This window comes from Rosa chinensis, chromosome 2 (assembly GCF_002994745.2).
Source record: "Rosa chinensis cultivar Old Blush chromosome 2, RchiOBHm-V2, whole genome shotgun sequence".
Classification (NCBI taxonomy): Eukaryota; Viridiplantae; Streptophyta; class Magnoliopsida; order Rosales; family Rosaceae; genus Rosa; species Rosa chinensis.
The window spans coordinates 21363772-21507950 of record NC_037089.1 but is presented as its reverse complement, the minus strand read 5'-3'; the positions used below and the strand labels follow the sequence as shown (position 1 = coordinate 21507950).

Genomic DNA, 144179 nt, shown 5'->3' with positions numbered 1-144179 from the left:
GAAGCAGCCCTTTATATTTCTGTCTGTTCTTATTGATGGTCCTAAGGCACCCGATGATAAAATTGATATCTACATGCAGCCACTCATTGAATAATTGAAGGAATTGTATGAAGATGGTGCAGAAACATTTGATGCATTCAGCAATGAAATGTTTCAAATGCATGTTGCATTGTTGTGGACGATTAATGACTTTCCTACCTATGCTAACTTGTCGGGGTGGAGTACAAAAGGTCAATTTGCTTGCCCATCATGCAACTCCGAGAGTGGTTACCAGTGGTTGAAATTTGGTCAGAAAGCTTTATGCATGACTCATCGATGGTGGTTACCCTATGATCACAAGTATCGAGCAGATCTAAGGTCATTTAATGGCAATACAGAATATAGAAGCAAGCCTAAAACATTATCTGGTGTTGATCTTCTTGCACAATTAGAATCAAATGATGTTCTTATAGAGTACAAGCTGGAAGATCTGGAGCGAAGGAAGGTGATTGGGGTGCAAAAACCTGATAATGATCCTTTGAAGAAAAAGAAGCATAATTGGAAGAAGAAAAGTATATTTTATGAGCTTCCGTATTGGAAAGACAACCTGATACGTCACAACCTTGACGTGATGCATATAGAAAAGAACATTTGTGACAATGTTCTTTTCTCGATATTAGGAGTTGTTGGAAAATCTAAGGACAACTTGAATTCTCGTAGTGATCTGGAACTTATGGGAATTAGACAGCAATATCATCTAAAGAGGAGAGAGTCAGGTACAGAGTATGTTGATCCAGCTGAGTTTGAGATGAACAATAAGGGAAATGATATGTTCCTTTCAGCGTTATCAGGATCAAGAATGCCAGATGGAGCTGCTTCCAATATTGCACGCCGAGTACATTTACAAGATCGTAGTATTGGAGGTCTTAAAAGCCATGATAACCATATTCTATTACAGCAACTTATTCCTTTAGTTATACGAAGTTCTTTACCAAAGAATATGGTTCAAGCATTAATTGATCTAGGTAGTTTTTAAACAGTTATGCTCAATAGATAATTGTGTAGCAGATCTAGAAGAGGCTCGTGCTCACATAGTGCTGACACTTTGTGAGCTTGAGAAGATATTTCCGCCATCATTCTTTGATATAATGGAGCATTTACTAATTCATTTAGCTGATGAAGCATTAATTGCTGGTGCTATAATTTTTCGGTGGATGTATCCTATTGAAAGGTATCTACTGACCTTGAAAGAATATGTGTGAAACTGGGCTTGTCCTGAAGTTTCAATGGCTAATGGTTACTTGATGGAAGAGTGCATGAACTTCTATACTCAGTATCTCAATGATGTGGAGAGCAAGTTTAATAGACCATCAAGGAAAAAAAATGATGACGATAGAAAAAAGGGAAAATACTTCGTACTTGAGGAAATTACTCGGGCACAAGCTCATCCTTGGATCTTATTTCATACAAAGGCTGTCACACCGTTTCTCAAGTATGTCATGTTGCTTATTGATTTTGTCTTTTTATAATTTGCATAGAATCTACAATATATATGACAAGTAAAACATTTCTTAGAAACTTGGAAACCTAGCGGATAGTTTCTGAGTTTCTGGGCAGAAAAGTAATGATGTTCTTGTTACTTTGCAGTGAACATCTTGTCACTATTCGGCGACAATTTCCTGCTGCAAATGAACACTATGTTCAGAGTGTTCATTTTCGGGAATTTGCAAACTGGTTTAAGGAGCATTTATGTTGCTAGCTGTAATTAGATATATTTAGTTCATCTTTCGGTTTCTTACAGTGTGCAGTTTTTAACTAGTGTTTACCTAAATCAGGTTATCAATTTCCAAAGAACAAGTGATGTATTGTTATCAGAAGAAGTTATTACTTTGTCTAATTCTCCTAATCCATCAGCAACGAGATTGACCTCTTATAATGCCAATGGGTTTTTCTTTCGAGTGACAAGTCTTGATAATCATCGCTCAACACAAAACAGTGGAGTAACTTTACAAGAAGAAAAGAATCTTTCTATTGACTCTTCATCATACTATGGGAGATTGACAGATATTATCAAAATCACTTACTCTATTGGTATCAAATATGTTTTGTTTAAGTGTGATTGGGTTAATCTTGCTACAGGTATAAAGTCATACCATTTTAACTTTAGTTAATTTCAAGCATTTGTTGTACAAAAATGATTGCATAGGGGATGAACCCTTCATTTTGGCATCTCAAGTTCATCAAGTTTGGTATGCTTCAGATCCTTCAGGACAAGATTGGTTGAATGTTGTTCACATGCCTTCAAGAGACTTATCCCTTGTGCAAACTACCAATACTAAAGAAGCTGGTATTTCAAGCGAGTCAATAGATGATTGAGATTGTAGCTTGTATTATAGTAGATGTAGGTTAACATGGCACTTATAGGTGTAGATTTTTGTGTGCAGAAGTCTTTTTTGTTTGCTGGAACTTGGTCTTCATGTATGGAATGTATGATATTAATTATTGTAATCTATTTGAAGTCATGACTATTATATTTGGACAATGTTCTTTGATTTTGTCATTTTGATTTATGATAAACTGTGGTATTTCTATCATATAAAACTTGTTGGCTATTTCAATTCAAAAGGTTATGACATCATATAATTGTAAATGTCTTTTTTCAGTTAACCATGAAGAAAAGGAAGATTGGTCGACCGCGCACCATGTTTGAATATATGAATTCCAGTAGCTCTCAATCTTCAAGTAGCAGCATCTCATCACAATAACCATCATCACCTCCTCCACCGCCACCTCCTCCACCACCACAACCCCCTCGACTGCCATCTCCACTAGCAGGTAAATCAATATATAATATATTTGTAATGCCATAATTTTTGTTTTAAAGTTACAATTTGATATTTTTATAACTTGATTAGAGGCGGAAGTACAAGTTACTACTGCAAATACCAGAGGTCAAAGTAAGGGTATTCCAGAGTGGAATACTGGAGTTAAAGTTGAAATCATGTTTGATTCTACCTTCCAGCCTGTAGGAGATAATTAAAATCGCAATTGGGACAAATTGTAGGGATGACCAAAGAATTCCCCTAACAATAATAGATTGGAAGTCTGTTGGAGCTGATGTGAAAGATGAAATATGGAAAGAAGTTAAGGTATACATGTCATTTATATTTGTAGGTGAACACTTGAATTAAAAAAAAAAAAAAAAAAAAACTGCTCAATTCCACGTATTTACAATTTGTCTTGGTTCTGATTTGTTTTAAAACTATGAAGCACAAGTACTAGTTTCAAGTATAGACTAATCCCAACCCCTCAATCTATTTTGTAGGATAATTTGCTGAATGTCCCAAAAGGATATAAAACTGCATGTCTAAGATGTTGCAATAATCTGTGGAAGGATCATAAAAGCAAAACGAAAGTCCACTTCTTTGAGAAAAACAAAGAAGATTCAGATCTTATTTCAAAAGTTCCTACCAATATTGTGACAGAGCAATGGAGTGAGCTAGTTTCCTATTGGAGTAGTGAGGATGCTAAGGTACTAGTGGCACAATATTTATAAATAGATTATTGAATACCAAAATAACTACCATTTAACCTTGAGATTGATGTTGTAGATGATAGCAAGAAGAAATTCTATCAATAGGGAGCTTCGGGGACCAGTTCATACTACTGGTGGAAAACATTTTGCTCAATTACAATTTGAGGTATTCCAGTTCATAATATATTTATGTGTTTTCTTCTGTAGGAGATAAGTTTCTTCTTGTTTTCCATTTGAACTATAAATTTGGTACTTGTACTGAAATATGAAAATATGGAAATCTGGACTAGAGTATAGATTCAGTTGCTATTATTTTGTATTTGACAGATGGAGCAAAATAGAGAAGAAACTGATAAGATGAATGTGTGGAAAAAAGCACAAGACCAGTCAAAACCAGAAGTGGTCCAAGTCATTGTAAGCTTTGCTTTTAGTATATTATATGATAATATTTCAGTTTCTAATTTATATTTCCTTTTTCAAGCTGGTAATTCCATACTTGAATGTAGGAAGAATATGAAAAACGACTTTTATTAGAATCTGAGGACCAAAGGAACCATAAGGTTGTTAAAGACCGGATATTTCATGAATTGATTGGAGAGGATGGCCATGGATATTGTCACACCTATGGATCTGGCGTGCCTCGAAGATTTATCTACCCACTTGCACCATGTTCCTATGAAAACATTGATGATCTAATACAAAAGGTAGCAGAGTCTATGTCAAAGAAGTTTCAGGATCAGCTTAATATGCATCAAGCTCGAATTAATTTTCTGAAGAACAAAGAGGGGAGAGGCACAGACCAAATTGGACAGGCTTGTTTCAATGCTTAGCTCTTATTTGATGGGCACAATTTATTAGATGGTATTGATGAGATAATAGAGCAAGACAAGAAATATGAAGTAATACAGAGACATTGAGATTTTAGTTTGTTTTGACAAGAAATATTTAGCTTTTGACAAGAAATATTAGCCTTTGACAAGAATTGTTTAGCTTAATATGCTTCCTTTTCCTTATATAGGTCATATGTTGGTTTTGTATAAATGTCTCTAAAAGGTCTTTTTAGTGGGAGGTTTTTCCTTGTTCAAGTAGCTCACTTTTGTTAGTTTTACATATGTACACTAGGCAAGTGGTTCTACTATGATCATAATTGGCAATATTCAATTGATCTATTTGCCCTTTGCTGTTGTTTGAAAAATTGATAGCACATATGTAACATTATAGAATTTTCCTCTCATACCTTTATTAATTTATCAATGATGAATATACATACTAGTATCAACTTGTAAAAGAAACACTAGCTTTGAAATTTCCTCTCATATTGCCCTTCTCTTTGTAATATGATCATAAATAATGGTGCAACTTGCGATATTAATTATTGGAATTGGGTTATGGTGTGACATTGAAAAAGGGTGATATGCAAAGCTATACATGATATATCTATTTTTGTTTTTGTTTTTTTTTTTTTTTTTTTTATGTCTTAGGTCCCAAATGCAACTAGTGGCCATGAAATTCGGAGGGAGTCTATAGGAGAAGAAGGAAATCCAGGTTCAAGCAGAGATAGAGCAAGGACTGATTGAGTTTCAAAATTATTGCACATATACTGACTGTGCAATGTTGAAATTTTTGTTAAGTGTTAATTTTGGTTGTCTTATTTAGATGCTTGGTTTTGGGTATGACTTTGTAGTTTGTACTTCTTCTAACTACATATTCGGACAGTGCAACAACTTAATTACATTGCAATGAAATAGATGAGTTAATGAACAATATGTGTTGTATATTGGTATTTTTATCCCATATTTAAATGTTGTAAAAATACAGGTTTGGTTAAAAAAAAAATTGCTGGTTGACTAATAGCATCGATTAATTGCCGTAGCCAAGAATATATTTCTATATATAAACACCACACCGAAGCTACGGCAACGAGACCGTAGCAAAATTTGCTGTTGAAAAATTGGTGGGAAAAGAATTGGCAGGAAACAAATTTGGCGGGAAAAAATTTTGGAGGGAAATAATATAATTGAAAAAAAATCAATTACGCAGCGACGGAAGGTTGCAGTAGTAATTTTTGTAATGGCGATGGCATTAGGGGTAGCACAAAACCGTTGCAAAATAAGTGTCGCAAAGTGGTATGCAACGGCATTTTTTCCGTGGCTATAAGTATTGGCGACGCCACCATTTGCGTCAGAAGCATTGCCGTCGCCAATGTTTTTTTACAACGGCAAAATAGCTTTTCTTGACCGGGGGGGGGGGGGGGGCCGTGGCAAATGCAATTTTTTTTTTGTAGTGAATAGAACGTGCAGATTTTTAATTTTTCCTTTTCTTCCTTTTTTTTTTTTTTTTGAAACGGAACCTGGGTTGAGATGATGACAGAATCTGGACAACTTAGGCGACGCCGTGAACTGGACTTGGACAAAGTGTAGTAGGAATCAAACTCAGAGTCAGAAGAGCAGCTCGAAAACAGACTGCACAGATTCCGATCAGATCTTGATCTGGCGTCGGGGCTGGTGAACTAAGCGACGGGTCAGAGGGGCTGAGGACAGCGGGCTGGTGACGCAACAGTGGGCTGGTGACATGGGCGACGGAGGGGAGCGACAGGTCGGGTCCCGCGAACTGGATGACGCCGCTAGCTGGTTCTACGCACGTTCTGGTAGGATCTGAACAACTGCATCTGGGCACGACTGGAGACTGAAGCAAAGCCGGAAACTGGAACAGGTGACCAGACGGTGCAGTGGAGGAAAAAAGATCTGGAGAAGTTCTTTAGTGCCCAAAGACAACTGTTGGGTCTGAAAAGAGGAAGACGAAGGCTGTCTGAACAGAGGAAGCCAGTCTGGTCGTGAGATGGAGAAGGCTGGCCTGGCAACATCAAAGTCCAAGAAGAAGACGTTCTGGTCGTTCTTGGACGGATGTCAATGCGAGACAGATAACGGCGGGAGAGTAACGCCGTTAAGAGCACAATAACCCTAATAATGGGGTTTTTGAATTAATTCCTCGAACTGAAAAACAAAGAGACAAAGTCCTCTCAGATCTTTGCTCTGATACCAAGTCAAATATAACGAGATTGAGAGAATGAATTTTCTGATATCTTATTCATCTCATAGTATATAAAGAGGATTATATTAATACAATTGATTCACGACTCTATTCTCTACCATACATGGAATAGGTAAGTACTAACTACGCTATAATTATAATGTATTTCATTCCTAATGTTACACCATGACTCACGCTAACATTCTTCATTGAAAGATCCGGCTTTGCTGCGTCAAAATTTAGAACCTTAACCGCTTGCCTTATTGAGGGCCTGAGACTGCTATCCAAATGAGCGCACCACAAGCCAACAATCATCAAACGCTCTGCCTGTTTCCGGTCAAAAGCCATATGCAATCTTTCATCAACAGCTGAGAGAAGCCACTCTAGCATATTACCTTCTTTCCAGTAGCAATTTCTAATGAAACCATCCCAAAGCTAAAAACATCTGTCTAGCTCTTTGCTTGCACGACCAGAATATATGTATTCTGGTGACATGTAGCCTAAAGTTCCTGCAAACCTGGTTGTACGAGACTACGAGGACCTAGATCATAATCCTTGAGCCTAGCTAACTCAAAGTAACCACTACTACCAGTAGAAGCTGAATCCAACTGTGGCAAAACAGCAGTCAGATCAACTTGGGAAGAAAGACTACTTTTTACTATAGAGTTGGAGGTTGTTTGATAAGGCCAAGAAACACTCAAGTTCTTAGCAGTTCCATTGTAAGAAATCAATACTTCAGCAGTATCTGCACTATGTAGGCTAGTATATATTCCGTTTGGGTGTACACGGCAGACACTACAAGAGAAAATAGCAAAAGCGAGGAATGTCATTGTGACAACCCAAAATTCGTCTCAAAAGCTTGGCAAATACTAGGAAATTTCAGTTGTCGCATATGATCCCATTAGCAACAACCAATTTGTCCCATAAAGTAGGTATTTGTGACAAATTGAAAGTTGTCGCCCATATGACATTATGCGACAACCAATTCCTCGCAAAATGTCAATTAGGCGACAACTTCTACCAATTGTCAGTTAATATTTATGTAACAACTTTATTTTCCTCGCAAAAAATTAATTAGGCGACAACTTCTGCGGATTGTCACTAAATTTTTATGTGACAACTAGATTTCTGTCACTGAAGACTGATTTAGTGACCACTTCTATGAGTTGTCTGTTAATGATTATGTGACAACCTTACCTTCCTTGCTGAAAATCAATTTGGCGACAACTTTATCGGGTTGTCGCTTAATGTGTATGTAACAATTTGAATTTCCTCGCTGAAAATTAATTTGGCGACAACTTTATTGAGTTGTCACTTAATGTTTATGTAACAATTTCAATTTCCTCACTGAAAACTAATTAAGCAACAACTTCTACTAGTTGTCGGTTAATGTTTATGTGACAACTTTAATTTTCTTGTAAAAGACCAATTAGGTGACGACCTTTACAGGTTGTCGCTTGATGATTATGTGACAACCTGAACTTCCTCACTGAAAACCAATTAGGCGACAACTTCTACGAGTTGTTGGTTTGACAACTTTAATTTTCTTGCAAAAGGCCAATTAGGCGACGAGCTCAACAGGTTGTCGCTTAATGTTCATGTGACAACTTGAAATTGATCGCTGAAAACCAATTAAGTGACAACTCGTAGAAGTTGTCGCTTAATGTTAATGCGACAACTTTAATTTTCTTGCAAAAGGCCAATCAAGCGACGACCTCAACGAGTTGTCACTTAATGTTTATGTGACAAATTGAAATTTCTTACTAAACCCAATTAGGCGGCAACTTCCATCAGTTGTAGGTCAATGTTTATGTGACAACTTTAATTTTCTTGTAAAAGATGAATTAGGTGACAACTTCTACATGTTGTCGCTTAATGTTTGTGTGACAACTTAAACTCCCTCGCTGAAAAAGTGATCCAAGTATGAAGAAATCTCCTCAAGGCGATTCTGAGTGAGGAGTGATCCTCTTGAGAGAAATCCGACGAAGGAAAAATCCCTTCAATTATATGAAGATTTCAAAGAAAAATAAAATTTCAAGGGTACAAAAAGAGGGACACCATTTGCCTCTCAAACCGCAGCGGGAAATGCTATTCGGACAGTGGTGGATCAAGGTATGCAACGAGCAGAAGTCGTGACAAAGGCCCCGGGTCTCGGGAGAGATGTGGCATTAAGAGCTATCAGTAGAAGTGGCATACTAAGATTAGCTGAACTAACTCATTTTTTTTTATAGACAAGTACAAAGAGACTAGTCTGTTGTTGATCAAACAGAGAGAGATAAAGTGTTGCTTCTATGAATTTTCATGACAATGAGAAAGTGCAAAGTCAAAATTTCAACTACAAGGAGGGGTGAACGAGCGAGTGAGCACAGTTAGATTTTTAGTCTTCACTATTTGATTTAGATCTAATGGAGATTAACTACAATTAGGCAGGGAATCAAATGAGTTATGTAAGTAACAAGGACAATTCGTAACATCAACTTACCAAGAGACAAAGAAAATAGGTCGATCGTATCACATCTTCTAAGAGTTGCATGCACATTTCCCCCTAAGCACACTTTTATTTTAATCTCTTAGATTTTTGTATATTACTATACTTCTAAATTGACTTAGAGATCATAGCCTTATATAGTGATACCAAATCGGTGCATTAATAGTTGTTGATTTTTTTTTTCTTTATGAGACAAGAGTTATACTACAAAAACAAGATCCTAGCTTAGTTGTTAGACTACAATTCATATGTCACAAGCTTACTCTTCATGAAATTTGCTAAATAATGCCCCTCGGCGGCGGTGTACTTTTAGAGTGTAAAAATTTTAAATTATTCTTTTTGTACATTGGACGGAAATTAAACTTCATCTAACCTAATCTTAATTTAAATGAAAATGATCACCTGGTCAGTTATTGACCAAGAAAATAATGCTCAACTACCCTTGGATGTAAATCCAATGGCAGAGAGAATTATTTTAAAGCTTTAATATATAAATACCGGATTTGGAGGAAAAATATTCAAAAGAAAAAAAAAAGGCGCAATGCATAAAAATGAGCAGGTTTCTATCCAAAATAAAAGTCAAAAATGAAAATAAAAACCTAATCACATCTGCCTCTTCCCTTTGCATCCTCATCAAAGCCGCCCGAAACTTCACACTCTCATTTGCCGTCACAGAGGAGAGAGAGGCACCAGAGCAGAGATAGTAGAGCAAACCCTAAGAGAGAGAAGATGAAGAGGAACCCACGCATCTCGAGCTACAGCCACAAGAGCCGCAAGGCCCACTTCACGGCATCGTCGAGCGTCCGCCGAGTCTTGATGAGCGCGCCACTCTCCTCCGACCTCTGGTCAAAAGTACAACGTCCAGTAGATGCCGGTGAGCAAGGACGACGAGGTCCAGGTCGTGCGTGGGACCTACAAGGGCCAGGAGGGCAAGGTCGTCCGGGTCTACCACCGTAAGGTCACCCGCGAGAAGGTCAATGGCTCCACGGTCGACATCGGAATCAACCCCTCCAAGGTTTTGATCACTAAGCTCAGGCTGGACAAGGACAGCAAGTTGCTGCTGGACCGCAAGGCCAAGGGCAGAGCTGCCGCCGATAAGGACAAAGGCACCAAGTTGACGGCAGGGGACATCATGCAGAACGTGGATTGATGAGTGAGAGGCCTCTCTTGATTTTGGTAGTGAAATGAGGTTTTATGTTTAGTGGTTTAATTTTTAAGAACCTGGCGATGTTCGTGAGGAACGACATGTTCTATTTGATTTTAGCGACGTTCTTGTTCCATAGGACCAGGTTATTTTTCTAGCCGCTGCCTTCCGCGCATCAGCTTCGCGAAGAAAAACAAAGGTGAGTTTCCTGCTTCCGATTAATTATATCTTTCTATTGTTTAATTATACTATTCATTGATTGATTGTATTTTATAGGGTGTTTTTATATGCAATCATTAAGCTGATCCTCTTTCTTGGTTACAAGGAACAAAATCTGCTACAAGCTGCTCATGATTATAAGGGTCTGCTTTGAGAGTGGTGGAGTTTTCTAATTCATCAGTCTTTGCCATGGTACATTTAATGATTTCCGCAGCCTTGTTTGCAGGGCACGTGGCTGTGAATCCTGTGATCATGGATGGTAATGTGAGTGTGGGTCCTGAAGCATGTGGGTGGACTCAAAGAGATCTTGTTGAGCAATGATATGTGTGTTGGAAATGGAGGTTAGGGTTCTGAACATTTTTGGGCTTTGTTATGATAATTGGTTATGTTCCAAGGTTGGTTGTTAATGATTATGTCAATGCATGAGTTTCTATGTTTCAAGATGTATCTGTTGGGAGCTATGTTTGGTTATACCCTCCTCCCTTATAATTTCTTTGAACTGTGAATATAGAGTCTCCTTAGGGTAGGTAACAATATTTCTACTTTTCAATTAGAGTGAATATGAAATTGTTTATCTTGGAACTTGTGACTTTAGTGATACAATTGGTCAGGGACTACGGAATAAAATGAAGCTTTTTGATGTAGCATAGTCCACTTTCAGTGCTTTGGCTGGGCAACTGAGGTGATTGTTTCTTGGCCAATTCAACATGTAATTTGGTATGTTTTCTATTTACTTAATAATTTTTTCAATTTTGGGTAGAAAACTCGCATACTTGCTGTTCTGATACTATGGAGGCATGAAGCAGAAGCTATCAAGGCTGCAATGGAGTCTGGTGAATCCTAGGTTGGTAGATGCAATGAAGCTATCATTCAAATTACTTCTCTATCAAGAGAACTTGGTATCATAGTGGAGGTAAGTTTGCACTATTCTTCGTTTTAAGCCAAGTTATCCATTCATTGTCAAGCACTTCTCAATTCTTAGAACTGAGTCATTGTTTTGCCCTGCAGTGCCACTGGCCTCTACAAAACCTCTAAAAAGAACTTTCAACGTGGCAAATGCGTCTCCAGTGATTAGTTCAAAGTGCAAGAGCGAGTAGCCAATATTCCAAGATTTGGGGAAGTGATCAAGAGCATGCCAAAAAGATGAGGAGTTCATTGCAACACTTTCAAGCAAACCAACAACCAATAATTGCCTACTAGTATGTTGGATTTAGTACACAAGGATCTCTAGACTATTTTGAATTATTACTTATCTAACAATTTTGAATTGTTATTGATTGTAAAGAATATTTTGGGTTAATATATTCTTATTTTGTCAGCTCATCTTTAATATCTATGAAATGCTATGAAAATGAATTTTCTTGCTATAGATTAGAGAATCAAAAACGACAAAAGAAAAATTCCTCGTCATTTGGTACCTTTAGGAATGGCTAGTTTTCTCGCTTAAATTGAAAATGCGACGACTTGGATTATCACAACCAGTTGTTGCCTAATGTGTTTTACTGATTGTCAAAAGCGACAAAATTATACGGTTGTCTTTTTTTCAATATGCGACGCAATTAGTTCCTCGACGAAATTATAGGAGACATACAAGAAGTCTCGCATATAATTTTCTACAACAAATACATATGTGTCACATATTAATATATGCAACAAACTGAAACCTAGCAGTTATTTTTTGCAACAAAAAAAAAAAAGGTCTCGCAAGATGTCATACACGAGGAACGAATGCATCACTTATTGAAAATGCGACAAACATATGAGCCCCGCATATGGAATATCCGATGTAAACAAAGCCTCGCATATTAAAAATAATAACAAATAAAGTCTCGCATATAGTTTTTGGTAACACACATATGTGTCTCGCAATTTGTGATATGCGAGGAACCAATTGCGTCACATATTGAAAAAGCCACAACTGTGTAATTTCGTTGCTTTTGACAATCAGTAAAACACATAAGGCGACAACCCAAAGTCGTCGCATTTTTAATTTAGCGAGAAATTTAGACTTTTTACGACAACTTTGAGTTGTCGACGATGACATTTTCTATTGTAGTGAGAAGAAAGTAAATTTATGTTGATCCCAACGTCTATAATTTAATTGGGGTCCCGGTCACTATTTATACAAGAATCAAACTCGACAAGAACATTTTGATTCATGGTAGAATCATACATTTTGATTCATGGTAGAATCATTGGTGGTGGTATTAAATAGGCCTAAAAAGCCAGCACCTGAATTTAATGGGATTTCATATCCAACTGGGGAGAGGAAGAATACAAGACCATGTCCATACAGAGAGAGAGACATTATATATGGTTTAAGAGGTCAATGGTGAAGGAGAAGCCAGTAGTGAAATCTGTGAGTTCTCCTGTAGCAGAGTCCCATATCAGCACCCTCTCACCATAGGTGACCTGACCAATACGGTATGAATAATTAACTATGTTGAACTCGACAGCCCCGTTAAGGCTGTTGCATCTCCACGGTACGGTGTGTTAAGTGTATCAACCTCAAAGCCAGATATATCAAAAGAAATTGAACAAACAAAGGGAAGGAAAACATAGAAAAGCAAAAGTGATAGCTGAAGTAAGCTAATCAAAAAGATCTCCATTGGTAGGTGGTGGATTGACACACAGAAATAGAAGGAGTTGTCACAGGTTGGAAATCTGTATCTTCTTGGAAGTAACACAAAACACTGACTTTATATATCAACGAATAGTCGAATACAGTCACTTGTGTCTATAGTAAGTGAAACAAGTCAGGTAAAGAGAATCACAGAAATGAGAAAATGATTTGATGCAGACATTAATTGGAACCACGCCACCTGAATCTCACACAGTTTTATAGTCTATTTAAGTATTTATGTGAGATACATCTACATCAACTTAATTCCTAATATGGAAAGCTACTTCCGGTAACGACTGGCCTGCAAAAGAACGTCTCAACTCTCAACTAGAGAACCAGAGTTCACCCTGAATAGCTCAAACATTCTTCACCATATCTTTGTCCTAACTCATAAGTCCACTAAATAACTAGAAACGTTTCATGATCCTAAGACACTTCCCATGACACTTCTACACCTGGAAGTTCTAAATGTACCATCTGTTTGGCTTACTCTGATTCCCTACTAGGCTGCTACAGATGAAAACATTATCTCTGAAGTCGAAGTACATGAAGTCAAAGAATTTTTGAAAGAACGGAAGTCAATGTCCTAAATATGGTTGTGTGATTATAGAAATTGTTTGAACCCAAAATTACAGAAATAGCTACGAAAACTTCAAGAATTATATAGTTTTGTGGATAGTTACTATCTGGGGATAGTGAAATACTAACAATGCAGTGGAAAGTCACTACCTTTTGAAAGATCAATCCTATTCAGGAAAATTTTAGCTATATTAATAAGAAGTTTCATGCTTCACTGCCTCACGCTCTCACTAGTATCTTAATCAATTAGATATTCGTCTGAGCAAATCATATGTTGATGAGCTTATGTACAATCGATCATCATATTATATAATGTTGCGGGCAAGTCCATCACCTTGGTCAAAATGTAATTTTAGAATCCACAGCGCTCTCATCTCCTGCATTTTTTGGGCCTCTTTTGTTTGATTTGGGCCCTGTTTTTCTTTGCACTAGAAGGGCCCTCGTCCGTTTAGTTACTTGTTGCTCTTACAGCTTCACTCGAGAGGAGGGGGGAGAGAACTCCAACCCAAATAAAAAATACAAACGTTCCAACCTATTCTATTCCATCATAGCGGCCAAAGTTTGCATATGATAGATTTGACGGTACATTAAGTAATCTACTTAGCTGTACAGGTACATTTGCTCCATACATTATTAGACTAGCTAGACCTAATCTCGAGCTAGCTCTACGATTATATGGAAATGGTATACTAATAAAAGAAACTGGTCCTTGTACAATAAACTGCTACATTCTTAGTTAACTGTCACATAAGCAGATAATAGATTTTTGTTACATAAATTTTAACCCCAAGGATGAAATATTTAATATAAAATTTTGAAATGTTGGTGTGAAAATTTTGAAAATATCAAATTTTGAAGGGAGATGGTATTCACCTTTAAAAATACTAATCACACATCCTTTTGTGTTTTAATTAACACATAAGAGGGTGTGTGATTATTGATTAGTAATTTCTAATACAAAAAAATGTTGGAATATCACTAGTAATGCACATTTTGGAGTACTACATGCATCTTACCTTATGTGGCAGCTGATATGGCAGAAAGTCTAACATATCACAGAATTTCATTAAATGACATAACTGTGTACATCAGCTGCCACATAAGGTAGGATGCATGTGGTACCCAATGATTACACGCATTTTTATGCTCGTAATTATGTTCTAAACACTAGAATTAAGCTAATCTCCAAAGTAATTATTATTTAATTAATATATTTTTATTTATATTGTAGAAAACAAGCTGAGTTACAGAAATCGTTAGAAAATGACGCGAAATGGAGCAATTCAGAATTTTTAGCAAAATGACGAAATTGTGGAAATCTTAATTGAGCAATTAAGCTTAATTGGTTAATTAAGCGCAAAACAAAACGTGCAGCATGTGCAAGGAATGATGGGCACCCATTGCTTAATTATTCATTTGACATATGGCAGAGATACAATTAAACATTGGAGTCTAATTATACAAGAAGAAACAGCAGCGTTTCTTTCTTTCTTTACCCACCATCACCTTATTTTCTGATCTCCTAATATCCGATTGTTCCCATCAGAGCTAAGGCTCTTTGGCAATAAAACTTTCCCCCTTCAAAAAAAAAATCACCTTATTTTCTCTCCTTGGCCACTCAAATGCTGCCACCTCAACCATTTTCTTATCCTCTTTCCATTCTCTCTCAACCACACCGAGGATAGGAAGGGATAATCAATTAGAAAACCCATCATCATTCTCTCATCCCTAGACACCGAACAACACCGCACCACCTACTCCATCCTCTTTTCTCTCTAACACCGAACCCACCCACCCCATATCTCATCTTTTCCTCCTTCTCATCTTTTCTTCACCTCACTAAGATCCATCTCACCAAAATTCCTTCTTCTCATCTTTTCTTCACCTCACCAAGATCCACCTCACCAAAATTCATCATTCTCATCTTCAAGATCCACCTCACCAAAATTCCTCCTTCTCATCTTTTCTTCACCTCATCAAGATCCACCTCACTAAAATTCCTCCTCCTCATCTTCAAGATCTACCTCACCAAAATTCCTCATTCTCATCTTTTCTTCACCTCACCAAGATCTACCTCACCAAAATTCCTCCTTCTCATCAATTTCACAAGATTCAAAGGGGAAGCCCAAGCATTAAGAGATTCATCACTATCAAGTTTGGGTAAAAGTAGGGATCCATAAATCAAGGCTCGCTATAATTGTTTTATAGCAATTTGTGGCTTGTTCTTGTTATTCCTACTTCTCTTCACTTTGTTTCTCTTTAAATTATGTATTTTGATGTTAGTTTGGTGATGGGTTGACACCCCGGATTCCACCCTGGAATCCGAAGTGGCCCTGCGGGACCCACTTTTAAAGAAGGTTTGTAACGTCCCGAACCTGAATCCACCGGTTTACTAGTCATTTGGACGGTAAACGACAACTATTTTCACTTTTACTTTCGTTTCCGTACTTTTAGTGGCCCTAAAAGTTGACTTTTTATTCGGGTCAAAATTTGAGAAAATGTTCTTCATGAAAGTTGTAGGGGACGTTAAACCGAGCGCGTGGATATGTGGTACGTAAAAATCGGAGCTCGTATGCGCAAGTTATAAGCGAAATACTAAAGTTACTGTTCATGGTAAGTAGTATAAATTTAAAAAAGTTACTGTTGGGGTTAAATTTTTCTCACTCTCTCTCTCTCCGCGCGATTTTCTCTCTCTTCTTCCCCGGTTCTCTCCTTACTCTGCAGCTCCGGCTAGCCTCCGTTTTCGGCCACCTGGGGATGAACCGCGACCACCCCTAGCTTCGTCTCCTCCTTCCGGACTCGCTAGTGGTGGTGGGTCGCCGTGAATCGACCGGAAAATGCAGTTTCGACGCCGAGAAGCTTACGGTTACTGTAGCAGGTTAGGAGTTTTGTCGATTTCCGGCAATTCCGGCCGTCTCCGGCCACCAAACCGGCGTCGAAGGTTCGGTTTTTGACATAGATCATTTCCCCTAAGGTCTTTCATTTCAATTTGCAGTGTAGAGGTCGAATTAACGATTTGCAATTTCTAGGGTTCTTGGAGTTTTCTGGAAATTTTTCACTGCCAAATTGGAGCTCTTCCAGGTAAAATTGGAATTTGTTGTAGTTGAGAAAGAGGTTGGGTTTGTTGAGTAGATGGTGCTGCCAAATTTTGGTGGCCATTGGTGGTGGTTGCCGCCAGCGCGTGGGCCCCACGCGCCGCCACTGTTGGTGGCGCGTGGAGGCATATAGGGCAGTGTTTTAATTTCAGTTTTTAGCCCATTAATTTGTATATGTTGTAGAGCTTGTATGTGAAGTTTGGTGAATTTTGGAGGAGTTTGGAATTGTTTCCAATTATTCCGAAGTTTAGGGTTTCGATTAATGAATTATGAGAATCCGACCGTCGGATATCTCTTGGTTCGGACTTAGAACCTTTAAGATAATGAATTGGTATTAGTGGTATACTTTGGGTTGAATCCGAGAACAAGTGGAGAGTTGATTTGTGAGGTTTTGATTATGGAATTGGTATTAAATTGTCGAATTGTCGCTTACGGAATATAATTGTGTATAGGGCAATGTTGCGAGCTACGGCTAGATGAAGGAACTCGTTTGCGTGGTCGCCCAATAGTACTGTGAGTGGACTTTTGTTTTTTAAATAAGTGATGCATGCATTTATTTACTAAAGTACGTTCTATTTAATTAACCTATCACTTTCCGAGCATATGAATTGATTTTTGGAATTTAATTATGATTTATCTCGGTATGACTTTCGGAATTGGTTTTGGAATATATGATTATTATTTGGAAATATGATTTACGTGATTTTTTTTCGACGACTTATTTTACCGAGATGATTTTTGGATTACATTTTATATCTAGTAGTCAATTTTGAGATATTCTGGAATATTATTGGAAATGAGATTTTTCCGAAGGAATTTGTGCTCATACTAATTTCCGGGTTTGATTCTGAATTTGAGAGAATTTGGCGTGCGGGGTCACGTCATTGGAATATACTTATTTGTTTTCTCGTGAGATATTGGGAAAGCCTTTCGGATTTTTTGGTTTTTATCTTGAGAGATTTTGGAGAAGCTTATGGATTTACAGATTTACTGGTTTTCGATGGTTTCTCCTCACCATACGCGGGTCATGTGGTTAGGCTCCTCCTCACCGACTTTGTGTTGGTGAGTGGCAGTTGAGGTAGCTTATTCTCCTCCTCACTTACTTTGTGTTGGTAAGTGGCAGTAGAGGTGACGTATTCTCCTCCTTACGTGGGTGGCAGTCAAGGTAATGTTCTCCTCCTCACACAATCTATGTGTGAGTGGAAGTCGAGGTTATTAGTTCTCCTCCTCACACAATCTATGTGTGAGTGGTAGTCGAGGGTAGGTTGAGCCTAAGGGGCTCCTTTACCCGTATGGTGACATCCCTTCCCCATATCCTACTATTTGTTACTTGACTAGCGGGGCTAGTCCGATTCTTTTAGCCAGCGGGGACTGGTATGTTTTCACGAGACTCCGAGTTTTAAAGACTTACGTTTTATAAATGTTGCATGCATCGGGAATTTTTTTTTTAAAGAAATAAATGTGGGAAAATATGAAATCTTTTTCCTTTTAATTTATTTATTTTTGTCCACTCACGCTAACGTTTTTCGTCTACTTTCCCCTGGGCTTTTCGGTTTCTAATGCCCAGTTTGCAGGCGTTATTAGTTGAGATCGGGCGTACGTGGTTCGAGGCATAGTTGACGAATAGCTTCCGCATTTCTTTGTTTGGCTCTGATCTATTGTGGGTTACTGTTTTGGGTAGTCCACTTTAGGGGTGACTCGACCAGTTCTCGGTAGAGTTATTACTAAGGTGGGCCCCGCAGGACCACTCCGGATTTCGGGGTGAAATCCGGGGCGGGTCCTGTCAAGGTTTACCAAAAATTTCGGCATAACCTCCCTTAAAAATGGACAACCCAAAAACCTGTGGAAAACAAATTTCACTTCTAATAATCCAACCACAACTCCTGGAGCCACCCTGCTCCCATCATTCAACCAACTTAATCCCAAAAATAATACTAGTGTATCAAGTATAATGAGTAGGGGAAGACGATAGCCATACGAGTGAGCCTCCCAGGCTCGGGTGAAAGCCCCCCAGGCTAAAGTACTCTCATTACTCCCGTAATATACCCTTACGCCACTATGTGTAGCGATAGGATACTGGGCTTCAGAATTACTGTCACAGAGACAGTAACCAGCGCCACAAAGGCGGAGGGCTTCGATGATCCCATCACTTCGCCACAAAGGCAGAAGATCAAAGCTAGCAATGATAAGTCACCCAAAGTATGGCAAAAGAAAATCCGAAAACCTCATAAATCCATAAAACATAAGGCTTCCCCATCTCTCATAAAAGAATTTCCAATGACGTGTCCCACACGCCAAGATAATCTCGAGTTTAAAATGAATAGGAAGAAATAATAATAAACATGTTTTCCGTAAACCGAAACAAAACCAATTTCAAAATCATCATCAAGGCATTCCCAATGCCAAAACCGAAGTCGATAAATAAATAAGGAATATAACTCCATCCAAATCTCATTTCGAAAATCCTTTAAAAGTCTCAAATCGAAATAGAATATAATTAAAAGTATAATTCCAGAAATCACCTCGGAAATATATAATTCGTCAAATAAGATTATAAATCATAATCAACTTCGGAAACAAATCAATAAATGCATGCATCATACTTTGAAAATAAAAGTCCACTCACAGTATATAGTCAATCCTGACGTCGCTCGGTATTTTCCTCGTACGAAGACTCCTCTCGTCCTATACGAATAGCACTCGTAAAAATATATTTACAGGACGGAAATTAACTTTACGACAATTAGAAATTGAAATTCATAACGCCCCCTCTTCAAAAACCAACTCCTTAATTCACATCAAAACCGTCCACAATACTCCAACAATATTCATTCATCGATATATATAAATTCTAAAGTGAATTCAAAAGAATTTCGGCGATCGAATTCACGTAAATCGATAATTATCCATTTATACTCAATTCGTAATTCCTCCAATTTCCACCAAACTTCATGTATAAAATTCTACAATTGTTAAGGGATTTATGGAGCCAAAACAGTAATTAAAACTCAGCTCTACGCGCCACCACGCGCCACCGGCAACCACCACTAATGGCCACCAAATTTTGGCAGCACCACCTACTCAACAGACCCAATCTCTTTCTCAACTACAACAAGTTCCAATTTTACCTGGAAGAGCTCCAATTTAGCCGGTGAAAAATTTCCAGAAAAATTCAAGAACCCTAGGATCGGGTTTGATCGATTCGACCTCCACACTGCAAATTGGAATGTGATGCGCTCGATAGCAAGCGCATAATTTAACCCTGAAATGTCATTAGTAGTACGTAATAAATAGGGATCGTTCTATTCCGGGGATTGAGGGTACACCTGTCATTGTCAAACAATTAAACAATTAAAATTAAAACAAAGTATAATATTCACAAAGATATTCACAAGTCACTACTACAAAAATTGAATCAGACGACGGCTAAAAACCGTCGTCTGATATGGCGGTAAAGCGTCGTCTATCGAGGCGCCGTCTGATGAAGATCGATTGTAGGGAACCGTCGTGTGAAGGGCTCGGCAGCATGCCGGCAGCATGTCGACAGCATGTGGGCAGCCTGTCGACAGCATTAGCTGTTGTGTGACTATTATTCAGACAACGGGTACCCTTAGCAGCTGTTGTGTGATTGCAAATTACACGTCACTTTATTTTGTGGCCGTTGTGTGAGTTTAAGTCACACAACGCTCTTTACAAGGCAGCTGTTATCTGTTTTGAATTCAGACGACGGTTGTTTATTTTTGTGCGCGTTGTGGGACTTTCATTCACACCACTCTTTTTGCTTGTAAGCATCCATTGTCTGTTTTGAATTCAGACGACGGTTGTTTATTTTTGTGCGCGTTGTGGGACTTTCATTCACACCACTCTTTTTGCTTGTAAGCATCCATTGTCTGTTTTGTTTTCAGACGACGGTTGTTTATTTTTGTGCGCGTTGTCGGACTTTTACTCACACCACTCTTTTTGCTTGTAAGCATCCATTGTCTGTTTTGAACTCAGATAATAGAAAATTAGCTAGATGTAGGCTTTCACACGACAGTCCCAAAATCAGTAATTACCAAATGAACAGTAATTAGATTAATGTATATATAGATCAATCTAATATTGTTATAACCCACATGATTGTACCTAAATGGATTACACAATGCAAAATAAGGAGCGTATCGGTATATGCTACTCCAATAGCAAAATAAGGAGCACATCTGTATATGCTACTCCAATAGCAAAATAAGGAGCACATCTATATATGCTACTCCAATGGCAAAATAAGTGAAGAAATGTACTTTAAATCATCACTTCAGACCACAAAAACACATTTCTTGCCTATTTCACATTAGAGGGCGTAGGCCATGAGCAACTGCAGACTTTACAACTTCAGGATGTTCTTCAACACATAACTTGCGAGCTCATTACGGACTTCATCAATTTCCACTTGACTATAAACATGGTTAGCTCTCCTACCCCACTGTAATAGTTTAAAAATCACAAATTAAACTCATGCCATGCCATTTGATAAACTGAAACTATAGTATGAACTCCTTTGAAAACTAACAGCAACCTTTAGACTTTGTTATTTCAAAATGAAAAGCTTCAGTTACCTTTTCTGCAAAACCCAAGTTTGTATCATGTATGATGTCCCTCATATATCTCATCACAAAATAGCCACACTGTTTGTCATTTGGCTGTGATGGAATACCCTTCAAAAATACACAACGTGCACCATCAATTAACAACATATACATATATTACTCATTATTGACTGAAGTATTATTCAAAAGTAAATGAATATATCAAACACATACTGCCATGTTCTTCCATTGAGGAAAACCTCGTCCTTTCTTGTTGCGGTCCGCTCTAAACATTGATATGGCACTATATATAAGCAGATCAACATTAGAAAAGACCAACAATTAATGTATAAGGTGACCAACAATAGAAAGGACCAGCATAGTTGAACAAACTTCCAGTGAACAAGTAAGTTTTGAGCAACTTACGTGTCAACAATATCTTTCCATTCTCCGTTACCTCCAAGGCGTCTTTTTAATGGATCCATGAAATAGACAATGTCATTGTCCGGATCGATCACAGTTAATACCCAATGAGCACTACAGTTCATTAAAATCATTTTAGGAAAATAACCATGTGCATGTAAAAGCGGCAAATATATGAATAATAAAGCTTTGGTTTAAGCATATACATACGATGCATTGTAAGGCACTAAGAAAATCTGGTTTGGAGAAGCACTTATGAGGCGATCTTTTATACGATGCATTGTAAGGCACTAATTAATATATATTGCTACTTTCCCTCTCATGAGCAAAACTTTCTTGAGTTGACAATAAAATTTTTACGTCTCGAACCAAATATATTTCACATTAACATCAAGTCAACAATAAGATATGGTTACGAAGATATAGAATGGGCTGTACATGTAAAGGTATTTTATGCTCATGAGTTCATCTCATCGATTCCTGATGAGTATACAATTCTTACGATTACTAATTGTTGAGCAAACCCACAACACTAGTATGTGCTCTAAATTCTGAAACTGAATATTAGATCAAGGCAAGTAATTTTAAAATTGAAAGAATCTGTCCATTTTGTCCACAATGACAAGATGCAAGAACTATATATCAACAATCCTCGATACTCAAATGGATAACTAGATGTCTTACTTCTGTTTTAAATTCATTGTTCTTTTATTTATGCATGCATTGAAAATTTAGTTGACAATAATGCAAGTAGATGTTGATTCTGGTTTTCAAAAGTTCAATCTGTAATAAAGAGTTCATTTTGAATATAAGCTAAAAGCCAAAAACCCAATTTCACAGAGATAGAGGATTGCACTTTTCAGCTTCCATTTTGATTTAACTGTAAATTACCTAATTAAACTATGCATTTTGAATCAGGATTCAGTAATATGGTTTCCACTGCATAAACTCAAGAAGATTGTCATACATGACTAGATGATAATCACTAACCAATCCCTATATTTTCTTTTATAAATTTTGAATTGAGAAGTATTTTTACGGAGCAAAACATAATAGAAAATCTGCACAAATCCTCCAGAAAATATGAACTATATGCTTACAGAAAGCTACTAGATTCACAAAAGTAATTAAGATCCATGGTTAAAGTAATGTATCCCAACATCAAAAACCAATTCACATTGTAAATTCGACCAGAATAGCTGAAATAACCCAATATTCATACCAAGAACAGCAGGATCCATCATATCTAACCAAAATCAAGCACACAATAGACCCACAATCAAACAGCAGAAAGAATCTATTCTATTCTATTATCATCAATTGGCTGGGTATTCCAGAAAACCAGACTTTCTGTCTTGGGTTGAATTTATTACCTTCTCTATTCCAGAAAACCGCATGATAATTACAACAATATATCGTAACTTGAGAGGACCCAAGTGAAAACAAGATGTAATAGCAAAACCGAGTTACAGAATCGAAGAGAATCAACAGAAAGAAACGATTTCATACCAGAAATTTGATCTTGTAGCTAGGTGCGACGGGAAAAAGAAACAATTTGGTCTCCACTTGCCCCTGGGTGCGACGAGAACCAGTCGGAGAGGCTAACAGTGCTTCGTTCCAAGGGAATCGATTAGATCTAGAGAGGCTGAACTGGCGTCATCTCAGTTCATCGACTCAATCTCAGTTCACCGACTCAATCTCATTCTAAGAGAGATGAGATTGGTTAGAGAGAAGAATGAGGGTTTGGGAGAGTGAGGTCTAGGCTACAGAGTGAGGAATTTCGTTTGGCTTTGGGTATGTTGAGATAGAGAGGATTCCGGTTTTGGATTAGGTGTGTCGAGAGTGAGGCCACTGGGCGAGAGCTAGCTAGGTCTTGTTTTTGGATCTGTCGACAGTGAGTTGAGTCAATTAACATAGAGCAAGGGCTAGCTGTCGAAAGAGGGGTACGTTTTGCTATTATTTAGTTCTTTTTGTTATGTTTTTTTCTCCAAGTGTTGGGGTTTCAGCCGGATTTGTGAGGCCCTATCAATTTGGACAAGGAATCACACAATGGGTTTACGTAAGAACGTCGTCTGAATACAATCAAAGCCTCGTCTCTTATTAATTGGACTTCCCGCCTTGAGGAGCTGGAGAAAGATGGAGGAGGGAAATTTCCCTCCTTTCTGTCAGACATATTTATTAGACGACAGGTTTTTTGTTTATCGTCGTATGACTGACACATGTTGGGGAAAATTTAGGGCTTCAGATGAGTTTGGCATGACATAACTTGGTGGCAAACTTGGCGCTCAAATTTTTTTAGGGTCATACAACGGTTCTGTCCTTATACGTCTTCTGAATTGATTCATAATTCCATATCAGACGACAGATTTTCTAAAAACAACGTCTAAAAAAATAAAAATCAATCACACGACGGAAAACTCTAGTATGTCGTCTGAGTGGCGTCGTCTGATTCAATTTTTCTAGTAGTGAGTATAAACATTATTTACGAAAAGGGGGGAGATTTTGTTTTTGGGTTTTCGAAAATAAATTAAGCAAAGAAAACAAATAAAATGTAAAAACATAAAAATACGAATGGAATGAGAGAACAAAGATCAAAATCGAAACATATGATTAAAATTGACTCAAACCCTAATATTGTTCATCTAAGTCATGAGAAAGGAGTTGATCATGTGAAACATTCGAAAGCAAATGAATTCCCATTTTTTACTTTTCAATGCTAATTAACCTAAGCGAAAGCACCTAGATTAATCCTATCAAACATGCAATCAAACCCTAGAAAGCTAGTCAATCATGTCATGTTTAACGCATTACACATAGAGAAACGCTATCAACTCAAGTGTACAACTTAGTATGGAAAAGTCCACCTAATTGCAATCCTCGTTAATTAAATTCGATCGTTGTACAAAACCTTTACTACTTTGATTCAAGTTTACACAAAACGAAAAGTCGATTTCATGTTCTTAAACCTAGCACCAATTATATCGAAACCCTAAGTGTTTGCAACCACATAAGATTAAAATACAAAAGTTATCTATAACGCAAATTTAATTAAACAAACCCACATAAGCAACTCTCGAATCACAATAATATGAATCTGAAAATTCTCAATTAATCATAAAAATTCCAGAAATTAATATTTGTTCAAACACATATGTCAACTAGTTCATAACCAACGAAATTCAAAGCAAAGGTTATAAAGGAGAATCGGATTACACCGTGAGATGGGGATGGTGATGAACGATTGATGTGGTGGTCTCTTGAATCTCGAAAGCAAGCTTCAAGGTTGGAGATGGATGATGGATGCTCACGGCTATGCTTCTTCTCCCTTGGCCTTGCTTGAACTCGTGGAGATGACTAGAGGATGGAGAAACTCACGGCTATGCTAAGAAGATTTTCTGATTTTTTTTCTAAAGTGTAAATTGTATGGGGGAGAGGAACCCCTGACGTTGAGAAAAGGGGAGAATATATAGGGGCACGACTAGGGTTCTCCAAGCAATCAGAAATTTCCACATCACTTCAACCAATGGTATGATGCCAAGTAAGCCTTGTGATGTGGTCCAACCAATCGTAGAATGCCAAGTAAGCCTTGGTGTGTCATCTAACCAATCAAAACTCTCCAAATTAATTCCCTAAATTCCTTTAATATATATCCTTGCCGAAATTATATAAGGATTTTCTGATTTTCTTCATTAATTTCGGCCAAGAATATCTTAGGAGAGAGTAATTGCCGAAATTCCATAAATAAATTCTGATTTGCTTCACCAATTTCGGCCACAAATATCCTTGGGAAAGTAATTGCCGAAATTCCATAAATAAATGCTGATTTGCTTCACCATTTTCGGCCAAAAATCACATTTAAATCTTCCAAGAATATCTCTTTGCCCTTAAAAATCTCCCTTGAATTACTCCAATCAAAATCTTCAATTATATTTTCAGATTTTCATGTTGCCTCCTCCTTTTCCTCTTTGTATTTTACGGCAAACACATATATATTCTCCAAAAATATCTCTCATGTGTCACAAACCCTAATTTCCATGGGCCTTTATCCATTTGCCGAAATCCATAACCTCTTGAGAGTTCTTGGGCCTTTGTGCGTCACCTTCAAGCCATGTCATCTTCTAATGTCTTCAAGAAGCTTCTTTCAATGCCATGACACTTCATTTTTCTGCTTTCCTTTCTTGGTTGACTCAAGAGTCTTGTTTTGGCAGGGTTTCCTCTTCTGGACAAGGTTTCCTGGTTGAAACAGGATTTCCTGGTTGAACCAGGAAAACTTCATTTCTTCTTTTCAGCTTATTTATGCAGCCCTTTGTATCTCATTTTGTCTCCTTCCAACATTGGTGAGCTCCTCTTTCCATTTGTGAGTTCATTTCCACTTTTTAGCTCCGAGGTCCTGAAAATAGAAACTAGTAAGAAAAATAGAAACTTTCCTAAAATGAAAAATGGCAACTTTCCTAAACTGAAAATGGAAACTTTCCAAAAATGAAAAATAGAAACTACAAAAATAGAAACTTTCTACAAATAGGAACTTTCCCAATCGAAGAATGGAAACTTTCCTAAACAGAGTTTTATTAAGGAAATAACGCAGAAAATGTAGGGAAATGCAGTTAAAAAGTCGCATTAAAATGCTCCTATCAGAATGCAAGACCCGACCTTCGACGCCGGTTTGGTGACCGGAGATGGCCGGAACCGCCGGAAATAGGCAAAAATCACGAACTTCTACAGTTACCTTCCCAGCTCAAAATCTAGCTCCTCCGGCCAAATCTTCACAAAATACCACCACAGATGCGTCAAGGGGGAGGAGACGAGCTTGGGGATAGCCGGATTTCGTCGTGGGTCGGCCGGAGGAGGAAGAAATCGAAGGAGAACAAACTCGGGCCGAAGAGGAAGGAGTCGGGGGAGAAGAGAGGGAGAGTTACCGTGGGTTTCCGAAAATGGAAACCTACAGTGGTAACTTTCCATATATATATTTTTATTACCATGAACAGTAACTTTCACATTTTAAACTATAACTTTCAGATACGAACTCCGATTTAAGTGTACCACATGTCCACGGACTCGGTTTAACGTCCCCTACAACTTACGTGAAGGAAATTTTCTCAAATTGTTAACCCATAAAAAATCAACTTCTAGCCACCCCCCTAAAAGATAAAACTATAACCGCGAATGGTAAAACATACAGTAATTCGTGTAACTCAGTAAAAGGGGTAAATCGGATGTGGGGTGTGACATGGGTAGTGAGTAGTTTTGTTGTTGAGGGCTAGGGTTGTGTGCCCTAGTTCAAATCTTGTGTACAAGATGCTTATTTTAATGTAATGAAGCAATTTTCATATGATAGATCCTTATATCTATTTGTGTTGGGTTAAAATTCATATCTAGGAGCCTAATCAACTCTAGGGTGTGTATTTTGAGCATATCTAGGACGGAGTTAGAGGCTTGAGCTCCTTTAATTCCTAAGCTAGAAACCTTCAATTTAGTATTCGAGGGGTTATAAGCATGGTGATTTACACCCGTTGCGTGAATGTACGGGCGGGTCGCTTAGTAGTCTAATTCCTCGATCTTTAGGCCTCTTGATGTGAATTAGAGACCCTTGAACCGGCTTTAATTCATGCCAAGTGAGTTCCTACGACCCTTGAACCAGAGTAAGAATACCATGAAAGGGAATTTCGGTCCTTGAGCCTTGAACCGCCTTGGATACAACTACAGCCAAAGTATGAAATTTGCATCTACATTAGACTAGCTTCCGACGCACAAGATTTGAGTGAAGGAACCTCCCTAGCACCCGGCATTCTCATTATATTGTTCACACTTTTCTAGTTTAATTTCCTTGCATTTTTATTAATCGCTTTGCATTTTATTACTTTTTGTTAAGTTCAAATCAACTCTCAAACATTAAATCAATTGACTCATTTGTGTATACCCATCTTGAGGCTACAAGTTAGTGGCTTTGAATAGGCTTGGTGTGAGCTAAGTCAAGCATTGCCAAGGCTTGGTGCCTTGATTGTTTATAGTTTTTATTTTACTTTATATTTGTCTTGTGTGCTTTTAGTATCCTACTGCCAGTTATTTTGGTTAGGTCCAACACCTAATCCCTGAGGTACGATAAACTAAGGTCCAAATACTTCCCTTACTTGACACGATTCGTACGCTTGTGAGAGTATATGCATCAAGTCACCCGGAAAGGTTGTTTATCTAACGTTATTCGAATATCACCTCCCATGCATATATGAAATTAAAAACGCCATCATAGGTCATGAAGTAAAATGTAATTAGTTTCACAAAATATTCACTCAATCACCTTCTCCCAATCACATTGCAATATTTGTAGTTTTATAGGCTAGGTTTTGTTCAAATATTACATGACCTGCAGCAACAAACAAACTTGGGAAAAATGCACCAACAGTGTCCGGACACTGTGAAGACTGTCAAAATGATACCTGAACTTACAAAGTTATCAATGTGATACCTGGACTCATATTTTCGTATCAACGTAGTACCTACGACCAAATTCCGTCACGGATCCGTTAAATTCTGCACGTGCGATGCACGTGAGGCCGAAAATGAGGGCAAAAAGACCGATTTACCCTCAAATTTTTTTTTTCTTTCTTTCTTCTTTTTTATTTATTTCTTTCTTTCTTCTTTTTTATTTCTTTCTTTCTTTCTTCTTTTTATTTCTTTCTTTCTTTCTTCTGTTTTATTTCTTTCTTTCTTCTTCTTCTTCGGAGTTCTTCCCCGACGGCGCGAGTACGCCTTATTGTTGGACTGGTGTTGTGCTTGGGTTCTATGTGATAGGTTCAATGTTCAATTCATGGTGTTGAGGGCTCCAATGGCGGCCTGGAGAGGTTGTTTCGTTGTGGGAGATGAAGGTAAGTGGGTCGAAGGGCTGAGAGGAGTATGGGATCAGATCGAATCGCCATGGCTGCCAGAGTGGTTGTTTCGTTGTGGGAGATGAAGGTAAGTGAGTCGAAGGCCTGAGAGGAGTATGGGATCAGATCGGATCGCCATAGCTGCCGGAGTGGGATCTAGTTGCCGGTTCGATAGGGTTTGGAGACAGTAACGCACCGGGGGTGACGTTTGGTGGGGGTGGCTCTAGATTGGGTTCAGTGGGCGTTCGATTACGGCGGCGGCGGCATTACCAATGGTTTGGACAGGTTGCTGTTTCAATCTTCCATGGCCGCTGCTGTTGGGTCTGGCTACTGTTTCGATCTGGTATGCGGATTGTTGGAGAGAGACGTTCCAGATCGGGTTGGGTGGGCGGTGTTGGTGGTGGTGCACTTCGGGGCTCCTCCTGGATCCAATGCTCGACCGCTTCTTCGGGGCGCAGACCTCATGGTCCTCGCCGCAGCTGCTGGTATTGCCACCAATTGAGGCAGACTGCCACCAATCAAGAACATGAACAATTGAGAATATGAACATGAAGAAATGTTAGGTTCATACTTATTGGATTGGGATTTTGATCATGAAAAAATTTTGCTTTTTAGCTGGGTTTGAGAAGATGAACATGAAAAAATGTAATCATCTTTTATTACATTGATGGTTGCGGTGGTGTTGGCGAGGAGAGAAGGAGAGTGAGAGGAGAGACAGAAGAAATAAGAAATTTCTTCTGTTTTTTTTTTTAATAAAAATGTGTAAAAAGACAATTTTACCCTTAAATTTAACGGATCGGTGACGGAATTTGGTCATAGGTACTACGTTGATACGAAAATATGAATCCAAGTATCACATTAATAACTTTGTAAGTTCAGGTATTATTTTGACAGTCCTCACAGTGTCCGGACACTGTTGGTGCATTTTTCCCAACAAACTTTACATGTTCAATCCAGAGAGCATGTGGGTTTAGGGTATCAAAAGGGACACACCTCTCCTCCTCCGAAAAAAAAAAAAAGTCGTACCTTCTTTTCATTGGGCGGAGAAATTTGAAAGTTAGGATAAAATTCATGCGGTTCTCCTCATTAGTTTATAATCTCACTGTTAACATCACAAGCTCACAAAGTTGTAAATATCCTCATATTATTCAAATGGCATGGGTGACTCGTTAAAGCAACATCTTCCTTTGTTGGGATATGGACTAGTCTCAAATGTCCACAAAATTGCCTTTTCTCTTGGTCTCTGCACTCATATCATTTGGCGATGATTGACACCTGGCTAATCCTCCTACTTGGTGTGATTAAATTAGTATTTAACCCTAATCTTGGATACGGGGTTTCTTAAGCCGAGGTCCCTCACATATATAGTTAGGATTTCAAGCAAAGATCGAATCTTATTGGTCTCACAAATCAAATTCACATGGGCTTTGGCCAATGGGAACTTGTGTTTAGGGACACTTGCCAAACCCTAATCATTATTAATTAGTGCTTAGCTAACCCCTAATTAAAATAGTAGGGATGGATTTGAATTATGTGGGCTACGATCTTCATCATCCTCCTTAAAGGGGAGAGAAAAACAAAATCACATTCCTTCCACCATGTAATTAAGATACCTCATTCTTCTTTTTATAAGATGTAAGACGCCTCATACTAATATAATGACATCACATTTTCTATTTTGGGTAATATCAAGCTAACGGAGTAAAGACATTGCTCTCAATTGGGTAAATCCTTGTGGTTGAACAGATTTTTTTTGTTCATTTTTATAACTTAATATTTAACTTTACAATATACCTTAAAAGTAACTTTATTAAGGACCAACTCTAACTTGTTTATAATTATACACATGCCATTGTGGTTATGAATTTTCTTTATGAGAATAAATGAACTTCATTCAATACCTAAATGCATAAAGAGCATGGGAGCTTGTCATTGCATCCTCACCCACATCTCGATCATTAGTTACACCACGCACTTCCCCATATATAACAGTGGTTATAGTTATGTCGTCAAGGACAAACCATCATGAACCAGAGACGCCCGGTCTTAAACCACTAAAACACTCATATTCTCGAGCTGTAAAGTTTGCTATGAAATTTGCCACCTTATTGTGGCTATAATATTCAATTTACGTTCGAAAATATATGTTTGTGTTGGTTGTGGTGTGTGTTAATTTGAGTCCGAAAATCTTTGTTTGTATTGGTTATGGTGCGTATCAATTTTTTTGTTAATTGCATTCGGTGACTCACCTGCTACATTAAATATATTTTCTTTTCTATTTGGGTGACTCAACCCCAAATTTTCTTGAATTGATTCTTTGATTCTTCTTTTTTTTCGACTGAAAAAAATAAAAAAATAAAATAAAATGTTTGCTTTTTTTACATGCCTAATACGTCCTCGTTAAATGTATGCACAAATAGAAAAGATTACCCAAAAATTAGCAAATTTGATAGGTAGTCTCTATCATACATTATACCCTAATGGCACGTTTACTTACTTGGAATGGAAAATAATCATGAATCGGAGACAACTAAAATGGGAGAAGAAATGAATAGGTATTGATTTCGGAGGAGGGTCTCCCCCCTTCGTAATCAAATTCCTGAGTATTCGGGAATCGATTCCTTATAAGGAAGTGGGACCTACACTCATTCTGATTCCTTCATGTGTTAGTAAATGCAGGAATACTTTTATCCAGAATCATTCCGATTCCTTTATGTGTTAGTAAACGTAGGAATAGTTTTACCCCGTAATTATTCTATCTCATTCCAAGTAAGTAAACGTGCCCTAAAAGTAACTTTATTAAGGACCAACTCTAACTTGTTTATAATCATACACATTCCATTGTGGTTATGAATTTTTTTTATGAGAATAAATGAACTTCATCCAATACCTAAATGCATAAAGAGCATGGGAGCTTGTCATTGCATCCTCACCCACATCTTGGGCATTAGTTACACCATGCACTTCCCCATAAATAATAGTGGTTCCAGTTATGTCGTCACACCATCATGAGCCAGAGACGCCCAGTCTTGAACCACTAAAACACTCATTTTCTCGAGCTGTGAAGTTCGCTATGAAATGTGCCACCTTGTTTTGGACTTGTGGCTATAATATTCAATTTACGTTCAAAAATTTGTGTCTATATTGGTTGTGGCTGGTGTCTGTTAATTTACGTTAAAAAATCTGTGTCTGTATTGGTTATGATGCGCATCAATATTTTGGTTAATTGCATTCGGTGACTATTAAATTTATTTTCTTTTCTATTTTGGTGACTCAACCCCAAATTTTATTGAATTGATTCTTTAGTTTTTTTCATGCCTAACACGTTCTCATTAAATGTATGCAGAAATAGAAAAGATGCTAATTTTTGGTCAAATTTGATAGGTAGTCTCTATAATACATTATACATTCTAGGGTTTAGAGGTTTAGGACCTTAGGGTTTTACAATGCATTCTTTTTCTCGCAGATCTGTGAATACATTATACATTCTAGGGTTTAGAGGTTTAGGACTTTAGGGTTTTAAAATGCATTCTTTTTCTCGCAGGTCTGTGATGGCTTCTTAATTTCTTGATCCCTCCAAATTAAAATTTCCAAAGAAAGTTTCATATATTTTGGTCGTGATCTCTAGAATAATGCGTACAAGTACCGAGATGTACTTGTGTGTTCAGGTGCTGTTTTAATTTCCTGGCAAAGAAAATCTAATATGTGAGTCTGTGAGTGCAGGTTGGGCGTACGGATTGTTTAATTGTCATCGGCTGTGAGCTCGATAAAGGCGTGCGTGCGAAGATTAACCATCGATTGGTGCTAATTTTGATTAGTTCTTCACGTGTGACTCTGAGTCAGTCGCTTAATTGGTATTTGAAGTAAACATGTTCCTGCAAGATTTCTGTGCTTCGTTTCAGAGATATATATTCCCTCAACTCAACTCCATGATTTTTATCTATTATACATGGATCGAACCCCCACGAACGAGTTTGATTTTGAAGAACTTGTTGTATTGACACTACTTCAAAAGGTGCAGCTTCGAGGATCGCCTAGGCGCTGTTAACTCAATGGTTAAAGTTTGGTGGTACACTCAAATAAGTTATGAAAGAGCTTCAAATGTTATGTTTGGTGCAAGTTTATAAAAGTAATGTATTGTAAAAATGCCTCAAATAGACTAATACTAGGGTACAAAAATAAGGGAGGCAAAGTTACGACTATGTGAGAATGCATCTCTTGATCATAGTCTTGCCCCATTAGGAAAAGAATTCTAATGAAGCAGTTATTTAACAAACGTTTAAACTAGGGTGCAGCTATCACCAAATGCTTATCACACCCTACAATAATTAATGACAATTCCAGTTTCTCATCTCACCATAGTGGCAACATAATGGGAAAGCTGATCTTATTAGTATATTATGGCTTCAAGTAATCATTTACTTTCCGGTATGTCACCACCTCTGTAAATATAGAGAATAGAATAGCTAGAAGTGCACTATTCGCTAATTGGTGCATGGTAGAATACGTACTTTTTGTTGAGACTCTTGTTATTATCTCGAGTAGTTCTCTATATGCTTATTGTAATTTGGGGTTCAGGTTTCATGTCCCCCTCCCCCATGTATTCTACAGTTTTCATTAATGATCAAGGCTTAAGGGCAGCCGTACTGGCCCTCTTTCAATATATATATATATATATATATATATATATATATGTATATATATATATATATGTATATATATATATATACAGATCCTATCTAGAGCGAGGTCTCGCTCTGAAATTAAAGTGCGAGGTTGGAGTTTATGGTCACTTTTCGGTCGCCTATCCACATCTCAACCGTTCAGTTTTTAGCTACTAATGTATAGATCATCTCTGCAAAATTTCAGCCAAATTGATGGTCTTTAAGGTATCTAACTTGCTAAACCAATGGATGAAGTGAATCTGTCTAACCTGAACCGTACTAGCGTTAAGGCAGTTATCAATACCTTAACGACCATCAATTTGGCTGAAATTTTACAAAGATGATCTATACATTAATACCTAAAAACTGAACGGCCGAGATGTTGATATGCGACCGAAAAGTGACCCTAAACTCCAATCTTGCATTTTAATTTTAGAGCGATGCCTCGCTCTAGATAAGATTTGTATATATATATATATATATATATATATATATGTATGAATTGCTACTACATGACTCAATAGTCAATCCTAGAACATTGATGAATTATGAATATATTTTCCATTTTACTCATAAGTACTAATGAAAAAAAACTACAATGAAACATGGGTTAGATTTCGGAATAGATGATCGAATGGCGCTTAGGAGATGTTTAGAGGGTGTAGTAAGAAAAAAAGTGTCTAATTTTTCAGATAATTATTGCCTTTACTGGTCATTTTACATTAGGGTAAAAAAGTAATTCAATAATTCAATCTTGTGTAGGGTGAGGTGAGCAAACCGGAGGATGATAGTAGCTCACCCTTAAATTATTACGTTCTTGACCAAAAGATTGTTTCGTATTCTAACAGATGTTCGTTTTTTTGAACAAATATTTGATATTGAAACTTGTCAATTGACAGGGCGGATCTATGTCTTAACATATTGATCATCATATATATATATATATATATATATATATATATATATATTTTTTTTTTTTTTTAAGAATATCACGTCGATATATTAATAAAACTCATGACAGAAAGGACCATTACATATTCTCCCTCTACCATCTCTGGGCAGATAAAGAGTTTGTGGTGAAAAACTACAGCGATACATAGATTAGGTCCAATCAATTGACGGTACCCAAGCGCACTTATTCAAAGAAAGCCTATAAACTATGTTACCAATGACAAGTAAATAGGCATAGTTCAAAAGAAAATCAAAAACTAAATTTTCTCCTTGCCCTTAACACTAGGGCTAGGAGCGAGGTTTTCCAGGGCAAAGCATGCTAAGCACCTCTTCAGCTGCAAGCTTCTTATTCTTTGAAGAATTCTTGTTTTTCGACCCCAGGGGCCGGCCTCTTTTCTTCTTCTGTTCCGCTTTGACCAGCTGCATAGATTCCTTGGGGAATGACCCTTCCTTAGGAATTAAGACACCTCCTGGAGCTTCAATGAGGCCCAAGGATTTAGCAGAGAATTTGGTGTGGAATTCGGAAACTTTCAGTTTCTTGGGCACGATGAATGACCTAGCGGCAGTCTCACCATCATATGGCAGGTATATGTACTTGTTATATATTAAGTTATTAACTATCATATCAACTGTCATGATTCATGAAGAATTCTAGTAATTTTTTCTTTCTAATTCTCTCACTAGTCTTTATTATTTTCTTCCCATATTGCAATAAAATCACATCGTCATTTTCTAGCTAGTTCCCCATTTGGAGATCATAGTTGAAAAAAAAAATTTGAATAAAAATCATCTAGTCGTTATCTGCCTTTTTAAAAAAAAAAAAAAAGACACAGACGATTGATTATTCGATCAGATCGCTGAAAAACCATCTATATAATTGGATAACTAACTTTTTCGATTTCAGATTTTTTTCTTTTGCTTTGTGGGATGTCCCTTTGTGTCAGTCTATAGATCAATTTCAACGTACTCCAGCTTCATTTTGGTCTGACAAGGGGATATCTCACATCACATGGTTGCAAATCGCTCAAAAAACTTGACATTAAACTTTTCTTCTTTTAGCTAGTTCAAGAAAACGATGATCTTTATTTCAAAAAAAAAAAAAAAAAGCGATGATCAAAAGTCCCCAACATCTTGAATGTGATCGAGGTAAAGTATCCTCACATACAGAAGCTAAAAAGCCTACCATTCCCTTCATATAGGGTTTCTGCAATTACTTATGTTTGTGCTACCACAAACTATACATGGAATTTTCTCCATTTTGATGTCACATTTTATTTTCTTTAATCTGTGCAAAGTGCAAACATTACATAACACTTTGCTTTTCTCATTTATAGCCGATTAATTGGTTTTGAGTGCTAAGTTGCTAACGCAAATTATATCATTAACTAATACAAAAAAAAAAAGGTTTTTGTCTATTTACCCCATTGTAGGGATTTTTTTCCCACTTATCCCATTAAGTTTTTTTAATTCTCCCTTACCCAAAACACACTAAGGAAGTCTTCCCTAATACCCCATTAAGTTTTTTTTTTTTTAAAGACTATTTTACCCTTATCCCTTTGTTACTTAGAGAGAGAGAGAGAGAGAGAGAGAGAGAGAGAGAAACCATAGGAGACTTCACCGGAGTCCGGTCACCGGACACCGGAATCCTGTTACAGGCCGCCGCTCACCGGAATTTTTTGAAAACCTCGCCGGAGATCCCCAAAGAGGTTGTCAGAGATCTCATCCATTGCCGGAAAGGTTTATTACCCCCCAATAAACCTCTATTGCCCCAATAGAGGGGCCCCTAATAGACGTCTATTACCCCCCAATATACTTCTATTGCTCCCCAATAGAACTTTCGGTAGCCAGAATGAGAACTAATATCTCCCTAAATTTAGACAAATAAAACTTTGATTAAAGAAAAAAAATGAGGAGATTACATCAATTCAAAAAGTCTATTGCCCCTCAATAGACGTCTTTGCCCCCCAATAGACATTTAACAAACCTCTATTGCCCCAATAGAACTTCTTCTTTTTTCTTTTTCTTTCCGTCTGGGCCTTCTGCCCACAGGTTACCACACACAAAAAAAAAACAAAAACAAAAAAAAAGAGTCGGCGACTCGAAGTTTGACCAAGATTAAGTACAGAGAAGAAGAAGTGCTTTAGTAGTAGTCGTTTGGGTTTAGGAGGTTGAGATTCTCCGGCAACCGTATCTTAGCGTAGGAGAGCACGCCGTAATTGGTCCACTTGTGGAGAACTCTAGCGACAGTAGCCTCATATCCAGTCCATGCCACTCTCTCCTCTCTCTTTCATCCCTCCGATCCACCACTCTCTCACCATATTACTCTCTCTCCTCTCTCTCTAGCCGAGATATCAACGCCGGAGCTCCGGCAAAACCACAATGATATCATTACAGAACCAGCTCTATAGTGCGCGGGTCATCGCCGTCATCTCCCTCGTTCATTCCGTTGTCACTGAGATCCTCTTCGTCCACAACGATGTCGTCTTCAAACTGCTTCTCCCCCCTCACATCGTCGCTCTGTTCTAAGAGGTTCTCAAGTATTTGATCATTTCACGGCCTCGCACCAACGGTGGATAAGACACCGGTGCCACTTCTCGAGCTACGACACGTCACGCAGAGGCTCGATCTGCATTTGGAGGCTCTCGTCGCCGTCGCTTTTGGCAACTTCGCTGGTGACAACATCGTCAACAGTGGAGTGTCGGGGAGAGAGAAAGAGAGAAATCTGGCGTCGTGCCGGAGTGAAGAGAGAGAGAGAGAGAGAGAGAGAGAGAGAGAGAGAGAGAGAGAGAGAGAGAGAGAGAGAGAGAGAGAGAGAGAGAGAGAGAGAGAGAGAGTTTGCATCGTGCTGGAGAGAGAGAGGAGATTGAGTGGCATTTGATCGATGTAGTTGTTTAATTAAGTTGAAGGTAAATTTGTCATTTCTCTCTAAAATGGGTTAGACGTTGGAATAAAAATCTGTTACTGAGGTAAGTGAGATCATTTTGGCCAATTTTGGTGCTTTGGGTCAAGAACCCAAAAAAATACATCATTAACAACAACAATATATACCCACATGTGTCATAGACTAATATGGCAGATGAATCCAAGAGCATATAGAAACAAGAGAAATTCTTAGATGGTGGGGCAGCCTAATCAAAACCCAAAAAAATTTAAGTATGTTCCGAACCTATCCTTACTTATTAAAATTAAATACACAAAACACTCCCTTGCATGTTCACTGATTGGACTGCCCTAACAGTCACGTGGTAAGTTTGCCCTACGTAAGAATCTCTCCAGAAACAAAAAGATTTGTAGTACTACATATAGCCACATATATATATATATATATATATATATATAATTATATTTATTCTTTATGACTTAATTATACATGGTGCAAGCCACTAATGTAAGTTTAATACTAGTAAACTAATTAGAACCACTGGGTTTATCAAGGTATTAAAAAAATACTTTCACCCTTAGACCACCTTTTCGTCTATATATAAAGCTCTTAGTGAGTCAAATCGAACACAAATTAAGCTAGCTGCTTAGAAACCGTAGATTGATCAATACCATAAGTACTACAGTTCTTCAGCTCAATGCACTGCTTTTCTTCTTAGTTATCTCCTTAATCCTTACGCTAACAATAGTTTCACTATTCATCAAGCTAATATTCTAATTTTTCTTTTTTGCAGAAACCTTAAATTTACAGAAGGAACATAAGGGATATGGGAAGAGGGAAGATCGTGATCCGAAGGATTGATAATTGTACGAGCAGGCAAGTGACTTTCTCAAAGCGTAGGAAGGGTTTGATTAAGAAGGCGAAGGAGTTGGCGATTTTATGCGATGCAGAAGTTGGACTTCTGATCTTCTCTAGCACTGGGAAGCTTTATGAATGTGCAAGTAACAGGTTTGACCAATATTAATATTCTTTGATCTGTATAAATATCGATCCCTTGGTTCTTGTTACTGCAGCTAGTTTACATGCTTTCTTCGATCACATATTTCATTATTCTTTCTATATTTTGAAGATTCTTTCACCAGCATATCTGATAATTTTCTGGATATATCATGCATATATTTATATACAGTATGTGATGTATTATGCATATATTAATGTTTGTGGAAAGATACTTAGGTTAATCAATGTTTTATCTAAGGTTGAATTAAGTATGCATGCATGTTGTTTCATCTAAGAAACAAAAAGAGGATAATGGTTTAAAGATTAGCAGTAAACTGATATATTCAGTTTAAAGCATAATTGGCTTAGAAATTTTCTAGTTTGATTTTCATAAAAAAAAAATATAAAAAAATTGATGAGATTGAAAATATGGAAAAGAAAAATATTGGTAATCATGATCTACTAAAATTTCAGACTACACCAATGTTTTGTCAGACAGTTATACATTTATAAAGGTAAGATTTACTCTTTTGAATATTATCATGCCTAGCTAGTGCTATAGCTTGAAGTGATTAATATAATATAAAGCCTCAAGGGCAATAACAAAATCATTTAAGTGTAGTCCAAAAAGAGATTAAACACCATTCTCCAAAGATTAGGTGAAACTAAAAAGAACGGCTGCAGCATGGAGAAAATATAGTAACATACATATGAATATATGATTGTCACTATCAATATGTGTTTTTGTGGAATCACCGATATATATCGAAGTTTCTAAATAGGATGACAAGCATGTATCAAATTGTTTTAGTTGAATTATTTTTGGTATGTATGAAGATGCTAGAAGCTCGCAAGAACATTAGTCATGAAGTCAACTGCATATGTCTAAGCTAAGCAGGCTCTCTCCTATAGTACGTGTTTAGGATGGTAATATTTCTATGACATTAGTTGTCTCAATAATGTTTTATCACAATGTTTGTGTCATATTATAAGTAGATATTAGCTATTGTATTGGTTAACAAGTGTTTTTTGACTGCACAATGATGGAAAATTGTTTAGTTATGATCTAATTGTTATCAAAATTCATCATGAAAACCTAGCTGTGACAAAAATCTCTATTTATTCGATATCAGTTAGATGATTAAATGAATCATTTATTGAATGAATTTTTGCATAGGCGATGTTTAAAATGTAATTCTGGATAGAATATGAAAGGTTCCATTTTCACTGTTGCCTGTTGGGATTCCGTCTATTACAGTTCTAAACCAATTGGCTTATAACTAGAAATAAGCAACTAGGGTTTCCAAATAACTAGAATTAGACTATGTCTAAGTCTCTCTAGGTACTGTCATAATGATACATTGCGTATTTAAATTACGAGTATATATAGGGTCTCAACAATATCATTTACTTTCGTAATATAGTGTACTACCATGGCTTTGAGTTTGCGCATCAACTTTCTCAGAAGTCCTCTGGAAACTTCTTTTTTTAATTTTTTTATTTTGTTAATTTAACAACTGTGCAACATCTGATTACTTGATGTCCTTCCTCCAGCATGAAATTAGTCATAGAGAGATATAACAAAACCAAGGAGGAAAACCAGCAACTTCTTAATCCAGCATCAGAAATGAAGGTCTTCTCCGTCTACCACTCATTTAACTTCTCTGCAACAATTTTATATTCCAGCATATCACTACTAATTTATTGTTTATGTTTCTTTTTCTTTCTTCCCCTATTTATTTGAGCTTAAAATAATTATCAAATTAAAATTCTCCCATCTTAAAACCTCCTTGCATCAACCAAGGGTGAATTCTTGATGAATCTTCATTTCTTATTCTTTATCTCCTATCTTTGAAGAGAAAAGGTTTTCCATGAGTTAATCACTTTTTTTAATAATTTTTTTATCCAGCTATATTAATCATATCGTCATGAATACAATGGACCATATCTCTAGTATCTACCTCAACATTGTAGAAAATATCTTATAGATCTGTGAGAAAACTATAAACCTTTTTGTGTTACCAATCAACAAAAAGAATTGACATGCATGTCTTATAATTCTAGACATTCAACACCGAATATGTATTGTTAGGTTTCAATAAAAACGAAATCAACTCCCGGTACGTGTTGCTTGTACCTCCATGGAGAATTCTTGGATACCTTGGTGTTTGCCATACCCTCATTTTGTTAAATATTTTGGACCATTGGATTAGTAATATATCCAATGGTTCAAAATATTTAACAAATTGGTAACTTGTTTAGCCCTTAGCCTTTCTAATTTTTTTGGTAACACAAACTACTAATTGAATTGAAAACAATAAAGATGGTGAAAACAATAAGTCAATTAATGTTTGATTATCAATCAACAATAGACAATTATGATTTTTCCTTTTTTAAAAAAAATTAAAAGAACCTTCTATCCTAAGTTCACCAAATTACTTTTAGTTAAATAGTCTATATTACTAATTAATTTTATTATTAGTGAATTAATGCTTATTATTAATGGACAATTACACAATTGATTGAAAATTACGTTTTTTCCTTATTAAAAACAAAAACCTTCTAACCTAAGTTCGCAAAATTAGTATTAGTTAAGAATCTTTATTGCCAATTAATTATATCATTAGTAGTTTCCTTAACTAAATATAATTCTTTTTATATGAATTTTACGACAACGACAATAATTAGTGTAAAAATAAATAATATTTGTTTTAAATGTAGTCAAATGAGAACCTACTTTAGGACTTATTTACTCAAATGAGAATCTACTTTACTCTAATGAGAACCTACTTTTCTCTAACGAAGACCTCATTTACTTTAATGTGGATTTTTTTTTCTAATTACCACATGTGTCCTCAAAGTAGTTACATGAGTCCTCAAAGTGGTAAATATTATATAAAATAGAACATGTATGATTAGTGAAATTATTACTACAATGACTACACATTTTATCACAACCACAATACTTGATGTAAAAGCGGTAACTTTTGTTCTATTTGTAGTAATTACTTCACCTAAACTAATGTACTAATTTATAGACAATTTAACAAGTATGACAACAAATTTGTTGTCAGAGTGGTAAATCTTTATGTTTTTATCATTAATGAAATGATTACTACAATGACTACACATTTTATCACAATCACAACAATTGATGTAAAAGCGGTAACTTTTGTCCTATTTATAGTAATTACTCAACCTAAACTAATGTACTAATTTATGGACAATTTAACAAGTGCAACAACAAATTTGTTGTCAAAGTGGTAAATCTTTATATTTTTATCATTAATGGAATAATTACTCAATGACTACATATTTTACCATAACTTGCAATTATTGGTGTAAAGCAGTAACTTTTGTTCTGATTGTAGTAATTACTTCAAAAACTATACCATTTACAAGATTACCGACCATTTTACAATTCCGACAACATTTGTGTTGTGAACATGGTAAAATTAAAATTAGACCCAAAGATATGTAACAACTCAGTATTGTAAGGAGCTTCTCCACTTGATACTCAAGGTTCTAAATTTGATAAAAGTTGTCCAAATATGATATTTACATCTTTGACCACTCAATTACAATAACCACAACAACTATTGTCATAAGTCGTAATTGTAGTTCAACTATGTGTAATTTATTATTTTGACAATACTTGTTACATGATTTTTAACAATGTTACATATCAAGAAAGAGTGTGTTGTTAATATGGTAAATTTTATTTTTAAAAATGACACATGTTGATATTTAATTGGATAACCTGTTGACTAGTTCAGTAGGTTTCCACTATATTAATTTACTAAAAGTAAAAAAAAAAAAAAAAAAAAGGGTATGGCAAACACCAAGGTACCCAAGCCGACCCCGTACTTCCATGGATCACAAACAAAGAAAATAGTACAATATTCTAGAGTCCTGCTTGAGCAAGTCGAACGAACTATTCTTTAATGGAATTATGTCAATCTGTAGATTTAAGTTTTTCCTGAATCTTGAACATATATCAGAATTTCTTTGAGATTTAAAAAAAAAAATTCTAGATGTCAGAAAAGCTTACATTCTACCCCACCATCAGGCATAAAGAGAAAATATAACATAGTAGTATATCAATTTCCTTGGCACTGATCAACTAACTAAGTTAGTTTGACTTCAACCTGATTGTGATAACTTCGTACATTTGGTTATGTTCGGAGCAAAAACTTGTGTTTGTTATATACATATGGATATATTTCTCGATTGACTACAAAGATATGTAGTAACGTAGTTGTGTGCTAACACACATTGGAACACCAAATACATGCATGTCAAGTATTCATTCTCCACCATGAAGAGATAAGATTAGGGGTAGTTGCATTCTCCACCTAAAAGACGTTAAACCATCTTTGAAATTTCAGCTGCCAGGGATGTAGAGCTGTACATTTTATCTTCTGAAACAAAGTCCTGATGATGGAATACTGAAGTAACATAATTCCATTATATGATAGTTCGTTTGTCTTGATTAAGACGTACTGGTAGAATATGTTGGAACAATCAGCTAAACCAAATTGTACACATGCTGCAAGAAAGATGTTTAGTAAACAAATTACCCTTGTAGCGATGTGAAAAATTACTAATCTAAAAAAATTTAAATGATGATCTTGATGAGCAAGACGTAAGTTTCCAATGGCATATATGCAACCAAGGGGGCTGAATAGCTTGTACTGTTGATTTTTGCTTCTTTTGAAACCGGTTTGAAGGTTATTTCTTCAGTCACATGCTTCAGCCATATATCTAAAAGAACTTCATTTCTTTTTATTCGAAAGGATATATTAATGCTTTTTTAAAATGTTGCATATAACTTGAGTTATCATACTTGCTAGTTTTGGCAAAGGGAAGTCACCCTCTTACGGGAGCAACTACAGAACTTGCGAGAAAACCACCGGTACAATCTTTCTCCTTCATTTTATAATTTTACAATTATATTTGAAAACACACATAAAGACAATAATGTATAATGTGCATATGTATTCAAGCGAAAATGATATCATTGAGCATATGTTCCAATAACTTGCTAATCTGCTTAACAACATATATATAACCAGGTGAAAGATACAAGTGAGCATATGATCCAAACTGCTTATCTTAGTTTCATTGTAGTAAATTGAAGATCAATACCTATATATTAGACTAATCCAGATTCCGATATCTATGCAGGCAGTTCATGGGAGAACAGCTTGGTGGTTTAACTATAAAAGAGCTAAAGGGTCTAGAAAATCAATTAGAAATCAGTCTGCAGGGAATTCGTCTGAAAAAGGTCAGTTCATAGGCTTCGGTCTCTAAATATATTCATTTCCTTCTTTTCTTTATTTGTTTTTGGATATGTTGCAGAATCCCATAGGACTATCAATTTTCAGTATACTGTAAGTCTGATAAATAACATGAATTTAATCTCTTGCAGGAAAAAATATTGACCGATGAAATTGAAGACCTAAATAAGAAGGTTTTTCCCAGAACAAATATTTAATTATTCCTTGTTACACTTCCTAGTACCTACCAAGTGCTACTATTATCCTTATCAGTGTTTCCTTCTTATCTGTTCCTTACAGGGAAATTTTATTCATCAACAAAATATGGAACTGTACAAGAAGGTAATAAACCTCAGTTTTCAAGAAAAATTGGAATTAAAGAAGAAGAATATATATTCTGCTTTAGTTAGAACATGCAATTTTAGATTGATGGAATTAAAGATTCCATCATTTATAAATTCCTACGGATTTCATAATTTTCTCATCCAAACGCACCGTCAAGAAATTATAAGGCCTCATTACCTTATTTGAAAAAGATACGATAATAAGCAGGATTAATTAATTATAAGGTTTCTTATATCAGGTTTTTGGCACAAGCGCTCTGAATCCCGAAAGTGGAAGTGGTTGTATTCCCTTTGGCATGAGCACAAGTGAGGAGTCACATCTCCCCATCCACCTTCAGCTAAGCCGAGCTGACCAACAAACTTAAGAGGCACACATAAGAGCAACAGAATGGGGGTATGTAAAATCGTTTTTCACATTTTTTTTCTAAGCGAGTGCTATGAGAGCTATTTATCTGAATTTCTTTTGGTTGAAAATTTTATCTGAAATATGGTTACGAAACTCTGCAGCAGTCTATATATCAAAGAAGTGTGTGAGGATTTTGGACAAATGCTAACCTACTTGCCCTAAACAACATACCTTATGTCCCAAGCAAGTACAGAAGAGTGCTTTTCCGATCCTTTTTTTTTTTTTATGGAGATGAACAAGAAGAACAGCTCAACGAAACTTATGATCCTGATATATGTTTAACTATAATGAATTTAGTTAAAGTCATCAGCAAATGATGGTTTTGGCTAAACTTTAGTTGTTGCTCTCGTCTTTTGACCGTTTGGTCCTTTGGATTGGTTGTATGTTATGGACAAGCTAGACCATGCATAGTCTTTATGTTGTTCTAATAAAACTTTTGCTACGACCAAATATTATCAGCAGATGACGGCATGTGGCAAGACCAAAAATTCTAGCTGGCCTATTTTTTCTTTTTATACTTTTGTGTTAAGGGTTAACTTCCAACATGATACTTGTATTATCTTGACTCGATCGGGAAAAAATTATACTTCATCATGGCATGGCCTCATTTGGTACTTCTGTCCATAGTGTAGTGAAAAATAAACGTTTGATGGCAAATGAGCACCTTCTTAAAAGGGTAGAAGAATTTCCTTTTACCCAAAATACCTAGGAAACATGTCGGAGCACAAGTTTACCAAAGAAGACATCGACATGAATGTGTTCAAGTCGAAGTCCATACTGAATCATGGATGATGGATCACAAAAGCAAGATACACCAACAGTACTACACCTTAAAAATGAGAAAATTAGATATAGACCCAAAAATTCAACCTTCTATTAGAAAAAACCCATACATACATTTCTTGTAATTTACACCGAAATCACATTGATAAACCTTCTATATAGAGTGATTCATAAAAAAAAAAATAATAATAAATATATAAAAAGAAAACCTTCCATATAAACTGTAGGCCTATATATAATCAATAGTTTTTCCTTATAAAATATCCAATTTGCCCTTTTACATTCTCTCAAATAATACATGTCTAATGTACCTACTAAATATATATATGTAGGTAGGACTTAAATAATAGAAACGTTCAAGCTTATTAGAGATCGACACGCAATGATATATACCACAATCATAGGTGTAACATTTTTGTTTATACAATCATAGATATAATATAATAGAAAACCTAACAAAGAGGTATGATACAGGAAATAATAATAAATTCTAATACAGAGATGTTATACAAAACCCATTAAAATAAAAATATTACAATCAACTCTCTCCCCTTGAAAAACCCTAAATCCTGGAGTTCTCCGTTTGCTACAACATTGTGCTCGTCCGGCAACACCATGACGTTTGGGTGGCCTCCGGCCTCCCCAGGTCATGGGGTTGCTGCCAAAACGGAGATCAATATCTAACACCCATAGGATTTTGTCATAGGGGTTGTGATCCCGGTTTGGTCAGTTTCGGTTAGGCTGGGCTTGTGGTGGAGGATCAGATCATGCTGTTACCGGTCGGTAACCGGTCCCTGCGACGGGTCTCTTGGATGTGAGAACCCAGAACGAGGACAGGGTTGTTCCATGATGATGCATATCGACGGCATGGCTCGGGAAGACGATGGTCAGCGGCGTGGATCGTGTCTACGAGGATCGGCGATATGGATAGGCTGGAACACTGCCAGAAGGTGACGGACGACAAGGGAATGGAAGAAGATGGTGGACTGGGCCAGAATCAAGCTGCTGGGCCTGGAGCAAGCTTCCTTGGTGGACTACCCCAGTTGGGCCGCGAACTGTTGGGCTAGGGTTTTGCTCTAATCCATTGCTATTTGGGCTAGGATTTAGGCCCTTGGCCCAACCCTATGTTTTTTGCTTTTGTCTAATTACAATAATGTTTATTGTATTAGGAACCTAGATCTCTAGCGCCTCCGGCGTAGTACCAATGGAGGATCCTCGCTATCTTTACATATTTGATGTCTAATGAGTATGTCTATTTCTATGTACCATTGTGGGTACTACCACTATCTTCTTGTCTGCCTATGTCCTTAACTGGCAGTGGAAGGGTATGTAACGGCCTATTCTAGCTTGTGATGAATGATATTATTGCCCCTCAGGCCTATTCAAAAAATAAAAAAAATGCGAAACCCATTAACATTTAGGCTATAATGGCTGTAATCGAATGTATAAACCAAAAACTAAGCCTCCTATATGTTAGATACATACCTGAAATCAAATTATCTAAAAATAAAAAAAAGTATTCTAATGATCAGGTACCTTATTAATACATACCTTACAAATAGAACAACTGTATAATATGTTATTTGTAAAAGTAAATTGAGATTGGAATTGGTCTACTCATTTCATTTCATTTCATAGCCCCTTTATATAGAGAGAGAATTGCAACGGAAATATCAATTACAATTATAACATTAAATGCTGATTGATCCGTAATCCTTGCTGATTGATAGTAATTGCTAATTCCTTGATTCCTTCTCCTTCAATCACTTTGACGAAGACACATAATGTGTTTTTCCTTTAACACTCCCCCTTGTGCCAAGTCAAAGACTAAATGGAGCATAAGTTATTGCCTCACTAATAACCTTGCCAAATAACAATAAAAACCCTATGGGACAAAAAATATACATTGGTCGAAGGAAAAGAGCACAACGCACCTTTTACATTTGAGTATGACATGTGTGTGTTAGACTCCCCCTGACGTCTACACCTCCCCCTGATACTTACATTAATCAGGGGAGCTTAGAAAGTCTTCGCATTCCTATGATTTTCACATGTTTCTCAAATATGGCCTTAAACAATGATTTGATGAACAAATCTGCTACATTCTCCTCAGACCTTACTTGATTCACTTGAATCTTGAGGAGAGCCTGTTGTTGTTGATTGTAGAAAAACTTTGGCGATATGTGTTTTGTATTATCACCCTTGATATATCCTATCTTCATCTGTTCGATGCAAGCTGCATTATCTTCATAAATGCAAGTAGGCTCTTTAGTGGTAGAACTCAAACCACTAGTCCCTCGAATATGTGTGATGATAGCTCTTAACCATACACAATCACGAACCGCCTCATGTAGAGAAATGATCTCTGAGTGGTTCGAGGAGGTAGCCACAAGGGTTTGCTTGGTTGATCTCAAAGATATCGCCGTGTTCCCAATGATAAATACATAACCAGTTTGGGAACAACCTTTATGTGGGTCAGAGAGGTACCGAGCATCAGCAAAACCAACCAAAACGTCATTTGGCATTTCGGTGCAGTGAGTGGCGCTTTCGCCATCAACATTTCCTTTAGGAATTGCAGTTCCATCTGCGGTCCCTCTTGTCTCTCTGTAGGAAAAGAACAGTCCCAAGTCAATGGTTCCTTTTAGGTATCGAAAAATGTTCTTGATACCATTCCAGTGAAGCTGTGTTGGCGCTGAGCTAAATCTAGCTAACAAGTTCACTGAGAATGAAATGTCTGGTCAAGTACATTGGGCTAAGTACAACAATGCGCGTATTGCACTTAGATAGGGAACTTCAGCTCCCAACACCTCTTCGTCATATTCCTTTGGACGAAATGGATCTTTCCTTGCATCTAAACTTCGACCGATCATGGTAGTTCTAGCAAGATGCGCTTTGTCTATGTTAAATCGCCTGACTTTTGGACATACACAGACTGGTGGATTAGTATTCCACAAACTCGGTGTTCTAGTTCAAGGCCTAGACAAAATCGAGTTTTCCCAAAATCTTTCATCTCAAATTCGGATTCAAGTAGCTCGTGGTTTCTCTTATTTCATCAAGAGTACCTATTATGTTCATATCATCGACATATACTGCTACAATCGCAAATCCGGAACTTGTTTTCTTTATGAATACGCAAGGGCATAATTCATCATTCTTATATCCCTTCCCACTTAAGTAGTCACTTAAACGGGTATACCACATCTGCCCTGATTGTTTCAATCCGTAAAGTGAGCGTTTCAACCTAATTGCAAATGCACTCCATGGTTTAAAGTCACTTGACTTGGGTAATGTAAGGCCATTAGGCACTTATATATATATATATATATATATATATATATATATATCTAAATCTAGATCCCCATAGAGATATGCAGTAACCACATCCATGAGCTGCATTTTCAGTCCTTCGAAAACTACTAAGCTAACTAAGTAGCGGAACGTTATAACGTCCATTACGGGAAAGTATGTCTCCTCATAGTCAATTTCAGGGCGTTGTGAGAAACCTTGCGCCACAAGTCGAGCCTTGTACCTCAGGACTTCATTCTTCTCATTATGCTTTCTGACAAATACCCATTTATGTCCTACAGGCATTACACTTGGTAGGGTTAGCACTACCAGACCAAATGCCTGTCTCTTTGCCAGAGAATCTAGTTCTCCCTTAATTGCTTCTTTCCATTTAGGCTAATATGCTCTTTGTTGGCATTCTGCAACAGAGCGTGGTTCGATATCTTCGTGCTCTATGATTTCTTGAGCAACAGTGTATGCAAATACATCATCAATATGTATGGAAGATCTTTCTATCAACTCATACAAACTCTCATAATCCATTGAGATTTCTTTATTCTCTTGAATCATTTCAAATATCGGAGCATCCTCCAATATTGATTCATGGACATAACTATAATCAGAGACAATCTCATGAGAGGGGTTCTCTACATTGATAATTAATGGATCAGTTTGTGCCTTACTCGCCCTCTTCTTCCTTGGGTGAGTATCAATCGAACCAAGTGGCCTTCCTCTCTTCCTTTGGGGAGCCACGGCCTCAACCACACCGCCACTAAGTATGCAGTGCCTCTATCTGCGGCACCGTGCCCTTTGTTGGGGACTTTTAACCTTGCAGGCACATTTGCAGCTGGTATATGTGATCTCGTCACTTTTGCGATATCAGTAAACGCATCAGGCATCAAATCTGCTACGTTCTGAAGATCGATTATTCTTTTCACTTTACTTTCACATTGTGAAGTGCGGGGATCAAAATGAGACAGAGTGGGGACAAACCACTACAATTCATGTCGTTCCTTTGGAAAATCCTTTTTCCTATCTCCCCCTAACGACGGGAAGACTGTCTCATCAAAGTGACAATCCGCAAATCTAGCGGTAAAGAGATTGCCTGTCAAGGGTTCCAAGTAGCGGATAATTGTTGGGGATTCGTATCCAACATAAATACTTAATCGTCTCTGAGGACCCATTTTAGTGCGCTATGGGGGCGTAATAGGCACATATACTTTCCAACCAAATATGCATAAGTGTGAAATGTCAGGCTTATATCTAGTTACTAACTGGTACGCAGAAAATGGTTGGCTAGCAGTGGGTCTGAAATGAATAAGTAAAGTTGCGTGCAATATTGCATAACCCCATGCAGATATAGGTAGGTTGGTGCACATAACCAATGCCCTAGCCACCATCTATAGCCTTTTGATGGTGGCTTCTGCGAGAACATTTTGTGTATGCATATGGGGTACAGAATGCTCTACATCGATCCCAATAGACATGCAATAATCATCAAATGCTTTTGATGTAAACTCTCCAGCGTTATCAAGCCTTATAGACTTGATAAGGTGATCAGGGTGGTGAGCAGTTAAAAGTATAATTTGTGCTAGGAGTTTTGCAAATGCAGCATTTCTTGTAGACAATAAAGCGACATGACCATCGTGTCGAAGCATCCACCAGAACCATAAAGTACTTGAATGTCCGCATTCTGGATGGATAGATCCACAGATATCACCATGTATCCTTTGTAAGAATGGAATGTTTTGTTTTGTATTTTTAGCATAGGAAGGTCTCGATCCTGTTTTTGCTAAAGAGCAGGCTTTGCAAAACGAGTGATGTGCCTTTGAAATAGTCAATGAGGCATAATGGGAGGGAGGTAGTGCTTCTGGTACTTCAGAAGGCAATGGCTGCATTTGAGCAGTACTAGGACCGACACCTTGCAATGTGGCAGATTTTTGTCCCACTTTATTTTTCACTCGAAAGAAGGGATGTCCGTGTGAATTTTTTAAAATACGGATCATCATGTCACGACCGGGGTGCCCTAGGCGGTCATGCCAAAACCTGTATGAGTCAGTGTCCCACATTTCATTATTGGTGACAACATAGGATTCAATGATCCGAATCGTAGTGAGGTACAATCCACTAGATTGACTCATAAGTTTCTCTAAAATGTATTTCCTTCCACATTCATTAGAGGTAATATAAAAGTATTCAGTTTCATTCTCATAGTTTCTACATGATAACCATTGGCACGAATATCTTTGAAACTTAACAAGGTTTGATTAGCTCTTGGTGCATGTAGAGCGTCTTTGACTTTAAATATATCTCATATTCTTTAGAGTATTTCTATTTAGGTATAATGATAATCTTTTCATTCTAAATTTTTCTTTTTTCTAGATGGATTGTTTTACATCTTTATAGTGCTATTTCGAACCATGTGATTATATGTAGTAAATAAAAGTCGAACGAATTCATTGCTTTAGAATAAGATCCGAAATTTATTAACAAGCCAACAGTAATCAAATCAAGGTTTTGTTCAGAAATCTAATTTATCAACTCTTTCCTGTTTGACTGAAGGGTTTATCGGTGCCCTGTGCCCTTTGCACCTTGTTTCCATGACCATTAGGGCCAGCACCACCATCTTTGTATCATACATTGGGAGGGCCTCCACGGCCCATATCACTACCCCCACGTCCCTTGCCATGTGGTGCATTATTGCCACGTGGGTAGGAATCAGCACGTCCAACCCCCTTTGCATTGAGGCTCTTTCCACCTTTCACTTTGCCATAATTGGCCTCGGGAATTTTCTTTTTCCCAGTGGGCCTGACATTGTTGTTCAAGAGAACCTCAATATGCCTCTCAACTACTTGCAGTAGGTTGATTAGCTTATTGAAGGTTGTGATTCTTTTGTTGTCGTACTCCAGCTTATACTGGTTTGCTAGGATAAGTGCTGAAGTAGGAAAAGTGGAAAAAGTCTTTTGGATTATATCATCTTCTGTGAGTTCTTTTCCACAGAAATTGAGACGTGCCTTGAGGTGCAACGTGTCCTTATTGAAGTCATTGACCCTCTTGTAGTCAAGCAAGCGGATTTCATTCCACTGAACAGTCAGTTCTGGAAGTAAAGTATCATGAATGTTCCCAAAACGTAAAGGCATCCCACAGTTCTTTGGGTGTCTTCAACTGAAGGTACTCCCAGCATAGGCTAGGATCAATATGTCGCCTTAAAAACATTAAGGCATTTGCTTTCACCTTGTCAGACGGTCCATCGTCTTTGAGGTCAGTGGGAGTTTTGATGGTGGTAGTGTAGTCTTTTGCCACAAAGGTAGTTTCTACATCGGAAACCCAACAGTGGTACTCAAGTCCTTCTGAGTCCAAAATGTCAAATTCAAGTCGAGTTGGATTAGCCATCTACATAAACAAGAGAGAAGATATAAATTCTGCAGTCATAAAGAAATCCACGTAAATTATTTTCCAAAAATGTGAATTACATTTCAAGACCAAGATTCATAATGGTCACATTTTTCAATACTATGTGAAAATGTTTTATCACGGTAAGTGTGTATGTGTAATGCGCATGAATTTTCTTTATCATGGTAAAATGGAGTATATGTTGCATTCTAAAAATATCCATAGCACATGTAATAATAAATAGAACATAGCATATATATAAATAAAGTATATGGCATGCTCAAATGTCATAAATATACAACAAAATATATGTTACACATAATAATAGCAATAATATATCATGCGTAAATAAATAAATGTAAATAAAATTCGCAGAACATGCTTGAAATTTTACAAAAAATAAACTGTAAAATATATAATCATGATTAAAGATAATTATATAAAACATAAAGAACAAGACATGCTTAAAAATGTCAATATTATCGAACTAAACATGCTCAAAAGTTCATGATAAAAACATACACAATAAAATATAAAGCATGCTCAAATAAATAATTAAATATACCATAATATGAAATTAAATAAATAAAAGAGAACATACTTGGTGTCGAGAAAATAAAACAATCCTAGCGCACGCGCGTGTTGATGCAGGCGTGCATAGCGATGTTTTTGGACATGTGAAAACTTGGCCGCTTCCTCTCTTTTCAGTAGTGGACCTTTTTTTCTCTTTTCTGGCGGCCTATTTTTTTTTTTTTTTTTCCCTCCTTGTTTTTTTTTTTTTTTAAATTTTGGGCCGCAAGGCCTGCTTTTTTTTTTTTCTGTTGTTGTTGGGCTGCAGGGCCTGCCTTCTTTTGTTTTTTTTTTAGTTGGAATTGGGTCAACATCCCAACTGGAAATGGACCCAAAAATGGGTCGAGTGCAGCAAACGGATCTAGGGCCTGAATCTGGGTCGTCGAAGCAGGTTGGTCCGTGACTTGTTCGGCAATTCTGATCGTCGGAGGTCTGGGTACGGCTGCGATTGCTCTTGAGTCGTCGGAATCTCGTTCGTCGTTCTTCGACGAGTCTAGGTAGGAAATACACTGGAGAACATCAGGTCTAGTTCGTAAAAACCTGCTGGTCGGAGTGTGAGGAGCAAGTGCAGGTCGGATCCTCAAAATCTGATGCTGCAGGTAGATCGGATTTGGACGGTGAGTCGTGGTGAGTCGAGAAATCTCACACGGTCAGGGGTTAGTGCCGAAGTCTAGGTCGAGGATGTCTCTGGTTTGGTCGAAGTTCTTCGACGTCAGCAATTGCATTCGGGTCTCGCGGGGCTGGGACCAGTGTTGGAGACGGATCACAGGCGCCATGGAGTGGCTGGGCACGTCGGAGCTGGGCGTGGAACCTGATCGAAATCCCGTTCGGGTCGGGTCAAGCTTGGGTGTCCAGAGGGGAACGCGGGTGTCCAGAGAAGAAATGCAGACCTTTGGGGTTGTTTTTTTGGTTTTTTTTTTCTTCGAAGGGAAGAGAAAAGAAACTAGAAAATTATGAAATTTTTTTTTTGGCTATTTGCTTTGAGCGTGCTGATAACGTGTAAAAATAAATTGAGATTGGAATTGGTCTATTCATTTCATTTCATAGCCCCTTTATATAGGGAGTGAATTACCACGGAAATATCAATTACAATGATGACATTAAATGCTGATTGATCCGTAATCATTGTTGATTGATGGTAATTGCTAATTTCTTGATTTCCTCTCCGTCAATCACTTTGACGAAGACACATAATGTGTTTTTCCTTTAACATTATTAACCTATGTTTGCTTTCCATTCAAGTGTTTATATGAAAAATATAACTATATACCTTTTATATAGAAAAAACAGACCACAAAATAGAAAAAATCAAATATAAACCTCGATCTAGATATTGATTACCAAAGCTTCAATCAGTGGTCTAGTTCATCAAGTGTATTTGTTTAGAGCTTGTAGCATATTAAGAATTTTTTGACAAAAACATGTTTTATTTTCTATGTCACTTAATGAGAATTTATTTATGTAATCAACCTAATCAACAGATTTGGGTGTATATTAAAAAAAATTATAGATGAGTTTAATTTAATAGGTGTAATTAAATTTGGGTGTAAAATAAAATGCCCAACAACTTTTCTTGGCAATAAGAACCAAACGAAAAGAGAGACAAGGTAACAGTAGCCTAACACCTCAGCCACTAAAGACATTAGGGATCAAGTTTAAGATCCAACAATATATGTCACCAGGATAGCTAAAATAAAACAGTTCAATATATACTTCCATGTTTCTTTTTCACATGAATATGTGGATGTGAGGAATTGACTTACCAGCTAATCGTTTCAAGTGTGTGTGTGTGTGCAGATGCCCGATCTATTCATGTCAGATCGTTATAAAAAAACTTTTGTTCTTTAATAAAACAGATTGAAACCTATAAAGTTTTAGTCTCAAAGGTAGTTAGAACTACAGCTAAAGAAGAACATCTAAATTTCTCCATCTTAATTAACGTTCAAACTGGTACTACTAGGATATGAATTTTGAAAAGGAAAACGAAATAGGCAATATATCAATGACGACTGAGCATGACAGGGGAAAACCACAACACTCAGATTTCCATAGATCTGAAATTCTGAATAAGTTTGAGCAAAATGTTGATGAATCTATACATACACAACTAGCTAGCTTATAACTTAGCTAGCTCTAGCTAGTCATCGGAACATCACCGATCTAGATCACCATCCCACCTGACATCGTTAAACACTTTTGAACGGCGTCCGGGCTCTTCGTACAAGTGACACCCTTCGTCGAAGTTCTGCGAATAGCTCACCGCATCATACTGAAATGACACAGCTTTGCTTGATCCATATATGCTTCTGCTTCTGCGCCTATCGCTCACCATTCTCCTGAGAAAGCTTCGCCATCTCCGGCTTCTCTTGTTTTTGCCACAGCTCTCCATGCGAGTGTATCCCATTTCTTCCTGCACCGGGAAGCACGACGGCGACATCATGCACCCCGGAAGGTAAGTCGATCGCCTGGGAGGAAGATCCCCCTCCATTGAGTAGTTTTACCGAACAAGCAAGCTAGTTCTCGGTGTATAGGTTTGCAGCTGTTGCCAGTACTACAGCTTGGGCAATGTGAGTTGGGGGAAGATGATGCTACCTGTATATCTATATGTAGGTACTGATTATATTAAAAGCATGATCAACGTAAAATGTCATCGGTTACCACCGATTTCGTGGGCCTTATACATGTTTTGAGTATGAATATGATGGCACATTGTAGAGACAGACAAAACCTCACATGTCCCAAAAGCATATTCACACCAATTGTCCTAGAATAATAGTTTTGGTGGGTTATTCTAAGCATGGATGTGAGAAGAAGGCTGGGGATTTTTATGTTATCTACCAAAACTTCAAACTTACCATATTTTCTTTCTCTTGACAAACTTGGATATAATTTAGATTTGAAATCTCATCTTAACTTAGAATTTTTATTTTTTGAACGTACTTATAATTTTTTTAAGCAAGAGGAATTTTATTGAAATTAAAAGAAACGAAGAAGAGAACATGTAGAAAGAGGGTTATGATGATAACCCTGTTTTTATAAAAAAAACATAATGGAGCATAACCAAACGGAATAAAAAAGAAATTTAAGAAATTCAATTAGGTGTCATGAGTTAAAAATTGAGCTAAACAGTATGAGGCATATGCCTGATGGGGTGTCAACCCTGCAAACAAACTTGGTGAGGCTTGTTTGTTACCTTAATTCAATTTCTTTTGCTAAATCTTCGAGCGAACTCCTTACAATTATACATTCAAGAATTTATAAGCATATACAAATTCTACCTCAAATTACATTTTGCAACTCTTTTCTCGCTAAACGATCAAGTAGAAATTGGCCGGGAATCCAATTTTACATGATATATAATTAGACAAAGTCTTGCATACGACAGGCTTGTCACGTGGCTAGTACGGATGCCTAACTAAAAATCACAAAACCTTAATTCTTTTATGAAATTATCCACATTTTATATATTAAAGTGAAATACCAAAAACACATCATGCATATACACTAATTGGTCAGCCGTACCACACACATAACACGATTGATGTACGCTAGTTCGGATGTGTGTAGGCTCATTCAACTGATATCATGTTCATTGACATGTCTGCCTTAATGATGAGATCAATCTGAACGAAGGAAAGAGAAAGGAAAAAAAAAAAAAAAAAACCAAGTAAGAAATTAGGCACGTAGTTAGCAATAATTAGCTCGTAGACAAATTGAAAAAGCAACCTGAAGCAAAATGATTAAAAGGAATTGTTGACAGCCATGAAAAGTTGAAAACTTTTCAAGATAAGAAAGAGAGAAATCCACACCCACCACCAAAATTTGTGGGGACTCGGAACTTGTCGTGTTTCTGTAATTTCCAAGAGAAGAGATAAGAATCAGACTATCAGAGGACAACGGCGACAGTGTAGCAGACCCCGAGTTTAGAATCTTATCATTCATTTTTTGTTATGTTAATTTGTTAACATAAGCAAACCAATTGCATCTGCGGGGATAGCTCAGTTGGGAGAGCGTCAGACTGAAGATCTGAAGGTCAGGTGTTCGATCCACCTTCACCGCATTTTATTTTGTTGTATTTCACTAATTTTGAATTATTTATTTATAAACATGGGGCAATATATCAATAAGCTGGAATAGCTCAGTTGGCTAGAGCGTGTGGCTGTTAACCACAAGGTCGGAGGTTCAAGCCCTCCTTCTAGCGTCCTAATATTTTTTCTTCTCTTTTTCAAATGGTTTATGTTTAGACCTCATCAAAAAGCCCACGGCAGTATGAGTGAAGTTCTCATACTTTTATACTATATAAGTCTATATATATATATGAGAAATGTTATTCACACATAGCAAAATACTAGATACACATTCCTTTTTTCATATACCCAATATCAGATTTTATGGGTATGTTAAATTACCAAAAGAGACATGTAAATCAGAAATAAAGAAACATAGTTAGAATATACTATATCCCGCTTTAGAGTTTTCTTCCCCTTTACGCGAATAACGTGAATGAATAAACTTAGAACCCTAGTTAGAAATAGTTAACGACACTGATTGATGAACATCCATAGTTCTAAATGATAATTAGCGTAATGGATACTGATATTGGTGTTTCTCAGCCCTCAATTGAGGTATGACTTCTCTCCTTCTCTATCTTTCATCTACTACGAAATTTAGGTTTTCAATTTCAATTGTTGTTAAATGATGGGAATTTTATCTTCTGCAAAAGTTCCATGATGATCTTTTGGAGCTTGTTCTTGAGGAGGGTGTGCTCTTGTTTGCCCTGAGACTGGTCATCGGTTTCCAGTTTCTAAGGAAATACCTAATATGCTACTTCATGAAGATGAGCTCTGAAAAAAGTCATAGTGACTAGTCTGCCATTGCTTATCTTGTACTTAATAAAAAGTAGGCACTGTGCTATAGCTTTTGGCAATTAGATACTGGAACAGTTTACTTTTTTGGTTTGTGCTAAGAATCTCCATTTGATAGGTTTGTGCTATATGGTTCTTTTAAAGTGAGTGTACGAGTTGTCTGTCATAAAACAGAACAAGTGAGAGATAGTTTATAAGTTCTTAGAAGCCTACAATGTGAAGATTCGAGGCTCTTTTGAGTCTTCTCGATGAAAAAAAAAAAAAACTACAATAATAAGCAGCAGGGTTTAGCAGCATTAGACTATTAGGGTAACCAAGATAGTCAACCGTGAGCTTCAAGTACTGACACAATAATTATGGTGTGTTTTGAGTTTTCAGCTTGTCATAAACTATGTTCTTGCATTCTTAAGAAGATTCAAACTCTTCACTTATTTTAACTTTTGTAAATCCTAGGCTGAAGTCCAGCATGGTGATGCCTCTACTAGATATAAAGGAATTAGAGTAGATTGTTCACGTAATTATACTAATGAGTTCACAACGCATCAGGTAATATTTCATTCAGTTTGATTTAAATTATTAATGGACCTTATTTAGGTTGGATTACAAATTAAATGTGTTGCTTTGTGCAGATTTTTGAAAGTAAGGCTGCATTACTTCAATGGATCCATACAACAGGAAAGAAAAACAATTGTGTGATTGTGATTGAGAGATCTGATTCAGCAAATTGGGGTAATAAGAAGAGGAAACCAAAAATAAGATTTTGTTGTGAGAGAAGTGGCAAATACAGAAAGTTTAAGGGGAAGATCAAGATGGATGGCGAAGATATCCACAAGTTTCAAGTAGATATTAACAAGTCTAATGAACAACGCCCAAGGTTGACTGCAACAAAGAAATGTCAATGTCCATTCTTATTGAAAGCCTTCAACATTGGTGCAGATGAGTGGATACTTGAGGTTGCATGTGGAGTACACAATCATGTTGCCCCATCATATCTTGAAGGTCATTCTTATGCAGGACGGTTAACTAGAGAAGAACAAGACTTGTTGGTAAATATGTCCAAAAGTTTAATCAGACCCAAAGATATACTAGCTGATATTAAGAGCAAAGATCCAAGTAATACATCAACGTTGAGAACAATATACAATGCTAGGCATGTTGCTAGTGTTAGAGCTAGGGCAGGCAGAACTCAGATGCAACAGTTGCTCAAGAACTTGCATGACCATCAGTATATTGAGCATCATAGGAATGTAGATCATGTGGTCACCGACTTATTTTGGTGTCATCCCTTTAGTCTTTAGATACTACGTACATTCCCGCATGTACTTATCATGGATTGCACCTACAAAACAAATAGGTATCGTTTTCTTCTATTCGAGATTGTAGGGATTACATGTACTGAAAAAACTTTCAATGTTGCATATGTTCAAATGTCAAAAGAGACAGAAGATAATTACGCATAGGCATTGAGCAGGCTGAAGACACTTCTGGGTAGTGATTCTATGCCTGGGGTTATTGTCACAGATCGTGAATTAGCACTCATGAAAGCCATTGAACAAGTATTTCCCGATGCTCATCGGATTTTGTGTAAGTGGCATATTAGTAAAAATGTACAGAAAAAATACAAGGGAAGCTTTGCAACAGCAGCCGGGTGGGAAATGTTTATTAGGGATTAAAATAGCTTGGTGGATTCCATCACTGAGGATGATTATTTGAGGAGCCTTGCAACACTTGAATCAAAATATTTTGCATATCCTAAAGAGATAAATTATTTGAAGACCAATTGGCTGAATAAGTATAAGGAAATGTTTGTTGCATCATGGACAAACAAATACATGCATCTTGGTACAAGAACTTCTAATCGGTAATAGTTTTGTATTGTCTTATTCCAATATTTATCTTGATGCCTTTGCTTAATTTACTTAACGATTCATCTTTTGACTAGGGCGGAGAGTGCACATGCAAAGCTTAAGCGAGAGCTTAAGTCTTCACAACTTGACTTTAGTGTATCATGGGATCATATTCACTCTTTATTGTGTTTACATCACATTGAAGTTAAGGCTTCATTTGAAAAGAGTAGATGCTTTGTGCAACACGAGTTCAGGCATGCATACTTGAGGGATTTGATAGGATTTGTGTCCATCTCTGCGTTGAACAAGATCGTGTGTGAAGCGAACAGGTAGCTCAATATTAATTGTCTTTAATTGTGTGATATATTTTATTCATGTTACTGACTATATTAATTTATTTATTACACAGTGCTGAATATATTGGATCAGAAATTGTGATATTCGCAAAACGCATGGGTTGCCTTGTGCACATGAGATAGCTGAATATAAGTGTTGTGATCGTCCCATACCAATATCATCTGTGCACCGCCATTGGAGAAAGTTAGAGATCGGAACAACTGTGGAAGACTCGAAAGTACATGAAAAGGTTCCTGCAAAACCACATTTAGATCGATTAGCAGAGTGGGCTGAAGTACAAGATGAGGAAACAAAACGTTAAATCTTGGTGAAGATCGATGAGTAGATGAATCCAGGTTGTACCTTACTTAGGGAACCAGCTGAAAAGACAAAAACCAAAGGTCGTCCAAATAAAGTAGACACTAGTACACGTCGTTGGGCATCCAGGTTTGAGATTGTAGATGCATTGTTATTGGAGAGCGACAATCATTCTTCAATACCAAGTGTTCCAAAGGTAACAAGAACGTCGCATACAAAGAAAGCAAATGGTCAAGTTGAGAAAACTAAGGTATGATACAAATAAAGTAATGTTTTGTTTGGGTCTGATAATAATTTATTAGTTCTAATATATATACATACATACATACATACTTGTACAGCCAAAAAAGCCAACTTCAAAAGATCCAAGGTTTGAGGTAACTCAAAAGTATACAGGGCAGTTCATCTTTGGTATGAAGCAATATATTACTGGTTCAATGGACGTTGAAGATGATGGTAATTGTGGTTTTAGAGTTGTGGCAGCAGCTTTGGGTTTTGGTAGAAAACATTGGCGTAAAGTGAGAATTGATTTAATAAATGAGTTAAAAGGCAGACTTGATCTTTATGAAGGTCTCTATGGAGGACAATATGAAGTTGAGAAACTTCATCAACAACTCAACCATTCTGCATCTAGTATTGCACCTAAAACAAAATGGATGGATCTTCCAAACACGGGGCATTTAATAGCAACTTGTTATGGAGTAGTGGTTGTGAACTTATCAAATGGTCAATGCTTTATATTTCTCCCACTATGTGAGTACATTGACGGAAAACTAATGGAAGCAGATCTACATGAGATAGGCATTGGATTTGTGAATAGTAATAACTTTGTACAGGTAAAAAGTAGCGTACATTAATTGTGTATATAATTTTTATAGATACAACTTTAGATCACTAATGAAATTTCTTATTACTTTGCAGATATGCTTATTGCCCGGGCACCCACTACCACCAGTTTCACCAAATTAGATTTATCATGCTGATAACACAGCTAAGAGTTTGTACTTGAAATATCAAGATCGTTTCCAGCAATATAACCAGTTGCCGCATCCTGAAAGAGTAGCCAATATATCCTTAGAAATTATGGAACTTGGTGATGATGAAACTACTCAACTTGGTGATGTTAATCTGTCCAGCAAAGACAATATAGTGCATCTTGGTGATGATTGAATTGTTTTGAGATTTACTCAGTTGGATTGTTAGAGACTAATAAATTAGAATTATAACGTCAATATATTTAACAATTGTACTTGTGTAGCTTTTTAATTTTTAGCTTGAACTGAGCACCAATATTTTGCCACCATTTTGTTCTCTTTGTAGAACCATATGAATTGTGTTTGCAATGGTTTTCAATTAACTTACTTTGAGTTATTCTTTTACATATAAACACAATGAGGACACTTCTTGTCAAGGAAAAAAAATCTAGTTGAGGAGAGAATATTTTGTTAAGAAGCGTATGCAAGGAAGAAATATCTCGTTGAGGAGGAAATATTTTGTTGAGGAGCATATTTCTTGTCTAGAGAGAAATCTCATCGAGAAGGAAATATTTTGTTGAAAAGCATATTTCTTGTCTAGAGAGAAATCTAGTCGAGCAGGATCTAACTACGAGATAAATGTTTTTCTCTACAGGCCTCTTTGAATCTATATTTTATTTTTTGAATGCTCAAAATTCTACTTGAGCATCGAAATATAGGCAGGACATCGACTAAGGAAGAACTTGTTCTTATCGAGAATGTAATATATATATATATATATATATATATTTTCAAGTTAAGATGGTACATATAAAAAAAAGAGGATGTGTATTTAATGAATAAGTATTGTGTATTGTGAATAAGGATAGTTTTGGAAGTCTGGGTTGTGTATCTAGCAAAATGTTAAAATAAAAAAGTTAATAGAATGTGTATTAAGTAAGAGATGTGTATCTAGTATTTTGCAATGTGTTAATAAAAATTTCTCTCTCTCTCTCTCTCTCTCTCTCTCTCTATATATATATATATATATATGTGTGTGTATATATATATATATCTATAAGAATATGTGTGTGTGTTTATAAATATATATTCTTATATATATGTGTGTGTGTGTGAAGTTCTCATACTTCTATATAGAATATGTGCATATATATTCTACATATCATGAAGATGGTTGACCAATTTGATTGGATTCGAAAATATGGTGAAATTGGCTAAATTTTTTATCACACTCATAATTTATTATAATAATCTCATACAACGGTCGGTTTTTTCATTTTTATTGAATTGATAGGGGTTACTCTTTGGAGTGTATGATATATAAATATAGGCTTATAAATAGTAACTAAGTTTGATCTCATTGATTGAATTCGAAACGAAAACCAAATTGACTGAATTTTTTACAACCACCATAAAATATTACAATCTCTCCATCGAGCGGTTGGTTTCTCTAAATTCATTTTCTACTTCATGGTTGCTTTAAAATGAACCTCAACAATTTAAATGGCATGTACAAGTCATATAACTTTAGGAGGCAAATTGATATAGGCCAACATATTTGTAATTAAAATTGAAATTTTTATCTTATGTACATGCACATCCATCGATAGGATATTTACAGATGTGATGTGAAAAAATAAACACGTTTCGCTGTCGTCAAGTCATCGGTCAACCAAGAAAACATACAAGTGAAGACGGTTGACCAATTCGATCGGATTCGAAAATATGGTGAAATTGGCTAAATTTTTTACCACACTCATAATTTATTGTAATAATCTTATCAAACGGTCGGTTTTTCCATTTTCTTTGAATTGATAGGGGTTGCTCTTTGGAGTGCATGATATATAAATATAGGTTTATAAGAGTAACTAAGTTTGACCTAGTTGATTGAATTCGAAACGAGAACCAAATAGGCTGAATTTTTTACAACCACCATAAAACATTACAATCTCTCTATCAAGCGGTTGGTTTCTCTAAATTCATTTTCCACTTCATAGTTGCTTTGGAGTGAACCTCAACAATTTAAATGCAACATACAAGTCATACAACTTTAGGAGACAAATTGGTATACGTCAACGTCTTTATAATTAAAATTAAATTTTTTATCTTATGTCCACGCATATCCATAAATGAAATATTTATAAACGTGATGTAGAAAAATAAGCATGTTTCGCGGTTGTTACACCATCGGTCAACCAAAAAGACATAGAAGTGACGATGGTTGACCAATTCGACGAAAATATGATGAAATTGGTTAAATTTTTTACCACACTCATAATTTATTGTAATGATCACATCCAACGGTTAGTTTTTTTATTTTCTTTGAATTGATAAACGTTGCTCTTTGGAGTGAATGATATATAAATATAAGTTTATTAAAAAATTGGTATCTTTAATGATTTATTTGTAAATAAAGCCCGCAAGGCCCGCTTTATATGGACAGACTTGGATCCTTCGATTTACAATAAAGCCCATCCCGGCCCGCCACTATTTAAATATATAGTAAGGCCCTGCCTGGCCCGTTGATGAGGCCTAGTTATGTTTTTGGGTGCCAACTGGCAAGCTTGACAGTACACAGAGAATTAGAGAAGTGACCTCATTATTTCTTTTGTTCGGTTTAATCAAGTTCGAATTTATTGAACAGTATCATGAGACTTTAAAACTAGCCAAACATACGAGTAAAACTATATTTTTGCCCCGCCCACTAAAAGAACTGAAAGAAAACTAAACCAAATCTTAACTTGGGATTGGCTTGGTCAATTCACTCAAATTTGACCATCAAAAATGTCAATGCCTCGCACAATTTTAAAGAGTGTTCGCTAGTCTTTTTATTTTATTTTTTCACTCTCATTCAAATAGGAAGAAAAATTACAAGTAGGGTTACTATACAATGAGTTTACTACTAACTCAAAGTTAGATCAACTGATCCGAACATGCCTTCATGTATCTACTAGCACAAAAACAAGGTAAAAAATCACTAATGACTTTTTGACATTGAGTTTTGATATGTTCAACACTTAACTCACTGATATTTTTTTTTTAAATATTACTTAGCTCACTTATATTTAACGTTATCTTACCCTTAACTGACCATCGTTAAATCTCTCGTTAAAAGTTGTTAAATCGAGAATATATTTGTCTAAACACTAAATAATACACTATGAAATAACAAATATAGCCACCAAACTGACAATAGATCATGAAATGATTAGAACCAATGCCGTTTTAAACATCATAAGATGTGCATGATTCATATGTGTGTAGGTAACTAGAGAATGAAAGAAAAACTCTAGGATTTTTAGCAGAGAGAGCGACGTTGCCTTCTCGTTGGATCTAGCACCAGAGGCTTCTCGTCGGCAGTGGACGTGGTCTACGAGGGAGGTAGAGGAGTGTGGTCATCGCTTGGGTTGAAGAGGAGGTGTTAGGGTATGTTTCAATTCGACAACGAAGGTGGTTAGTTTTGTTTGGGTTCCGGGTTTCTACGGTCTCAAATTGTGGAGGTTTTGGATCGGAGTTGATTATCAGGTGCTGTTGATTGAAAGATAGTACTGGTTCTCAGTTTGTGGGGAAAGCCCTGTGAGGTATGGTCGTGTTGGTGGATTTGGGGTTGAGAGGCTTCGATCAAATTTCTTGCTTTATCTGGGCTTCTGGGTTGAATTGCTCTATATTACAATGGCTTGAGTGTAGCTCTCATATTTGTTTGGCGAGGTAAGCTGTCGGAGTTGAGGACGGTGGTGACAAGCTGACATCAGGGGTGACGAAGGGCTCTTGCCAGCAGATTTGATTGGATTTGGGCCCTTGGATATGGGCTTGGGTCATGTGGGCTCATTAACCCATGGGATCAATTAAGCAGGCTTGATTCTCTATAGGATTGGGCCAGTTTGGAGGATAACTTTGACACCCTCATTCATTACCTAGTGCCTTGCGCTGGCCTGACTTGAGAATTTTGACCTATTTGGGTAGATTAGGCCTTTTTATGGTCTCTAAAAGGCCAGTATAATTCAGATCATGATTTCGGCGAAATTGGTAATTATCTCGAGTTGGACTGGTGTATTTCAAGCGGCTTTGAATGAGGAATTGGCTCCTATTTATTTGTTGGGAAGTAGCTTTCTATCTCGTACCATAATTGCGTGATTGGTGAATGGTTGGCTAGAAGATGATTTTACCTTAGAAGACACGGACTAGTACTTAGATAAGAACTTGATTGTTCTTTGTTTATGAGTTTGCTTATAAAGCGGGCACAAATTGACTTGTAATAAGCTTAGGGCTAGTTTGGGATTGCTGTAACTTTTAAAAAAAACTGTTGCTGCTGTGTTGTGAGAATAATCAGCTGTGAATTTAAACAGTTTCGTGTTTGGTAAATAATATTTTTAAAAGTGCTGTCAGTACATAAAACAACTGCATAGCCTATTTTGATCCACAACAGCTTTTAAAAGCAACCTCTGAGCTGCTTCTAAAATCTGCTGCCAGTGACCTATAATAAAGTTGCTTTTTATTTATTTACCAAACACAATAAAATCTAAAATTTTGAACAAAAGCTGTTTTTTTTTAAAAGCGAAGCAATCCCAAACGAGGCCTTACAGTACTTAGATAGGAACTTCGCTGTTTTTTCTATCTTTTAAGAGTATATAGACTCTGACTTAAATTTTAGACAAAATAAGAACATGTAATTTTATCTTTCCATCCTAGAGAGAGAAGCTTGAGACAACATTGAGAGAACTAGTTCCATGTCCGGCGGCGAGCCCTTTCGCCGTCGTCGGAAGGGCTTTGCGTTGACTCCTTGTGGGTCTGGTGAGGCCGGGCTCCTTGATCGGCGTTTGTACAGATCGGGGGGGGGGGGGGGGGTGGGGGGTGGCTGTTTGTGCAATGAGAGAGAGGGAGACTGCAGCGGCTTTCAGGCTTGGTTCTTCTCCTCGATGGCTATAGCGTCGGACTGGTTTGATGTGGCGGAGTCAGACGTTGTCTTGTGGCGGCGTGTTCGTGGCTGCGCGCTGTGGAGCCGATCAGACAGATCCGATCTGGACTGGATCTGTTGGATCCGATCTCGGCGGGATTTCATTGGCTGGGTGGGTGCTTCGCCATGGATCGACGGAGACGAGGGTGGTTTCATGGCAGGCCGGCGAGTACGGCGGGGCTGCGTAGGGAGCGGTCTAGAAGCGGTGGTTGTGGTGGGATTGGGTCAGGGTTGGATTGCGGCCCGTGGTCTTCCTCTGTCCTAAGTTAAGGGTTGGGCTTGGGCCCCATACTTGGGCCTGGCTTTGGCTAGTTGGTTAATTTATGTTTATTGTTTTATTTTAATTAGTTGTTTTGCTATGTCACGCCTTTGGTGTGTAAAAAGTCCCTGCATATATTTTGTAGGGTTAGTCGGGCTAACTGCCTGTGTATGCACTCAAAGTGCCTTGTCTGCTCTAGGTAGGCGGCGAGCTCCTTGTTTTGTCAAATGGTCGCTACCTCCTAGTGGCAGGATGAGACTAAGTGTCGTCGGATTTATTTTTCGGCGGCAATATAAATGGAAAGCTGTGCTAAAGCAGGTACTTATGCTATGTTGTAATCGGGTTACATATTGAGTTATCTTTCCACAATGTCACTGCTATGTTAAAGCAAATGGAGTAGCAAATTGTGCACTCTTTGCTAGTTGGTGTTTGTTAGAATACAAGTCTCCTGTAGAGATTTCTGATATTATTTCGGAAAATACTCTAGATGCTTATTGTAATAAGGGGTTTAGGCTCAATGTCCCCCCTTGTATTCGATAGTTTCATTAATCAAGGCTTGAGGGCAGCCGCACTAGCCCTTTATTAAAAAAAAAAAAGATTCTGACTTTTTAGTTGGTTATATAATGCAATGAACCTTTATTTCAAAAAAAAATAAAAAATAAAAAAGACGCCGGCTTACTGAAAAAATGTTCGGTAGTCAATCAACCAACAATGTGCTAATCTTGAAGTTCACTAAAAAGATAATTGGGGTCTAGTGAGCTAATTTATTGTGGGGTGCATTTGGAAAGAAATACTCTTACCCCAACTCAAATAACAACCTCACAGTCTGACAATGACTTCAAGTTGGTGAAAATCCTCCTGAGGAACCATTCAAAAGCTTCGGTGGCCAAATTTGTCTCACAGAATACCCCAAAACCGATCATGCCATATCTATGAAAGAGTCCCTTTGTGGCTAAGAAATGAGAACTTTGGATAGGCCTTTCATGGTGATGGTTTTGGTGTCACCATATCGTTGATTATGAAACCTCAACTCTAACACCTAGTGGTAGGAGGACAAGGACAAAACCGGAACACAAGATTAAAGGTTTTGTGTTTATACCACCAAAATCTCTCCCAACCCAACTGAAACTGAACCCAAAACCATGGCACTGGCATTGGCCCTTCGCAGGCTTTCCTCTTCTGTGGACAAGCCCATTCGTCCTCTCTTCAATGCCACGTCTCACTATTACATGGTCCTTATTTCTCATATCTGTTCTGTTCTAGAATTGAATGCATGAAAATTTAATCACTGAACCCCTTTTTTTTTTGTGTGTTACTTTTACAGTCATCTTTGCCCAATGAAGCTGTCTATGAGAAGGAGAAGAACGGTGTCAGTGTAAGTTGTTATATACCGGGTTTTATCAATATTAGTTTGTGGGTTTTGATTATACATGCTAAGACATAGTAAAAGTTGTTTTCTTGCAGTGGCCTAAGCAACTGAATGCTCCATTGGAGGCTGTGGATCCTGAGATTGCTGACATCATTGAGCACGAGAAAGCCAGGCAATGGAAGGTATGATTTTTTTAGTGTATGATCAAAATCAAGACTTTGTTATGATGGATATAGTAATTGTTTGATTCCTAGTGAAAGGATTTGAGGCTTAATTTTTAGTGAAGAATGTGTGCTGTTTTTGAAACCAGTTTAATGTTCTGTTATTTGAGTGCTGAGAAAAACTTGAATAATCTAAGCCATAATTCAGAAAAGTTTTTCTGGTTCATTTTTGCATGATTTCTTGGTGAGAGGTTAATAATGATAAAAGTGTCTTTACAGCATTTATAGGAAATGATGGTGTGTTCTTTAACTTGATCTCTAATTAGAATTCTTTGCTTTTCTTAAAGGGCCTAGAACTGATACCTTCAGAGAACTTCACATCAGTCTCTGTGATGCAAGCAGTTGGGTCAGTCATGACCAACAAATACAGTGAAGGGTATCCTGGGGCAAGATACTATGGAGGAAATGAGTATGTGAAATCTTATCAACCATTTCCGTTTAGGTCTAATGTGAAGAACAATGAAAAAGAGAAAAACTAACAAGTAACTTTGCCTTTTCAGGTTCATTGACATGGCAGAAACCTTGTGCCAGAAACGTGCTTTGGAAGCTTTTCGGTTGGACCCAGCAAAATGGGGAGGTAAATTCTTATGGCATGAGCAGCCTCGGGCTATTTGTTATGATAGTCAAAGTAGCATACATGTGCACCATTCATCTCAACATTCAGCAGCACCATATCTTCATATTCCACCCTAAATTATATAGAAGATGTAGTTGTCAGTATTTGTCTTGCATTGGCATACTAGAAGCACTGCATTATAACAGAATCTAAGCTGTTAATAAAGCATTCACCCCATCAATTATATCTCTGAATTATAGTTTTAGCAATGTCTCTAATATACATATATATTAACAGGGGCTACAACCTTTTCTTTTACATGATTGTCATCTTTCTTTTATCGCAGTCAACGTGCAGCCTTTGTCAGGATCTCCAGCTAATTTTCATGTTTACACTGCATTGTTAAAACCTCATGATAGAATCATGGCTCTTGATCTTCCTCATGGTGGTCATCTTTCTCATGGTTATCAGGTACTTGATATTTCCATTATATGGTTTCTGCTGTGACTAATATCAGTTCATGATCATTTTTCATCTGTTTTATTGGCGACGTGCAGACTGACACCAAAAAGATATCAGCTGTGTCAATCTTTTTTGAGACAATGCCATACAGATTGGATGAGAGCAGTGGTTACATTGACTACGACCAGGTAGTTTGGAGATTTGTAATTAAAATGATTCTTGCATTGTTACATTGTTGTCTTGTGTCGTTTAGTCAACATAATGCTTGTTAAGATGTCATGATGTGTGGATGCTCCTATTGCACAAAAGAGGACTATATGAAGAGCAATAAAAACCAAACATTAACACGTTGCAAATTAAAACCTAGTAGTTCATTAGTAAGAATAGTAAAGATATCTTTTAAATATCCTAAAAAACCAGTTATTTAAGTCAGAATTGTGTTGAATGATTTAAACCACAATACTTTACCAATAGAGGTCTTGCTTGTGATATAGAAACAGCTGGTTTATGTTTTGTTACCTATCTTAATAGAAGCTTCATTTGACATGATTAACAATGACTTGCAGTTGGAGAAAAGTGCCACTCTCTTCAGGCCAAAATTAATAGTTGCTGGTGCTAGTGCTTATGCACGTTTGTATGATTACGCACGCATTCGCAAGGTAAACTCCTTTGGATTGATCTATAGTATTAGTGTCCCACATCCTAACAGCTTAAGATTTTGATCCCAAGTTCTTATTCCTTCAACTGCAACCTCCCAGTTTACTTTGATTTCCATGTTTGGGCTCTCAGTAGTGGTGGAGACAGCCCCAGACATAACAGGCTTAGAGTATAATCATGTTATTTGGCCAAAGTTTACATTTTATGTAATTGGCAGGTATGCGACAAACAAAAAGCTATCCTGTTGGCAGATATGGCACATATCAGTGGGTTGGTTGCAGCTGGTGTCATCCCATCTCCTTTTGAGTATGCAGATGTAGTGACCACCACAACACACAAGTCACTTCGTGGCCCTCGTGGTGCCATGATTTTCTTCAGGAAGGGTCTAAAAGAGACTAACAAACAAGGGAAAGAGGTGAATGTTCAAGATCACAATTCAAAATTTATTTAGACTTTCCTAGTAAACTATAGTGTTACTTATATTTTGGGGATTTCTGTTGTCCCCTATATTGAATATAATTTGAAAAGTTAACTGAATGTTTTAACTGTCCCAAAGGTGTTTTATGACTACGAAGACAAAATCAATCAAGCTGTCTTTCCTGGGCTTCAAGGTGGTCCACACAACCACACCATCACTGGTTTGGCAGTTGCACTGAAACAGGTAGGCATGTGGATTAAGATAAATTCCATCACATTTTTATTTTTGTTTTTATAAGCCAATTCCACTGCCACTGCCACTGCAATGTTTACATTCATTTATGGCAATGAGTGATATGTAGTGGGAATTGTTTGTGTTGACTGTTGAGAATGGTGTTTGTTATGTGAGTTGAGTCTCAACTCTTCCACCCATATGATGCTGGTTGCTAATGGATCATATTTTCGCCTCTTGTGCAATATGCAGGCTACTACTCCAGAGTACAAAGCCTATCAAGAGCAAGTTCTCAGTAATTGCTCAAGATTTGCACAGGTATAAATTTATTCTTCTTAAAACTATATATGTCTTATGAGGGGAGAAAAAAAAGATAGAGAAAACAGTATCAGACATTTCCAGATTTCCTTTGTTCACAGTGAATTCTCAATAACATGTTGTTCTCTGACTAGTACATGTTTCTAAAATTTACTTCCAGCATTCTAATCGGTAAAATTGTCGAAACATGCAGTCATTGAATGAGAAGGGCTATGATCTTGTTTCTGGCGGAACTGAGAACCATTTAGTTTTGGTGAATTTGAAGAACAAGGTAACTGAGACAACTTTTCATTTTTGGAATACTAGAGAAAGAAGTTTCTGGGTTTCTATAATTTGTTGTGTAGTTATAAATGCAAATCTAATAATTGGGTTGGGATGCAATTAAGTACTAATGGTGTAGTGTAGCATATAGTTTTCTCTACCATGAAAAATCTTCTGACACCACCATTTCTTAAAATCTCAGGGCATTGACGGCTCCAGGGTTGAAAAGGTGTTGGAAGCTGTTCACATTGCAGCCAACAAAAACACTGTTCCTGGAGATGTGTCTGCCATGGTTCCTGGTGGCATCAGGATGGGTAAAGGCTTCTCACGATTCTGGTTCTTCTTGTGCTCCTTTTCTGAGCCTGTTAAATTTTCAGTTTTCAGTAGCCTTATCTCGTGGTTCTTCTTGCAACTTCAGGAACTCCGGCTCTTACTTCTAGGGGATTTGTTGAGGAGGATTTCGCTAAAGTTGCAGATTTTTTTGATGCTGCTGTGAAGTTGGCAGTGAAGGTCAAGGGGGAAGCCAAAGGTTACTAGCATCTTTAATATCATAACATAAATTATTTCTCACCGAAGTTTTGTTAACGTACATGTACTGTTTATCATAGTTGGCTGTTGCCACTCCTAGTTCTTGCATCTGCTAACATGGAATACATTTCTTCATTTTCTGCATGCCAGGAACGAAGTTGAAGGACTTCTTGGCAGCACTGCCTGCCCCTCACTTTCAGTCTGAAATTGCAAAGCTCCGCCATGATGTCGAGGAGTATGCCAAGCAATTTCCTACAATTGGATTTGAGAAGGAAACGATGAAGTACAAGAACTGAAAGAAATCATGTTGTGTTAGGTACGGGATCACCTGAATACTCTTCAAGTCATATATATGTATTGCCAGATGAAGCTTTTGAGGTGTTGAACTTTCAGTTAGTTGTTTCTACATTGAAAACTTAAAGAGAAAATTAGATATAAACCCAAAAATTCAACCTTCTATTAGAAAAAACCCATACATACTTTTCTTTTAGTTTACACCCAAATTACATTGATAAACCTTCTATATAGAGTAATTCATAAAAAGAAAAAAAATAAAAAAATAAAAAGAAAACCTTCCATATAAACTATAGGCCTATATATAATCAATATTTTTCCTTATTTTCATGTATATCTAATTTGCCCTTTTACATTCTCTCAAATAATACATGTCTAATGTACCTACTAAATATGTATATGTAGGTAGGGCTTAAATACTAGAAACGTTCAAGCTTAATAGAAATTGACACACAATGATATATACCACAATCATAGGTGTAACATTTTTGTTTATACAATCATAGGTATAATATAATAGAAAACCTAACAAAGAGGTATGATATAGAAAATAATGATAAATTCTAATACAAAGATGTTATACGAAACCCATTAACATTTAGGCTGTAATCGAATGTATAAACCAAAAACTAAGCCTCCTATATGTTAGATACATACTTGAAATCAAATTATCTAGAAAAAACAAAAGTATTCTAATGATCAGGTACCTTTTTAGTACATACCTTACAAATAGAACAACTGTATAATATGTTATTAACCTATGTTTGCTTTCCATTCAAGTGTTTATATGAAAAATATAACATACCTTTTATATAGAAAAAATCAGATATAAACCTCGCTCTAGGTATTGATTACCAGAGCTTCAATCAATGATCTAGTTCATCAAGTGTATTTGTTTAGAGCTTGTAGCATATTAAGAAATTTTTGACAAAAACATATTTTATTTTCTATGTCACTTAATGAGAATTTATTTATGTAATCAACAGATTTGGGTATATATTAAAAAAAAATTATAGATGGGTTTAATCTAATAGGTGTAATCAAATTTGGGTGTAATATAAAATGCCCCAAACTTAAATCCCAAAGAAATTAAACAAATTATCAGCATGGATGAAACAGATACTGTTTTAGGACTAGTGCTGTGTGTAATGGTCTTGAAACAGATCGATACAAACTAAGGACCAATTGCTTTGTACTGCTAGCTCTCTTCGACTAGCTGCTGATGTAGTTATGTGGTATGTGGAACAGGCATGGTGCAGGCATCATCAGAGTTTTCTTGAATGAAGGAGGAGAAGGATCATGTCAAGATGAAGCTCCATCGAGCTATAGTTTATTAAATTTCAGCAAAACCTGATGAATGTATATAAATGTATCAGTTTGAGGATTTACAATGCAATAAACCTGCCTTATTGAAATGGAAAAAAGAAAAGGAAAAGTACTTTCACCATGATTTGATCAGCATGAAACACTCTTATATTATGTCCAATGAGCAAATTTACTGCATGATAACATCAGCTTTACTGCAAAAAATTGTCTTTATCATTATATTCAAATATATATAAGATCCATTTAGTATTTATTGGAGTTTGTAAGCGTCAAGGTTCGAAATTTTCTACTAGTTCAATTTTATGAAAATTTCGAATCTTCAAATTTATGGAAATTTCGATATATTTCGGTCATTATTGGAACCCATATACATGCTTGTTTTAAAGATATTATAGATTCATTCAAATATTGGTGAGGTCAAATTACAGAAATTTAGGTGATTTCGAAGAAATTTAAATACATCAAATTGAGGGATTGTAATATCCATTCATACTACTATTTATGTGAAAGACTTTTACCAGGGATATGGATGAAATTTTGTTGGTAAAAGAATTTGCTGACGAAATTTCTTTCGTAAGAGGACTTTGCAGACCAAATTTTTGTTAGTGAAGTGCATGTTTTTTAGATTTTTATTAGTTTGTGGGCAAAAGAAACAAGAGATTTCATTGGTAGAAGGATATGCTAATTTCACTAGTATAAAAATACGTGGACAAAATTGCGTCGGTAAAAGGATATTGATTGATTTACTTGTGTCTTCCGGTCCCTTAATCAGATGAACAACTATGAGTTTAAATTTATTTTTCATTTGTCTCTCCTACAAAGTCTTCATTTTTCACCTATTTTATTTCACTCCGATTCATTCTCAATAAATACAATTTTTTTTTTGTTTTTTTTTTTTTAACAAAATTTGACATTGTTATTATAGTCTTATAAGAACAATTGTATAAGGGATGGCAGGCCCCACTGTTGACTCCATAACTTTTTGGTCTTTTGTAACTTCTCCCACACTCTACACCCCCTCTCCAAGTTTTTATGTAAAGAAATAAAAACAAAATGAAGCACGCTCCTCCCTTAGCCTTGGGCTTGCAAATTCCAAAGAGAGCCCTATTGGCCTCGCTCCTTATACTCAACATGCTCATGGCAACTCGCGTCATTCTCTCCCGCTCAGTCTCCCCACTCCTCCTCAAGCGAGCTCCTTATCCCCATTTTACCCCTAAACGCTTACCCAAATCCCATCCCTGTCCCCTCTGGTCGTCTTCCTTCTCCTTCTGCCTCACTCTCCTCCCTAAACCCACCCCCACATCCCCTCCCTTCAACTCCCGACGACCTCGCTCTTCCCTCTCAATGGCCGCCTCTGCTGCCGTCGACGAATCTCTCTCCTCCAATCCTCTCCTCCGGGACTTCGACTTCCCTCCCTTCGACGTCGTTGACGCCTCGCACGTGCGACCTGGAATTCGAGCCCTATTGAAGAAGCTCGTAAGATTATTCTATCTTAATCTTTCGGAAATTTTGTTTGAGTTTCTAGGGCTTGTATGATTTTGATTCTGGTCTGCGTTTTGGATTTTCGATTTCATTGTGGTGGAATGATTGTGTAGGAGTCTGATTTGGAGGAGTTGGAGCGCACGGTGGAGCCTAACTGGCCGAAGCTGGTGGTGCCGTTGGAGAAGATCGTTGACCGGTTGACTGTGGTTTGGGGAGTCGTCAACCACCTCAAAGCTGTTAAGGACTCGTCGGAGCTTCGTGCTGCTATTGAAGAAGTGCAAGTATGAAATTCTATCGTTTCGGATTTTCGTTATGAGTATTATTAGCTTCAAGTTCTTGGAAAATTGATAATTGATGGTGATGTTGTCTTGAAATGGACTGTCGAAGTTACACTTTTTACTTTTCGGTGTTAACATCCTTGAATACACTTTTCGAATCCAAGCTAGCCTTTTGCGTTTTCTTTGGTGTCTTGTTTGGTGTTTGAGTTGTTTATTGGTGGTTTTGCAGCCGGAGAAAGTGAAGTTTTATCTTAGGTTGGGACAAAGCAAGCCGATTTACAATGCGTTTAAAGCAATTCAAGACTCTCCTGATTGGAAGACATTGAGTGATGCTCAGAAACGTATAGTTGAAAGTCAGTATTCAAAGTTTATTTTATCATCTTTTCTTTTATACCAAAAAGAAGAAAAGAGACTTGCTTTTGATGCTTGAACAGGATGTAGTACTGGGAAAGATGCAAACCATGTTATTATCTTATGCGTGTTTTGTGAATTCTCGATATCTAAGCTACATCAAATTTTTATGAGCTTTCAAATTAACATAGTTGCATCCTGCTAAAACTTTTTATGTACGTTGATGTGGAGTGCAGTTTTCTTCTAAAGCTTAAATTTTTTGTCTGACATATCTCTTTGCCTTATTGTGCAGACCAAATAAAGGAGGCAGTTCTTAGTGGAGTTGCCCTTGAGGATGATAAAAGAGAGGCTTTTAACAAAATTGAACAGGTTTTGCTATTTTCCGTTGATACCTTTTGACAACATTCTCAACATTCTTGACAAAGGAGAAAATTAAACTGTCACAGTAGCATATTTTTAACAGCATCTTAAACTGTGTTGATAATTTTTCGCTTAGGAAGAAGTCTTGTGTAGCTCATAAATAAGCATCATTATAAGATTTGTTAGAGCTATAGTGGCATGCTAATTTATGATATGTTATTTCTGGGATACATATCTTTAGGTGGGACTGTAAGAGCATACTGATTAATATGTTTTTTCTTGTATTTTGAGAAGGGAAGGGGTGAAGGTGTACTTAAACTTTCTCAGTGAGCCTCTTTTGGGCCGGTTTTCTTAAATTTTGAAATGTTGGACGTTGAAGTTGAATCGTTTCAGTTGGACAAAGACTAATTATTGATTTGTAACAATGATTTTCACATTTTGGTTTGGTTTTTCCATTACTTGATATTGATGTCTTTTATTTCCAGGAACTAGAAAGACTGTCTCAAAAATTTGGGGAGAATGTTCTGGATGCCACAAAGAAATTTGAAAAGTTAATCACCGATAAGAAAGAAATTGATGGATTGCCAGCTACTGCTCTAGGATTGGCTGCACAAACAGCAGTGTCAAAGGTATTCAAATACCTCGTGTGGTGTATGTTTGTGTCATTTTGTTATTATCTTGCCTAGTATCATATTCTGGATTTGTGCATTTCATCAGGGGCATGAAAATGCGACTGCTGAGAATGGGCCTTGGGTATTTACATTAGACGGTCCAAGTTTTCTCTCTGTTATGCAACATGCTCGAAACCGGTCTTTGCGTGAGGAAATATACCGTGCTTATGTAACTCGTGCATCTAGTGGAGAGCTGGATAATACTGCAATTATTGACTCAATCTTGAAGCTTAGGTTGGAAAAGGCGAAGCTTCTGAATTACAACAACTATGCTGAGGTAAGTCTATCGATTTACATGTTATTTGTTTTGAAGACATACTGAGATAGAACGTTTCAGGTAAGCATGGCAACCAAAATGGCTACTGTTGAAAAAGCAGAAGAGCTTCTAGAGAAACTTCGAAGTGCTTCTTGGAAGGCTGGAGTTCAAGGTAAACTGTTGGAAAGCAACCTGACTTCATGTAAAGTTTTTCAATGAATTTGAACCATTAGATGAATCTGAATTTTTTTGAGTCAATCTTTCTATAGATGGACTTGAAGAGTAGAATCTTTGTTTTTTGATGTATTCAAAATTTTCTTTTACGTTTCTTTTTGTTTCTAGAAGGATTGCATTCTATTCTTCACTGTCTGATGTATATGTATCTTTGGATACCTTGTCAAAGATTAAAAAGGAAATGAAAAAGCTTGCCTAGAATTGCCAGTTGTAAACTGTTAGTGCAACCATCTTCAGTAAATGTTTTACATTGTAAACATACTGAGTTATGTATTCATTTGTTCAGATATGGAAGACCTTAAGAATTTCTGCAAAAGCCAAGATGCTCCAGAAGCTGATGATTTGAACCACTGGGACATTAGCTTTTGGAGTGAGAGGCTTCGGGAGTCCAAATTTGATATCAACGAGGTTCTCTCATATTCATCTGTTTAGAATTACATGTGTAACATCAAATGGTGTAATTAGTATCTGCAACTCTGTTTTTCTCCCTTAAATATGTTCGGTATAATAGTGGGATAGAATCTGAAAGAATTACTTGATTAGTTTCTCTGTAGATAAACTATGCTTTCATGTTGTTTTTCCTTAAGTGAAGACCACTTATATTAGAGCCCTTTTATTCTACAGGAAGAATTGCGCCCCTATTTCTCCTTGCCAAAGGTTATGGATGGCCTGTTTAGCCTAGCGAACAAGATTTTTGGAATTGACATTGAACCAGCCGATGGTTTAGCTCCGGTATATATTTTTCCTCACTGTGGGGTATATATTGGTTCATTTAATGATAATAAGCATCCTATACATAAAATCATAAATACATGTGTAATTTTTCAGGTTTGGAACAATGATGTTAGATTCTATCGTGTCAAAGATTCTTTTGGGGATCCTATTGCATATTTTTACTTCGATCCCTATACTCGTCCATCTGAGAAAAGGGGAGGTGCGTGGATGGATGAAGTACTTGCTAGGAGCAGTGTATTGTCACGTGATGGTACCTCTCCAAGGTTGCCTGTGGCACACATGGTATGCAATCAATCACCACCAGTGGGAGACAAACCCAGCTTGATGACCTTCCGCGAGGTAAATATAAAATGCAATTCTTTTCAGCTTAGTGGAAAAATCATATTATTATGACCAAAAGCTAAAACATTCCAAGGATCTTTTGGTTAGAATGGGGAAGGAAAGTAAGCAATAACCAAATTCAGGTAAGGAAGGTTTGCTTTCCATCTCTTTCTCCATTTTTTTTCCTCCCCCCAACCCTCACTTCTGTAGCCAAACATTTGTGATGAGGTTTATATGATTAGTACGGGGGTGAATTAAGACATTTGGAGGAAGGGTGGGAAAACCTGAACTTGGGGTCTCCTTCTAGTGGCGAGGTGCCAGTGCGGCTACCAATTACCATCCACGCCGCATCCATGCCATCTGCTGTTTAATCACATCTTACATATATTTGGGTGAAATACTTATTGATGGGCAATATATGCTAAAGATCTTTGTTCAATGCCAAGTGCGCAGAGGATTTGTTGAGAGTCCTAAAATATGCTAGGATCTCACATTCATATTGAGATTATGGGATAGGATCGGTGGATAGCATCACTTTGGTCCTGATTCCTTCAGCTTGAAGAAGTGCCAATTGGGTTATCTGACAACCAAATTTTGTACCTAATCAACAAAGGTTCCATTGGGAATAAATTGGACAAAGAAACTCTTAGTTTGGATATGTGACTGCTTGCCTGAATTCATGCAAATATGGCAAGACCTAGGCTTCTGCTATTCTTGCCACGAAGAGTTCATAAATTAAAAAGGCGTTGTGTGATTGCATAGTGTACGCCACAATTTGGGTATTTATTGTCCTGCAAATTACAGACTAGTGTCCATTTTTGCAGGTTGAGACCGTCTTCCATGAATTTGGTCATGCACTTCAGCATATGCTGACTAAGCAAGATGAGGGTCTTGTTGCTGGTATCCGGGGGGTAGAGTGGGATGCTGTTGAATTGCCCTCACAGTTCATGGAAAATTGGTGTTACCACAGGTAATTTGTCTGCCAAAATCCTTTGAACTATTGTGCATTTATTTCTTCTAGATTTTTCAAATATAGATGTGCTGGTTGGGCTGAAGGGATAAATTTATAAAATATGGACTTGCTATGTCGTCGAACACTTGAACTTCTTTTTTTGTGCTCGTAGACACTAAAACTTATTTGACCCAGGGGTAATTGGCCTTCAAGATACAGCTGCCTATACCTTTTTGAGTTCTGTTTTCTTATTTCCCAAATTGTAGTTCCCATTTCTTTCCATGCAGTACCAAGAGACAGTATGATCCACTATTTTCTTTCACTCTGTTAGTGATTTGTTTCCTTAATTGGTGTTGTAGAGACACTTTAATGAGCATTGCTAAGCATTATGAAACTGCGGAAACCCTTCCAGAAGAAGTATTCCTGAAGCTTCTTGCAGCTAGGACTTTTCGTGCCGGCTCCCTAAGCCTTCGACAGGTTAGTGCATATGACACCTTAACCTTTTCTTCCGCCTAATTAGGTTTAGTAATTTTTTATCAGTTGAACTGTGATAGTAACTTATCATTTGTTTCTGAGGTTCTGGTTATGTTAGCTTTGAGAAATAATGATGTATTGATATCTCTCAAAGGGCTTATGAAATCCATCTTGTTAGTATGTTTGAATCTGACATTCATGGCGATCTTATTCCAACTATGAACTACTCAATGATGCGAATATATTGAATATTTCTGTTATGTCATTATAGCTGTCAACTTTTACCATGCCAATTTTTTTGCTTTGCTTTACTATGATTGCACTTAACATATAAAATGTAAATACCCATAGTGTTTCCTTGCTTTTTCTGTATTACATTTTTTTTTTACTTTATTCATTTCATGTATAATTATCAGTAGTTAAAAGTTTTCAGTTGTCATTGGTTTACGTTTTTTTTATCAATTTTGCAGATAAGATTTGCAATTGTAGATCTGAAGCTGCACACGGATTACATACCTGGTGGGTCAGAATCCATTTATGATGTTGATCAGAGGGTTAGTGAAAAAACACAAGTGATCCCCCCACTTCCAGAAGATAGGTTCCTTTGTGGTTTCAGCCATATCTTTGCAGGTTTGCTTTCACTTTCTGGCTTTCAATTTCCCAGCAATGTTCAGAATTCTTCCTTTAGTTAAACAGATTTGTTTATCAATATAATACTTTTCTGTGGATATCAGGTGGATATGCAGCTGGGTACTATAGTTACAAGGTATGTCTTATTCTGATGGTCAAGTCTTTCCCCAGCTCAAGTTTATTCAGCGATCAGAGATTTGTTAATTATTTTATTATCTCCAGTAATTTGTTCTTAATATGAAAGTTTAGTTTCATTTTCATGCGGAAATTCATTCTGATACATTGCTCTATTCTGCAGTGGGCTGAGGTCTTGTCTGCTGATGCTTTCTCTGCATTTGAGGATGCTGGATTGGATAATAGCAAGGTAAGTTGGAAAGAACCGGACACAGAGTCTTGCAAGTACATAGTATAACAGAGTTGTAGTTCTTGAATGGATTGTCTATACGGTCAACAAACAAATGTGAGATTGAATTTGGATGCTTGCTATTGAGAAAATTGGTGACAAGTTGTGACCAAAATGGGAGGGAAGGCCTTCTTTAATGGTCATAATCCTTAAGCTTATCTGGTCCCTTGGTATATTACTAGTGCAAAGTTTTTACACTTGTCTGGTGCTTGCTATATCTTCCCAAATGTTTCTGCTTTCATACAAAATACTGCCATATGTAATGATATTTTTTAAGGCTTGTTAGTTAAGGTGAATTATCTTTGTTGTCAGTCACTAAAGTGTACCGAACATGATCCTCCATATCAATGATGATCTTTATATCTTGCAACAGGCTGTAAAAGAAACCGGAAGCAAGTTCCGAGAAACGATCCTTGCTCTTGGAGGCGGGAAAGCACCGCTGGACGTAAGACAAACTATTCCTTTTCTTGTTGTTCTCTTACTATATTATGGCGCCAGTCATACAGATGTTCTTATAACATGTTATGGTGGTTTGTTTCCAGGTTTTTGTGGAATTCCGAGGACGTGAGCCTTCACCGGAGCCACTGCTCAGGCACAATGGCCTATTACAAGTTGCTACTGCATGAATATCATGTCATTAACAAGCTTTACTGGACTGCGGGGAAAGACTTGCAGGCTTGATTACTTGGTCTTAAAAAAGTCTGGGCACTGCTAAATTTGAAACACCCGTCAATTGTCTTAAGCCCAGGGGAACTTGTTTGGCAGTTACTGTCAGAAAATGTTCTTGCATGAAGCTTCACTCATTTTAATAAGAATGCTTTTACTCAACAAACACTTCCAAAATTGCAAGAAAGAAAGAAAAACAGAAAAGTCGTTGTTCCTGGGCGTCACTCTTCTAGCAATTTTCTTTTTTGTTTCCCTTTTATTCTGTATTTTGATGGAAATAGCAACTTGAACCCATCCCTAATCAAAACAAGAAGAAAGTACCATCTTGTTTGCGTTGAAAAAGGCCTTCATCCCTACACCATCCGAACTACCTGGTATAGAAGAAAACAAAGCTAGTGCAATTTCCTAGTTGTATAGAGTTGTGAAGACACAGATTAATATTTCACTCGGTCTTGTTCAGTTGTCGTTAAATCTAAATGCAGAATTGCAGATGAGTAAAATGATCGGGATTTGAACAGTAGATCCGTAGCCCGCACATATAAAAAGTAGATCCTCTAAAACTATTGTGGGAAGGAAGTCTTAGACCACCATACTTTGGCGTCTTGCACCATTTTCTTCACTCTTCTCTGCTACGAAAATAGCTGCCTCTGCCTCTTTGATTTCCCTTCGATGCCCTGCACGTGCGACCTGGGATTCGACCCTCTTGAAGAAACTCGTACGACCTATATTTTACTTTTCGAAAATTCCACCGGTTTTATTGTATTATAGTTTCCAAGTTTCTATAGGAATCTGATTTGGCTGTTGGAGAAGATCGTTGACCGATTGAGTGTGGTTTGGGGAGTAGTTGACCACCTCACAGGTGTTTAGGACTCGTCGGAGCTTCGTGCTGCTACCGAAGAAGTCCAAGTATACATGTAATTTTATCTTTTAATCTGCTCAGGTGTCTAAGCTTCAAGTAGTTGATGGTGATATTGTCAATTGACTTGGACACAGTTATCTCAGCCAACTTTCTCCGTGTTAATTACATCCTTGAAAGTACTTTAGGGTTCCGTGAATCCAAGCATGTTCTTTAAACATGTTGTGGTTTGTTTCCAGGTTTTTGTGGAATTCCAAGGACGTGAGCCTTCACCGGAGCCACTGCTCAGTCACAATGGCATATTACAAGTCGCTTCTGCATGAATATGATGATGCCATTACTCTCTGCTTTACTGTGCCGGGGAAAAAACACTTGTACTTAACTTGGTCTTCAAATTCACGTACGTGCTGCTGAAGTTGAACCATGGATCAATTGTCTTTTGCTCCAGGACAACGACCTTGTCTTGTATGAACCATCACTCATCACGGTAAGATATGCTTTTCTTGGGGTGCTTATGAATTGTATAGTAATGAGGATAGCAGCTTTGCCTTTCTTCAGGAAGGTTGGTAAGAGATGAGTACTAGAGTGATTTAGCCATTTAGGTTTAGATTGGTGTTTTGGTTGATGGCTCTTGTCTTTCAAGGCAAACCTTCTTTTCAAATCTCTGTCGACAAAAAAACAATACAGCAAATATCAATTTTAAAAAATACAAGAGAAACAAAACCAAAAATCATTTGTTGAGAGTGGGATTTGAACCCACGCCCTTTCGGACCAGAACCTTAATCTGGCGCCTTAGACCAACTCGGCCATCTCAACTTTTGATGCTACCTGCCATTTTTTTTTCTCTATATTCATTTTTATTTAACTATTTTATTTTGGTAAAACAAACTTGAGCACTCACAGTAGCTGTCGTTGTGTTTTGTTTGGTAGATCTCGGATAGAGACCAACGATGGCTCGAGCAGGAGGCATCACAAACGCAGTGAATGTAGGAATCGCCGTCCAAGCTGATTGGGAAAACCGCGAGTTCATCTCCCACATTTCTCTCAACGTCCGCCGCCTCTTCGATTTCCTTGTCCAATTCGGTAATTTGTTCATCTCTTTTCTCCTGCTGGTTTTGGGTATGTCTCACTTGTGATTTAGATTCACTTTGTTCAGTTGGTTTCCATTGTGCTGCCTCATTTTGGGAATGACCCATCTGAGATTCAGGACCGATTACCTTAAAGTTGATAGCTTTTGTGAATTTGCTGATTTGGGTGTTTCTCATTTTGGAATATTGGGATGGTTTTAGACTTGTTTGAGTATTTTTGCCTTGTTTTCCTGCTTTGCTTACTTCCCAACTTCATTGGTTTCATGTAACACTCTAGCTTGCCGGGCTCTTTCTTTGAAAATGGCTCTTGTTTTTGAGAGGCTCTACTGAATTATGCAAAATGCTACTTGATGTTACACGCTCTTGGTCTTGGACTCATTTTTGTGTTTCTTATTGAAGAGGCTACAACAAAGAGCAAATTGGCATCACTGAATGAGAAGCTTGATACTTTGGAACGGAAGCTAGAGCTCCTTGAAGTTCAAGTGGGTACTGCATCAGCTAACCCTTCTCTTTTTGCTCGTGATGTTTAGAAGATCATGCCATTGTTTTAATATACGTGTAAGCATTCTCTTGTCTATAGCGTGACCATGAATAGATATCCTGGTATTGTAACCCAGTTCTAAACTACTCCATCATTTTCATGTTTATGTGAGTGGTAGAGTTCCATCTGTCATTTGTCTACATTGTAGAGATACGCTTGGAACACAGCATTCTGTGCTCAAGGTCTTTTACTTTTTGTTAATGATGAAGTTCACTTCAGTTAATGCAGTGATCAGGTTTCACTGCGTGCATTCTTTCATCATCTTCTTAGTCCACTAGATTAGTGCAGTGCATTTAGTTATGAAGTCGTTCGTCTTTCCAAGTCTCTTTTCCGTCTGGCTTCATCTTTTCTGTAACCAAGAATAGCTCAGTATTTTGGTAGTATGACGCTCTCCATGTAATAGTAATACCATATTCTTAACTACCTCGAACTATTAACTTAACATTTGGCAAGAGTTGTAGGCTTAGGTTCAGTGCTAAACATGCTAGTTTTTAATATCAACTCAGGTATCATACAGCTTAATGAGGGTTAACAACCTTTTTGGTTCTTCTTCTTTATCTGTTTCGGGGTATAGCCAATTTGGTCCTTGCCTCTCCCAATCTGGTTCTTGTGTTTGTCTCCATTAACCAATTCGGTTCATCCCATCAATTTGTTGTTCCGTAACTTAATTCTGATGACCAAATTGACAGAAACACATAAAGGCAGGGATGTATTTCCAATCCTCATAATCTCTCCAGTACTAGATTTGGAACATGTACCCGGTTAAAATGAAATGAAGAACACCTTGCTATAACGGATACTTGTGATAGCATCTTTCCATTTTTGTCATGATCCTAATGAGTAATTTAATTATCTGTTTTGTTGATTCTCAGGCTTAACTTTCTATTTATTTGTTTCTTCTTAGCTGCATGGGATTTGCCCAAATAGTCCAAATCGTTAAATTATTTCATCATTATAAATTATGTTTCCATGGTTTGTCTTTAAAATTCCTGAAAAGAAGATATCGTATTAGGCTATTAGCCTTAGATGTCAATATCGATCAATTCAGAATGTCATGGATCATGGTCAACTACTCTTTCATGTTTCAAATTATGGATCAGTTGACTATTGGTTGGTGATCAACAAAAGATGATTGGAGAAATGTTGTCCATAGATGAAGTTCAGGGTATTGTAATCAAAGCACCAGCTGGTGGAGAATTATTTCAGAATGAAATCTTTTACAGAGCTATTTGATAAACTTACGCAACTTTCTAGAGTTCTCTTCTTCAAGGAGCTTATAGGAAAATTCTGCTTGGGAGTTGATTTTTGGGTTCCAGGTGCTTTTCTCCAATGATCAACACCAGCTTATCGTAATTATGTTTGATGATGAGTAATACTCAAGATCAGGGGATATTGATGATTCCATAGCTGAGAAAATGCCCGATGAGAGTGAGGCTGCTTTCAGACTCTGAATATTTACCAAGCTGGTAACTATATTTCCATGGTATTGGATTGGGAAGGTTTCAGTCGGCTCTGGGAACTTGCTGGTAATAATATCAGAATCAGACAGCAGTCGCGTTACCCTGAATTAACTCAAATCCCCTTCCGCAAATAGAAGAACGAGACAAAAAGAAAGCTAGAGAGAAGGTTTTCCTTTCTTAGATAATAAAATTTGAAAAGAAGGGTTGTCGTTTTAAAAAGGGAAAATGGTCTGTACGGTATCCTGTCTTATGCCTCCTTATAATTTTTGGTACCTGAACTTCAAAAAATCGGTGGTGGGTCGGCTGGAAGGCTCTATGGAGAGAGAGAAAAGTGGGGGTGGCGGCGGGGAGGTGAGCCTAGCGGAAGAGAGGGCCAAGATCGGGGCGAGAGAGGCCCGCATTTTTGGTGGGTCAGGTTGAGGTGTTTGTTTGGTGGGAGTGGTCGGAGTTGAAAACAGAGGACGGTGGAGACGGCCGACCAAAGATTGGTACATATGGCTGTTACTTCCGTGACGGATTTTGCCAGCTGGCAATTTTAGAAGGGGATTTTTGTCCATTCATAAATCAATTTTCTTTTTCTCTAAGCATTTTTTTTCTTTCTCTTTTCTCTCTCTGTCTCTGTTCTTTCTCTATTCTTATCTTCTTGGTCACTTCTCCTGAATACGTCGCAGCTACTTTGGAGATGGTTGCAGAATGAAGCCGTGCAATTGCACAAGCTTCTTATCGAGTCCTCCATTTCTTTTCTCCTTCATTTTTGTTGAGAGCTTAGTCTTTGTTAACAACTCAAATTCTGGAATGGTTCACGTACCAAAAGTTATAAGGAGGCAAAGGCGGGGTAGCGTACGGACCATTCTCTTTTAAAAAGGTCGTTAGGGGTGCTGGAAGAAGGGATGCTTTGCTTGCCATCAAAGATTTTGGGGGGAGGTTCAACCAGGAAGTTTTTGCTTATCTTTTTTTTTTTTTTTTAGCTCCTCTCTGCATCTGATATTAAGAGCATACCGTGGTTAAGGTCTTGGAAATATACCCTATATAACAGTATAACCCTCGTTACAGTATTGCGTATTATGGACCTTCATGGTGGTACTTTCCATTAGCTGGTGATACAATGCCGAAAGATATACGACCTTCTTTATATTTAATGATAGACCTGTAATGCCAGCTCGTCAATATTGAAACTCACAGCTCTTGTAAAATATATAATTTTGTTTTTCATTTCAAAGAGTAACATCGTTCCAAGTGTCGTTTCTCCGGTCAACTGAGATAATTAAGTCGGTATTTGGTATTCTGTCGGTTTCAACTTCCATTCATGCCATACCCTTACCTTAAAACTGAATTTGTAATCACCTGGAACATCCCCAACTTTACTTTTCATGATTCTGGTCTTAATAGAATTTTTAACAACAAACTACAAAGACCCTCCTAGTAGAAGTCCAAAACACAAAAAACTCCTCAACTTTTGGTTTTATACATCGAAGGACAAAAGTTTACACTTAAGGACATTTTGTCTTTAGCAAGTTTCACTTTCTCTCTAAGTTTTAATCTTTCCCTTCAGTAAAAAGAAAATTGACGGAGCGTAGTGGGCCCATGCTTTTGAATTTGTTTGTTTAACCATATTGCAGGTATAAATCCATCCTCTATACTCGAAGGTAAACGGTTATTCTTACTATTCGTAATTTCGATTGTTGATAGACTTGAGTTGATTGCTATCTGCAAAATTACTACTAAGGAACTGCAAAAAGAGAGAGAGAAATTGAGAAAATTAAAAACCTATAGAGACAATCTTAGTAGAGATTCTCCCAATTACTGGGATATTATCTATAGACTACAGACTAGAATCTATAGAATAGAAGAGGAGATAGATAATCTCTTAGATGTTCTGGAAGAGGAACAAAAACCTCTTGATTATTTGAGCATTGGTTAGATCCGCACTTCACTGGTATCAGAGCTTGTAAAATAGCTCAAGGAGAACCCCTCCTTAATGGGGACAATGTCAGAATTGTTATTAGAAAAAATAAATTCTCTACTGAAATCTTCTGATGAGAAATATCAGAAGCTGTTACTAGAAATATCTAGATGTCAGTCGATTCTAGAAAAATTACCTGCTATAATCCACCAATTGGAAAGATTGGAAAACAAACTGGATTATATCAAGGATCTTCCAAAAACGGAAGAAGAAAAACTAACGAGTGTTAGTAGAAAAATCAAAGAACAGCAAAAAATGCTAGATTCTATACTGAAGGACAAGAAAGTGCCTACAGTAAAAAAGAAGACTAATGGATTCAAACCATTAGAAAAACCAGACACAAATCGTGTTCCAAACATGATTTTTCTGGAACCATCTACTAGTCAGACTAGTATCCGGTATGAAAACCCGGAAAAAAGAGAAATGAAGATGTTAAGTATCTTTGGAAAAAAGAAAGGAGTACAGCTCCTTAATGCTGAAGAGTTCGAATTCAACGAAATTGAACAAGAAGTAAAAAACTCCTCCATTCCAAAATTAGATTTCAAACAAATCTACAGAAAAGGAAAGTTTGATCTGATGGATAGCCATCATTTTAAACTACTAGAGATTACAACCCCAGCAACAGCGGGTGGAGAGACTGATCTTCTACTGATCACTCCAGCAGAAGTAGCCAGAGCTCAAGCAAAGAAGTATCAATTTATGCATATTGGAGCAGTCCAAGTAGGCATAAATCTGCTTGCTCGTGAGGGAATAAACTGTTCAGTCCTATGTGTTCTACAGGACAACAAGTTAACAGACTTCCAAGCTAGTCTGTTTGGGACACTTGAAGCATCCTTGTGCGATCAGATATTTCAACTGCTTCCCCAATTTCACCACTAGCCTGAAAGATGCAGCTCACTGTCTCTGACTGAGAGTCAAGATAGATGGCGTATCCATGAAAGAAGATATGCAAGAACTTGCTATATTATATAGAATATACTATAAATTGATGTGTACTACAGTAGCCCCTAAGACAAGGATAAAAAATACCCCAGGTCTTACTACTGGATTCCTCACTAATCAGAAGAACCATTCACAACAGATCCACAAAGTTACGTGGAATGAAGTGACTTTTCCTCTTGAATGGAAATTATCCGGTCCAAAAAAGCAACCGGAAAGAGCAAAAGCAAAAATCTACGAGAGTAGAAAAACTGGAGAAATCAGCCTCAACTTCGACAATCACAGAAAAAGTGATGTCTGTCCTGAAAACCTCAGGATAAACAGCAGTCTTATAAGAAGAAGCTACAGCACTAGAGAAGCTAGTGTCAGTGGTATAAAACCCACTATTGAAGAACCAATTTCTGAAGAAGAATTGGAAGCTGATCTGAACAGACCAATCCATATGTTCAGATCTAAGAAGCTCTATGAACTCTATAAAGAAGCTGAGAATTGTGAAAATCCTGAACGATTAGAAAAACTAATCGAGGAAATGAAAGAATTCAAAATCAGAAATACGAGAAAAGTCTTTCCTTATCAAGATATTGAAATGGAAGAAGGAGAAAGCTCCAGAACTTTCATTAGCAGAGAAAAAGGGAAAGTAAAACTCCCGTTACAGAAAGCCCCCACGGGTAAAAAAGGGGAAAGAAATTCCCAAAGATTTGTCCCAGAGGACAATCTGCCAAGAGTTCCTATCACGAACTATGGCATATGGTTAAATCTAGACAAGAGTCTAGACAAAAGAAAAACCATTGACCAATGGGTAGATAGCCTGATGATGGCTTCTGCACTTACCCTTGGCAAATTTGAAGCACCAGATTTGCAGGTGTACTATGAAACTACTCTCACCGGAGTGGCAAAAAAGTACTACCTATCCTTCAAAGAAACTGCCAGAGGAAGAGACTGGCTTGAAGAGATAAAAAATTCCAAGTCTCCGTATGATTTTGCAGTACCCCTGTACGATCAGTTCTGTGGAGATCTCTCAAATCTGAGCGAAAAAGCCAAAGAAACGGCAAAGTCGAATATCTATGCTCTCAAGATCTGTGACATGAGATATTTCGAAGAATACCTGAATGAGTTTCAGGAATATTACTGTACAATTGGTGAACTAGAGAATACTGATCTAGTTAATCTGTTGCACAGAAAACTCCCTGAACCATGGAGAACAGCTGTGAGAGAAAGCATAGCTGAAAAACCAATTGAAAGATTTTCAGTTGGAGGAATTGCCGACAGAATCCGGCAATTACTGAAAGAGCAATGCAAAGCCAATGTTAGAGCTAAGATGGCCAAGAAACAACTCAAAGGAGTTGAAAATTTCTGTTATGGAATACTGGATATGCCCACAAACTGGGGATGTCATGAATCCAAATTCCACAGAAAGAAGAAAAAAGAAAAATATTACTCTAAAAAATTCAAAAAGAGTAATCAGAAAAGAGATTGGAAATTCAAGAAGAGTTCCAATTACAAGAAACAAAAGGATAAAGATTCTAAAAAGAAATTCTTCAAGAAAAAGAAGAATACTCATCAGCATAAACAACCAAGCAAGAAAGCTTGCAGATGTTGGTTATGTAAAGCTGAAGGGCACTATGCCAATGAATGCCCTGAAAAGGGTAAAAGATCTACTAAAGCTCTCTTCGAAGAATATGAGCAAATAGTAGAGGTAGCAAACATGAAAGGCTACGAAATAGCCTATTCTGATGATGAAGATGATGACAGGTCAGTCTACTCCGCCTGGTCTGAAGAAGAAATTTCATCAGATGAGTCTGAGATCGATTCTGAAGAAGAGTACTTCGAATCCAGACAAATGAATGTTTTGAGAATCAAAAATTGGGAAGAAAGCAAGACAGAATCCTTCATGTCTTCTTATCAGGTGAACCCTGGTACATTCGTTTGTGACTACTGCTTATGTCATGAAAAGAATGGTCTCTCTATGTTTTGTGAAGAGTCTAAGAAGACTTATCATAAAGAATGCTTCATAGCTGAAGCAAGAAGAAAAACCAAAAATGGTCTTGTCAGCCAGTTGGTTGAGCAAGAATATGAAGAGTATTTCGCTGAGCAAAAGGCGAAAGAAGTTGAAACTCTGTTCCAGGAAACCATGGAACCATCTTCCTCGAAAAAGGAAGAAATCATCGATGAAGAAAAAATCGATGAAGATATTGAACTGGTTGAAATACCAGAAAAGGTAGAACTGGTGAAACCACCAGAAACTGTTCATCTCTTAGAACGACAAAAGGATACTGAAACATGGAATCTACTTGGCCAACCATCTGGCAAGTTTGATTATAAAGTCAGATATGACCCTCCGTCATGGTTCAATGATCCAGACATCAAAGAGATAATTCCTACAGACTGGGATGATACAAAGCCTTCTAGTTTTGATAAATCACCCACTCAGGAAAATGTTCCAGAAGAATGTAAACCATTCATTCCAAAGGAACAAGCTCAGGAAAATGAGCTTCATCAATCGAAAGTCGTCTCTACAAGTAGATACAGCAACTACATAGAGATTGGACTCAAATTCCCTGATTACAGAAAATATCATCTACATGCCTTTGTAGATAATGGATCAGGTTTTACAGTTGCAAAGAGATTTGCAATTCCGGATGAACTCTGGAAGGAAGATAAGAAAAAAATCTGCTACTGGTGTTACGTTTGATGGGAGCCATCTCACCATGAAAAAAGTAGCAAAAAATGTTCAAATCACCATTGGTGGAGGAACATTTATCATCCAGAATGTTTGGCAATCTGAAGGCCAAGGATCTGATTTCTTGTTGGGAAATGATTTTATTCTCCAACAAAGATTCATTCAAGATGAAGAAGCAATAGGCTTCAGAAAAGGGGAACGGGTGTTCTGGGCAGACCGCCTCACACAAGCCAAAACTGTGGTAGGCCCTGGTTTTACTACTCAGTCTCAGAGATCGCAACAGAATAGTGGTGATCTTACCCCCTACAAACCAAAATTCGAACCCATACTCCAAATCAAGCAACAAGAAGAATTACTTGTTGAAGAATCTTCTGAAGAAGAAGAAGAAGAAGAACCAAAATTCGAACCCATACTCCAAATCAAGCAACAAGAAGAATTACTTGTTGAAGAATCTTCTGAAGAAGAAGAAGAAGAAGAAACTAGTGAAGATGAAGAAGCTAGTTTCCTCCATGAGCATAACCTCAAGCACTTTCAGAACAAGCTTGAGTCTCAGCAAATTCCCACTCTTGAAAAAATCAAGAAAATACTAGAGCAAAATGTGGATACAAATCCTCAGAAGTTTTGGGAAAAAGACCCAGTGGTCTGTGAATTGAGATTGCATGACATGAATGCCATCTGTCATGTCAAAGCCATTCCTCAGTACAAAGAGGAAGATCAGAAAGAATTCCGAAGTGATATTGAAGATCTCCTGAAGAAGAGATTAATTCAACCTTCCACTAGCCCTCATCATGCTCCAGCATTCTACGTAAGAAATCATGCAGAAAACCTACGAGGAAAAGCTAGAATGGTTATTGACTACAGAGATGTCAATAAGAAGACTGTCAAAGACGGCTATCAAATTGCTCAAGTAAGAGTACTGATCAACCAGCTCAGAGGAGCTAAAGTCTTTTCGAAATTCAATGCAAAGTCGGGTTTCTGGCAGGTCAAGATGCATCCTGAGAGTATTCCTCTCACTGCATTTGGAACACCACAAGGTCATTACGAGTGGCTGGTAATGCCTTTTGGTCTAAAGCAAGCTCCCTCAATCTTCCAAAGAAAGATGGACAACATCTTCAAGCATGTGGCGGAGTTCTGTGTCGTCTACATAGATGACATCCTGGTGTTCTCCAAAAACAGAGAAGAACATATGAAACACCTCCATGAGGTAGTAAAGCTGATAGTTCAGCATGGAATTATCCTAGGAGAAAAGAAAATCTTCTTTATCCTCGATGAAGTTGATTTCCTAGGAATAAACATCAAGAATGGGGTCATAAAACTCCAACCTCATATCCTTGAGAAGATCTGGAAGTTCCCAGATAGAATTCCTGATGCTAAGAGTCTAGAGAGATTCCTTGGTGTCATAAACTATGGGAGAGATTTCATCCCTAAAATCTCGGGGTTAACAGCGATGTTATCTCCTAAGACAAGTTCCAAAAGAAAATGGAACTTCACAGAAGATGATGAAAAAATCGTAAAGCAGATAAAAAATCTCTGCAAAAACCTCCCTCCTCTTCAACAACCAGAAGAGAATGATGAAATTATCCTCCAGACAGATGCGAGCGATAATTATTGGTCCGATGTGGTTCTGGCGAAGACGCCTGGAACTAACATTGAAAAGATCTGTAAATTTTGTAGTGGCAAGTTCAGCCCTGCAGAACTGAATTATCCCACAGGGGAAAAAGAAATTTTGGCTGTTAAGAAAACGATTTTAAATTCTCTAGCTTTTCTTGGAAAACCCTTTACTGTCCGCACCGATTGTGCTAGAGTAAAGAATTTTAAAAATTTTAAACTTGACAAAGCTGCTGATAGAGGAAGATTAGCCAACTGGCAATTGTTTCTTAACCAATATGATTATAATGTTGAATTAATTGCAGGAAACAAAAATCATCTTCCAGACGCATTGACCAGGGAAATGGCAATGTTCAGCCAAAGAGAAGACGACGAAGGTCGTAATCCCAGAAGCAGAAGAACTGGGAAAGAACATGAGCCTCAAGAAGATCCTATGGAAACCAAAGAAAAGGTTCTTAAAAGGTTTCTGCTAAGTCCTAAAGGACTAGCCTCAACTGATCAATCCTAGGGTAAAGGATTGGCTAGCCCGTCTCAAACGGCAGACGGTAAAGGCTCATCAAGACCGTTGACGGCTGCTGCTTTGCCAAAAAGCAGACCAACTCCAACTGGAGTCATAAATGTTTTCAATTATGAATTAAGAACTTTTGACACTCCTGTGTTCAGAACTGGCAGGAGACTAGCTTATCACCAGAAGGCAATCCTGGATAATCTCTTATTTGCCTTTCAAGAAAGAAGCAGTGGTCTAATGTTCCCGGCACTCTTCGCACTAGCTGAAGAACTATATGAGAATGCCAGACCACAATTTGAAGAAAGTCATATACAGCAGAGTGCTGTAAGAAAAGAAAAAATTCTCTTCCTTGAAAGTCCAGAAAGTGCTAGAGTTCCTGTCATGGCACTTAATGAATCAGACTGGCATGAATTCCATAGCCTGATAGGAAGACATAATCCAGAAGACCTAGTTCCTCCAACTCTCTTTATTGTTTCAGGTCCTTATATTGGAAGATACCTGGTTAATATTCAGAGTGAACATCCTCAAGAACACAAGCTCTGGCTTGTTGAAAATGGTTTTGTCCATAATCTGTGGACTAAAACAAATGATGATCTAAAAGGTTTGCCGCCTATCATTGTCAATACAGTCAAAAATGTAAGAAAAAATGACTGTATGCTTCGACTGAAGTTCAGATCCACTCCTCCAGAATGGATCCAGAAGGCAAACGGTGAAGTTGAATATATTCCTCCTTATCATTATGTAAGAATTATTCAAAGGAAATATCTTCAACCAGCCTATGTAGGGTACAATGGCCAACCAAACTCAAGCATCTCGTGGATGAAGGCCATGACTCTAGAATATATCAAAAAGATCATCTCTGAGGATACCTACAATACCTTCCTGGCAGCAGGAGAGAAAATTATCATCACTGCTTACGATCATCCTGACGTAGTCAGCAGTGACTTATTCCTATCTCTTACCAGAAAGGAGATAGATTCGACACTGGCATGCTTACGATGGGTGGAAAAGCTTGAAACTGACAACCACTATAAGATGTATGTTGATACAGATGTCGAAGACAATGCAACAACAGCAAGGATGGCCCAGGCAGATAACGACTCGTTTGTCCTTGGTCACAATTCAGAAACCGACGAGAACATGTGAAGCAGCAGGTGTAGAAAAACACTAAAAGTTCATTTGGACTTTTCCCAAAAGTGACTTTTGCTTTTCAAAAAGCAGGTGAAAAACATTTCACCTAAAGGAATCTGCTTTTTCCCCGGCCGACCTCCACCAGCAGGAGCACTAAGGAAAGCAGGAAATCACGGAGTCGTTCTGTACATTTTGTTGTTTTGAATTGTAATTTGAGTTCCGCTCCCTATATAAGGAGCTTTAGCTTCTCTTAGAAGGCATTGGAAGTGGGAGACATCAGTCTAATATTCGAAAACTTCCATATCAGTTCATAGATATATCAGTTCTAGATCTAAGAACTTCTAAAAGAAGCAGTAGCAGTCAGTCTGTGGATACAATGTGCTTCTTATTGCAAGTAAGTATTTGTAAATCAGTTATGAGTAGCTAAACAGCTTCTAGCTGTTTGCCCAAGAGTGAGGCTCTGGGTTCTGTATCTGTATTTATGTTTAAATAAATAAATTCAGTTTGTGCCCAGTACCCTGTCACAAAAATATTTTGCTGTTTTTGCATTTATGTTTTGGTAACAGTAGCAGTTAGTAAGCAGTAGCAGTCTTTCTGTTTTGCTATAAAGACTGACCCTTATCATACTAAGGCAGCAGTGATTCCGCCCTAGTAGTAGCCGCTTAGACAGGAAGTCGTTAGGTGAAGTTGTGGCATGTTGAAGGCTAGTCCTTAGGCTGATACTGTGTTTAGTCTGGAAAAGTAAAATATAAGCTGATACTGTGTAAAGAACAAAAAAAGGTAAAAGGAGAATAGTGTGTGTCCTTAATTGTATAAGGGAAAAGGTTGTGGACTTTGTTGTCAAAAAACTTGTTATCTGGTAGTGCTTTGTAGTTAACCCAATTTTTAATTGCACATATATAACAACCTGGCTCTGTTATTGTTGATGCGTATTATGTCAGAAGACTTGCACTAGTTCATCTGTAATGTTGCACGCCAAAAATTCATCGTCTCCGATTCCGGATCCTCCATGGCACACGGTGCCAGATTCAGCCGGTACCGTTGAACATGCTCAAATACTCTCACGTCTTTCAACTTATGGGTTCAGTCAACTATTCATCCGTGATAAACAACTGATGATTGAAGAAATGATGTCTATGAATGAACTTCAAGGTATTGTTATCAAAACACCTGCAGAGGCAGGTGAGAAAGATTTCGGAACTAGAAACTTTACAGAGCTATATGGTAAACTTCCATACTTTTGCAGAGTTGTTTTCTTCTAAAAACTTACAGGAAAGTTCTTCCGCAGAGAGTTGATATTGTGGTTCTGGCAGCTCTGCTCCACAGATCAGCAACGGCTTATCAATAATATGTTTGATGATGTGAACTACTGCCAAGTAGACATCGGAGATTCCGCTGTCGATAGACTACCTGATGAGAGTGAGGCCTTCATAAGACTCGGAACATTTACAGAGCTGCTAGCTACATTTCCTTGGCATTGGGAAGGTTTCAGTCGACTTTGGGAACTTTCTGGCGATGATCAGTCCCGCTATGCTGAATTTTTCTTAGGTTTGTCAACTTTTTGTATCAGAACTCAGTGCTCCGATGATGCTGAAGATCAAGTTGCACTTGTCCTTGAAAAATTCGGATGTGATGTAATTCAGAAACTGCCTTATGAGAGTGAAGAGGATTTTAGAGTCCGAAGGTTTAAAGATAGCTTTACGAAACTACAGTTCAGTTCCCAGCTTTGTATTGTATCCCAACTACTAGAAGAGTTGGAAAAAAACTGAAGAAGAAGACAAAAAGGAAGCTGGAAATAGGGATTTCTGTTCTCGGAACAATATAATATGTTGCAAGTGTTTTGGTAAAGATGCCGAAGAATGGTCTACCCCAAATCAAAAGGATGAGGAAGAATGGGAATGGATTTCTGCTGAAAATTATAGGCGGGATAGTTTCTTGGCCAAGGGAAGAAGGGAAGAACTCTGTCTTCCTCAATTCATCAAGGTGAAATGTCCAGATCTAAGGGGAGGAGGAGGATCAACTACAACAACTACACAAGGAGGAGGCAGCAGGGGACTAGTTCGCAACCACAGGCATGCACTAAGAAACAGGCTTCCTATGGCTGATGATATCAGCGGCTGTCCCAGTGACTCTCCCTTTTAACACTTCTTTTCTTTGGTCATGATCAGTGGTTCACTCCCCCAGAGCTTATCAGTGTAACTTCCATGGGATTCGATCGATTCCCTTTCTATATAATGTTGCAATTTGCGTGCATCTTTATTGTTTTCTAGCTGCACCTACACAGATAATCGTTGTTATAAATGCTCATATAATCATTGTCCAGAGGATTCTTTGTTACATTGCAATTAACAATGCATTTCATCGCAAGATGAGGCTCCTTATCTTGAGCCTTACCTTCTATCCGAGTATCTGATATAACCAATTTACTGATATCTCAATCAAAACAACCATTTGTTAAGCTAATCTGATTGGAAATTCTTGATCCCAAATTGAAAGTCCAAAGGAAAAATAGGGAAGACCAACTCTATGTGGACAAGGGATAAGGACATGAGAAAGTAATGCGAAATTAAGGAAGGTACAAAGAGAGCAAATAAAGCACGAGAAGGAGAAGACTACTATATCAGAGGAATACCAAGTCCACCTAAATCACAGTTTCTGTGTCGAGCCTAATTAAGAATGAGAGGGGAAAATGAAAGAAGAGCTAGACATCGAACTTGATGACAATTTCTATGTCGATCCCATTAAAATGAAGATTGAACACTGAAGAATACGTAAGACCATAACACTGAGTATGTTTTCCTGCAAATAAATAGTGAATGCCAAGGATGGTCCGGAGCTCTTATATTTTACTGCAAAATGATGTCACCAACTAGCTTCAAATTCTAGTTGCCTTTCTCATCACACCACTGGGTGATGCCTAATGTTTGAATCTAAATACAAAATGAGCACATTTTAAGCTAGTTGGTGATATCATTTTGGGTAATGCAAATCAAAAGTATTGCATTGGGTTCGACCATTCACTCATTTAACCATAATGCCAAAAATGTTTATATCAAACCCTTAAACATAATCATAATAACAAATGGTCAACCAATTTCTAATCTATAGGATAATTTTCAAATTGTCAACCACACTGATTTTGGTAGGCTGTTTTATCAGTTTATTCAGAACAGGCAAACAATGCAAAAGGTTCATGAGAAGTATGACAACGTTAAGTAAATTCATAAAGTTTAAAGGAAGATTAGGAAAAAATATATTACACAAGGTGCATAATTTCAAAAAGAGCTTTGTAAAGTTATCCTCATTTTCTCTTCCATCACTTATGCAATGCAACTAAAATAATCATTCACAATTTGATGAAAAACTCATAAAACCATTCACTATCTTGGCTCTGGAGGGGCCATTTGTGTCAAAATAGTTGAGGGTTCCGAAGGAGTAGGTGGCGGTATCCTTCTGTCCATGATTATGGAAAAGCGATTAGATCCAGTACTTTCTATGGATCTCATGTATTCTGATGCATTGTTCTCTATTATCAGAGAATCCTCTAGCTCGCGAACAATGTCAGCCATGCCTGGTCGGTAAGCAGAGAAGGGCTCAATACATGACAATGCTACCTCCACCACCCTCCACATAGCTTCTGCATGGTATGCTCCTTTTATGTTTGGATCCACAATTTCATCAATCTTTGACTCTCTTATATAGGGTTTCGCCTGCATGCAGAAAATGTATTTTTGTTAATTAGTACTTTATGGACTATTACGCTTTTTCAAAATGACATTTGAATCTCCATTGGTGAAGTTTCTTCCAGCAGTTTGTCAATGTTACTTGATGCAGAAGGTCGTTGGTCTTTACATAAAACGTCCAACTCAGAAACTATATGCATCAACATATTGGAGTCATGAAACACAGTAAAACATACCCATTCGACTAAGCTCCACTCGGGACGTGGCCTGTGTATGTTCAGAGGTTCCCGACCAGTAACAATTTCAAGTAGAACCACGCCAAAGCTAAACACATCACTTTTTGCTGATAAATGATGGGTTGTGTAGTACCTGAACAATACATAAAAATATAAAAATTAGGTTATTCTCAAATGTATATGCCAAAGTTAGAAACCATATTATAGTAACCGTCTATTTCTTCAGGCTACCAAAATGATAAAATATGTCAATTACTTTCAAATAACCTAGCAATCAACTCTAATAATCTAAATCGCAAATACTTCATATGACTGATATCACTATATCAGTGTACTTGTAGTCCAACATCTCTATCCCATTTATAATTGTAAGTTAAAATAAGAAACATGGAGATCAAACTTAGGCTAGAGAACCAATCTTACTCTGGATCCAGGTATCCAGCTGTCCCTCTAACTTCCAGAGAAGCACCACTGTCACCTTCTTGAGGAGCATATTTTGAAAAACCAAAGTCTGCCACCTTGGCACACATGCTTTGATCCAGAAGTATATTACTTGATTTCACATCCCTGTGTATAATGCAACGCCCAGCAAAATTGTGCAGATGTGTCAAACCTACAACAGTGAACGCATAACTTCAGGCATTCTGATATTCTAAATGTTTATACAAAAGAAATGGAGGAATCAGAAAAACAAGAAGTAAATGGAATTTTCACATCAGAAATATTCTAAAGCTGGTATGCCTTAAATATTTAAATACCAATATAGGTGGAATTTCAAAACAAGGAACCAAGGTCCTTCAGATTTCGATGTTGCCTTTCTATTTTCTTTAATAGGATTCGCAATTTCCTTCAATCATATGGAAGTTCTATGTATTCATCATCACTAGTCACATTTGAAGATTTAAGGAAACAAGAAGGTCGAATACAATAATTAAATTGAATTCTCATATCATTACCTCGAGCAGCACCAAGGGCAATTGATAGTCTTGTTGGCCAGTCCAGAATTTTCCTTTTTGCTGCTTCCCCTGTTAATATATGGTTTTCAGTTTTGTATTAAAAAAAGAAGTGATTTTCAGTAAACAATTAGTTTTAACAAGCATGAGCAAAATATCATTGACATGAGCAGTACCATATAGGCGATCTTGCAGAGAGCCATTGGACATAAATGGATAAACAAGAATTTCTTGGTCCTTTTCATTACAATAACCAAGAAGAGGCACAAGGTTCTCATGCCGAATAGTTGACAGAAGATTTAGCTGTAAATGACATACAATTGTCAGGCATTGTGAACTAATATCATTATATATGACTATGGCATTAAATAGAATGGAGAGATTAATACGTTATAGTCATTTCTTGATCTGTGAACAAGTAGACATAGTTAGAGATGGGACTTTATAAAGTAATGACTTTCATAAACATGAGTACTTGAGTAATGAGCCACTAGAGTATTACCACCACAAATTGGATGGAACTGTATAAGTGCTATACAAGAGTATGAAATACTATAATCAGGAGTGCTAAAAAATAATTAAATATCCCACCTCATTATCAAACTCCCGAGTCCCTTGGGTTGATGTTGCTGATCGAACCTTCACTGCCACTTCCTGACCATCAGTTAGAGTGCCACTGTAAACAGACCCAAAACCTCCTTCACCTATCAGCGTTTTGTAACTTTGGGTGACAGCCTCTAGGTACTCAAGAGTAAATGTCTCTATTGCTATTGATTTCATCATCAGATCATCCATGCTAGGTAATGAGAAAATTAAATCTGCAATTTCAGGATAACTTTGTTCAGAGTCTGCATATCTTAAAATACAATGTCTTATTGACTTTATAATTTATATACTAAGTTAACTACAACTGTATAAGTCATTTGGAATGGGTGTGTTTATTAAGTCAAAAACCCGAAATGAAATTTATTCCTAGAATCTCAGAATATGTAAGTCGGAATAACAAGAGTAATAAAGTGATTAGTGCACTAACTCTTTGCCATGGGATACGGGTTCTTATCAAATTTTCCTCGAGGCATAAACTTTTGTCTCCACATGAAAAAAAAAATCCCGGCTACAGCTGTTACTAGTAAAGATCCAGATGCAGCAGCAGCACCAATGATGATTCCTCGTTTCGAGAATTTTTGGACACCAGTCACACCACAATTTCCATGGCTGCAGGATAGACAAAGTAATTTCAGATTTTCTGGATACCTTTAGTTATTCTTCAATTTACACAGTTTGTTTCAATGCAGATACAAATAGACACATACTCTGTTGTAAATTTTAAGCCATTGAAGGTTGATGGACTAACTTTGGTAAGCTGAGGATTGCAGCCAAAATTTCTGCAGAGAAAGCAAATGACAGTGAATCTATAACAGCATACAATGGAATTCACATAGTATTTGTCAAACCCATATACTATTAGAGCTTACAGTGTTTCCAAATTTGGTTGTGAGGCAAGAGAATTTGGAAGTGGCCCCGAAAGATTATTATGGCTCAGATCCCTGATGATATGATGGAAAATCACTCAATAAGAAAACAAAACATGCAAAAGAGTCCAACAAACAACAGTATTACCTGACTGCCCTGAATCTTATTTTTGAAGAGAAGTAGAGAAAACGTGTCAAGCTTAAAGAAGAAAACAATAAGCCACTAAGTTTACATCTCTGTTTTGTTGAATTATATAGACGAGCAATCATCTAAATACAGTAATTCTGCTATGAAAAACAAAAAAACAAACACAGCATCCTGACAATTCAACTTACATGGCATTCTAGTAGATAGATATGGTGTGTTTTCATATAAGTATGAATATTGGATAAGTAATAAGTTTTTTTTTTTTTTTTGGTTGATCACATCAACAACTAGTCTTTTGTGAGTCGAACTCACGACCTCCCACTTACAAAGGGGAGACTTATGCCACTAGACCAAATGGTACCAGGCAGTATTCTGCAGTAATAAGATAAATATTCACTATCAACAGATAATGAGGGGTATATCTTCCTAGTTATATGCCCTCCACAGGATGTAAGACAAAGACACTTCCCTCGCCTAAAGCTAATGGTGGATGGAGGGATTAAGCAGTTTAAAAAGCATAATGTCATTGGCTCATGCAACTAGATGCTAGAGAACTTTTACAATGTATAAGTCAGATGTGTAGTTGAAAACATACAAATCCACCAACTGCAAATGCCATTATTCCAAACTTGAGTCTAAAGAGATATTTACACTGAAATCAACATGGAACGTTCAAGAAATTCTGGAATTTGGCCAGTAAACCCATTGTTGCTGAGGTTCCTACAAATCAAAAGCAAAAAACAGTAATGAACCGAGCATTTATAAGGGAAAGTGCAACATTAACTACCCAACAATAAGTGCTTTAAACATACAGGAATTTTAGGTGAGTCAGCTTTGTGATGCTTTTAGGAAATGGTCCTAGAAGTTTGCGTTCTTCATCAGACCCTCTCTGAATACCAGAAGAAAGATCCCTGAAATTGACAATAATGAATTAAGCTAAACATGGGAAATACACACAAGAAACCAAGTTTATATATGAAAGACTATCAATATCCAATAAGGTATCGACTTTTAATGAATGCAACCAATAAAGGTGTAAACTTTGCAACCCAAATCATCACACAACACTGAAACTGCACAATTCAATACAAAAGCCATATCCTCACCTTTAATACACAGAAATTTGAAAAGAAAGGGAAACAAAAAAAACTTACAGTTTGGTAATGACAGTGACACCATTAACAGTTTCACAACCTATACCATTCCAGGGAACAGGAAGACATGGGTCTGCAGTCCACCCTTCCCAAACTTCATTCATCTGATTATTCTCCAGCAACTCACTCCTCGCCTCCAAAATCACTTCCACTATAAATGTGCCATAAGTGAAACAAAATGTTACACCAGTTCAAGAAACAATCAAAGACCCACTAAAATACTGCAAAAACCCACTTGAAAACACTCCATTGCAGTCAAAACCAAACTCACCGTCATCTGTGTTAGTCTCCTGAACCAACTGGTGCACCTGCAAAATCTCATAGGCATTGCAAATGGGTCCATTTTCAGACTCAAACGCCTTAACCAGAGTCAGATTCAGATACCCATTTGCTGTCACATTCAAAGCAAGCTCCCTGTAATTTGACCCATTACCCATAACATCAAATCCTTGCCGTCTCAGCTCACTGTTCAAGTAAACATCAAAAACCCTCTTCCCAGCTTGAACAGTGTGATTGACTTCATAGAAGTACAGGAACAAAAGGTAGTGATTGTTTGTTGAGGACAGGCCATCGTGAAGAATGACCAAGCGGTCTGAAGAAGCTAGAGCTGTTTGGAGCACTTGAATGGGTACTCGAGCATCTGTGACGCCCAGAAAGTTGACATTGGGTTCTTCTGTTATGTGGAAGGTTCCCAGGTCGACAGTTGAGTTTGTTAACCAGATTCTGTCACTCGGGTCAGCTTCGTACCTGAAATAATGAGATTAATTAGCAAGCAGTTTATTCCTTGCCAGCATTGGGGTCTAAATGGGTACAGACCCCGACCCGATCTGTATTGGGCCCTTGGGTTCCAAGCAACAGCTTTTCTTTGATAAGCACTTTTGAATTAGGATTGGTCTACTTCCTACTCTTTGGTCATAAATATTTAGATTTTGTGTAAAATATGAAAGAAATGTGAGTTTGTTTTGACCGTAATGTAATGTTTTTTTAAGTATGTAATTTTTTATAGATAATTTTTCGTATGACTAATTTTAGTAGGTATGACTAATTTATAAAAATCATCAATGTGTTTTTGGAACATGTTTATCATACGATGTCAATATGATGAACATGTTCACATGATAGATTTAGCTACTTTGAAAAATTAGTCATACGAAATATTACCTACTAAAAGAAGGTACTCTAACCAAACTCATTATTATATGCGTACTTCTTACGCTTCTTTTAGTAGGTAATTTTTTGTATGACTAATTTTTAAGAGTAGCTAGGGGGGTGTATTGTATATGGAATTAGTGGAATTTTTAAAGAAATCTATGGAATTTAAAAGTCCGGGTGTATTCAATATAGACTTTTAACAGTCCATGAAAGTCTTGAGGTATTCAATTAGGATTTTTAAAGACTTCATGAATTCCACCAAAATCTAAGGGTATTCAATTAGGACTTTTAAAAATGAATAAAAGTACAGAGGTATTCAAAATATCATTCATACTTATGGAATTAGAAAATCATGGATAATCATGGACTTTGTAGTGTTAACTATACATACCAAACTCCAATAATTTTCCAGCCTCCATACCAAAGATTTCAAAAAGTCTATCAAAGTTTCCTCTTAAAAAAAAAGGTCTATCAAAGTTCTTCTTTGTACGCACGAAGAAGTTTGTTCTTCATCATCTCTCTTTCTTAATTTTTTGTCTTTTCTCTAATCTTTTATAATGTCAACCTTTTTTGATACCCAACATGTTCATTGTAGTTGTTGAATGTGATTTTTTTTTTTTTTTTAATTGTGATACTTCGAATCCTAATAGCAATAAAAATGATTTATGAAACCCTAAAACTCAAATATTGTGGTCTAACCCTAAGACCTTGAACTATACTAAATGTTATTTTATTAATTAATTATTCTCATTAATTTGAATTTATATTATGGTTCAAAAAAAGGTTGAACAATTGAATTTCAATTGATTGATTATAGATCAAGACATTGACCAATATTGCTAGAATATATGTTAATCGGCGAAAACAAAATTGATGAGAATAATTAACCATAAACATCAAGTGATCTATATTGTATATTTATGTTGTTGGGAGATTAGGAATGAGAACAAACTCATTAGACAGGCTAACAATCATTTATTTGAGTCAATATCTATTAGAAGATACTGGAGCATTGAAGAGACAACAAGTTATTATTTTGTTTAGTGTTTGTGTTGCATTTGTTTTATTTTTTTTTGTTTTTGTTTTTGTTTTTTTGTTTTTTTATATTTTGTACATCCTAGGAAATCTGTAGAAGTCATTCATAATAAAGTATATAGATTTTCATGAATCAATAAAAGTTTGTTGCTAAAATCAATGGTTTTAAGAAATCCATAACAGTCTATCAACTTTTTAAAGAGTCTGTGGACTTTTCAAAAAGTCTGTCATTTAAAAAAAGTCTACACAAATCCAAATACAATACACCCCCCTAAATCTAGCATGTGATCTTGTTTATCATATTGACATTGTATGACTAGTACACAAATATTGTTGTCATTTGTATCACATGGTCCTGCAATCTGTTTAAGTGGGGGAAATGGATATGAAACATTTAGATTTTGTTAGAAGAATGTTTGTTATAGGATCCATTATGTACCCCCTACATTAACAAAACTACAGAGAACAAACAGATCCAGTTTAATGTGTCATAATTTTATATGCATATGCCATTGTTCTTTCTGTTTCGTTACTCATCATTCCCAGATGCATTGCCACGTGATCACGTGCCACCAGTATAGAAAAGAGAGCAAGACTACAGAATGAGGGTTCACCCAGACTGTAGAAGATCATTTTTAGTGATTACTTAAGCTACAATCCATCCAAGTCTCTTAAGTTTCTATATTTAGTTCTTTCTAATTAAACCTAAAGAAATCAGATAGAGAAAACATACCTGATGAACTTTGCTGCTCTTATATCATCAAAACTAGTCCTTTTAAGCAGTTCCAGAACACTTGAAGAGAAGTCCTCTAGATAGTAACCCAAGTTCCACAGAGGCCTCAACTGAATCTCTGAAATATAAAGTGCTCCTTCGTCACTTACCAAGCAAAAGTGTGTATAGTCCTTGGTAGCTCTAAAGACTCCCTCAACCGCTATATCATCGGATGTATCTACTACTCCGATTGTGGTCACACCAACGGCAACTGTAAATTTCACTCCCCAGATGCCTCCGAAAATACCCCTTATTAGATAGTCTTCACCCTTTTTTGACGGTAAGGTATAACATCTTTTCTGATTTGGACCAACGTGAAACACCCTTGTTTTATTGTTAAGATAATCAATCGCAATTGGCTTTCTGTCCTCACAACTTGGCCTATTACGAAACTCATTAAAGTCTGTTACCCAACTTATGTTTCTTATATCTGTAAAATTAGATTCTGAGCAGCATGCAATACTCACAAAGCTGCTTGAATTACTGCCTGCATTGTTCAATATTAGCAAAAAATCAAATTAGATCTTATTGTTAAAACGATCATGGTTAACAAGAACATACACCATGTTAGAAAAATCAAATTTCTAACCAAATTTCGAGATCTGAACAGAAAGATGAAAATAGAGTCATGCATGTCTTGCATAATGCTTAGGTGATGTCCAATACATAATATACGGATCTGTCAGATCATGAATAATTGGGTTCTAGCCCCAATTTGTTCAACCAATATGTTTCTACTGATCTAAAATTATATACAAAATTTGAAAACCCTTAAGAATTTCTTTCTTCATGATACTAAATTTTGCTCACAAACTTACCTTCATCTGCAGAAGTCAATGGATTAAAAATGAAGAGGCAAAGTATGAAGAACTCTGTCAGTCTTAAAACCCAAATGTTTAATTGCTTCATCATCCTTTTATCACAATCCAAAGTCGCCCCATTTGATTATCAAGCTCATAATCAATAATCCAACATATCTCGTTTTGCAATTCCACCAACTTGACCAAAATCTTAAACACCGGCTTCGATGTAACAGTTCAAAAAAAGACCTTGATCACTACCAACACCTAAAGTATGTAACAAAGAAATTCTCTAGCTTTGTTTTCAATGGAATATGATCCGAGAGCTGCAGAGACAAAAGGGTATCAAAAGGGTTTTTCAGAATAGGAGAGAGAAGAGATCTGAGAATATGGTTTGACTTCTAAACGTGGAGAAACAGTGCCAGACGATAGAACAAGGAAGAAGATGAATTAGAATAATAATACAGAGTTAATCACAACTATTTTTTAACAAATTATAGTTTTTTGTTAGAGTGGTGGATGAGGTTTTAATAATTAGTATACAATTAACTAAAATGGTTTTTTAAAATTAGAGAGGCAAAGCAACCCTTCGTCTCTCTCCTTGTCTGTTACCATGGACGCAACATCACAAGTTTTCGCAGAAATTAGTTGGCTCCTCGAGCTTAAACTATGGACTACATTAAGCATTTGCATTTAATATTAATGCTAAATCTTTTATATAATGTCACCTGTCACGTCAACACCAAGAAGAATCTGAATGTTAAAAGGTTTCTTTTCAATTTAATTTTGCCAGTAAAATACCCAAGGTTTTAACCTTAGCTGCTTAGCACGAGAGTTATATTCATAACTAATTGTGTTTCCTAGTAGCACATATATGGAACTGCTGTTTTCTAAAAAAAAAATATATATATATATATATATATATATATATATATATATATACAGATCCTATCCAGAGCGAGGCATCACTTTGAAATTTCAGAGCGAGGTTAGAGTTTAGGGTCACTTTTCGGTCGCATATCCACATCTCAACCGTTCAGTTTCTAGGTACTAATGTATAGATCATCTCTACAAAATTTCAGCCAAATTGATGGTCGTTAAGGCATTGATAACTGCCTTAAAGCTAGTACGGTTCAGGTTGGACAGATTCAGTTCATCCATTGGTTTAAGCGAGTTAGAAACCTTAAAGACCATCAATTTCGTTGAAATTTTGCAGAGGTGATCTATACATTAGTACCTAAAAACTGAACGGTTGAGATGTGGATATGTGACCTAAAAGTGACCCTAAACCCTAACCTCGCTCTGGATAGGATCTATATATATATATATATATATATATATATATATATATATATATATATATATATATATATGGAACTGCTGATGATGGGTTTACAAGAGATTCAATAAAAAGAATTTCTACTGTTTTAGGTAGCAAGGATTTGTTATCTTGTTTTTAGGCTCAATAATTAAGCGCATTTGTTAACAGTGAATGTTACCTGTCTTTTGCTTGGCGGCTTGTGTCATTTGATTTTGGTATAAGATAGCATCTTATGTACGTACCTTTTTTTTTTTTTTAGAATAAGAAATCTTTATTAAAATAAACCAAAATTACATAACATGGGAACGATCGGTGATGGACAAGAATTCCCCACTCTCCTCCCTAGAACCTAAACTAGTTATGGGTCCGTCACAAAAAATGACATCCATGAGCCGAAAGGGCCCAACCCCTAACCACCTATACCGCCCAACGTCCCGGGCTACCGAGAATCACGAGAATATTGATACCACCTCATAGACAACCGCTAAAACAACCAACGCCCTCTTCCACACCGTGTCCCAAAACAGCCAGACCACGTGCAAGGATCGTTCGTCAGCACATTGACCATAAGTTAAAACTGACAATAAACCAATTCGTCCCCAAGAAAAACACCAAATCCATGGCACCTCAATTTGACCCAACCCTAGCTCAAAAGAGTAGGGACATGCTAAAAACCAGAAAGACCTAACCAATACCCTAATCAAAACCCTAACCAAAAAAATTACTCTAACCAAAAACATAAAGCTACCCCACCAAACGTCTTCCTTCTCCTCAGATGGCTCGCCGGCAAACCACCACCATAGAACTGTCCCATCGAACTCACAATGCCGGAATATTTCAATCCACAAAGCAAACCACACCGACCACAGCTGTTGTCGATCGGATCTAGACATAAATCCAGATCCTGACGAGTCCACACCGAGACCCAATAAACTCGCCTTGCCTTGCCGCCTGGCTTCGTCTGGCAGCGCGAAAATCCGACACCACCCTTGCACTCTCCACCAATCGACCCATCTCAGAGAAATAGCTAGCACCATACAATCCATGGTATACCGCCGCCACGATCTGGCCTCTGACCACCTTCTCCAAGCCTGCTTTGATTGCCAACCACCCATCCTACACACCTGCGCCGCCGCCCGAGAGGAAAGAAAAGTTGTACATGAGCCGGAAGGGCTAAGCAGAAGACAGAAACGGAGCCCCGAGGCCCCACAATCCCGTCTGGCAACACCCGCCACTCGTCGAAGAGGCCTGAACCCACAGTCGACGCGGGCGCGCCGCCGGACAGGCAGCACCCTCTTCTTTGTGGTTTCCAAAATAAATTTCTTCCCTGTATTCTCGGAGCAGATCGAGAGGTAGGTTATTTTGTGCTTGCAAACTTTATGTCCGTACATTTTGATCATGGATAAATAATGAAATTATCTATTATAAAATAAAAAAAATTCCTCCACCATTTTGTTCTCCCTTTTTAATCCTTAATTACCTTTCTTTTCACCACCAACCTTCTCTGATGACGTCAACCACCTCCATCATGGAGATAATTCGGTGACAACCAACCAAATTATTGTAGGTGTAATTTTTGGTAGGATGCAAGTGAATAATACTAATTACTTTGGTGGTCTTCCACCAAATTAATAATGCACACTACACAATCCCTCCTCTCTCTGCCTTAGGCTGGATTCGGGGTTGAGTCCTTTGGCGAGACAGTTCTGGGCTGGACTCAACACAATCTTAATTTGAGGTTGTTCACTGCACAGTCTAGTGGGGAGGTACACCAAGGGGTCTTTAGGCCCCAAACCAGTCAAGGCAAATGCAGAGAACTAGGGTTGTGTAGGAATAAATTTAGTTATTAGTTTTTTTTTCTTTGCATTTTCCTTTTGGATTTTAGTTTTTTTTTTTTTGCATTTTCTTTTTTGGATTTTAGTTTTTGCATCTTCCTTTGGAATGTTTGTCGAACTGCTGTCAGTTGAGCAATGTATGTAATAGGTGATCTTCTCATCCCCTAGACTGATCTTGTACAATCGTATGATCTTTTGATCACAGGAAATATATCTTCATTTCCCCTCAAAAAATAATGCACACAAATGTTCAGCAAGTACCAACTTGAAATTACGTGGCGTTGATCATATGATACGAAAAGAATTATACCTAACTTGATCACAGGAAATATATCTTCATTTCCCCTCAAAAAATAATGCACACAAATGTTCAGCAAGTACCAACTTGAAATTACGTGGCGTTGATCATATGATACGAAAAGAATTATACCTAAAAACTACCAGCAACATAAAGGAAATTAAATCTCTAAATTTTATTGATAATATTAGGATAACGGAGGATGGATGTGAACATGAGTATCTGTAAATGGATTATTTGGCAAAAAATTAGAGCAAAAACTAATTTTGGTAAAAGTAAATGGGAATTGGTCTACTCATTTCATTTGATAGTCCCTTTATATAGGGAGAGAATTACAATGGAAATATCAATTACAATAATGATAGTAAATGCTAATTGAGCTATAATTGCAATTCTTTAATTCTCTCTTCGTCAATTACTTTGACGAAGGCACATAATGTGTTTTTCCTTTAACACTCCCCCTTATGCCAATTCAAAGATGAAATGGTACATGAATTGTTGCCTCACTAAAAACCTTGCCAAGTAACAATAAAAACCCTGTGGGACAAAAAAATACACCTTGGTCGAAGGAAAAGAGCACAACGCACCTATTACATTTGATGATGACATGTGTGTGTTAGACTCCCCTTGATGTCTACACCTCCCCCTAATTCTTACATTAGTTAAGGGAGATTGGAAAGTCTTCGCATTCCTATGTTTTTCACATGTCTCTCAAATATGGCCTTAGGCAAGGATTTGGTAAACAAATCTGCCACATTCTCCTCAGACCCTACTTGATTCACTTGAATTTTGAGGAGAGCCTATTGTTGCTGATTGTAGAAAAACTTTGGCGATAGGTGTTTTATATTATCACCCTTGATATAACCTAGCTTCATCTGTTCGATGCAAGCTACATTATCTTCATAAATGCAAGTAGGCTCTTCAGTGGTAGAACTCAAACCACTAGTCCCTCGAATATGTGTAATGATAGCTCTTAATCATATACACTCACAAACCGCCTCATGTAGAGCAATGATCTCAAAGTGGTTTGAGGAGCTAGCCACAAATGTTTGCTTGGTTGATCTCCAAGATATCGTCTTGTCACCAATGGTAAATACATAACCAGTTTGGGAACGACCTTTATGTGGGTCAGAGAGGTACCCAGTATCAGCAAAACCAACCAAAACATTATTTGGAGTTTCGGTGTAGTGAGTGGTGCTTTTGCCATCAACATTTCCTTTCGGGATTGCAGTTCCATCTGCAGCACCTCTTGTCTCTATGTAGGGAAAGAACAGTCTCAAGTCAATGGTTCCTTTTAGGTATCGGAAAATGTTCTTGATACTATTCTAGTGATGGTGCATTGGCGCTGAGTTAAATCTAGCTAACAAGTTCACTGAGAATGTAATGTATGGTCGAGTGCATTGGGCTAAGTACAATAATGCCCCTGTTGCACTTAGATAGGGAATTTCAGCTCTCAACACCTCTTCGTCATCTTCCTTTGGACAAAATGGATCTTTCTTTGCATCCAAACTTCGACCGATCATGGGAGTGCTAGAAGGATGCGCTTTGTCCATGTTAAATCACCTGAGCATCTTTTGGACATACGCAGACTGGTGGATTAGTATTCCACAAATTCGGTGTTCTAGTTCAAGGCCTAGATAGAATCAAGTTTTCCCAAGTTCCTTCTGAGTCCAAAATGTCAAATTCAGATCGAGTTGGATCAACCATTTACATAAACAAGAGACAAGATATATAAATTACGCAGTCATAAAGACATCCACTCAAATTATTTTCCAAGGATATGAATTAGATTTCAAGACCAAAATTCATAATGGTCACTTTTTTTTTGATGCTATGTGAAAATGCTTTATCAAGGTAATTATGTATTTATAATGCGCATGAATTTTCATAATCATGACGAAACTCAATTTATATATAGCATACTAAATAAGGAATAACCATAGCATATAAAAATAACAATTATATAGGGCAATAAGTAATAGTAAAACTTGCTAAAACATGCTTTAGAATTCCACATTAAAAACAATTATAGAAGATAGTAATATAAATTATAAGACATGCTCAAATTTCACAAATATGTAACAAAATATACTACACATAATTCTAGCAATGATATATCTTGCGCAAAATAAAATATAAACAATAGCATAATATAAAGGCATGCTTGTGTAATTATATAAGCGTAAATAAAATTCACAAAACATGCTCAAAATTGCATAATAAAAACATAAACAATAACATACTTAAAGCATATGCTTAAACATAATTATTTAAAATTCACAAGGCATGCTGATTCCACAATTTACCGGAGTATGAAATGAAATAAATAAAAGAGAACATACTTGGTTTCGAAAAAACAAAACGATCCTAGTGCACGCACTTGTTGATGCAGTAGTGCATAGCAATGTTTTTGGGCTTGAGCAAAACTGGGCCACTTCCTCTTTTTTTTTTTTTTTTTTTTTTTTTTTTCAGCAGTGGGCCACTTCCTTTTTTTTCTGGTGGGTCTATTGCGTTCTCGCTGGTAGTGTGCAAGCAAAGTGGCTGCGCTAGGCTGGGCGGTGGTGCGTGCAGGTCTGCTAGGCGTGAGACGCTGGGATGCAGTCAGGCAGCGAGGAAGCTGGAGGCGCTAGCGGGTGGGCTGCCCTATAGGTGGGTTGGAGGCCGGTGGTATGCTGCTGTGCTAGTGTGCAGGAGCTGGGCACAAGCAAGGGAAGCGCTGTGGGGTTGACAACATGAAAAAGAAAAAGTTTTTTTTTTTTTTTTTTTGCGAAGCTAGGGTTTTTTTCTTCCTCTCTTTTCTCTTGGCTATTAGCTATGAGCGTGCTGATAACGTGTAAAAATAAATGGGAATTTGTCTACTTATTTCATTTGATAGTCCATTTATATAGGGAAAGAATTATAATGAAAATATCAATTACAATAATAATAGTAAATACTAATTGAGCTATAATCGCAATTCGTTAATTTGTTCTTCGTCAGTTACTTTGACGAAGACATGTAATATGTTTTTCCTTTAACAATTTTTATAAAAAACAATATTAAAAAAAGAAAAGAACAAGAAGTTGATTTTCAGCCCAAAGAATAACTCAAATCAAACACCATGCCTGGGCCTTGACCCAAGACCACTGAAGGTTAGCTCAATGGACAAGGCAAGACCTCGTTAAACCCTGAACCCTATTTCTTAATTTGCAGTGTCAATGTCTCTGGCCTACTAAGAGCAACTCCAACAGATTCCCTATATTTTGATTTTTCTCTACTTTAGGGAAAAATAAGCCTCTTTTGCTCCAACAGATTCTCTATAACTATCTCTATTTTAGGAAAAGTGAGGAGAGAGAAAACCAAATTCCCTATATTTACAGCAAACTCCAAAATTTTAAAGAAGAATATGGAGATTTTATAGATTACTGTAAACTAGAGAATCTGTTGGAGTTGGAGAAGAAAAATAGGCTAAAGGTTTGACTTTTGCTTCTCTATAATACAAAAATTATAGGGAAGCTGTTGGAGTTGCTCTAATAAATTAAAGAAATCAGAAAATGAGTCGGGATTACAACTCAAGCAGATGTTGTAAGTGGTTGGAAGGCTGGGTTTTATAGACCGGAGTGATTGAGATATTGTTCATATAAAACTCATTACTTGGTCAAATCCCAGCTCTAACGTTGTTTGACCTGTCATTTTTCAGTCCACGGTCTTTGGCTAAAAGTTATTTAATTCTGAAGGTTTGAGGAAAAAAAAACTAAATCGTATAGTCTAAAATGGTGATGATAATAATCAGATTCGAATTCAAACTCAAAACGAAGTCGATCTAAGAAAAGGTTCTAACCTGGTACGTGTGTCAGTATACCTAGCATGGCTCAAAATCTGAAATCCCTATTGCATTTGAGTATTTCTTACGTTCATACGTTGTAAACTTTTTAAAATGTTTTCATACTATATTAACAAGTTAATAATACGTACTGAGCGGGAAGGTGTACGTTTGCTCAAACTCCTAGTTTTACTAGGCAATTCAGCACTGTTTGCTAGCTTGACCTAGCAACGTTCTGACAAAAATCACCAAACCTCATGTTTCCGAGCTAGCTCACCAAAGCTCATATATACTTCCGAGCATCCTTCTTCCTCAGATACGTTCACGCTACTTTTACAGTAAATTGATAAGCTGATCATCTATTTGTTGAGCACCGATTTACGCACGGAGATTTGCAACTCACTAGTATATTTTTTAGCATTCTTCTTATACGTTCACATTTTTCACAATAAACCGATAGCTGGACTGATCATGTATATATGTGGAGCACAGATTGCATGGAGATTACGTGTGGAGCACAATAGATTCAGCCAAGTACCAATATGCACAAATTTTCTACTTTCTACCATGTGCATGTTGAGAATATATACATCCCACATGAGAAAAATAGGACATTGTCTATGAGTTTATAAAGGTTTGGGCCACTCCATCCATTGTCAATTGATTTTGGATGTGAACCCCAGATTACTTTATCATGGTATCAGAGCGGGTTACCCAAGTGTGCATGTCTAACGGCCACACAAGCTCCACGTCACCCAAAGTTGTCCACGTGTGTCACACGTGCGGGGACGTGTTGAGAATATATACATCTCACATGAGAAAAAATGGGACCTATGGAGTGGCCAAAACCCTTATAAACTCACATGAGACCTATGCACATGGGATGTGCATGCCTTTGGCCCCTCACTACTTGATCACATCTAAACGGAACGAGATATGTGTCAAGAAGTGTTTCTCGAAAATTTATTCAACTCCACCTACGACATTGCATTTAAGCATAAAGAATTATTTTTTGAACTTTAGGATCTGATCGTTTGTTAAATATCACAAATAGTCTGGAAATTTTTAAGGTTGATTCAAAAAATTGTGGATAACAACGTCTGCAAGGTCTCTCCCTAGATGTGACGATACAAAAGTAACAAAACTCCAAGCAACTATATATATATTATGTTGGCGAAGAAAGATCCAACATTAAAAAAGTGACCTATATTTGCACGGATGTGTAAAGACTGCACGGAGGAATTCTTTCGACACCTGATGAACCTACTTTCGGAAGTTTATATGATTTGGATATCCAAATGGCTTGGTGGATATGGTAATTGCTGAATCATCTTGCATGTATTTGAATCTCTTTTTTTTTATTAATTTTTTTTTTTTGTCTTGGATGATCGACTTGATTTTGACTCATATAAAGCTTGACTAGGAACTAACATTAAGTGCAATTACCGACCTGCAAGTTGTGAAAATATTCATATTTACTTCAATCGTTTATAGTGAGAGCTGCGATTCAAATTTTCATATGTTTCGACTTTTCATCTATAGGTTTTGGGGGTATCGTTCGTGATCATGAGGGTGTATTCGTGTATGCTTTTGCCTCACGGGTAAGAATTCCGAGCGCCCTTGACGCGTCCTTGTGCTCCTTGAAGCGGTTCATGTTGCTAGGTTGAAAGAGTGGCACTACCGGCCTATGGATTGAAACGGACTCAGCAATATATGGTTGTGCGTTATTTTGCCCCTCCAGACTCCAGGTTGCAGACTAGGTGGTTGAATGGTCCGGTGCTTACGTTAGTTAAGTCTTCGGTGACTCATATTTACCGGAAAGGAAATGGCTCTGCTGATGTTTTGGCTAAGTGTGTTGTAAAAAATACGGGACGGAATTCCTGTAAAATTAAAACATAAAATAATATGATAATATTTTGGGAAAATAAAAATAATGATATAGATAAGAAAATAAAATAAAGTAAGAAAATAATATAATGTATAGATTTTGATATAGGAAAACTTATCGAGTCGAGACGTGCAAGTGCACTGTACTAAGAGAAGATTCGTCTCCTATTACACAAGGTTGAATGACGAACTTCCCCCAACATACAACAACTCTTTGAGCTCCGTCATGCAGCTAATTAAGAAACCCCAGCCCATTGAACCTTAATCACTTTTGCACTCAAAACGGTGTATATTTAAAATAGATATATGTATGATATGGTAGAGGACTTTAGATAGCTAGGGTGTTGTGCTAGAGTGGTTGCATGATGGTGGAGTGCCTTTTCTTCTCACGATATCCCTCATATTTATCCGACCATCTTGACATTTCATATCCGACAATATGTCCAACCACACATGCCTTCCAACCATATGCCTTCCAACTCTAGCCATGTACCATTGTATAGGCCACACGCCCACACTTACCATGACTATCAATAACCTCATTAACCATATAGCAGTCAAATAATAATCATATATTTAAAACATGAAGCAGTAAACCATAAATAGAGAAATAAACACAAAATGAAAATAACTTCTGAAATAAATAATGAAATAAATAAAAAACATTTTAATTTTAAATTATAAAATTTCCAACAAATTGTGGTGCTTCACACGAGGGTACTCATGTATGAAATTCATTACCTCAGTTCTTAGTCTCTGCCTATGGCCATAATTATGTGTACGCAATGGCCAACCTAGCTATAGATTCACATATATTTTGGTGAAAATTAGGTCTGAAATATTTTTTTCTGGATGTGGATTTTTTTTAAATGATCCAACAAAAAGAGAAAATTATACAGTCTCCCTTAGCGGAGCAATCTCAAACTTTTGCTCAAAAATTTACTTAGCCAAAATCTCCCGTTTTACCATCTTCAAGTCAAACAAAATTTTCAAACCAGCAAAAACCTTTTAAAAGCCCGTATTTTATCAAACCTGAAACCAAAACCATTCTGGTTATTGATCCAGAAATTTATGATACTGAGCCCTACCAAATTCTCAGAAAACTCCTTCTAGGAAAAAACCAAAGCATCATAAAAAATATTCAAAATATTATAAAAAAACATAAATCAAACCCAGAAAGAAAAGTCACATCTATACCTTATACAAGCTCTAAACCTTATAAAAAAATACAAAAGAAAATTTGTCAAGAAAGACACAGGTCAAAACTCAAAACTTCCTATTTGCTACAAATGTGGCAAAGCAGGACACTATACAAAAAAGATTGTCGAGTCAAACAAAAAATTAATGCTTTAAATCTTGATGAAGAAACAAAAATTAAACTTCTCAAAATTATGCTTGACTCAGAATCAGATAGCTCAGACTATGACGATTCTGATTCAGAAGAAACTTTACAAATAGATGAAATTGACTTCTCAGAAACTTCAAGTTCTGATGAAGAAGAAACAGAATGTAAAATCTCAAAAGAAGGTATAAAAATTTGTAATTGCAAAAACAAATTAAAGATTCAAATGATTTCCCGAAAAACAAAAAATGAGTTTTTAGAAATAGCTGCAAAAATGGAAGACACAGAACTTCAAGCTCAATTTCTTACTATCTTCATAGATTTAATTAAAGAAGATATAGGAAAAGAAAATCAGTCAAATAACCTATATAACATAAAAGATATTTTTCAAAGATTCGATAAAAGACAAAAATCTGAAGTAACAATTTCATATTTACAACAAGAAATAAACCAAGTTAAGAAAGAAATAATTCTCTTAAAAACAGAAATTACAGAACTCAAGAGTAAACCTACAAATGAAGAACCACCCAAACTAGAAGGAAAAGGAGAAAACAGCCAAAACGATCAAAATATTCAAGAAAATGTGATTAATGAACAATTTATTGGATATATTACTAGAGTAACCTACCAAAAATGGAAAACATTAATAACTCTTGCAATTTCAGATTTGCCTTGATTGATACAGGAGCAGATATGAACTGTATTCAACAAGGAATAATCCCCACCAAATATTGCGAAAAATCAAAAGAAAAACTAACTGGAGCAGGTGGATCAAAATTAAAAATACGCTACAAATTACCAAAAGTTCATGTATGTGTGGATAATGTCTGCATACAAATATTTCTTACAATTGTCGATAACCTAGACACTGAATTAATTCTAGGAACTCCTTTTATCAGTTTAATCCATCCATTTTTAACAACTAATGAAGGCTTAGAAACAACAATCTTAGGTCAAACAATTCGTTTTCCTTTTATTGAAAAGGCAAAAACTAGAAACTTCAACCTAATTCGAAATGCTGCAATTACTAAAAAGATCAATTTAATTCAAAACAAACAAAATCATATAAATTATCTCAAACAAGACTTACAAGTTAAAAGAATTGAACATTTACTTCAACAGCCTTATCTACAAAATAGAATTAAAGAATTTAAAGAAAAATTAGAAAAAGAAGTAAGCTCAAACATCCCAAATGCTTTTTGGAATAGAAAAACCCACATGGTTGAATTACCATCAGGGGCGGACCTATTCATAGGCCCGAAGGGGTCCGGACCCCCCCCCCCCCCCCCCCAAAGAATTTATGGTATACTTCAATTTTAGTTACTTGTTTACCTTATTAATATTAAAAATAGGCTTAATTTAAGTATTACACCCCCCAAAAACTTTTATAACCAATCAATTTGAATAATTAATCAATTATATTAAGAAACATAATTATTAAATTGATTGGTCTTTATGTCTAAATAAGTAAAGTAATTGATTTGTTTTATTTGAAAAATAGAAAGTAATTAATTTAACAAGAAAACGTAAAGTAATTGATGAATAAGTTATTACTTTCTTCACATGAACATTTGTAATCTTTATATGAGTTTAGGAGATGTATAAAACAGAATCTTGCTTGATTTGAAGATGAACATCTTCTATAAGGGAAATATACAAAACATTAATTTTTTGCAAAATTTTAATATTATATACTATATATGTCTGGACCCCCCCTGATGTGAAATCCTGGTTCCGCCCTTGATTACCATACAAAAAGGATTTTGACGAAAAGAAAATACCTACAAAGGCAAGACCAATTCAAATGAACAATGAATTATTTGAATATTGCAAGAAAGAAATTCAAGACATTTTAGGCAAAAGGTTGATAAGACCTAGCAAATCTCCGTGGAGTTGTTCAGCTTTTTATGTTCAGAAGGCTTCTGAACTAGAAAGAGGAGCTCCAAGACTTGTAATTAATTACAAACCTTTAAACAAAGTCCTTCAATGGATTAGATACCTAATTCCAAACAAAAGAGATCTACTAAAAAGATTAGTTCAAGCAAATGTTTTCTCAAAATTTGATATGAAATCTGGCTTTTGGCAAATTCAGATTGCTGAAAAAGATAAATACAAAACATCATTTAATGTTCCTTTCGGACATTATGAATGGAATGTCATGCCATTTGGACTCAAAAATGCGCCTTCAGAATTTCAAAATATGATGAATGGCATCTTCAATCCTTATTCAAAATTTTCAATTTTTTACATAGATGATGTTTTAATCTTTTCAGAAAATATTGATCAGCATTGGAAACATCTCTACAAATTCTTTCAAGTCATTAAAACCAATGGATTAGTTTTGTCTGCACCAAAGATCAAATTATTTCAAACTGAGATTAGATTTTTAGGACACAATATCAAACAAGGTACTATTGTTCCAATCTCAGGAGCAATAGAGTTTGCTGATAAATTTCCTGATGAAATTAAAGACAAAACTCAATTCAAAGATTCTTAGGATATCTTAATTATATCTCTGACTTCTATGAAAAACTAATAGTTGTGTGCAAACCTCTCTATCAAAGATTAAAGAAAACCCCTCCAGCATGGACAGATGCCCATACTCAAATAGTTAGAGAAGTCAAAACTTATATCAAAACCCTACCATGTCTAGGACTACCAGACCCAGAGTCCTTTAAGATAGTCGAGACAGATGTGTCTGTCATTGGATGTTGATTCCAATCATCGAATGTTAAGATTTGGCGAATTTGGATTTTTAAATGAGTAATTTGGCCACTTTCTTTGTCTTGGTTATGGGTTATTGTAATTGAGTTTGTATCAACCAAGATAAATTCATAAAATCTTTGGCCTTTGTTTGGATCAAATCCTGGTGGCAGTTCTTTGGTGCAACCGAAATTATTTTGCCTCCACAAATGAAAAGCTTGTTCAAATTTTTTCAAGAAAATTGTGAACTCTCTATCATCAAACCCTTTGATGCAATTTTTACTTTTTATGTCTTTCAAAATATTGCATGGATCCTCTTGTGGGATATAATTGTATCTCCACCAAATCAAGATGAAGCAATGACCTGCATTATTTAATCATGTCTTTATATTTACAATTAAAATTAGATATTGCTGAATATCAATTTCTACTTCGAATAATAATAATAATAATAACAACAACAACAACAACAACAACAATGACAAACTCCAAACTCCAAACACACTATGGGTGTGGAACTGTGGATAATTACGTGGTAAGTTATTCCACAGAATGTAGAGAAAACTGCTGCACATATTTTGTTTTTTATTTTTGATTTTTTTTTTGTTAAATTTCTTTTGTTTTTCTTTTATTTGTGAATTGACCATTTTGTTTTTCTTGGCCGCTAGAGCAGCTTGTGCTTCGGCCGTGCAATTTCAGCAACAAACTCCAAACACACTATGGGTGTGGAACTGTGGATAATTACGTGGTAAGTTATTCCACAGAATGTAGAGAAAACTGCAGCACATATTTTGTTTTTTATTTTTGATTTTTTTTTGTTAAATTTCTTTTTTTCTTTCTTTTATTTGTGAATTGACCATTTTGTTTTTCTTGGCCGCTAGAGCAGCTTGTGCTTCGGCCGTGCAATTTCAACTTGCTCCTATCAGTTTTGAAGGGGATTATCTGCAGGTCATCCAAGCTATAATGGCTAGAGAGGAGGACACATCTATTTGGGGTCAGATAATTGATGACTCTGTGTTCTATTTAAACCAGCTACCTGGCTCTTCATTCTCCCATGTTTATAGGGAGTCCAATTCTGCAGCAGATAAGCTTGCTAGACTAGCTCTTTTTTGTCAAGTTAATGTTTCCTGGTCTGGCTCTATTCCTACAGAGGTCAGGGGGTTTGTTGCCTCACATTGTATGCTCTAATTACTCTTAGCTAATAAAGTTTGACGTCTTTCTTAAAAAAAAAAAAAAAAATTCAGTTCAAATTTTTTTAATATTTGAGGGATATTTTGATAAAATTTTTCTGTTTTGGCTAACAAACTCTCTTCTCTTATAGTATAGATAAGCTTTTCAAAAAAAAAAAAATTAATAGTATAGATAATAATAATAATAAAAAAGATGAAGAAGAGAGATTCACCCAAAGTAAATCCGATTTCCATTAGTTTAGAGTCTTTTGTGTTAGAGAAAGGAAGAAAATCTTTTAAGAAAACAGCATCAGGAAGAGTATAACATTAATGGATTTGTCTTAATTGTCTCCAAAAGTAAACTGGATATTTGTGATTATGACAAAATATTGAAGTTACATACTGAGATTTAATTGTGATTTATTTGACAAAATATTGAAATAATTCTTTAGTGTCAATCACGGATTACGTTACAAGTTTCTGGCCTGTTTAGGATTTGTAGTCGATTAAGCTTTAATGTCTTAGGACCTTCCTAATAAGATTCACCTCTCACATCTCTATATATATACTGCACTCTCTCGACATCATTTCAACACAAACCAAAAGAAGTAAACAAGTGAATTATAAGATGGCCAAGATGACTAGGTTTACAATTGCATCCTTTTTTCTTATGCTGATGCTCTTGCTGAGCACAGGTTTGTTTCACTAATCGTTCTTGCATTGAATCATATTTTCTTTATCTTGTCTGTAACCCAAGTTAATGGCCTTAGTTAGGGTTTGTTCAAGTAGCATAATACTATGAGTATAATCACGTGTTTATTACTGTTATATTTGGAGAACTAATATAGTTTCGTTTTTTTTTCCTTTGTTGGACAGCAAGTGCTCAAGGGTCAAGGTGTTGCGCCAATCATCCCAAGCTTGGAAGTTGTGTGCCTGGCACAGATGACAACCCAGAGAAAAATGGAAAGTGCTGGGTGTATTGCATTGAAGAGTGTAAAGGAGGAATCTGCAAAAACGTAGGCTCTCATCATGAGTGTCATTGCATGTGTTAGATAATCTTCGTTGGGATCTACTATTTTGCAATATGTTTTTTTTAGGGTGCGCTATTGCTACCCTACCATTTTCTTTGTTCATCCTACTTGCTCGTTACACATCGCACAATGAATGAAGATATTAAACTCATAGATCAAAGTTAATGTCAAAAGCAACAAGCTGCACCAAAACTTTAAGTCATCATGGAGTCTAAAAAATAGAGCAAGCAAGAAAATATAGAGCAAAACGTAACTTGTTATAAAGTAGAAAGAATATGAAGAGAGAATAGTTGGGAGGAAATAGAAGTGTTCTCATTCAGTCTCATTAATTAGCCTCCTTTATATAGAGCTAGGTTTTTCTTTAAAGTACATAACTAATAAGTATTTACATGGACATCCACATAGATAATAATATTTACAACACCTTACATTTTAATTTCAATTATTCATTTTACTTATCTAACCCATTTCTCTTTCCAAGAATATCCTTATGACATATCCAATTGAAAAAAAATGTTTTTAACGAAAATCTCTCATTTAATTTATACCCATAGTTAGTAAAAAACCGGACATGTATAGTATGCGAAAAATACGTACGTGTATTATTCGGACATTTTATCAAATAGTTCGTTGAAAAGTTCGGCAAAATATTTTTAATTAATAAAATAATTAAAAATTTTAATTAAAAATATTAATTTATATTCATTTTTGTTCAATAATATATGTAAAATACGAAGAAGAAAAAAAAGTAAAAATCGTGTATAGTACATGTATAATACTTTTAGCTTCAAAATACGGGAAATTTAACGAGTCCCTTTCAAAAATATGAAGTACTGAAGTATTTTTGAAAAAAACGTAAGTACGTGTTTTATTCGCGTATAATACGAAAAATTACTAACTACGTTTATACCAATAAAAAAACTAAAACATATTAAAATTTCCTAATAAAATCATAATCTATTTCAAAAAATTAAATCATAATCTAATTTACCTTCATTTTTTTTAATTTTTTTTTCAATTTCAGTGTTCTCTATTTCAATCCATGTAAAAATATTAGTACGTTTCTTCAAAAAAAAAAAAAAAGATTATAAGTCTAGAACTATGAGCAATGAAGATGAGATTGATTTTTTTTTTGTGTTTTAAATTTTTACTTTCAGTGTTCACAAATGGTATTACAAAGATTTTGATAAAGTTAACACTAATGATTTTGTGAATTGAATTTTGATAAAGTTAACACTAATGGTTTTGTGAATTGAATAACGAATTAACGATGATGAGGCAACAAAAAGACAAAAAAAAAATTAATAAATTCAAATTTGGGTGGAGAAGATAAAGATTAATGTTATCCAATGAGAAATTAAGTAATTTTTGTATTTAATTAATTACTTATGTATTTATTTTTCCTCACATATTTGGATTTTAGAAAATTAGTATACTTATTAGTCATTTTGCACTTGGGTAATACAGTCTTTCAATAATTCAAATATTTGCATGGTGAACTAAGAAAATGGTAGGGTGGCAATAGCCGCGCCCAAATTTATTTTCTCGCTCTCTCTCTGTTACTCTCGATCGATAAATTGGTTCTTCAATAAATTTCCTCCCTTCATGAGGATTTAAGTTTTTTTTTTCTTTTTTTGATCGGATAACTCATGTATTTATAATTAATATTTTTTTTTCATATTTACTTTTTTGGTGGTAATTTCTAATGTGAAATAATCTCCGACAAATTTCTATTATACATCTGAAATACAAAAAATTCTTTTACCCACCCCAGTGGGTGGTCACCTGATGACGTGGCAACAAATCATGCACGTTGAGGCGACTAACCAATATGAATCCTTGGATGAGCCGTTAGTCAACAAAGACGAAGACCGTCAATCTTGGAAATAGAGTTGGCCAAAAAGTTGTTTGTCGACATGGTAAAATTTCAAAGATGGGTAAAACTAGAACTGCGGTTGATGTTTGATGTCAACGACGGGCAATCCATACAAGAGGGCTGATCGATGTTGGATTGGATCTCGGGCGAGGTTTGGTGGTCGTAGGAGGTTGATATCTAGATTTCTTAGGCCAAGATTGGAGCGGGGTTGGACAGCGCAGTCGATAGAAGGTATTGGCTCGATCGAGGACGGCGGGATAATTTCTGGCGAGTGGAAGCAATACCAGCCTTACAACCTCGTGCAATCTACAAGATTCACCTTTAAAGTTCTCAATCTGTTAATTTGTTTATATGGTATGGCTTGGATAGATTGAATATGGAGACAAAGGCAACAATCGCCTATTGGATGCTTTTGTTGTCAAATCAAGATCTACAATTTCAACTTCTTTGGAATCCTCTGTGTTTTTCGATTTATGCAACATTAGTCACTTCAGGTTGAAGTATGTCAAGATTGATGAAACAAATATCATCCTTTGCGATCTCTGCAACACTTTTGGGTTCAGTAACTGGTCAATTCCTATATTCCCCATCTTGACTAATTGCAATCGTACAATTACCATTCAAAAAATTCAAGATCAAAATCTGTACATTGCCTGTAAAATTATCAAAAAAAAAAAAAAAAAACCTGCTCTCATACTTTCAGTTCATTTTCTTTTAGACTTTTAGTTCATTTTCATTAGTTTATTATCTAGAACCTATATTTTTTTTTTAGGCATATACTTTTATTTTTTTGATAAATTTAGGCACATACAATTGAGAGATTTACAATTTAACAATTTTAACTAAAATGCATGTCCTTTTGAAACCTTGAAGGCTTGAACAATTGAACTCCAAACTGCGATTAGATAACAAATATTAGTTATTTAAAAAAAAAAAATATTAGAAAGATGAAAACTTCCTTGGATAAGAGAAGAAGGTGCACTCTATTATCAATGGTAGATTGTGTTTAAACAAGTTTCTTATGTCAGTTATGTGGCTTCATGTTACTCCCGGTATCCGATTCCCTTTTACTGTGTCTAAGTAAATTACTATACGTTTTACCGTCCTTGGTTTCAGTTTCTACCATTTAGGGGAGAGTTTCTACCATTTAGGGGAGGGGGTGCTAGAAGTTGACTTTTTTTTAGTTAACAATTTGAGAAAATTTTCTTCACGAAAGTTGTAGGGGACGTTAAACAGAGTTCGTGGACATGTGGTACACTTAAATCGGAGTTCGTATGTGAAAGTTATAGCTTAAAATGCGAAAGTTACTGTGGTAGGTTTCCGGAAACGGAGTTCGTATGTGAAAGTTATAAGTTAAAATGTGAAAGTTACTGTGGTAGGTTTCCATTTCCGGAAACCTACCCTGATTTTTCTCTCTCTTCTTCTCCCTCTCCCCCGCGTCGGCCTATGTTTTTCTTTCTTCAATTTCTTCGCCATTCGGCGACCAATCGACGCAACACTGGCTGGGCTAGGACCGCCTCCTCCTCCTCCACACGATTGTGGTCGTGAGTCACCGTAGTTTGGCCGGAGGAGAACAAATCAAAGCTTAGAAGTTACTGCTACATATTGTCCTCTTCGCCGATTTCTTCCAATTCCGGCAACCACTGGCTAAGAAATCAACGTTGATCGAAAACCCATTCCTTGCTGATGAATCTCTCCAAGTTTCACGATCCAATTTGAGGTGTGGAAGGAGAATTGACGATTTGAAGTTTTCACTGTTCATTTTGGTGTTCTTCAGATTTTGCTCCGATTCCTGCAATTTCAGGTATAATTAGGCTTAGGTGCAGTTGAGAAAAATATTTAGACTGTTGAGATGTGCTTGTTGGTGAAATTTGGTGTCCTATGGTGGAGTTGCAGGCTGCGCCCACCCGCCGCCATTGTGGGCGGTGCGTGGTGGAACGTGGGGCGGAGTTTTGGTTTCGGTTTTTAGCTAATTAAATGGTATTTGAGTTGTAGAAGCTGTAATTGTGATTTTGGTGTAGTTTGGATGGTGTAGTTGGTCGATCAACAACTGACTCGTGCCGTTGGTAAGCAATCTCCGCCACACCGTACCTTTGATCAGATTGTCCCAGGCTGACTGGTTTGCTGTTTTTTGTAGAAACTCCGCCAGGTAACAAAGGGAGCCGCGACGCCTTTGCCAAAGCCATGGACCATGCTGAGATCGAAAACTCTTTGGAGACCATGTACGCTTCCCGGCTGGCAGCTCAGCAGTCGGTTGTAAACCCGGAAACGCTGGCGCTAAGCCCGTCCGAGGTTCTTGTGGTGCTATCCATGCCGCACCACTCCCATCTTGGTGGTGACTACCTGCCTGTCGTTCAGGCGGGGACTGGTGCGGTTAGTGAGGCAGTGCTGCTGAAAGAGAGGGCGCCTGCCACCCGGCGCGGGGTACACAAGGAGAAAACAGTGTTGTCGGCGGAGACCGTCACCATTGAGGGGTTGGAGCCGCCGCTGAGTGGATTGAGGCCTGCTCCTGCTGGAAGCACACGGGTACTTCAGCGAAAATGCAGTCAAAATGACTCTAGCGGGGAAGAGGAGGATGACGTGGAGATCACTGGGGCCCGCCAGCAGAAGAGGGCACGACAGGCTCTGCCCAAGGCTCCTGCGGACGTGGCGAGAGAGGTGCCCGCGAGCGACCTAGACTCCTTTGCCGCGTACGCCGAGTTCTTAAATGACGGTGAGCGGGAGTTTCTTTACCACCTCTGCGAGCGGCTTGGGTTCGGCGGCATGGAGGGGATTGTACGCTCAACCGCCGTTGACCAATCGCCCTTCAGCACGGCGTTTGGGCATCTCTCTGTTGGACTTCACGAGATGTTTCTGGCTGCGTCGAAATAGCCTCGGGTCGAGCGGGAGCTCAGGGAGGAGGTGACGGGTCTTCAGAGGGAGCTGGGGGAGGCCTAGGACAGGTTCGCAGACGTGGAGCGGCGCCTGACAAAGGCCGACTGTGATGCAGCGGATGCCCGTGGCAAGTTGGCCGTTGCCATTGAGCGGGACCCGGAGCGGAACAATCAAGTCTCCAAGCTGGAGCAAGATATGTCCCTGCTGCAAGATCGGGTGGCCGCCAAGGATAAGAAGGTTGAGATCCTTCAGCGGGAGTTGATAAGCTCATAAATGTACATGATTTTGTGTTGATTTCTTCATGTTTTCTTAGCTAGTTTTCTATCTATTTGAGTCATTTACTTTATTTTTATGTTTTGTAGGTGTTATGGAGCAAAGTAGAAGAAAGGAAGCTAAATCAGTAAATCTGCCTGTGCAGATCAGTCAACTTCGACATGAAACTGAGAGCAGCTCAGAACGAACTAGAGGGTGATCTTTATATTGATGGAAAGCCTTGGATGTCTAGTTTCCGAATCTTTTTACGGCTCGTTAATATCATTTTTCCACAAGAAGTTATGGCCGATTTAGTACAGCAAGGTCGGGCAGTCCGGGAATCTGACACTTTGACGGAAATCCATGATTTGAGGCCCGAATTCCTTTTAGAAGTCCACCGACGAGTATTAACTGAATATCTTTGTTTATTAGAGATATATGACATATTTTTTATGGGGGAAAATTATTAGTAATCTTAGAGGAGAAGCTACTTGAATCCTAATAGGAAAAGAAGTGAAAATCTGCTGACCTAAGCAAAAAAAAAAGGGGACGTCTACTCAAGACGTAGGTTCTGCCGCACAAGAAAAGAGGGAGAACGACATCTTCTTCATCTTCTAGCCGTGATCTGACCTCCTTCATTCATCTCTATTTTTCTTTTCAATTCTCTTGATGTATGCTTTCAACAAATTCATGACTATGTCTAGCTAAATACTTTTGTAGCTAGGGGCGATTTCAAAGCCCCAAACATGTTCAATTCATATTGATGACAATTCAGTTTTTGGTTTTCTATATTATCAATTGAGTGTTTGTTTCACTGTGTCTACAAGATGAATCTTTGCTTGTTTGTTTAGGTGCGCAACTAAATGAATAGGTTAGGGTTCTAATGCTAGGAGTAACACTAGATTCGTATATGTCGTGTGTTGATTCCAATTGAGTAGCAAAATGTTTTCTTGAATTACATGTGACTCAAGCCCTAGGTTTAGCAAGACTACCAACGTACTTGTGACCCTAGATTTATCCAAACCCTTTTCTTGCTTAATGATTTTGATATGTTAAACTTAGCGAGCTTGTGTCTAGGTTGCATAATCGGAAATAGATTAAGTGGTGAGCTTGTATTCACTTAACGAGGAACTAAGAAAGGGCAATGGGTTAATTCGAGCTTGTGAGTTAACTTCGGGTAAATTCAATTGAGATTTAGGATTCCATAACTGAGCTTTGATATGATTGAGTGTGTTTGGTGGTGGAGAATGACTTCTTAGCTTTGTTTCTATCAATAGTTTAAAGCTATAAAATCTGTTTCTGCTTTGTTATCTTACTGTGTTCAGTTTTACGTGAATTATTTCATATATCAAATCAACCCCGATTGTTCTGAAATTTTGTATTCGTGTTAATAAATGTGTCTTTAGTGTCTTGTAAAATTTATAGAAAATTCTAACGAGTCTAGGTTAGTTAATTAATTTATTTTCGTTAACTGTTCAGTAGCATGGTTTAGAGTAGTTTGTGACATTTGTTTAGCAGTTTAGGAACAATCTTCAGCGGGTAATGACCCTTGCTTGATCACTATATTAACAACGATGATATTTGAGTGCAAGGTTTAAGTTGTGCATCTTTTAGACGTACCAATTTTTGGCGCCGTGTCGCCGGGGATTGTTTTCCTTAATTGCTAATCTGTTTTGTTTTTTTTTTGTGTTTTTCAATTTTGTAATATACTAACTCAGTTTTTGTTTTGTTTTGTTTGCGGACTGCAATACCAAGGTTATTTCAAGCAAGCTACTATAATGTGGGAGGATCCCAACTCAGGCATTTACAATAATGGTTGGACTAATGCTAACTCTTCATGGAATCCGGAAGCGTTCAACTCATGGCAACCTTATCAAGTCCCTATGTATGATCCTTCATACCAAGAGCAAGCACCAGTCCTCTTGGTTGATCCAATGAAGCCCTCCCTTGAGGCAATTGTACAAGCAGTTGCGAAAAGTGCAGAAGAATCATCAAGGAATATGGACAAAGCGGTGGAAAATATTGAGCAACATATCCAGCAAATTATTAATTCTTTGAACCAAGAAACAGAGGAGCGGGAAATACAATGTTGGGTTCAAGAGTCATATCATGAGGTGTTGACGAGTGAGAAAGAAGATTGGGCAGAAGCTAATGAGCCTTTGGAGGCCAAGGTACTTATGGAGTGCCCTCCTACACCTACTAAAACTTTAGGGAAGTCCCTTGAAGTCACGGCCTTACCTCAACCTCATAATGTATTCCATGAGTCAATTTTGGATGAGGATGAGGATACAGATGTGGATGAGCTCTATGAAAAGACACTTAAGATTGGGACGTGTGAGGATTATGTGCTACACTATACAACCGAGCTTGAAGCATATGAAGATAGTGGTATTGAAGAGTCCTTGACAGATGAGGAATTTTACATTAAAGAAAGTAAGGTTCAACTTCATGCGAATGAGTACCAAGTGTCGGAAGCAGTCATCATTGTTCATAAAGATCAAGAATACAAGGATGACATGGAGGATTGCTTAGAAGAGGAGTCCAGCAAATCTCCTATAGACGGGTCTCTAATTCTATCACATGCCCGACCACCTGACCATTCCTTGCCACATCCGAGCTTTACATTTGTTCCCTCCATACAAGAAACTCTTGAGTTTGTTGATCATGTGGAGATGGTGATAGGTGAATATCCCAATTCTGATAAGAAGATTCTTTTGGTCGTGCTTGTGGGACATAAGAAGAGAATGAGACAATGGAAGAAGAGAAAGAAAACGAGAAAGTTGAAATCCTATCTTTCCATTGTTACCAAGGAGCACAAGTTGCTTACAAGGGATCACCTAGCATCTTTGAAAAAGGTCAAGCATCTCATGGAACTAAGACCAAAACCTCCTGATTACTCTTAAAGAATTGGCCCGGCTGTCAGGCTGAGGACGTTAAACCAAGCGCTTCTTGGGAGGCAACCCAATGAATGAAGGAGGAAGATTGCGGTATTTTTGTAAGGGATGTTTTCTTTATTCCTTTTCTTCTCTTTCTTTGCTTCTTGTTTTGTTCGGTTTTATGTTTTTGTGTCTGTGTGCAGGTCTCATAGTTGAGAAAGATTTAGAGGAGTCACTTTTTATCAAACCAGTTTTTCTGACGCCCAGATTTCAGTCCACTTTGAACAGATGTCGTTCACAGCTCCTTTGAAACCAACAGACGTACTATATATGGATCAAAAGCCCCAGGTGTCTATTTTCTAATGGCTTTGGCAGATCCAAATTTCAAGTTTCACAGCGTCTGCAGTTTCCAGTTGAGTACAGGAGGGTCGGAACAGAGAAGCAGAAAACTGGGCATCAGAGCCACATAAAGTGCAAAACAGGGGATACTTCCCGGGGTCCAAATGAGACAAACCTTATATGGATTTGAAGCCCCGGATGTCTACTTCATTCTTACCAAAGGGTTTCTGAATGTGACCCCTGTAACTTCCGATATTCAGGTTTGAATGGATGAAGGTCATTCTGTCAGCATTTTGCCAGTTTTCTGTAATTTTTTTTGCTAACTTTGCAGGTCTCTAGTTCCTACATCCCTTGGAGTTGGAATGCGTGCCACATATGTATGGAAAGCTCTGACTATGAACATTCATCTCCAAGTGGAACCTTTGGATTCCGGTTCTTACTGGATGAGCTATGAACCTCGGAAGTAGGGCTGCTGCAAGGTTTTAGCTGAAATCAGTTTTTGAAAAGTGATGTTTCCTATTGACTTTGAGCATTATTGGAGTATCTTTGGAGCGCATTTGGCATAGAGCTTGCCCTAGACTTATAGCCTTGAGGTTGATATCCAAAGATCATTAGCATTGGGAGGTCTACAAGAGGGAGCATTCTCTACTCTTCTTAACTATTTTGTCTTTGTTGTGTTTTCTCTTTCCTTCTATACTTAACTATATCATTGCATGATTATATCTAGATCAAACATTGAGGACAATGCTTAGTTTAAGTGTGGGGGAAGGAATTTGAAACTTTTTGTTATTTTCAATCAAAAAAAAAAAAAACAAATGAAAAAAGAATTAAAATAAAAAAAAAGAGTCTAGTTTTAGGTTTTATGTTTCAATGAGTCTTAGGAGTCTTCCAACTCTATGATGAGCATGAACTTTCGGATTTATATTTTTGTCACAAAAGGATTGCAGGCATGTGTTAGATTCTTGATTTCAAATAATTGTTAATAGATTTTGATGATTATTGTGCTTGATTTATATACATTGATGGTTGGATTAATGTAACACTTGAGAATTGATGGATGCATGCTATGACATGTTAAACTTGATTTAAACCCTTGTGAGCTTTTGAGCCTGTATATGTGCTATTTCTTTTCTGAGTGCTTAGTGTAGAATCATCTTATTTTCTTGACGAGGATTTTGCATGATCTCATCTCTTATTCATCTTGGTTGAGACTCGGATTCGACTTGCATATTTTATAAGGACAAATGCTAGAACTTGCCCCAAAGCCTCTTGAAGCGTATGGTTGAATTGCATGATGGATGGGAAGGGATAAAGGCACTAGAATCACCACCATAGCCAAACTAACCTGTGTCCCTTTTATGCACACAAGATGTGCAATCCCCTAGTTAACCCCCTTGAGCCTACATTAAGCCTTTTGTTTCATCACCACAAATTTCTTAACCCTAAGCTTAGTATAGATGTATCATTACCCTATCCTAAGGAATTAGTGGAGCAAATATTTTTAGAGATATATGTATGTTCAAGGTACTTTTGTAAGCAAGTGTGGGGGTAAGACTTGTCCATAAAAAAAATATATATATATATATGTATGCCGAAAAGAAAAAAAAAATACGGCAAAAGTGAAAAAAGAAAAGAAAAAGTGTGTATGGATTTTAGTCCCCCCTTTGTGAATAAGGAGTTTATTTTGAGTTGAAGGCCTGTTCAAGAAAATTTGGCCTTTGTCCTATTTCACAAGTGTTAGAAGAAAGATTTAGAATGAAGCAAAGGCCTAAGAAGATGACATCTGGCCCAGGAAAAGAAAAAATTGCTTGCTTCATGTGTTCGAAGATTGATCACCTTGAGGAGTTTAAAGATTTTGTTATCTCTTACATTCTTCTAGTGCTCCACTAGGTTCTTTAGGATCTTTGTTATTCCCTATCCTTTCTTTCTTCTAACCTTAACCCTTGGCCCCATTACAACCCTGAATAAAGACCTTGTTGATCTTTGAAGTTGTACATTCGATTTGTGGAGAGTTGTGCAGAGGGATGAGCATATGGTGTCACTGGCCTTCATCCGAGTTTTGGCATTCCAATCATGGGATCATAATAAAAAAAAATATATCAGAAAAAGCTTTCTTTCTTGTTATCATATGTGAGCTATTTGTTTGCCTTATTACATCATTCCTCTCACATATAACTTGAGTGAAAACTTATGCTTATGCATCAAGTCAGAAAATCATGAGAGAAAAGAAATTGAGAGCATCCTTGTGAGAAATTAAGTTGACGCGTGTTTGACCCATGAATAAGTCGGTTCTCCTTTGTTGCACTAGTTTGATTGTTCATGTATTATAAATTTAGCACTATGGTTATCAAAATAAATTAGCTCTTAAGTGAAATTGTGAATTCTGATATGTGACTGCTTGAATTTTGTTGATCATACTAGTGAGCATTATAAGTTCTCTGAGATGTTTGGAAGACATTAGGTCCGTGTCTTTTGTTATAGCAGTTAGTTTATTTTGTTTTGCTCGAGGACTAGCAAAAGATAAGGAGTTTGCCGCTAGACTGGCCAAGGTTAAACGGTTGGAGGGTGAAGTCACTCACCTGAAGGCTGAGGAAAGTCGTGCTGCGGCCGCCGCTGTGGAGTCATTCAAGCAGTAGGCGAAATATAAGAAGGCGCTGACTGAGGCTGCGAAGGCCCGTGCCCTTGCCAATGTGGAGATGCTGAAGCAGAAAGGAGCCATTGACTGGGCGAAGGCGTCCATGCAGGTCGTGCGGCCAGCTAAGGATGCTCCGCCGGCAAAGGGTACGGCCCCCGCTCAGGTTGATGGTGCCTGCTCGGGTAGTGGGGAAAGTGGCGCATACCTGGCGGATGACTCCCTGCGGACTCCTCCTCCTACCCAGTCGGAGGTGTCCCGTGTTGGGTTCTTGGCGGCCCATACCCAGGCGGATGGTACAATAGAGACTCCAAGTCCCACTGCCTGCGGGTCTGACCAAACAAGCCGCCTACATCCTCCGCCGCATGCCGAAGGTGGAGATGCTGAAGGCAGCCGAGCCAACCCAGCCAACCCTTGAAAAATGAAGTTCTCTCTTTTTTTGTAGCCACTGAGGCGAAATTGTTTGATGTAATGAACTCTTTTGGGTGGGGAGTCCCAGCCCTATATATATGAAATTTCAGAATTTGGTGTTTGTCATGATGTATGTACCGCTAGAGTTTTGACTAAGTTTTGCTTTTGCCAATCAATGAAACATTAAAGGAATTAAGATTGGTCCAAGTGCACAATGTAGCGGACGTGGTCCGCTGACTGGCGTTGCCAATTTCCCCTAGTGCTAGACTTGGTAACAATGGTTTGAATAATTCCTCGTTTCATTGATAGCTGACTGATCAGAGTTTACAAAAGCGGGGTCGTACCTGTTGGGTAGCTTCCCTTAGCTAAATATTGAACAAAAATTTAGCTAAGTCAAGATGCTCTTGGGTAGCGGCATGACTATTTGTAGTAATACCGAAGGTGTTTGGTATTCCAAGGGTGGGTCGTTGTGACACCATCCTTGTCCATTAAATAGAAGGTGCCTGGGCTAACGACTTCTACAATTTTGTATGGACCTTCCCAAGTTGGGCTGAGTTTTGTTGGCGGTGGAATGACTTCCTTCATTACCCAGTCCCCCAGTTGGAGGTTGCGGGCTTTGACCCTGGCGTTGTAGAAACGCGATACCCGCTGCTTGTTTTGCAGGTTGTGCAGATGGGCCTTGTGTCGTTTTTCCTCAAGGAGGTCCTTGTCAAGGTTGACGCCGTCGCTGTTGGTCTCCGGGCAGTAGCCTTCGACCCTAGCGGTTGGTTGAGTTACCTCGATAGGCAGGACGACCTCAGTTCCGAACATCATACAAAAGGGAGTTTCACCAGTGGCGGAAGTTGGGGTCGTTCTGATGGCCCATAGAACTTCCGGGAGTTTCTCCGCCCACAAACCCTTGGCTTTGTCTAGTTTCTTTTTTAGCAGCTTCTTGAGTATCTTGTTTGCTGCTTCGACCTGGCCGTTGGTTTGAGGGTGAGCGACAGATGCAAAACGCATCTTGGTACCCAGGTTGGCGGTGAAAGAGATGAGTTCCTTGTTATTGAATTGTGTGCCGTTGTCTGTGATGATTGTATGCGGGACACCGTAGCGGCAGTAGATGTTCTTCCAGAGGAAGTGAATTACCTTGGCGGTAGTTATTGCCGTCAAGGGCTCCGCCTCTATCCATTTGCTGTTGTAGTCGATAGCAACAATTATGTATTTGAACTGGCCTTTGGCGGTTTGGAATTTTCCCATCAGGTCCAGGCCCCACGTTGAGTGAATCCATGGACCGATGATGACCGACAGTGGTTCCACCGGTGCATGTGGGAGATCAGCGTACTGTTGACATTTGTGACAAGATCTTGATACCCGTCGGGCGTCATCACCGAGTGTAGGCCAAAAGTATCCTTGTAGCATTGTGCGATTGGCCAAGGATCTGGCGCCCGAGTGGTTTCCACATTCTCCACCGTGTATCGTTGTTAGCACGACCTTTCCCTCCTCTAAGGTTAGACAGTGGAGGTTGGGGTGAGTGAATCCCTGGCGGTAAAGTTTGCCGTTCTGGATGTTGTAGCGGGTTGCTCTTCGTTTGAGCTGTCGCGCCTTGACTTTGTCCTTTGGCAATGTCCCGTTGCGCTTGTACTCAATAATCTCATCCATCCAGGTAGGACTAACCTCAATGTTGAAGATCTCTGCCAGGGTTTTTGTGATACTTGGCCTGTCGAGATACTCTACTCTTGTGTCCACTGGACTTTGATGTGGCTGAGCTGTTGCCAGTCTTGCCAGTGAATTAGCTTTGGCGTTCTTTTCCCTGGGGATCTATGTGAGGGTGTGAAATTTGAATTTTTTGAGCAATGTCTTGACATACCCCAAGTATGCCCCTAACTGTTGGTCCTTGGCCTGGAAGCTGTCGTTGACCTGGTTGACTACCAGTTGAGAGTCGCTGAATATGTTGACACTGTCGGCCCCCGAGTTGATGGCGAGGAGTAGGCCGGCGATGAGTGCTTCATAATCCGCCATGTTGTTGGAAGCCATGAAGTTGAATTTCAACGCGTATTCCGCATTTAGCCCCCCAGGTCCTGTTAAGATGATTCCGGCGCCGCTGGCCTTGGCGCAAGAGGAGCCGTCCACATGCAGGTTCCAGTCTGACTGTCGGGGAGACGGTTCTTCAGATATTACCATCTCTGTTCCTGCTTCTGCCTCGATATTGGATTCGAGCTGACGCTCGGTGAGTTCAGCGATGAAATCTGCCACCGCCTGGCCCTTCATGGTGGTTCTTGGTTTGTAATCTATGTCAAACTCGCTGAGCTCAATGGCCCACTTGCTGAGGCCCCCCGAATGTTCAGGGTTCTGCATTACTTGCCTCAGCGGTTGATTGGTTAACACATGGATTGTGTGGGCTTGGAAGTATTGGTGAAGGCGTCTGGCGGCAACGATGAGTGCGAGAGCAAGTTGTTCTAAGGGAGGATATCTTGTTTCCGCTCCGTTCATGCCTCTACCGGCATAGAACACTGGGAGCTCATCCTGGTTCTCCCACTGGATTATTGCGCAACTCACCGCTGATTGTGATACAGCTAGGTATATGTATAGTGTTTCTCCTTGCAGAGGAATGGAAAGGAGTGGAACTCCCGTCAGGTATTCTTTCAAGCCTTGGAACGCCGCCTTGCACTCTGGGTTCCAGTTGATGACTTTCTTGTGAGTCGTTTTAAGGACTTTGAAAAATGGGGCGCATCTGTCAATGAGTCTGGAGATGAATCGAGACAGGGCAGTTAGCTTGCCTTGGAGGCTTTGGACGTGCACCTTCCATTCTGGGTCCTTCAAGTCGAGGATGGCCTGCACCTTGTCAGGGTTAGCCTCGATGCCTCGTTCACTGACGATATAACCCAGAAATTTGCTGGCGGTGATGCCAAAGAAATATTTTTCTGGGTTGAGGCGCATACCATAGGCCAAGAGGATGGTTACTATGATTTTGAGGTTTATCACATGTCCGTTGGCTTTTACGCTCTTGACTAACATGTCATCAACGTAGACCTCGATTATCTTGCCCAGATGTTCCGCGAACATGGCGTTCATTAGTCGTTGATGGGTTGCGCCTGCGTTCTTCAGACCGAAAGGCATAACATTGTAGCAATATAGGCCTTTGTCGGTGGTGAAGGTGGTGCACTCCTGGTCGCCGGGATGCATCTTGATCTGATTATAGCCTGAGAAAGCGTCCATCATGCTGAGGAGCTCATGTCCGGTGGTTGCATCAACCAGTTGATCAATGCGGGGTAGTGGAAAACTATCCTTTGGGCATGCCTTGTTAAGATTTTTGAAGTCGACACACATCCGCCACTTGCCGCTAGGCTTTTTTACCATAACCAGGTTGGAAATCCACTAGGGATAGATGACTTAGCGGATGAATCCAATGCCCTGGAGCTTGGCAACTTCTTCTCCTATTGCACGGTATTTCTCTTCGTCGAAGGCTCTCCGCTTTTGTTTGATAGGATAGAAGGATGGTTTGATGCTCAACTTGTGTGTGATGATTTCAGGGGACATACCTGGCATGTCTGCATATGACCAGGCAAAGACCGCAGCGTTGTCACGTAGGAACCGAGTGAGTTCCGCCGCCACCTCTAGGTCTAATTGAGCGCCTATGCGGACTGTCCGCTCAGGGTGCTTGTTAAAGATGCTGAAGACCTTTAATGACGTTTCTGGATTGACCAGCTCCTTCTTTACATACTTCTTCTCGTCATCCCTAGGATCCTCAAAGATATTTGGTGGCGGTGCCCGACTGCCCACCGCTAGGATCTCATGGCGGCTGGTTGACTGTGCTATAGTAGTTGAATAACATTCTCGTGCCAACTGCTGACTTCCCTTGACACAGCCTGTGCCGTTGGGTGTGGGGAACTTCATGAGCAGCATGTATCCGGCGATGATGCACTTGAGCTTGTTGAGTGCTGGCCGACCAATGATGGCGTTATATGAGCTGAAACAATCGACAATTATGAACTCTGTATGTATCTCCGCCATACATGGACTAGCGCCGATAACTAGCCGCATATAGTCAGAACCCAGCGATTGCGTGACTTCACTGGAGAAGCTAAGCAGTGGCTCATGGTCTTGGAGTAGTTTTCTATTCCGCTTGAGGTCGTTGTAACAGCCGCTGAATATGACATTGACAGCGGACCCGCTATCCACCAGGATTCTTCCCACTGACCATTTGCGGAGAATGGCGTCGATTAAGAATGGATCGTCATGGCGCCGATGTACTCCACGTTCCTCCTCCTCTGAGAAGGTAATGGGCTCCCAAACAGAGTTTGGGAGTTTGGCTGATCTTTCGTAGCGGATGTTGCAGACTTCCTTTGGGTGATTAGCTCGTACATAACGCTTTCTTGCCCTGTGAGACATGTTGGTGATTGGAGCGCCGCCGTCGATGGTGTTGATGCCGCCCAAGGGCTCAATGTTGGCGATCACAGGTGGCGGTTGGCGCACTTCGAACTGCTCCATCTTGCCATCACGGTACAAGGTCTCAATGGCCGTTTTGAGAGCGTTGCAGTTGTTGGTATTGTGACCGCTGTACTCGTGGTATTTGCACCACCTGCCGGTGTTTCTTGGTTTGCCCGCTTTTGGGTACTTTCCTGGGGGTGGTGGTGGGATCTGATCCTTGCACTGATTGTATATTTCCTCATATGAGGCTGTGAGGACTGTAAATACTGCATACCGCTGAGAGGGCTCCGTTTGTTTGTTGCGGTTGTCCCCATGGGATGGGTGGTTTCCCTTGTAGTGTTGGTCCTTCTGCCGCTTGTTCTGGTAATGGCCCTGTTGCCACTCCCTCTTCTTGTCAGTTGGCGGTGCGACGGGAGTTTTGCTAGCAGTCGCCTGATGACTGGAGGAGGGTTGTGTTGATTTTGTTGGTGTTGCTGGTGGTGGTGGGGTTTCTCTATATGTGATGAATTCTGCTTGGGCATGAATAACCGCTTCACTCATGAGGTGGTCGTATACCACATTTGGATGATTGTAGTTGAGATGATAAAGGAGTGGCCCCTTGAGGAGTCCCGGCCTGAAAGCCGCCGAAGCCATTGTTTTATCAAGATTGCGGCATTAAGATGCTGCCGCCCGCCACCTTATGACGAATGCGGTTAGTGTTTCTTCCGTACCCTACTTAACGTTGAACAGCTGGCTTGTATTGTAGTGTCCGGCGGATAGTAGGATGAACCGAGCAAGAAAAGCGTGTGATAACGCCTGGAATGAGTCAATGGATCCCAGCGGGCACTTGAAGAACCAGTTCATTGCCTCATTGTCCAGCGTTTCGCTGAACAAGTGGCACAGGGTGGAGTCATCGAATCCCTTGTTGTTGGTGACCTTCTTGAAGGTGTCCATATGGACGAAGGGATCAGTCTTACCGCTGTAATGTGACATTTTTGGAGTCTTTGCGTACGCCGGTCTGACAGCCTGCAGAATCGCAGCGGTGAATGGTCCTGGCCTGGACGCGAAAAGCGGATTTGAAATTGGCGATGGGGCGCCTAATTTCGCCCGGACTAACCTTTGTTACAACTGTTGCATCCTTTCCAGTATGTGAGCGGTTGCGTCGCCAGCAGGGCCTGGCCGAGCATTCCGCTGGACTGATCCTCGCCTGGGGGCAGGTGGGTTTCCCTCGGTTCTTACCCTAGCCCTCGAGCGGTGGGTGTGCAGCGATGATTCTGCCTCCTGCTCCAACATTAGCTGGGGCACGGGGGGTGGTCCCATTCCCAATAGCTCTGGTGGGTTCAGCGGGACCTGCATATGCACGACTGGTGCTGGTACCAATGCACCAATACTAGGCCGGCTGTGCCTGGTGCTTCGTGATTATTCGCTCCGTGCCTGGTTGGCGGTTGCCTCCAGCGTTCTTTTTAGCTCCTCAAAACGTGACGCCAGCGTGGCCACCTGCTTTTGGGCCTCGGCCTTCTCTTTGCGCTCTTGTTCGTGCTCTCTATTTGCCTTGTGAAGATCCGCCAGTGCCAACTCATATAGAGAGGTGAGGTCTTGGCCTTGTGGGCGGCTGCTACCTGGGTTTGTCTCATCGCCGGGGTTTACCGGGGTGCTGAATAGTGCGCGATTGATGTTTATCGCCGGGTTGGTGGGTTGGGGAATGGCTGACTGGTTTGCCTGCTCTTCAGCGTTTCCCCCGCTATCGTTAGTCATGGTGATTGTGGTGGGATGACCTTTTGTTCAAGGATTCCCACAGACGGCGCCAATGTTAATGCTAAAAGTCCGGCGGTAGCCGATCTTTTGTTTAACGCGGGTCCGGTGGGCGGACCGCTACTCTGAGGATTGATGTATAGCCTTTGCTAGCTGTCACACGACAAACAAGGCGTCAGAGGGAGACCGCGTTGGGCGGTCTTCACTTCTTCGATGCCTAAGTTAGTCAATGCATATGGGCGGCACAACAATAGGTGAGTAGTAAATGCGTAATTAATGAGGAGAGAGGAGAGAACCTTTTATAGGTGAGGAGAAGATTGATCTTCTTCTTATCTTCGATGTCGGACTGATGTGCTTCGATTCCTAGCGTCTTGAGCTTCTGATGCTATCTTGGCGCGGCGCGTCAGCAGTGATCTAGGGGCGATCCAGGGCTCAGGCGGTAGCCCGCCTCGCAGTGTTTCCGTAGGTCACTCCTTTGGTGGGAGTCTGTACCTCTGGCTGTATAATGAGCGTGGCTCATTATAGCTAATTATGCTTGCAAATTCACATGTAAGTACACTTACTTTGTGTTTGTGAGTGGTAGTAGAGGTGATTTATTCTCTTCCTCACGTGAGTGGTAGTTGAGGTTATTAGTTCTTCTCCTTACAAAATCTGTGTGTGAGTGGGAGTCGAGGGTAGAGCCTAAGGGGCTCCTTTACCCGTATGGTGATATTCCTTCCCCATATTATTTATCTATTTGTTTAGCCAATGGGGCGGGATTATTTTCTTTCTCACTCTCTTTTTGAAGTTAAGAAAATAAATTTCTCCGTCACGATCTTGTCCCCTTTCTCTAGATGTAAGAACTCATACTTCATCCTGTCATGAATAGCTGTGCCATAATACCGCCTATTAAAATGTTCCTTAAACTGTTCCCAAGTCATCGGACCAACATTTCCTAGCTCCCTGCAAGTCATATACCACCAATCATAAGCCACACCATCGAGAAAGTCTACTACTAATCCCACTTTTCGGTCATCTGGGCACTTAATCTAAGTAAAGACCCTCTCCATTTTGTTCAGCCAATTCTGAGCATCCATTGCATCAGGAGCATGGGAGAAACTATATGCTCCATGTCTCCTCGCTCGCTCCATGGTAAAATCAGTTTTGGAGCCAGGGAGCGATGTAGTCAACTGCTGGAAAATATGTCCTAAGGCGTTCGCTAGTCCTTCAGGAGCATTCCCATCTCCTGAAGCGGGAGGAGTCTCCCTGCGGTTTCGGCGTCTAGGAGGCATAGCACCTGAATAAGAGAAGGATAACAAATCTCAAGGATTAGGACATTAACCTATCTACTTTACATACATAATGAACACACTAGCACTGAAGAGTATATGATAGGGATCCGCCGCGGTCGGGCCATCACTCGGGACGTACTAGGCGCCACTAAGCATATAAAGTAGTAGGAAAGGAAGGAGAGTCTACAGAACCTAACAACCTAATACTCTGATACCAAATTGACAAGACCCGCCCCGAACTTCACCCTGAAATCCGAGGTGGCCCTGTGGGGCCTACCTTAGGAAATACTCTACCAAAAATTTGGCAGAGTCACCCCTAAAATGGACTATCCAAAAACCTGTAAAAACACATTCACACTTCTAACAAATCAACCATAATCTCATGGAGCAACCCTACTCCCAAAAACCCAACAACTCCATAACTTACAACTAAAATCCGAACAATACAATATAACCCAAACTTTATAATATTTGTGCCACACGTCATCAGAGCAATCTAAAGGAGAAAAAGAATTCATAATACAAGTAGGTTCAAAGATTAACCTACAATATGAAAACAACTACAGCAGATGTTATGCCTCGAATCCTACTATACCGAGCCAGCTACTCTGCAGACTGGGCAAAAGAAACCGAAGGGCCCAAGGGAAAGTACATAAAAACGTTAGCGTGAGTGGACAAAAATAAATAATTTAAAAAAAAAAAAGAAAAAAAAAAGGTCTATACTTTCCCACATTTATTTCTTTAAAAACCCGGTGCATGCAACAATTAAGGAAAACAAACCAACAGAAGTTCAGCTCAAGAAAACTGACTAGCCCCGCTAGTCACAAACAACCAAATAAAAAGATTGAAACTCCGATACTCAAGAAAATAAGACCAGCCCCGCTGGTTAACCGGAAATCAGACTAGCCCCGCTAGTCAAGTAGTAGTAGAGTATGGGGAATAAGTTATCACCATACAAGGAAGGGAGCCTCCCAGGCTCGGGTCGGAGTGTCCCACACTCTTGAGCTTCCCATGCTCTGCTCAACTCACCCCCAAACACATAGTAAGCGGGAAGGAGTACTAATATGCAAGCTAGCAATAAATATGACGACCCAGGTATGGTGGGTTAAAATCATACAAAAATAAAAAATCAGTAAGGCTTCCCCAATATCTCATAAGAAAAGAGATATATTCCAATGACGTGGCCCCGCACGCCAAAACATTCTTGAAAAATATAAACAATTAGGGGAGAAATAATAAATAAATTATAATCTCCGTAAAACGAAACAAAACCAATTCCAAAATCATCATCAAGGCATTCCCAATGCCAAAACCGAAAGTCGATAATTAAATAAGAAATATAACTCCATCAAAATTTCATTTCAAAAATCTTCTAAAAATCTCAAATCGACAAATAGAAATATAAATAATTCCAGAAATCACCTCGGAAAATACTTCAATTTGAAATTCCAATCGATATGGTAATGAATACTCAAATCCAATTAATATGCTCGATAACTTAAAACAATAATTTCAATCACTAACCCATTTCCCAAATCAAAATCAAGATAAATCAATATCAATTTCCTGAAAGTAAATTATAATAATATGATAATTAATTAAATGAGTACTTATTCCTAGAAAAACAATTGCATGCATCATTATTTAGAAAATAAAAGTCCACTCAAAGTATACGGCTAATGTGGTATCCAAGCGTAAGGAACCTCGTCGAGTGATGAGTCAGTACCTCGTCCTGTACACAATTATATTCCGTAAACAACAATTTGATAAATAACTACGATTCAAAACAAATCCCGAAAACCCCACGTAATCTAACATCTCCATTTCTTTCCGGATTCAAGCCAAACTTCACCATTAATATCCATCAGTCGATTAAAGTATTCCAGATAGAAACAAGGGAAATCCGGAGGTCGGATTCCCACAAATCGACAATCGAAACTCCCAAACTTCGGAAATTCATAATCCATGTCAAACTTCTCCCTAAATTCACCAAAATCACATATTCAACCTCTACAACAATTATAGAATTTAATTAGCTAAAAATTAAAAAAAAACTGCCCTATGCACCGCCGCTGCTGCCACCGCCACCAGCTCCAATAGGCACCAAACTTTGGTAGTAGCACCTACTAAACAGACCCAACAACTTTCTCAACTGTGACAAAGTCAGAAAATGAGTAGAAGTACCTCAACAATTAAGAAGAAGGGTGAACCCGATTCGTGAATAGTAACCTAGAATTTCAAGCCTTCGATTCTTCCTTCTCGGGTCAAATCGCTGTAAACTATTCGGAAGCATCATCTACGTCCCAAGGCGCTTCCAAAGAACCTGACTTGATCATCTAGGGTGGCCGGAATCGAAAGAAACTGGCGTTGACTCAAACTGCTACAGTGAATTTTCAAGGCTCGATGTGTCATTTTCCGGCCAAGCTGCCGTGAGACACCACCGCCAGCACCGAGAGGAGGAGAAGACGAGTCCAACGGTGCTAGCCTTGCGCCACCAGGTGGCCGAAAGAGAGGGAACGCCGGTGTTGCAAAGAGCGCCGAGGAGAGAGAGAGAACGCGGGAGGAAGGAGAGAGAGGAGAAGAAATGAAAACTTACCAGCCACAGTAACTTATTCAAATTTATACCATCTACCATGAACAGTAATTTCCTTTTTCCGCTTATAACTTTAGCATACAAACTCCGATTTTTACGTACCACATATGCACGCGCTCGGTTTAACGTACTCTATGACTTTTATGAAGAGCATTTTCTCAAATTTTGACTCGACCAAAAAGTCAACTTAAACAGTCAACTTTTAGGGCCACTAAAAGTATCGAAACAAAGTAAAAAGTGAAAGTAATTGTCATTTACCATCCAAATGACTAGTAAACAGGTAAATTGAGATACTAGACGTTACAGGGAAACTAGGGTCCTTCCGGTTTCAAAGCTATCGAGGTAAAATTTGACAATTTGGCCTATAATTTGACTTTGGTATAGTTATGAAAGTTGTAATTGGAGTTGAGATGAAGAACTTTTGTGTTGGAAGTTATGTCAAATTTTGACTTTGGGCAGGCGGCGACGTCGCCACTGTGGTGGTATTTTCCAGCTGCTTCCGACCACCTCTGGGGCAGTTTCTGCTCCTCATTGTGATCTACTCGTCAATACGAGCATTTTGATGTACAATACATAATTTTTGGAGATCATTTGATTTAGTTTTGGAATTTTACGCTTTCGATCGATTTTCGATTGTTCGGTTTGTGATCCGTGAGGATCGGGCCGTCCAATCGACTTGTAGTTTTTATATAATGATCGTAGGACTGTCCCGATGACTTTGTGTGGTCACGGGTGAAGATCCGACCGCTGGATCTTTGTATAAGTGCGTTTTATGAATTGTGCGCTAAGTTGAGATCACATATGATTAGGTGTTTGACTGGATTTTTTTGGGCAAACATTTGTTGATTGGTGATCTTGGCTGTTAGAGAAGACGCAACAGGATTTATAGATGAGTAAATCTCACGTGGTTCATTTACGAACCGAGTTATTTAATTGTCGGAATTGATTGATAATTGTAAATCGTTTTCAAAAATAAAGATTTGTTTGAAATAATATGAACTCGATCTACTACAGTTCATAGGGCTACGGCTCACTGGTAAGAAAATGAATTTAAGTATAAAATGAATTTCTTGATTTTTTTACATATGAACTATAGTTAGTATTAGTGGTCATTCCTGCGTGAATGTCTATGTGTGTGTGTATAAATATATATATATATATATATATATATATATATATACACACACACACATATACATATATATATATATATTTATGTGGAATATATATATATATATATATATATATATATGGATGGCGTGATATTGTGATGTGCGTATGAACTGTGAATTATTCAGAATGTGGTTTTGTGCGTTTACTCTTTGTGGAAATACGTTATATCATGGGATTGTTGATTTGTCGTGTTGAATGAGAAATTGAGTTGGGGTAACATTTTGAGTCATGTGGGATTCTTTGTAAATATTTTCTGATCTACGGATCTAGTGTCACAGTGGTGACAGTTTCTGATCTACAGATCTGGTGTCACAATGGTGACTGAGGCAAGTATATCGGGAACTTCGCCTTTGGTCGGGTGAGTGGTTATGATCAGTTAGAGCTCTAGTCTATCTGCCATTGTACTGCATGGGGTTGACGCATGGGGTTACTTAAGGCCCATGAGTACACGTGTTTTTGAAAGAGAGTTTCGGGTGGTTGCTTTCTTTTGTTGTCCAAGAGGGACATGAGTTTCATATTATGTTGTGAGTTGGATTAATATGATTTTATCACTTAGTGATTTATTGGGAGTTGATGGGTGATCGTCTACTTTAGTCAAAGTTGATGGGTGATCATCGATTATCGACTTTAGTTTGGAGTTGATGGGTGATCATTGACTTTAGTGTGAGTTGTTTGACTTCTTCATCAATTGTCCTTTCCATTCTAATTGTCGATTTTAAGTGTAATTTCCTGAACTAAACTATATGCAAGGATTACTATGGTTTTGGTTTGTATACTTTTGGTGATTTCCTGAACTAAGTTATATGCAGTGATTACTGCTTTTTTATTTGTTTGTTTAATGTAATCTCCTGAACTAAGTTATATGCAGGGATTACTGCCTTTTGAGTTGTTTGTTTTAATGTAATTTCCTAAACTAAACTATATGCAGGACTTGCTATGATTTGAATTGTGTGATTTTAGGTGATCTCCTGAACTAATTCTCTATGCAGGGATTACTAATTTTTACCAAGTGTGATTGTATGTTTGGTTGTGTTTTGTGGAGTTTAAAAATAAATTTTTTTATTGACAGAGCAATAGAGATTTCATTTAATCCCAAAGCCAGAACGGTACATACAAATAAACCCTATATGCTTGTACCCTAAATCAGTGGTCAAGCAGGTAAGGGAATATGGGTACCATCCACTAGTACAATGATGCTCATTTGAATTTACGAGCCTACACAACTACAAATCTTAGCGTACACTCAGAAAACCTATTTCGAATCTCCCTTTGTCAATGCACTCAATTGTGATACTCCAGGAGACTCATTAACTTGGTGTAAGAAGAAACCATAGCAATATAGACTAAAGCCCACTAATAAAGCAAGCCTACACTGGGCCAAAACCCACTACTTTCCCCAAACAAACTAGGGAGTTATTGGAATTTAAAAAGAAACCTTAAAAAACCCTAAAGCCCAACATAAAACTAAAAAACAAAGGTTAAAGCCAAAAAGCAGCCCCAAGAGATTGGGCTCAGCTCAAAGCCCAGTAGCAAAAAGATGACCCGAGCCCACCACACCATCCCAATCTCCAGCCGTCGACCATGCTACCCTAATCAAACAACGTCGTGATCTTCTTCACGAAATTGCACAGAAACTAATTAGCCACGCCGCCACCACGATCCGCAAAAATCCATCGTAGCCACGCTGCCCTAACGATCCTCCCAGGGCACTAGAGCCTCGCCGCCACACCAATCTACCACAAAACCGCCATAGCCACGTCGTCACAGGCTCTGGAAATCCCCTACAGAAGATGCGCACCGCCACAGATCCTGGAAGCACTCGTCGCCCACCAACCTGCCTAAGCAGACCAAAACCGGACTCCACCGTCACCCATTCCACTCAAAGCCTTGAACGTCACCCCACCCATGAGACTACCCAGGCGATAGCTTTCAATCCCTGCCCGGCAGCCACCTAAGACCGGCATGGTGAAAACCAACGCATATCTCAGGCACCGCCGGACGAGAAGGAAGTCGCAAAAAACTTAGACGCAGAGTCCGAGTTTTTTGGAGGAGAAAAACCCTTTTGATTAACA

General features: G+C 37.8%; 7 protein-coding genes, 1 long non-coding RNA gene, 3 other non-coding genes and 1 pseudogene across 14 annotated transcripts; 9 read left to right on the top strand and 3 right to left on the bottom strand.

Annotated features, from left to right (window-relative positions):
* Positions 1 to 9761: 9761 nt before the first annotated feature.
* LOC112185894 lies at positions 9762 to 10182 on the top strand (annotated as a pseudogene).
* Positions 10183 to 20850: 10668 nt separating this feature from the next.
* Positions 20851 to 21961, bottom strand: LOC112183893. Its single transcript, XM_024322210.2, has 5 exons — positions 21891 to 21961; positions 21684 to 21794; positions 21492 to 21561; positions 21288 to 21386; positions 20851 to 21154 (listed from the first exon to the last, which is right to left on the bottom strand). The coding sequence occupies exons 1-5, from the start codon at positions 21959 to 21961 to the stop codon at positions 21056 to 21058; spliced, it is 450 nt and encodes a 149-aa protein (XP_024177978.1). The 3' UTR covers positions 20851 to 21055.
* A 15688-nt stretch (positions 21962 to 37649) lies between these two features.
* On the top strand, positions 37650 to 44570 carry LOC112190368 (MADS-box transcription factor 23). 4 transcript variants are annotated; one of them, XM_024329802.2, is made up of 9 exons: positions 37650 to 37715; positions 37833 to 38047; positions 39593 to 39671; positions 42892 to 42953; positions 43226 to 43325; positions 43470 to 43511; positions 43618 to 43659; positions 43901 to 44055; positions 44169 to 44569. In XM_024329802.2, exons 2-8 carry the CDS (start codon positions 37866 to 37868, stop codon positions 44024 to 44026), a joined length of 633 nt encoding a protein of 210 aa, XP_024185570.1. In that variant the 5' UTR covers positions 37650 to 37715; positions 37833 to 37865; the 3' UTR covers positions 44027 to 44055; positions 44169 to 44569. The 4 variants fall into 4 exon arrangements, with proteins under 4 accessions (XP_024185570.1, XP_040371226.1, XP_024185572.1 ...); XM_040515292.1 differs by having other exon boundaries at positions 37685 to 37757; positions 44169 to 44570; XM_024329804.2 differs by having other exon boundaries at positions 37691 to 38047; positions 44172 to 44570.
* An 11515-nt stretch (positions 44571 to 56085) lies between these two features.
* TRNAF-GAA lies at positions 56086 to 56158 on the top strand. The gene has a single exon. It is a non-coding gene; the product is annotated as a tRNA-Phe (tRNA).
* Positions 56159 to 56225: 67 nt separating this feature from the next.
* TRNAN-GUU lies at positions 56226 to 56299 on the top strand. Its single transcript has one exon. It is a non-coding gene; the product is annotated as a tRNA-Asn (tRNA).
* A 385-nt stretch (positions 56300 to 56684) lies between these two features.
* On the top strand, positions 56685 to 58261 carry LOC112183892. The gene is made up of 3 exons (XM_024322209.1): positions 56685 to 56723; positions 57417 to 57509; positions 57593 to 58261. The coding sequence occupies exons 1-3, from the start codon at positions 56685 to 56687 to the stop codon at positions 58259 to 58261; spliced, it is 801 nt and encodes a 266-aa protein (XP_024177977.1).
* Positions 58262 to 66579: 8318 nt separating this feature from the next.
* On the top strand, positions 66580 to 72496 carry LOC112190380 (serine hydroxymethyltransferase, mitochondrial). Its single transcript, XM_024329815.2, has 16 exons — positions 66580 to 66883; positions 66976 to 67026; positions 67116 to 67202; positions 67529 to 67650; positions 67742 to 67818; positions 68144 to 68268; positions 68355 to 68447; positions 68826 to 68918; positions 69134 to 69331; positions 69473 to 69577; positions 69818 to 69883; positions 70077 to 70154; positions 70347 to 70458; positions 70563 to 70673; positions 70823 to 70988; positions 72215 to 72496. Exons 1-15 carry the CDS (start codon positions 66794 to 66796, stop codon positions 70966 to 70968), a joined length of 1554 nt encoding a protein of 517 aa, XP_024185583.1. The 5' UTR covers positions 66580 to 66793; the 3' UTR covers positions 70969 to 70988; positions 72215 to 72496.
* An 858-nt stretch (positions 72497 to 73354) lies between these two features.
* On the top strand, positions 73355 to 80329 carry LOC112186517 (probable cytosolic oligopeptidase A). Its single transcript, XM_024324968.2, has 17 exons — positions 73355 to 73768; positions 73888 to 74055; positions 74282 to 74405; positions 74696 to 74772; positions 75249 to 75392; positions 75481 to 75711; positions 75772 to 75862; positions 76211 to 76332; positions 76549 to 76656; positions 76753 to 76998; positions 77805 to 77950; positions 78292 to 78409; positions 78877 to 79036; positions 79141 to 79172; positions 79335 to 79400; positions 79813 to 79884; positions 79982 to 80329. The coding sequence occupies exons 1-17, from the start codon at positions 73424 to 73426 to the stop codon at positions 80063 to 80065; spliced, it is 2334 nt and encodes a 777-aa protein (XP_024180736.1). The 5' UTR covers positions 73355 to 73423; the 3' UTR covers positions 80066 to 80329.
* Positions 80330 to 81696: 1367 nt separating this feature from the next.
* On the bottom strand, positions 81697 to 81777 carry TRNAL-AAG. The gene has a single exon. It is a non-coding gene; the product is annotated as a tRNA-Leu (tRNA).
* Positions 81778 to 81856: 79 nt separating this feature from the next.
* LOC112186518 (protein BRICK 1) lies at positions 81857 to 82834 on the top strand. The gene is made up of 2 exons (XM_024324969.2): positions 81857 to 82044; positions 82449 to 82834. Exons 1-2 carry the CDS (start codon positions 81912 to 81914, stop codon positions 82577 to 82579), a joined length of 264 nt encoding a protein of 87 aa, XP_024180737.1. The 5' UTR covers positions 81857 to 81911; the 3' UTR covers positions 82580 to 82834.
* Positions 82835 to 93765: 10931 nt separating this feature from the next.
* Positions 93766 to 95216, top strand: LOC121051868. The gene is made up of 2 exons (XR_005807278.1): positions 93766 to 94061; positions 94168 to 95216. It is a non-coding gene; the product is annotated as an uncharacterized LOC121051868 (long non-coding RNA).
* Positions 95217 to 96069: 853 nt separating this feature from the next.
* Positions 96070 to 104729, bottom strand: LOC112188562 (nodulation receptor kinase). Its single transcript, XM_024327703.2, has 15 exons — positions 104303 to 104729; positions 103446 to 103971; positions 100797 to 101272; positions 100526 to 100676; positions 100184 to 100282; positions 100023 to 100091; positions 99227 to 99298; positions 99065 to 99136; positions 98785 to 98966; positions 98343 to 98569; positions 97928 to 98054; positions 97755 to 97823; positions 97222 to 97411; positions 96799 to 96931; positions 96070 to 96589 (listed from the first exon to the last, which is right to left on the bottom strand). Exons 1-15 carry the CDS (start codon positions 104394 to 104396, stop codon positions 96260 to 96262), a joined length of 2817 nt encoding a protein of 938 aa, XP_024183471.1. The 5' UTR covers positions 104397 to 104729; the 3' UTR covers positions 96070 to 96259.
* Between the last annotated feature and the right edge of the window lie 39450 nt (positions 104730 to 144179).

Coding starts and splice junctions, on each gene's coding strand:
- LOC112183893 (XM_024322210.2), bottom strand. CDS start 21,961: ATGCATCGTATAAAAGATCGCCTCATAAGTGCTTCTCCAAACCAGATT. Junction 21,795..21,890: donor TTAGTGCCTTACAATGCATC/GTATGTATATGC, acceptor AATGAACTGTAG/TGCTCATTGGGTATTAACTG. Junction 21,155..21,287: donor ACTTGGGTTTTGCAGAAAAG/GTAACTGAAGCT, acceptor AAACTATTACAG/TGGGGTAGGAGAGCTAACCA.
- LOC112190368 (XM_040515292.1), top strand. CDS start 37,866: ATGGGAAGAGGGAAGATCGTGATCCGAAGGATTGATAATTGTACGAGC. Junction 38,048..39,592: donor TATGAATGTGCAAGTAACAG/GTTTGACCAATA, acceptor TCCTTCCTCCAG/CATGAAATTAGTCATAGAGA. Junction 43,512..43,617: donor TTGAAGACCTAAATAAGAAG/GTTTTTCCCAGA, acceptor TGTTCCTTACAG/GGAAATTTTATTCATCAACA.
- LOC112183892 (XM_024322209.1), top strand. CDS start 56,685: ATGGATACTGATATTGGTGTTTCTCAGCCCTCAATTGAG. Junction 56,724..57,416: donor TTTCTCAGCCCTCAATTGAG/GTATGACTTCTC, acceptor TGTAAATCCTAG/GCTGAAGTCCAGCATGGTGA. Junction 57,510..57,592: donor ATGAGTTCACAACGCATCAG/GTAATATTTCAT, acceptor TGCTTTGTGCAG/ATTTTTGAAAGTAAGGCTGC.
- LOC112190380 (XM_024329815.2), top strand. CDS start 66,794: ATGGCACTGGCATTGGCCCTTCGCAGGCTTTCCTCTTCTGTGGACAAG. Junction 68,269..68,354: donor ATCTTTCTCATGGTTATCAG/GTACTTGATATT, acceptor GGCGACGTGCAG/ACTGACACCAAAAAGATATC. Junction 70,674..70,822: donor GGTCAAGGGGGAAGCCAAAG/GTTACTAGCATC, acceptor TCTGCATGCCAG/GAACGAAGTTGAAGGACTTC.
- LOC112186517 (XM_024324968.2), top strand. CDS start 73,424: ATGCTCATGGCAACTCGCGTCATTCTCTCCCGCTCAGTCTCCCCACTC. Junction 74,056..74,281: donor CTGCTATTGAAGAAGTGCAA/GTATGAAATTCT, acceptor GTGGTTTTGCAG/CCGGAGAAAGTGAAGTTTTA. Junction 74,773..75,248: donor CTTTTAACAAAATTGAACAG/GTTTTGCTATTT, acceptor TTTTATTTCCAG/GAACTAGAAAGACTGTCTCA.
- LOC112186518 (XM_024324969.2), top strand. CDS start 81,912: ATGGCTCGAGCAGGAGGCATCACAAACGCAGTGAATGTAGGAATCGCC. Junction 82,045..82,448: donor CGATTTCCTTGTCCAATTCG/GTAATTTGTTCA, acceptor TTCTTATTGAAG/AGGCTACAACAAAGAGCAAA.
- LOC112188562 (XM_024327703.2), bottom strand. CDS start 104,396: ATGATGAAGCAATTAAACATTTGGGTTTTAAGACTGACAGAGTTCTTC. Junction 101,273..103,445: donor AGAGCAGCAAAGTTCATCAG/GTATGTTTTCTC, acceptor TCATTATTTCAG/GTACGAAGCTGACCCGAGTG. Junction 98,967..99,064: donor GGCTTAAAATTTACAACAGA/GTATGTGTCTAT, acceptor TCTATCCTGCAG/CCATGGAAATTGTGGTGTGA.